The following is a 115,623-nucleotide window of genomic DNA, read 5'->3' on the forward strand; positions in this document are numbered from 1 at the left end:
TACCTATTATAAGTAATGTATAAATCATTTGACTTTTGAGAAGTATTGCTCAATAAACATTTAAAAAAAACTCAAATTTCAAGGTATATTAGTATATATTACTATATTTAGGTTAGGTTAGGTTATATTTACTCGTATATTTACGAAATGTAAAGTGGTATACAATACAAATGATTAAAACTTTACTTTTCTTGTTTACTTCACTCTACTAAAATTAAAAATATTATTTATTTATATTATGGAAAAATAAGTAGCTACATAATTTTCTTTGCTTATGCTTTTCAGAATATTACTTTATAAGTATTTTCATTAAAAATATCCAATAGTTTTGCATAGTTGAATGCTTTTAAGTAATTGCTTGATTAATATTTTTTTATTAAAAAAATTACATATGCTTTTATTATAATTATATTTTGTAAGTCAATACATTTATATCTTTTTTTTTAAACATTAATGTTAAAGTTTGTTAATAACTTAATATTATTAATACACAAACATTATTATACATTTATATTTTATACCCATAATCCGTGTGTATATTTTATATTATATTTAATATGTATATAATATAAATATATAAATGCTTTAATGGGGGGGGAGGGTTAGTTTTATTTTCGCCCCCCCCCCCCCCTTGAACAGCATGTATAACCGCCACTGGCTCATCAATATCAATTTGAACAGTAAAATAAATAAGAAATACTGCGAGTAAAAACAAAACCGAAGAACCTTTAACTATAGACGTATTTAGAACCACCATTAAGACTAGTGCAACTTACCGTGGGATTTAACCCCCTACCATTGGCTGTTTTATTACGCACCTGTTTTTTTGTGCACCAATAGTCCCCCTAAATATGTTCCTAGAAATTAACTACAACTCCCCCCACCCCTCAATTTAAAATTCCTGAGAACGCCACTGTTGATTAATGTAGGTATACTGTATAATAAAGATACCTACCTTTATATATAGGTATAGTTATACACTATGATATGTATGATGTATGATGTATCTTATCTATTTAAATAGAAAATTAAATTGTGCATTAATAACGGAATAAATGCTAATACTTACAACCAGTATACGCGCGAGTTTAAAATTTTTATTTTAAACAAATTTTACGATTACTGTTGAGTGTAGTGTCGACTGAAATCGAATTGAAAATGCTCTGAGAGCGTTTTAGAATTTAATGCATCGCCCTCAGATTCTGTGTAGTATGCAATTTATGTCACCGTAATAATATTACGTTTATGATATTATAGATTTAATGCCACAATACGTGAATGACAGTGATCGGCGGCGACGGTATAGTGACAGTGCCAAGATAATTTCAAATTTTATAAAATACGATTTGTCAGGGATGGGAGTAATTGAAAGCCCTGTTTGTAAGCACTTTTTTTGTTGCAAACTGGGCCCCTTTTCTTAACGCAAAAATGTGTACCTAAAAATCGTTGACTCGGCCTGGTCCCATTGTCACCTCCAAAACTTATACTGTTAGCTCAACACGGCAAAATCGGGTAGGTAATAAAATAGTTTTTTATCGCACGTACTCGTATATTATCATTAGTCTTTTCAATTTTCATTATAAAACCGCCGAAACTACCATAACGCGCAATTAGTATATTATTATATTTAATTAATATTAATTTTATTTAATAACGTTTTTCAAAAAAACATAAATAATGCGATGCTATTATTGTCATTGTCATATAACTATATATCAGCATAAAAATGTATAAAAAATGGATGCTGATGGCCATTGATAAATGATAATGCATACAACAATTATATACCTACTAGACAAAATTATCGAACCTAGTTTTATAAACACCCTTTTCAAAGCTATATGTCCGAGTTTACGCGTTTACCCATTAGTGAGGTGATGTCCATACGTTAATTGATTAATGACACCGTATAACATGTAGTTCCGAATGAAAACAACAAAAAAAAAATTTTTAAAAAAAAGTCCACAGACAGACCAGAAAAATTAGTTTTGAAATAATAGCTGCAGGTTGGGTATCCCCCATGACGATAACGATAGAAGGGTGAGATAATATTGTCGTATAAATGTATAATATAATATATAATATGTGTACTTTGACGGAAAGGGAGTTTAAATTTAACTCGAACACTTTGTCGCTAATGATTTTCCATGCAGGCCATTTGTATTTGTCGTACTATTAAACGGTGCGTCGTTACAAGGGACAACACAATCGTGCCTGAGAATCTATTTACCTTTCATGAGAAAATATTATGTGGATATATTGTGTGTATACTGGCCACGACGAAATGAATTGTACGAAACGGTATTAATACATCCGGCGCAACCACTCGCTTCCGAGGGATTGATGGTCAGTGATTTTGAAGGTTTGACACATGGGAAAGTCACGTCATGGACGCTCACGCGGTATACACATTATGACATTCATATAATATTTATATTGTTATATTTCCCTTGCAGGTCTCGTACGACTAGGTTCTTGCATTTGATTACTATATACACGACGGGCAATACAATATAATATGATAACATTGTACGCGTATTTCCCTTCAAACGATGATAATATAATATTATATATTAATCAATAGCCTAAACAATGTAGACCGGTAGAATTCGTAAATGTAATTAAACTTTTTTTTACGTGTCCATTAGCCATGACGATCGTATTTCAAATATTTTGTCTAAATAACATTGATCAACGTGATTTCTTAAAAAAAATCAAATCACTACGAGAATCGTATCGCGGTTTGCACACGTTTTTAATTCGAAAGAAAAAATGTAACTCTGTGTGCTTTAATAATATACCTATTGTTCTCGTTAATTACTATAATAATGCTTAAATATTTCATAGAATTTATAGTAGATATTTATAATAATTACATTTTTGCTTTTTGTTTGTTTTTTTTTTTAATATAAGTAAGACGATTTAAAAAATAAACACACATAGTAATTGTTATTATGTTTTATTGTTTTCCTCATTGATTTATTTAATATCAAGTCTTACATTTTAAAACAATATGCATTCAAATTATTTAAAAATATTTAGATACCCATATACATAATATTATATAGTGTTGAAATAAAAAATAAATGCGTACCTTTCTAGTTTCTACGGTGTCAAGTAGTACAAGGCTTATTATTATATATAATATATAGGTACTCTATAACCTCTTTACCAAAACATCGTCGATAAAACGGAACATGCATTATAAGCTACCTACACAAACAAAATGTATTTAATATAATTGCAGCATTAATTCATTAAAAAAATACGTATTCAATTTGTTACAACGAGATACCAACGTACAACACAATGTTTGTTCGTTTATAATCATAATTTTTGTGTAGGTTAGCAATTATTATAAATCCAATAACTATAATATATTTCTCCAAACTAAAAAATTTCAGACGAAATATTCCGTAGGTTAAATCAGTAGGCTTAGACCGAGTTGAGAATTGTGTTGTACTTCATACATCTAACAAAATTATTGCAATACCTACCTATACTTATACTAGGTAGTAGGTATACTATGTCGTGCATTTCTAAAAAATTAACCTTAATAATTAGTTGAATAAAAAATAGCGTAAGCTATTATAGACGTTTAATATCAATTAACAAGTAACTATTTGTATATTATATAAATGTCCATCCATTTAAGATGAAGATATAAAAGTCAACATAAATTGTAGTTATAATATGTAAATAAGTTTTTACAATATATACAAATAACGAAGTATAATAAATGGTTTTAATTTGGAATACGTTATTACAAATGGATTAAGTACACTTTAAAGTTCCAATAGTCAGGCGTAGCAAAAATGTTTCATTTTAATGACTATAAGTAATTTATAGGAATTTACATCCGTTTTTTATACATAAGTAAATATAGGTTGGTAAAAATGTAAAATAAAAATTAGTTGTCTACCTACGTTATTGTATGGTTTAGCACACCGTTGTATTTATCATACTAAGCACATTTTTTTTACTAATTATTATTAATCATGAATATGAATTTATTTCAAAGAATAAAAACATTTTATATTTTTATCCCTTCTAAATAATCATCTAAATACAAAAACAGTAAGTATTCAATATAAAAGCATTTTTTAAATTATAAATGTGTATTTTACTGCGATGTGATTTTAGTTGTAATTAATAATTTATGAAGTTTCCCTTGTATTTTTGTCCAGCTTTCTTTTTTATTATCGCCCGCTCGTTTGTTCCTTGTATAAAAGACCTAAAAAATTTGATATTAATACAAATCTTAAAATGAATTTTTAATTTTTAATGATAAAAACTTTTTGGTATATTTTTAAATACATATATGTATTCTGTGTTAGTTTTTACAATAATAACGAGTCGGTGAATACCGCATAAGCTTTGCTTATTTAAAGATTTAAATTAGAAGTTTCTGAATAATTTGTTATGCAAACAATTTAAAAATTAAAAATTGATAGTTTATAAATAATATTTTTGAACTAATACTATGAAAAAAATGAGTAGACATTATTTTTTCAGTTTAATAAAATAATAATAATAATCAAAAATATATATTTGTAGGTATTATTTTTTCATATTTTTTAACTATGCTAAAAAACGTAGATACCTAATCGGAACGTAGATACGATGCCAATTGCCAGTTCCACAATAACGGAACGTCAAATGTAAATGTAAAAACAATTTAGTACAACTTTGGTATTTGCTTCTATAATTTGGATCGAGCTAACGTATTATAATAATAATAATAATTCTAATTTTTATTTTATCGTAATGCATCACTTACCGTATAAGAGACATGCCGTAAAATTTAAATACTGCAAAACTAATATTTAAAAACAACGAACGTCTGACGAATCCCTGAGCATCTGTAAATCGGCAGATTGGAAATTATATTGTATTATATGATAACTATATTATGTGTGTGTACAAAGTCCTGTCGAATCGCGACAACTTGACTTATTATATATTTGCGAGCGGCCGCGGCATGAATGAATTTCGTATGTGTGCAGAATCGTTTTATTAATATTATTATTATTAATGTGTATAATAATATATTATACACCATATTATATAAAGTATAAACGTGTATCAGAAACTGTGCAATATCGCCGGGCCAACTGCTGCCGTGTACAAATAACACTTTTAAACTCCTAAATTGTATGTCATATATATTATTATTTTTCCGTAAGCCGCTTGCTTTATACGAGCGATAGTACTACAACAGATAACCCTGCCTTACGTATACATCTGTACGATATTTTAGACACTTGTGATCGCAGCGGAACGTTCCGACGATTTACGAGACCTTTAAAAAAAATGTTTGCTAGATCATTATACTCCGCACGCCTTTATCCGTACAATATAGACAAAGCGTAAAAACCAAATCCAATACCTACACAGTTCAGGATTGCACCAATTCAGTATTTCCTAGGGTAGGGCAAAGTAATGACCAGCCCAATAATTATACGATAAGTTTATCTATCCACAATAAATAGTCACTAGACTTGCTTAGTTGCTCGCATGGTCGACCAATTTGTTCATGATGCACACGGTAGTCATAATATTATTTATGACCGTTTTACCTTTGCCTAGCGACCACGTCATTTCTATTCACGCGATTCTATGGACGAATTATAATTATAATTATTATTGTATATTATAAAACTAATATTACATAAGTCAAATTAACATAAAAATGCTTACATTATACGCTGAATACAAAAAAGTCTACACAACACGTTTTGTGTCCGTAAAAAATACCTTTTATACATTGCCATTTGTTATAATATCAAAACCTATCGTTTACGATTTACAAAAAAAAATTAAGTCTTCTTAACAGATGTATTACCAACAAAAATAGTATAGTAATTACTAGTAGGACTCTTCGAACCCGCTGGACCACTGTCCCGGAACGCGAAATACGTCAAATCGTTTACGCCGACGACCAAACAAGTATTATGTAGAGTTCGTCCTAAACGTCAGTCGTCGTTCTTATAACGTACACAAACGTATAATATCAACAGCTTAATCGCCGGGTAAACGTCGTATTGTATGCGGTTATTTGAACCATTAAAAACGCACAATTTAACCGGATGCCTCTTGTTCCTCCTCCATTCAAGACTTTTGCGTTATATACTATTTTCACCGCATGACGTCATAAATTATGTTAGTAAAGTATACAAGTGCGTACAGTTTGGCATAGTGCGAAACAGATCTAGGAAGGATCTAGGAAGGAAATAAAAGTGAGGCAAGATACAAAACATGAGCGATACGCCTAAGTCTTTTGCGGTAAAACACGATTGAGCATAGAATATTTTATACGATGTTGCCACATTCACGTGGCTGAAATTTTGTAATTTATTATTTTCACGTATTAATACACCAATTATTATGATACCAGACGCGAGCCGTGAGCTGGGGCCAGCTTTATCGACAATGTTATCGATTAATATATTAGTTCCGGAGCAATAAAGAAAAAAAATAAAAAAATTTTAATTTATTTAAAAATTAATACAATTCCAAAATTATTATAGAAATAATATCAGTGTTCGATCACCCATACTCCTATAGTGTTCTTGACTTATAAACCATGCAGTATATTTTTTTAATAAAACCATATTTGGATTTTATTATTTTCATAACTATTATTATTATTGTTATTATTATTATTATCATTATCAAACAGATTTATGAAATGTGACTATATTATTGACTATGAAATCATGTTATTTTTTTGATATGTCATAACTTATAATTTATTATTATAATTATGTAAATAAATATTTTTATATAATATAGCTTAAAATGGAAAATGGCAACATTGCAGAGTTTTTTTATGCTCAATCGTGTAGGTTTTCTTTTTTATTCTGATTTCCTTTGATACGCCGACAATTTCGCTCAATCGTGTCGCAAAAAAGGTGTTTTATGCTCAATCGTGTCTCAGCCGTCTTTTGAATACTATGATAGTTTGAAAAGTGATAAACCACCGCGGTTTATAGCGCATAGCCGATGAAAACCTATAAAATACTTGCAGTTACTGGCACTGCAGACTAATAGAGTAATGCCTACCCATTACTTATTATAGCCATTAGGTACACGGTTTTTTATAAATAAACTACAACAGACCAGAATATTTGAGTTAATGCTATGCTAGGCTTTAGCCCTCATAACCCTCCCCTCCTTAAAACTGTACTCGACGGCGATTCAGACGTATATAAAGTGACGACGTCGGCTAAATTTTTTCCCCACCGCGATGTCTCCGCCGAAAACAAATTAATTACCTGATAATGGCTATAATAAAATAATGACATATTGACATGACACTATGGCTAGTTAAAGGTGTACAACAAGTATGCAACATGCATGATATTATAATATACATAATATACGCTGTTATACGCGTATAATCAAAACGACGACTGTGAAAGTGTTTGACGTGACTATTGTCGTTTATTTATTAGGCACATATTATTATTATATTGAATTCCACGTAGCGGCCAATTAAATGATTAATGTCAATTGGCGGTGGCCGTTGATCCCCACGGGCGGACACCCCTCCACACCCCTCGCACCGATAATAGACTCACCCGTTCGGCGCGTATGCCACGTGGGGTCATCATTACATTTATCGCCGGTGTCACGCGCTGTACAACTTGAACTTCCTCACGTACTTGCTCACCGTGCCTTTGGCGCAGGGTTTGAGCGCCACGCACGTGGCCACGTCCTCGGGCTGTTCCTTCCACACGACGTGCTGCACGCCGCCTGCTCCGAGCGCCGCGGCCGTGCTCAACAGGGTGGGCTCGTCGGGTACCTGCAGCAATAACGGGCGACGGGCGATTTTAATATAATAATTAATATGAAATAATACGAATGCACTATTATGCTCCGGCCCACGAGAGAAGGAACTCGTTTCGCGTTGTAACTTTTAATTAGTAACTGACGGCGTTCAACGACCTAGGACACTATTTCCCCCACTCAAACATTCCAGGCAGCAGCGTTGTATAGCACTGCAAGTCCAAGGCTGGATATTAACGAGTTAGGTTCAAAAGTTAATTTAATTTTAACTTTTTAACTTAACTAGTTACTTTTGGCTTTTCATTAACTTAACTGTTAACTTACTAAATTTCTTTTTTAATTAACGTGAAATTAACAAGTTATTTTTTCATTTTAACAAGTAAGTTAAGTTAATTTATTTTGTTTTTAATTGTATTATATTTTACTATTTCAGTCTATTTCGTTTTCATATTTCATGTCAAAAAATATTTACCATAAATTGTTTTAAGTTAAAATGTATATCATTCGAATCTAACTTATATGATACTGTATAAAGTATAAACACTATAGTCTATAATTTAGTTTTGGGTTGGAAAAAAATTAAGTACGCAAGCGTTGTATAAACAAATTAACTTTTTTTTAACTTTATAAAAAGTTAACAAAAAGTTTGTATTAACTTTTAACTTAACTGAGTTAACCTATGGTTAAATTAACTTTTAGCTTTTAACTTTTAGTTATTGTTACATATTACCTTAACTTAACTGAGTTAAAAAAAATCATTAACTTGCCCAGCCTTGACTAAACTACAAACTATGTTTGAGTGGGTGAAATAGTGTCCCAGGGGCCAGGCCGTTCAACGCCGTCAGTTGCATCGCGAAACGAGTTCCTTCTCTCGTGGGCTGAGGTATAGTTTAATGTACGCATAATAAATCTACATTATAGCAATATTTTATAGCATTATATTTAAGACATAATATAAGTTATAAGTAGGACTCGAACTTTGATGCGTTGGTGTGTTTTTTTCTTCTTCTTCTTTTTTTTTTTTTTTTTTTGATAACTTACTAGATTTAATATTGCTAGGCAAGCTATAAATATATTTTATGACTTAATAACCAACAAAACATCAAAAGTTTTTAGTGCGTATAGTTAAATTTTTCAGATTAGTATAATTTTTCTATAGTGCGTATTCGATGATTTTAGAACATAATATTTGGTTACGTACAGAGAAAAAACGTCGACAGCTTAAAATAAAGACGTTGATAAGAGATTTTAACTTTTGGCCACATTTATTTTATATATTATTAAGAATCGATTGTAAACATGGAAAATATAGAAAAAAATTAATACACATATTTTAGCTTTTAAGTGCATCAGTGCACGTGTAAGAATATTATTTAATTGTAATCATAATTGTGTGACCAAAAAATAATGATAATAATCAATGGGTCATTCTAGTTCAAAAATGATTCATTCGAATAGTACTTCGATTATTGGATAGGTATTCAAAAAATCAATGAATATTTCAATAAACGATAATTATACGACTGTTTGGTAATTTGAAACAATATTAATCGGTTAATCGTTTTGGTTAAGGCGCCTCCAAGGTAATTCTACCAATCAATTTAAACACAGAAAAAGGCTCATTATAATACGGTTTAAATTATTATCAATGTCTTAATCTGGTTTCAAGAATATACAATAACAGTCACGTACTCACGCGACCACAGATCCAAATAGCATCTCACCCTCTTTGTTTTTTATAATGAATAATAATGCAGTAGATAGAGTGATTTTTTAATTTTTAATTCTTAATATACCTATCCTTAAAGAACTTTTTTCAAATAAGTTTTAGAGATTTCCTAAACTATTTAAGGAGTCCTTTGGAGAAGGGGGGATAACTTTAAAATGATAACCATCTTTTTGTACTTTCAATTATTCAGGAGATGTTTTTTTAAATGTTGATCCACCTATCTAAATCAAAATTTAAATGAGCATAGTTATTCCCAGTTATTTAACATTATATACCTACTAAAGATAGTAGATAATATCGATATGCATATACACGCGTAACAAAAATATATTATATTGTTTATATTTATGAAAAAAGTTAGATAAGAGATTCGATAAAATAGGTAGGATATAGGTACCTAGTTGTTTGCATTTTAATTCATTAACAAATTATAGGAAGCAATGTATATTAATTTATTAGAATTTTAATTTTTTTAGGAATTGTCTAAATAAAAACTATTAAGAACATGACTAAACATATATTAAATTTAAATCTATTTTAACTTACGTTGTACGTATAGCCATAGCCGGGTGTCCGTCGTCAGGGTTAGTATTCATATAGTAGGCACCTACATAAAGTTTATTAAGTCGGAAACTACGCTTGTTCGAATCCTGATTTAGATATATCAACATTTTCAAAAAAATATGATCCACATATAATTTTGTATCGGCACATTAAAGTCCTTTAATCGTACAATAAATAACTTCATTATTAAATAAAATAGAGGGTGGAAACTGGAAATACTTGATACATCGTCTTGTATATGACTCATGTAATGACTATGAGTTCTACGCATTTCATTTTAAGCCAAGTAGTGTACGCGTATTATTTTAACAGAACATCCAGAAAAACAGTGGCATAAAGGTAATATTTTTTTTGTTCGTATTTTACGAATACCTACTTTACTATACCTACATACATTGTACAGTATACACTCCCATAACTTAAATAATATACACAGACAACCCAAATGTGATTTTCATACCATGAAAAATATCATAATTGAAACCATGGTTGCACGGCCCTGAAATACGCTTATAGAAACTACAGCACAAGCGACAACATCAATACAGAAGTGATCGTAAGACCTAGGGTATAATTCCCCCGGGGGCGGAAGAACAAAGGAAAATGTAATTTAGGATTACGCATACGGAACATAAGGAAATCCGTGTTTGGCCTACGGCTGAAAAAACAATATGATGATATCTGAGAAGTAAGCCGAAGAACAAGGAAACAAAATTATCCTGCACCAAGAAGATCCGGGATAAAAGTGAATCCGTTTTCATCGCTATTGGCTATTATACCTAACTACACAACAAAAGGATATTATATGATAATAAATCTAAGGATGCCGTTTTAGTAGAAAAATTGTTTAGTACGTACCTATAACTTAAAAATTGAAAAAATATATTATTTATTCTATTTAATAAATAAACGATATGAATTGTAATAATATTGAGTCATAGCAAAAATATATTTAGAGCTCAGAATTTATGACAAACTGTAATGAACATTAAAATATTTTGCCAAAGGGTTTTAATAGGTAAGTAGAATATTATGTACAGCCCCAAACGAAACATCTACGCCTCATCTTGAAAATGCATTACAGAAAAAAGCAATTAGGTTCCATCCCTAATTGCGTAATTTTACGTAAAATAAAAGTTGTATGTCTATTATAATATTAAAATTAAATAACATACCTAGGTACACGTAACAAATCACACAAATAGTAAACGCTTACGCATTCAACTTCAAATATCTCACATTAAAGCAATATAGAAGCATACAAGTCAATTTTATAGACAGAACCTCGGATAAAATATGATACTATGACGATGATTGACGTTAATTACGTGTGTTATCGATTTTTACGTTGTATCGTTATTATTAGTCAAAAGTCATAACTCATAAGAAATTAATGCGATCTTGGTCAATTTAAAATACACCTATACATAATTAAACGTACCTATATAATAAATTGGACAACATTTCTTTAAAAAATAATACCCGTGTAATTTGTCACAATTATAATTACAATAATATGTTGGAGATCGGGGATGAAAATGATTAAACATATTATAAACATTATTTAACGTTTTAAACAACCACATCCGAGCCGATCTGCCAAAAAATAGATTTAGGTACACCTATATGTTTGTATTTATCTTCGTCACTTTTAGTCATCATTTTTGCGATATGTCTAAAAAAAACCACTGAAAAACGTATTTCTAAAGAATACACTGCGTGTCCGACTACCGTTGAATGCTATATTATTATTATACGACTAAATAACAAACTCCGGCCATTTCGGGAGACTAAAAAAAGAACACAATTAATAATAATATCACACTATAGGCAGGCGCGGCGCCGCCGTTAACACACGAAAGCACATTATTATAATAATATAATACAGTAATAACGCACGTGCCCGCTGTGCCGTATTTCCCAGCGTATCGACAGTTCAATTAAAACCGTTAAGTGACGGAGCGTCGATATATGTTTCATATTATAAGGAGCCGATGGACGCATATCGATATGGTCATATGGACGACAAATTGCGGCGACAGATGACATAATTGGTCGTCATTTAAACGGAAATCCAAAACACACATATCACTACTGTAAATGGTATCGTGCAACAGTATAAACACGTCACATTGTAAAGGTCGATAAATCTCGATCTACATAATATCATATAATATTATATTATTATACACAACTCGACGAGCAGACAAAAACAATTATTGCGTCGCGACAGTTGAAAACGATAAATCTCTCACATAACACTGGTGTCAACGTCCCATAAAAATGAACCTAACCAAATCTTCAGAGACACATAATACTATCAACCTAAAAACAAAGGAAGCGTGGTAGAACATTTGGAATAGAGTACCACTTACAAACAAATTAAGAATTATGAAACCTTCCATTAAAAAATGGGATTTTATTAAAAAGAAGAGATGAAGTACTAATCACCCTAGTCCGAATTGTACTCACACGTTTAAACCACTCCTTCCTCATCACTAAAGAACCAGCCCCAACACGCGATACATGCCATTGCAATACACCTAAGCACGAAATATTTTTATTAGCCCAGCCTCGGTCCAACACGCACTTAACGACGACAACACGGAAGCAATGCATTTATTTTTTCATTCCTAATATAAACTCAGGTCAAAATGTGTAAATAATGTTATTTTGTTTTACTTATAACCAGTATCTAATCTAAAAGTATAGAGATAGACTAATAACTATTGTTATTTGTCGTTGAAGCCTTAGCAGGTGAAATTTTTTTTTAAAATACTGGTTTGTTAACATTCATATATTTAAAATACTAATGGCGATTAACTCACCTCCAAGATGACTTTGTGCATGTTCTCGAGGTCCTTTAGATACGCCTGTGTGTCTGGATCCGAGTAGTATGTATGCACCACGGCAACGCAAGCATGACACGCTTGGGCCATGACGGCGCCGGACGGCCATTTCAGGGTTCTGGTCAGGTCACCTCGCACCAACACGTACTGCACCACGTTACTCATCGTCGAGGACCTTAAATCAAAAACATATAATATCAAAATCGTCGATCAAACAAATCAGGAGGGACACTGCAGACATGGGTTGTATAATATACGCCTGCACGAGGCACGATAGTACGACGTTTTCGGGAATATTCTCGTCCGACAATTTAAAAAACAAACACACGATGATGATAAGACATGAATAGGGCAAGGGGAGGCTAAGGATTTATCTCTCGAATACTCCCCCCTCCCTCCTCACGATAACGACCCCGATGTAGAGTCAAAGAGGGTGGCGCAGATGTTTAATATAGCCGTTATATAGATGACAATAACAATAGGTATACTACAATAATTGTTGATACATATACACTCTTATTGGCGAGGGAATCAGCTTTATATATTATTATCTATTAAAAATAAATGCAATTTAATGTGTTTTAAACGAAACGAAAACAATTAATAATCGTCGTAGGTACATATAATATAATTATAATAGGTAAGTACATGATAATACGTTCGATACATAAATAACGGACATTTATCGTTACAATATATTACAATAATATTACGTCTTATGCTTAGATCGTATATATGATCTAATGTTTAATGTGACGTGCGTGTTCGTCAATCGAATGAGTTTCGGCGTCTGTACACGGCCACAGCCCGTAGGCGTATGTCTTCGAAGCACAGACCTATGTCCATTTTCAGGTTCCTCACCCGGACCTGGACGTCCTCGCGCATCAGGTCGAAGCACATGGCTATGATGCCCATGCCCAGCAGCAGGTATACGAACTTGATGACCAGCTTCATCGGGTGGTCGGCCACTGCATCTGTGATGCTGCCCACCGGCACGAAGTTCTCGATGCCGATCTTGCACAGGCTGGTAACGCAGAAAAACGTGCTATCCAGGTACGACCAGTCTTCCAGCGTGACGAACGTCACTGTGCCGGTGGCCACGTACGCCGCCAGCACCCACAGGCAAGCCGTGGACGGCACAATCACCCTCGACTTCTGGGGCAGCTGCTGGTTGTACAGGTCACCACCGGCCTTGTCCTCCATGCTGCACTGGTACACCCACGTGTATAACCACCGGAAGCTCTGGGCCAACACCTGTTGCGAAGATCGGCGATATAAATGGCAAAAAAATAAAACAGTTTGTATTATAATACCGCGTCTACATATAGAATAATATAATATCATAATATACAGAGTGATCCGATTGACAACACAATTTCAACATTTTATTTTTTTTTAATTCAATGCATTTTAAACTGTATTGTGCAGAAAAACATTTCAACTATGTTTTAATTGCCATGTTAATCGGAAAAAATGTAGATATTTTTTACCGACTATAAATCCGTACATTAATCGTGATTCATTCAAGATGACGCGGAAAGACTATTCGATATAAATATATATATATATAATAATATTATTGTTGTTTGCCGTTTTGCATTAAATTACCAATCAGCGTTTTGAAAACTCGTAGTTAATGATAGCGCATGCCTCGACTGACGAGGACTTTCGTCGAATACGATAAAAGCGTCAACAATAATTTACAATGTTTGAAAATCTTACCGCTATAATAATAATAATAATATACACGTTATTTCTGAGCATGTTTTATGCGCATATAAAACTATGAAAATTAGCTGTGTTGGCAATGATGTTCGTTTGCGGATCGTGGCGAACGACTGAAGAATATACATATACGAACGTTGCCCGTCAATCGTGACGACCGCTAGTTATCTTAGTAGATCTTCTCGATCTTTGACGTAAGCCGCGAAAAAAATATGTCTGTCGCGTGTGATCAAATAAAACTGAAAACACGCAGGACATCTATTACTGCGTGCGATTTGGAGAAATCCGTACATACGCCAGTTGAATTAATTAATCGCTTAAAAGAGGTAAGAAACAAACCGAAGATAATGGTCGTCATGACCATTGTGAGTGCATTAGGTGTAATAGTCCACTATTGGTGTTTGTTTTTAGGGTACTTAATTCTACATTTTATCGTTAAAAGAACTCATTTCACACATTAAAAAGAATAATAGTATTAAAATAAAAGAAACCACTGCTTTGTGAACGCATGCTGACACATTAAACAAGACAGTCACGTTAGCCAAATTTCGATAGACAACATTAACAATTTAGTGTGTGTTAAAATCGGCCGAACCCTTCAAGTGTGGGCTCATAAACACATTAAGAAAAAAAAACATGGAGTGATGGATTTGTGTGTTCTTTTTTGACAGGTTATAACTTTTCCGTGCAGGAATTTCGAGGAAAGAGCTTTTAATCACCAAACATATGACTTTTCTAGAACTTAGCGTTTTTGAAAAAACTTTTATAATAAAACGATTATTGAGTCAGTAAAAATTGTTCAAAACGATATCAAAAAGCTAACGAAAAATAATAAATGCAGAAACACTCGTTCAAAGTCAAACAAACAACTCTGTATAAGAATCTACATATACGAATTATGTATATTTTATTTCTAAACAACAAATGCACATATAACGAGATAATTATTAATTTTATCCAGAATTTTTGTGCCTCTGTTTCAATTCAAACTCAATGCCATTTTCAACAACCAATAAAACCACGGATAAGTGCGCAATATATCAGCATAGTTTTAAAACCATAATATATATTGCTGGAGATTTTTCTAGTTCAAGTAGTTTAGGCACGTAGTAAAAAAAAACACTGTAAAAGAATCACTGCAAATATTTCAAACTGTAAAACCACCCCAAACGCTCTTATCATATTTTAACGAAAGAACAATTTTTTTCAATAAGACGCGCGCTGCATCTTCCTCTATTGTCCTCTCCCCTCACGTACATTCAACAGCATTACTTACACGCTTGTGGTACACTGTGGTCATTTTTTTTCAGGGACTTTACTACACGCGCTTTGAGTACGTAAAAACGTAGAAAGCCGATTTTTATTTCTTGAAAACGATAGTAAAAACCAAATCAAAAGGCGAAAAACCAACCCAATTCTCCGACGACCGTTGTATACAAGTACACAGATATTGCATGGGGTGCAAATCATTGCATACAAATGTCATTAAATGCCTGTGTATAGTGTATACGTAGGACAATGTCATATGCTTATTAATTTAATATTTTGTGTAAAATATTTTCAAATCGAATGTATCTTTACAAAGGAGGTACCTACCAGCTTTTCCTACTACCACCTACCGCGGCTACCATTATATATATAATATTATGTGCAACTCCTCAACCTATGGATATTAAATCTGCCCATAAACGACAGGCCCGGTTAAAATGGTTTTCAAAACGGCAAAACAGTAAGTTATAGTGAGGGGTGAGGGCGTGAAGCGATGGCAGAACTACCACCAGTCATATGGGTCTTATTGAAATAATAATAATAATAATAATAATATACAAACGACGACGCACCTTTCCCATGTTTCGGAAGTAGAGCACGTACAGGGGTATGCCGAACACAGCGTACACAACGGTGGCGGCCTTACCCAGCATGGTCTTGGGCACTACGTTGCCGTATCCGTTCATGGTGAATATGGACAGGGAGAACATGAGCGCTGCGGAGAACGACCACGTCTCCTCGGTGGTCCGGCCGTCGTAGCCCTTTTTTACGATGAGCGCCAGGTTGACCTGGAAGTGCGTGAGCGCGTCCGTCACCTGCCGAGTCCAGTTATCCCGGTACAGCACGTTGTACGTGTTGGTGGCGTTCCACACGTTCACCGAACAGTTGTGCCGGAGCTGCTCGACGGCGTGGTGCTGCGCGTCGCCCGCCTGGCCCTCGATCTGTATGAAGCAGAACGCGCCCACCACCGCGTAGCCGACCACCAGGCCACCGACGCCCACTTGCGTGCACATGAACGCCACCAGCTTCCGGCAGCACTCCTTCAGCCGCTCCTTGGGGTTGTCGGCGCCGGCCGCGTTGTACGCCGCCGACGATGACCCAGTGCTGCTCTTGTCGCCCACCGGCACCATTGCGCGCCGCCGACTGACCGCCGTGCGCCGACCGCCGCCACTATACTTCCACGCCGACCGCCGCCGCCACTATATTTCCACACCACCGCCGCCGTTCGGTCGGTCGTGTGCCAAGGACCGATGTGTGTGTGTGTATAATAGTACAGAAATAGAAAGCGGCGCGTGCCGCCGCCGGAGCGGCTAAAAATGCGCGCAGTCGCCGTATACACGATAATAATAATATCCACGGCGAACGTCGTTTCCCGAACCACAGCGTTTCGTTACAAAATAATAATCAGGGCTGTAAATCCCATGGGCTAAACACAACCGCATAAATTATAATACGCATGCGATTATGCACTACTGGAAAAATATGAAAACATGCACTAAACATTCAAAACAATATTCTAATACTATGCAAACAGAATAAAACTAATTCACGATTCTGTTCAAAGTGTATACAGTGGTATGTACATATCAATGAATAATATCCGTAAAACATTAAATATGCACATAGGGATCATGACAAAAATATGCAAAATAAATTTAAAAACGGAATGCTTTGAATCAAATTAGTAATTAACTTATTTTAAATTCAGAATGAAATCCATCGATATGAAAAATAATTAAATCTTAGCTCCAATAATAACAATAATAATAATATAAGTGCAAATGGGGAATATTTATTTTTTATTTTTACAAGCAATATACTACAGTATCATTAGATACAATAAGAATATAGGCTAAAAGTAACAAATATGGCAGGTAGCATTACTTTCATGAAAGGAGCCACCCATTGATGACACTTCATATAAACGGGGAATATGAAACAGAAAATACGATTGTTGTTATAGGTAATAGTTGGATGAGTAACAATATTATCATAAATCCAGAAAAATTTATTTATTTTCCAGATTTTCGTATATAGGTACCGCGTACCTATATAAAACCGAACCTATACTAATATTGTTATATGGTTACGAGTTATGACATACATCTGTCATAGAAGAACCAAAAATAATTGAATTGAATTGTTATACTTTGACGTAAAGTTTCAATGAAAAATGACTAGGTAGGAATAAATGTAGCATTATATATAATATCACGAAGTACCTCTACTGGAAGGTCTCTCACTCTGTTTCCTGTGTGTACTAAAAAAAAAAAATTATCAATTAAGCTTATTGTTCAACTTTTGCAACAGATTGCCTAATCAAAAAATATTGTTAAAAAAAATATATATTTAATATTACGTTATAGGACAACTAAGACATTTAGACATTTGGCCCATAGGAAGGTCCCACGCACATTTTATGGAAAATTAAAACGCAAAAATATGCTTCTATAATTTATAGGTAGGTACACGATACCAAATTGTAAGGAAGTGATAAAACTTATAAGTTATAATAACTAAATCATATTTAAATATTTAATTAATAATAATAACTAATGAACGCAATATGTTCCAAACTGCCAATAACCTATGTTCATTTGTAGTTTAAGTATGTTCAATTTCGACATGCTACATGAATAGTTTTTACTAACCATAAATATTTATAATTACCTAATTACCTATAAGTACCTAATTATTAACGATTAACATAATTCATTATTAATATTTGTTCATATAAAACTAAATATAACAATATTGAATAATTAACTAATATACCAATCACCTATCTTAAAGTATCGAATTGTTGAACAGTAAACACCCATCCCCAGGGGCGTACCCAGGAATTGTTAAAAGGCGGGGGGGTTCAAATTGTTTTAACATGTAAAAAGTATACAATCAGTAATTTGCACCTTAAGAATTTTAAATTTCGTCAATTGATGAGGGGGTTCCGACCCCCCCTCGGGTACGCCCCTGCCCATTCCTATATTGTGGCGACTCACTGCGCACGACTTTTCCGAGTACGAAAATTATGTATGATAAACATAATATTATAGTATGTATACCAATATACAGGTTTTATAATATTTTGCATATTTTTTTTTTTTTTTTTTTTTTTTTTTTTATTGGGTAACCCGCGGCAACATAGGCCATTGGGTGTGGGGAGGGCACTGTAGGTTTTATATTGGGTAGGTTGATACACGTGTGTTGTGTTTGGCAGAATTTCTAATGGGGCACCCGTAGGTTTCTGCCGTGCCCCGGGGTGGGGGGATGGCGGCACTTGTTCTCCGGACACCGTGACTTGCACGGAGAAAAATGCCGCCCAGTGGTCGAGGATCGAACTCGGACCGGCTGTGCCGAATCCGTCGCGTTGACCGCTCGGCCACCTTGTCCCCCATTTTGCATATTATTAACCTTGCTAACCTACATATTATTATAGATAATAAGGTCCGGGCGATTACCGATGACGCATGCAATAACATAGGTAAGCGTGAGAAATATATACTTATACATTAATATATTATATATTAGAGGTACCTACCTTTTATATTATTAAAATAATATAATGATCGGTACACGGTTCACATGATACTTTTTATTAAAAAAATGGAATGGTTTAGATGTTTTACCTATTCTGTAATGATGAAAACTTCTATTTTAATAATTTTGATACATACCTATAATAAATCTAAATTTAAACGATTAGTTTATGAGTTATCAAACTTTATGTAGGTATTCCAGTATATCCGTACTAAAAGGCAGGCGCGGATCCAAGGGAGGGGGGGCAAGGGGCAATGCCCCCCCCCCCCCCGTAGACTGGTGAATTTTCTTTTATATCTATTTATTTTTGTTTTTATTAGACTTAGGCTGAAATTTAATTAAGATTGCCCCCTCCCGTAAATATGTTCTAGATCCGCGCCTGCTAAAAAGTAAGAATGATTCAGACAAAATTTAAAATATAATAGTTAGGTAATATTTAGTCTGGTGTGAATTACCTATATTCAGACAGATTTTACAAACTATAAAACTGTATAATAAGTTAAAATTTATTGATATTAATTACTACCTACCTATATATAATTTTAAAATCATCCGCATTCCGCATAGCCACCATATTATCTTCTGAACTAATTTCATGGAATACTATCTTTAGTACTTGTAGAAAGTACAAATATTACAATAAGTTAAATTATTACTCAAAAACAACTTGTTCGAATTTCTATATACATCAACATTTAAAAAAAGCCATCTTCTTAACAATTTGGGAATAAAAAAAAGCTAGTTCTCATCATCATGTGAATAAAAGAAGTTTGACGACCACGTGAAACTTCTTAAATTGCATACAAAAATCTAAGTGTATGAAAATATGGTATTTAAGTATACTTACTTGAAAATTCAAAAATTCCAATTTGAATAAATGCATCATTAAAAGGAAAGAGGGCGGGCATGGTTGGTTTATTACTTACCCTGTATATGACCAAAATTACACAACGTTTAGGTACCAATATGATAAACAAATGTTCACAATAACGTATAGGTATAAACAGTGCCGGATCTAAGTATCAGGAGGCCGGGGTGCAACTACCAGCTAGAGGCCCCTTAAAAACAAAATTTCTCGACATTACACTTATCTATTCATTTGATACGTTTTGTCGTGTTGATATATTAAACAAACTAAAAAACACAAAATTTTAATTCCATAATTTAATAGGTAAATTATGAAACTATACATTCACTCACTGTTATCATACCTATTATACCACGCTTATATATGATGTATTAATCATTAATGCTTCTATGCTAGTATAATATAAATTAAGGCGCCCGGTGCCGATGCCATTTTCTCTTCAAAAATACACTCTGCGGGAATAACGATACCACCTTGTAGAATCAACCAAATTTCATAATTTTTTTTTTAATTGCTAGAGGGAAATATTCTACAGCCCCGCATCGATCTCTGTTTTTCAATATTTTATTCTCAAACTTTCTAATATGTCAAAAAAAATACAAGATAAAAACCATTTTTTTTTACAAATTTTTTAATACAATTATTTTAAATAAAATACAAAATCAGAGATCGATGCCGGTTGTAAGAATTCTTCTTCTTTCATATAAAAAAATAGTCATAAAAATCCAACATTTCAACAAAGCTTGCGAGCTTCCCGTAATCATTTTTTTGGATATAATACACCTTATCACCCCCCCCCCCCCAAATAGGTATCGGGTAGTAGATTAGTGGAAAAGTCTTATAATTGAGGTGGCAACTAAAATATAAAATTTAACTTTCAAATTGTATGGAATTGTGGAAAATTTGAAAAACTGACACCGGGACCCTTAAGAATAAATATCATTAATATGATAATGGCTGTATATTCTCTATATTCTCCTAAAATGAAAGGACACAAATATGAATCAGGTACCTCAGTTACCTGAATTGAATACAACATTATTCATCAATTGTTCTTTATATTATTTTAACTCATTGTTTTGAACACTTTTCTCTGTCTTTTAGATGCACCAATTTCAAATTGTCTGTTAAATATGTTTTTTTGAAAAGTCGATAAAAGATAGTGAAGGTAGGTACCTAATTTATATTTTTAATAATCAAATGAAAAATTAATATAATAGAGTAGGTACGAAAAAATAAAACTGACAAAAGTACAAAATAACATATTCGAAACCAATAACACTGCACCAAGGCATGTCCGTAAATCATAATCCGTTTATATTAGACAATAAATAAATATAACCACGGTTATATTATTAGTTTGTCCAGATACTGTACTAGCGCGACTTCGCGAGCATCTGAGATTAAATAAATAGTACGATTATACGAAAATAGTATACGATGCATACTATATATGATTAATGTGTAGGTATATACAAATAAATATGTAAAACAAACAATAACAATGATAAATAGTATTATCTAAAATTCAAACCGTCCAAAATAAGTGATTGTCACTTGTCAGTAACACCTTAAAATAATAGTTTGTTCATTTTATAATAAAAAGTTATAGAAAATTAGAAAATTTAGGACTTCAACCTGAGGCCTCTAATACAACCTTGGACTGGAGGCCCCGGTGCAATGGTGCAATTCCTAAACTCCCGCTACCTAAATCAGGCACTGGGTATAAATACTATACATAAACAGTAAGCACATAAAATCAATATCATCGATATTGTATAAAATCAACTATGTGTTCAAAAATGTGATGAACGAAAACATTAATTTAAAATTATAAATATGTATATTATGCGTTAATACTTGTGTGTAGAGGTAAAGCCGTAGACCATTATGAGTAAACATATTACATATTTATATTACCTAATACATATACCTACCTATTTGTTTTTTGTAGTTTACTTACAGCTGATATCGTGAGTAATTAATATTACATTTTTGGCGGTTAAAATATGCGGTTATGTTGAACGACTCGAACGCGTATGAAAAATTATATATAGGCTATATCAGCGTTTCCCAAACCATGGGTCGCGACCCATCATTGGGTCGTGAAATTTTTTTGATGGGTCGCGACTCGCAGTTACGATTACAGTTATTTTAGTCGTAAATTGATAAATAGTATAAATAACTAGCATAGTACTAACCACTTATTTGTGCGAAAAAGGATTTTCTACCATGGCCAATATTAAAACAAAACAAAGAAACAGATTAGATGTCACACATGACATGCGCATTAGTTTATCTAAAATTGTACCCCAGTGGGAAATTTTATGCAACAGTGTCCAAAATCAAAATTCACACTAAATTTTCTATTATACTAATTTTTTGTATTTTATATTTTTATTATAATTTATTTTATTTATTTATTTATTAAGTTATTATTATTCAGTATATTGTAATCGTATTGTATTTTATAAAAAACTCAATGATAAAATGGATTATAATAAAAATCTTATTTATTTACGGCATACTTTTTTTTTTTTGGGGGGGGGGGGGGGGTCGCGTACCTAATAAAGATTAAATTTATGGGTCGCCATTGCAAAATGGTTGGGAAACGCTGGGCTATATAATATCTATTACCTATAGCTGAATTCAGTAGTTAAATCACCCTATTATAATAATATAATATAATATACGCGATGAATGATGATTGGTACTTGGTATAGTTGGTACACACGCTCTACTAGTATTTTTCGACGTAGTTCTATTACGCTGTTTATGTGCAAAATTCCAAAATAAAGATACAACTTATTTTTTTATTCAAAAACCATGCCACCCTTCATCCCACTTCCCAAACCGGGGGGATTAAATACTATCTAGAGAGTCGATGCCCTAAAATAAAAGCGTATGCGGATTATAAATTAATCATCGCAGCCGTGAGCGCGTTCAATGTGTACCTATATATAGTATAGTATAGTGGCAGTGTTATATCGTCTGAGAAAAATGTGGAGCGTTTCCCCGACTGGATAAACACAACTTAACCGAGTAGGTATTATAATTACAAGCCGAGAGGGAAAAAAATGTTGGGCCGCATCCAATGCCATTGGATAAAACGAACGATTTTAACTTTCCGGTAAAAATTTGAACGCAAACCTTTTTGCTTAATAATATAATATTTAATTCTTAAATCTAAACAATATGCAATAATGAATTTATGAATACCAATCTGAGACCATTCTAGGATCGATAATATTATTAAACAACGCGGCAGTTTATACACAATGATTTTTATCACTGCCGGGCACAGGGGCACGACACTTTATTTTTTTTTTTAAAAGGGCCATACCATGAACTAAGTTAATATCTTAGTTCATGGGCCATACCCACTCAAAATCTGATTCAATGCATGTAGGTACCTATTAACATCATTCATCACGTATATTTTAAAATTAAATATCATCTAATAAACGGATTAAGTACCTAATATGTATAGAGATATATATGTTGCATGAACCTTTTTGACCTAAAAAAATGCACCAAAAATGGTTATGCAAAAAACATACATAATTGTAAGATCAATTTAGCTCCCTTGCTCTACTCAAAATCTAAGGTCAAGTTACTCCGTAAATATACAATAATTATGTACGTTCTATTGATTTGTATCCAACCAGTGCCATGGGTACCCATTCAGCATGAGAGATAATGTGATTACTGATTAGTAATATAGATTGTGACATTTAAAAATCTTAAGTTAATAGAGGTTTCATTAGCACCCACAATAGCATTAAAAAATAATGGCAAAGCAAAATGATTCAATTGCAATAATTACATACTATTATATACACTTTACACATAAAGGTATTATTATATCATATACCTAACTAATACAGTAATATACCTCCTATGCATATTAAAGTTAACAAAAAAAATATTTCGTAAAAAGATAGTAACTTTCGAGGAAAAGAAATATGGTCTGCGGTTTTTACATACGTGTGTACAATTAGCAAGAGCATTCTAACTCGTGTAGTCTTTTATATATGAAAACTGTTAAGAACTTGGCTTATTTATACATAACCCCCGCCCCTGATTTCATAATCATGACTACGCCACTGCATGTATGATGTATGGTATTATTTTCACGTAGCTTATATAGTAATTTATGTGCTTCAAGTGGTCGGGACATGGGACCATCCATATAGGTAGTATATTATGATCTAAAATTTTAACTATGTTAAATCTGATAATATTAAAATCAAAAAACAATTTTTCTAAATGTGAAATATTCATGGAGTACCTACAGAATAATTCAAAATTCAAAGTATGACTTATCACTAAAAAGTAAATGCACACATTCCAAAACTAACCTGTTATAATAATTATTATCATATGAATAGAAATAACTGACAAATGCATAATATTACCTCTGCCCTTCATGTAATAGATAATAATTTATACCCCAAGTAAAGAAGGAGTTTCAAGAAATCCAAACTTTAGAGTTAAATACTTTTACAATAATTTGCTTGCGTATTTTTAATATACACCATGTATAAATGTAAAATACTTAACTAAGTTTATCAAAACATTAATTTAATAATAACAGTAACAACATACTTCTAAAAATGAAAATAAATACACTTGAGAATAATTTCCAATAAAATTATATTTTATTTAACAGTATCCTAAGACGAAAAATGATGCAGTAGGAAGTATTATTAAATACATGTATATAAAATAAAATGTGAATTAAAATACATTTAAATAAATATAGGATTACAAAATATAATATCAATGATTATAAAGTGGATATAACATTTTATAAAGATATTTTCCCTTTGTTTATTCAATTAAGTACTAGTAACTTTATGCATTGCACTAGCTAAGTAACCAACATTTTTTGAAGTAACACCGGCCATAGATATGCGGCCATCGTTTGTCAAATACACACTATGCTGATCAATTAACTTTTTAACCTGATCTTTACTAAGTCCAGTATAACAGAACATTCCAATTTGATCTGTTATATGTTCCCAATTCTTTGTAGAGCCTTCCTTATCCAAAAGGTCTTTTAATTGATATCTGACTGATATTATTCTATCTGCCATGCCCTTCACTTCAACCAACCACTGGTCCATTAGTTGAGGATTGGATAAAATTTCTGACACAATCCTAGCTCCATGTATTGGTGGGTTTGAATACATACCACGTACAATTATCTTTAACTGGGATACTATACGGTCTGCTTCATCTTTATCCAAAGTAGTTAATGAAAATAATCCTACACGTTCTCCATAAAGGCCCATGTTTTTGGAAAATGACTGAGCCAAAGCAATCTGATGACCATCAGATAAAAATGAACGAACAGCACAAGCATCCTGATCAACATTTCCTGAAGCAAACCCTTGGTAAGCCATATCAAAAAATGGAAATAAGCCTTTACTTTTGAACAATGCGGATAATTCTTTCCATTGTTCTGGTTTTGGGTCAACACCAGTTGGATTATGAGCACACGCGTGTAACAAAACTACTGAGCCAGATGGAGCAGAAGATAAGTCCTCAACCATTCCAGCAAAATCAAGACCACATGTTTTTGGATCATAATACCTGTACGTTTTAACTTCCAATCCAGAAAATTTAAATATCTGATTATGGTTACCCCAGGTGGGAATAGGTACCCAAATAGTTTTCAATGGAGCATATCTTGTAAGAAATTCAGCACCAACTCTTAAAGCACCTGTTCCCGATATAGATTGAACTGAAGCATAGTATTTGTTCTTAATAATAGGGGATTCACTGGATAGTGCTAATTGTATAGCTTCATTGCAGAAATCAGCAATGCCACTTATTGGAGCATATTCTTTATCCAAATTTTTTTTTGTCAACAGATTTTCAGCTTGAATTACACTAGGTAATACATATGGTTTACCATTATCATCCCTGTAAGCACCAGCGCCCAAGTTAATTTTTTGTGGATTTTTATCACGTTTGAAGGCTTCTGTTACACCAAGTATAGCATCTGGAGGACCTTGCTGAACATTGCCCCACAATGTTGACATCATACGTAAGTTTTTCTGTTGCTTGCAAACAAATGAAGACAGTTGATGACACTTTGACATTGACATGTTTCTAAACTTTTTAAGAATGTTCAGATGTTAAGTAACTTTAGAATCACGTAAAGAACCTATAAAATGCACAAAACACAAAAAATCAAATCACTGAATGATAATTTGGTAAACAGCTTAACATAAAGGATGGAACATTTTATTTAGTTTTGTTATATAGGACATAGGTAATACTTAATAAATTGATTTTCAATTAAGTTATGAATAATTACAAACACCAAAAAGGTCAAACAATTTTTAATAGTCATACCTAACAGGGTTGATGGTATTGAAGTATTGAATTCGAACACCACTATTGTGGTATTAGAATCTTCAAACTATCACAAATAGAAAAATTTAAACTAATTTAATATCGATACTTGAAAAGTAATTTAGTGAAAATGTTTTAATAGGTCAGTGGTTTCAAATTTGATAAACTATAATACCTAACTGAATGGTGAAATATTTTATACAATATAGTACATATAAAAGAAGTTTGTAACCAAACTAATTAGGTAATTCAAATACAATTATTACTCTACTGACATAGTGATATATTTTAGATATTAATTTTAGTTCTAAGTAGCCACTAGATAAAATTGTAGATTAAATATAATCAAAGAAATACTTATGTAACAATCATAAACATAGACAAGTTAACCAACAAGTACTAAAAACATAATGTGAAAATTTTATACAGATGATTAATAATAATTATTAAAATTTAAAACCAATGATTATAACTCAATTAGTATTTATAATCGAAATTGAATCCAAGCAAATACAAATTAATTAATTATATTCCATTTAACTATTATGATAGTCATAATTTCTACATAAATTATTTCTGCAGAAGAATGGTAGTTAATAATGATTGTCAAAACATCAGAATTTTTGAAATGGTAATAAAATATAATTGTAACAGTACTAAATCTTAATACATATATTCTTTAAGATTGTGAAGAATACTCAATAGATCAGTATATAGAGAAATTGTAGTCTTAGGTCAACCCCATTGATAATAAACATATTGATACGAGCATACAGCATACCTATCTTCACCAAATGCAAACATACACTTTAAGACCAACATAACAGAGAAAAAAATTATGGTTCTCACTTGCACAGAAGCTGCTGAGTGATAAAAAAACTAACATTTAAACGAGAAAAGATATTTAACAATGTTACAGACTACGGTGAACAATATTAAAAGTATCCAGTTGTATTGACTTACACACTTGAATACAATGCCGCGATCAGCAGCTATAGGTTAAATATGAATGATCAACCCTTATCGTTTATATTTTGAGGTCATAGCAAAATAGCAAATCATGTCATTTCTAGGTCAGTGTTCTAACAAATCGCGTCGACGTAATTAATCGTTTTATAATCAATAATTATTAATGTTTTTAGCTACCTACATTTTAAATTTCTAATGCAAAACTGATTAGATTTGTTAAAAGTACGGATTGAACTTACGTGTATAGCTTTGGAACGAGCGAAATCGGCGTCTGTGGAATGAGAATATAAGCCAGACCTTTGCCGCAAAGTGTAGCGTGCACGGTCTCGGTCTGCTAGAAGTTGAATGTAAATGGCCAAAACAGAGATCTTCCTGCTAGGTATTTAAATGGCAACAATATTTGTATATTTATTATTAATTATTATCATTTATCAGGGAAAAATTAGTATTATTATTATACGCCCGACAACAACTTACTGATAGTAAGCTTTTTTGACATAACCTAACAAACTTACTGCATAGTGCTTACCACGGTTTAAGATATCTACAACCGTGGTGCTTACCAATCACCGCGCGCAGTGTGGCCTATGTAATGAGTGTATCAAATACCAATATTACAAATATTAAAAACTAAAACCCGCCTGTCACGACCACGGACTAAGATAAAAGCAGTAAGCACAAATTAATTTATTTGACATTTGTGGACCACAGGGCACAGACTAATGAGTACTCAGTACAGACTATTGTAAGAAATTCATAATAACGTTCAATTGTTCAACTCATTCTTCTTTCTCTTCGCCCTTCACACGTTACTACGTTAGTCATTACCAGTTACCACAGTGCTATAGAATAATATAGAGACCACGGATATAGACTATCATGACTGCTCATCGTGCTCATAGTTCTGTGCATAGGCGCAATAGGGTTAAGATTCTGTGGAGACTACACACTGCACTGTTGAGCTCATGTCATTGCAATTTGCAGAACTATAAATTTTAAATAACTGAGGGGTCTTATGCTCTTATATAAAAGGGATATTTTTGGGGGCTAAGCCCCCCCCCCCACCACTAGTTGCGCGCTAGTTCTGTACGTCTGTGTCATTACTATGTCTATTTTTATATGTGGGGTGCTGGGGTCGGCCCACAGATATATATTATAATAGTAGTATATATCTATAGCCTAAAGTCCGGCCAGTAATTAGTAAAACCATAAAACAATAACCTTGGTGGATTTTCCACCATGAGTAAAACATTATACATTTATATTATTCATACTATCGTCAGTACTCAGTGTCTCAGTCACAACTCACACTAGCCATAAGATCGGAGACTGGATAAAATTATAAATATTAAATAGTTGAAAAAATTTAAAATACATTTTTCTATCGGCTTCCGAGTTCAGGTTTAAAATATAATCATTAATTATAATTTACTAATACTACTATTATAGTATTTATAATCAATGATATAATGCTCAAGCTGCCGCAGTGCCGCAGCGTTTTGTTAGGCTAGCAGTTGGCGACCCTGGGTAAAATTGTAAACAAAGTTCTAATGATAAAAAGACCGACTCTACATTTACTGATTGTACCCGCGACGCCGCGACGGTGATTACAGTTATTAGAATAATACAAAAATACGAAATACAAAACACAAATTACTGACTATTGTCTATTACGGACCGTTGTAAACTTGTAAACCTCGTATCTGTCATATTATATTTTTACACCTTAAATAGTTTTAAATTTATTAATATATGTGTATTGACTACTGTATCATAACACGAATTTACATTAGTTTTTTTGAAAAAAACACTTGGTGGTGGAGCGGAATCTATTTTATAATTTCAATAATCACTTACAAACAACGTTTCGGTTTGGTGCTACAATTTAGTAAACAGTAAGTGAATTTTATATGAATAAGTGCGATGGACCTAATGGAATGTTACTTATCGACCAGCCGGATCGTACTGCAAGCCAAGAGCACAGATCCATTGACTTGGCAAAAATTGCACTCATTGTTACCAATATTACATGAGCATCTATCTTGTCAGGTATGTCATAAGCTGGTCGACCGACTTAATCCCTATTTAAACGGATACGCATGTACAGTGTGTGTGAATCACCAGATAACCGAAAACCCATCTAGTGCGATAATACAATGCTACAAGAAACTGTGTGCTTATATACATAGCTCGCCACTGTATAAAGTTATGTGCACAAGAGTTGAAGACAAACGGTTAGTCGAATTAGTAACCGAAGTTATTGGTCTACCTCGATCAATTAACGGTTACAGTGGAATGGTAAATGGTTCAGTGACTAAACAAGAAATAAACAAAGAAGATAGTGAAGACGATATTACGTTAATGGTAAATGGTACAATGAATAAACAAGAATTAAAAGAAGACGATAGAAAAGACGATAACACGTTAATATCGTCATCAGATATTCAATTGTCCACTGAAAACCAAACACCAGAGGATTATATTAACTACCAAATATTTGATGTACAATCCCAAAAACACAAAATTCAAAATCAATCTCTAATCAACAATATTCCTAAAAAGAAGGTTTGATTCAATTTTTTTTTTATTTTCAGTGTTATTATAACTTAAAATATTTTATATTTTAATAGAAAAATGAACGCCGTTGGGGCTGTCGATGTGGTAATGCTACAACTACTCCTGGCAAGCTAACATGTTTTGGACAAAGATGTCCCTGTTATACAGAACAAAAACCTTGTGATCAATGCAAATGTAGAGGGTGCAGAAATCCTAGACAAAAGAGGTCTAATAATGATGACAACTTGGAAATAGATCAAATACGTCGGAAACCAGTGACCTTAGAATTAGTATCTTCACTCAAGCCTTCTTCACATAATAATAGCAATACGGTAATATTAAAATAATTACCTATAAAACAAATTTATTAAAAATAAATAATAATACTAGAAAATATATTTTTGTTTCAGGCATTTAGTTCTTATACAATGCATGATATGTTGCAGTTTTCTTCACACAGTCAACATTTCGATCAAGGTGGGACTGAAGACAATCTTGGACATGTGAACTCTATTTTCCATTCTCCTTGAATAACCATCATTGAACATTTTTAGGTGTAACTAGTGTTGTATGCTATCTGAAAGAATGGTGGTATAACCTTCCGTAAAATGGGGTGAATTCAGACACGTAGGGTGATTCCGGACAATACCATGTTCACACACAAAATACCACAAAATTCAACTTTTAAAAAAAGTGTGGACTTCAATGATGTTAGTATTATTTTTTGCCATGTGATTTCAGCATACTTACAGAACAGGTATATTTTTTCATAATTTTAGAAACAATATATTGAGTTTAAATTTTTAAAAAACGTTAAAATCTGTTCATAGTTACCCCATTTTACGGTACATTTTAAATGATTATTATAATAGACTCTTAGGATCTTAAATCATTTTTTTTTTATTTGATATCAGCATGTATTATTGAACTTTCATACATATTTAAAGGTTACTTTGAAGTCTTAAAATAAATTGAATACTAAAGTTTGAATAACCGACCCTAAACATTCTTATTTAAGCGTTTTATCATGAAGAGTCTATATTTCAAACTAGAACAAATATTGTATATTATTTTTTATAATTTATAACTCATAACACAAAGTATTAACTTTTAAGACTCAATATACCAAAAAATACATAATTAACAATTAGGTATAAACTCATAACTAAAATTCTTTAGGTATTAGGTTTAAATAATAATAATATCACACTACTAAACTATTTACTGTAGGAAGTGTAGGTAAAATGTAGCATACAACACTAATGTATTACCTACCCATAGGTACAATACAACACCAGTAACAGTACTACCTCTTTAAGAGGACGTAACACTGATATTTGTTGTCTCCGTCTTACCAGTGCGTAACATAGCAAACTTACGCTCAGCAGAACACTTGTAGCTTCATTAGTTCAAACATAAGAGTGAATACCTATTATGAAACTTGATGGAAAGAACATTATCTGTGTTTGTACGTTGGTTTTTACGATAATTCAGTTTTTAAGTGAGTTATGAGCATTTTTAATTTACGGTATATTATATATGAATAACTTGCTAAAAAGTTAACTATCGTAAAAAACATACAAACATAGATAATATTTTACCATCAAGTTTCATAATAGGTTATTTCACTCTAATTTTTAAACTAATGAAGCTACACGTGTTCTGCAGAGCGTATATTTGCTATGTTACGCACTTGTAAGACGGAGACAACAAATACCAGTGTTACGTCCTCATAAGTATGAGCAATAATATTTCGCGCCAGGAGAGAAAATGACCGTTTTGCACATGCAAAAACTAACGGCAGAGACTGGTTCAAGGCCCCATATCCCCCACTTTGAGCTGCAACGGTATATACCCTGTTTAAAATGAGAAGCCACCAGATTTATGTAAGAAAACTGGTTTAGACTAAGGCCGCTTAGTGGCTTCTTATTTTGAACAGGGTATAGATTGTATATTTATATATTATAGTGTCATGCGTTACCGAACGTACCAAACATTAACTAGCTGTTGCCATAGAGTGGGGGATGTGCGGGATCGGACGTGTTTTGGATAGGTTGATTGTTGATTGTATATATTCCGAAAAGGTAATTCTAAGTATTGTTCTACTATTTTAACTAATAAAATAAATTAACAGATATTTTATGTAAGTCTATTATATGGACATATTGTATTGTATTTGAAAAAAATGTTACAGAATTTCCATCATCTATTACAAAGTATAAATTTATAACATTTTGTTATAAATTATCATAGTATAATATATATTTATACCTATTAACTAGTTTATTCGAATATTGTGTGATTTAATTATAATAGTTAAAATACAAAATCTTTAAATAATATATGTACAAAATTCTCAGGTCCCCAATGATTGCTGCATTACCTGATACATCATGCCAGCATTGCCTGTAATAAATACTGTAATATTAATTTGACTAATTTGAGATCTATTTCTTTGTCGTCAATATGTATATATTTTTATTTTTCCCATGGAAACCTTTGAACAATTGTTGATATAATATTTGTTAAAATAATTCTTATTACTATAATTTTATGTTGTCTTACAAAATGTGTGTATGTGTAACTATTGTACAATGTCAAAAAATAAAGTTTCATTAATATCACATAAACACTTATATTTACAATTTGTTTTTATGGAAGTAATCTTAACTATTCATATCATCTCTACTTTTAGCATATACATAGTCTTAGTTATCAAATGACAAAAGTAAAAACAATGTATCACTAAAGGAGATTAAGAAAACTATTGGAAATATTGTAGACTGTTGACACTTGACAACGATTATTAATTGTAAACACTATTTATTCTTAAGGCAATAAGGCTTAACAAATTACTTTATTAGTATAAATATAATATGTATTAAGTGTAGTCCTTAGATTTTGGTTGTGGTGATAAACTTAAATGAAATATATATAAATAATTTGTGTATTTTTATTATGAAGTGTGTATTAGTACCTATGTTATTAGATATAATTTATGCAGTCTCAAAAGAAAAATTATGGTATATTAACATTTTTCAGTCAATTATGTTTGTTATGGTACTTAAAGTAAACAGTCATATAAAAATTACATTTTAAACTTTTTATACACAAAATATTGCTTATTTCAAATATTGGATTACAAATTACCATATCAGCAATCTAACTTTCCCTAGTCACTACACAGAATGTATACAGCTAGCAATTTAAAATAAAATGTATTGTAATTTTTCACTTTAATTATTCATCTATATATTATATAAAAGCCAAATACCGCTCACTCACTCATCGCTACATCTCAACTACAAAACGTACAAACTTGAAATTTAGAATAGTAGTTCCTTTAATGATCTAGATGAGCACATGAAAGGATTTTCTGATATTCAAATTTTAAAGAGGTGATCAATCAGGGATCTTGATTCCTGGGAGAAATTGAAACTTTTTTTGTTTGTTTATAAATGTTTGCCATTGGTTGCAACTTGCAGATTATAATTATAATAATAGAAGAAATTAATATTATTTTATTTTTTGTTTATAAATGGTTTCCATTGATTACTCGGGCAGATAAGGTACAATAGCATGCATCAAATCGTCGCGTTTACATGGCCTCGATTAAAGAAAATTTTTCATAAAATCAAATGTATGTGTGTAGTTAATATATAGGCACTCAAAAACAACTCAATTTAATTTGACAAAAATCTCAGATTGTTTTAGAGATGTTAGAAAAGTTTTGAGAGTAAGTAGTTTAAACATTAAACAACGTTAAAAAATATACCAAGTGCTTAATCCTCTCCGCAACTTGTGGTTGCCCATCTAGGTCAAATTATTTCACAAAGCTAGATACACTGATGCCGATTTGTCCGTGAACTGAGATACACCTACATAGCGTGTAATATATTATTTAGGATTTGCCACAAAAAAAACCACACGGGTGAAGCCAGGATATTCATCTATTTAGCTAGTATTATATAATATTTTTATGGCAGTAACAGTAGTTAAAACAATATTTTTTTGGTATTTCATTGGTAATAATTTATACACAGTATTAGATAATTAAACAAAATGTTTTAAAAATAGCTAAAATAGTATTGTAATCTGGACCGGCCTCTTGTACATAGCTGATAGATCCTCCTTGCCACGCTACAATAGTACAAATTGTACAATGACCAGTTGCCCAGTTAAGATAAGTCATGTACTCAACACGTCAACAACACTGGAAATATTCTATTAAAATGATAAATACATTATTTATATATTATTAATACATTAGTTCATGCTGAACATTTTATTCATTTATTTTTCATGAAACTCCGTTAGAACATCACAACAATTTGAGTAAAATCGAAAAAAAGAACATAAGTAATGTTTAACATTTATAAACCAAATTGATTAAAATGTATCAAATAGTAGGTATACAACATTTAAAATCAGAAAATGTTATCCAAATATGCTCAATGAATATTTGTATATATTCTGGCCAATATGTACCGTGTGGAACACATTTTAAATGTTTATAATTAACATTAATCCGGTTTTCAGTTATTCTGTAGATTTTATGGTTTGTGTCATCTGCTTATTTACAAATGGTACCATTTCTTTTGTACTTTTGTATCAATCTGTGACATAACTTTACCTACTCCCATAGGAGTAGCGTGATGAATTTAAGTAGGGAGGCTGGCTATAACCTATTTTATTTATAGTACACAACATAAATTCTAAAAAAATAATGAAATGGCGGTCCAAACAAAATTCCAAAGGGATTATAGCCCCCTTAATCCCCCCCCCCCCATTCTACATTTATGCCTACTCCCATGTATAGTTTAGTTTTACAATTTTATTTAGTATGTACTTAACCGATTATTTGCATGTAAGATATACCAATAAAAATACATTGACAATTTTAATTTGGCTAAACAAATACCTACTAATGCATTATTGACTTTTATTATACTTATTACAGTCTAGTTACTATTGCACTTTAATAATAAATTAAAATAACAGCTCTCGTAAGGTAAAATGCAGTAGATCAATATGGTAAGAGTTTTGAGAAGAGGATTTTATTGTGTGCATTTTTTTATTTTGAGGAGAATTTTATATCGATTGGACAACATTCTTCAGACACATAAACATGGAAATTAAAATCTACAGTTTTGTAAATTAGCTTTACCTAAATTATATTTAGACTCTCAAAGGCTTAGCTCAATGAAGCTGAATAGTAAGTAATTCATATTAATATTCAAATAGTAGGAATACAATAAATTAAATACCAAAGAACAGTTTATTTTTGGCAGTTTATTGAAAATATTGACTGCAAGTATTTCTATAACTAAATACACAAAAGAATATTTGTTAGGTACTTAGGAATGAGGTATTTTATTATCCCTTTACAATTATTATAAGTTACTTATAAATTAAAAATTATAGCTGTAACACAAATAAGGGGCAATAATTAAATAACACAATTTTCAATATTTTGGTATCTAGAATTATTTTAATAGCTGTAATGCAATAATTAATCTTAAACAAATAAATTAGGTTACAGAAAAATGTAACTCTTTCTATTTTATTCTTTCTCTTCATACAATTAATAAATTCTATATTGTTAACATTTTTTGTAATAATAATCTACTAATTGTAATAAAAAAAAAAAAAAATAATAAAAATATAGTAATAAAACCCCAGTGATCACAGTCGCTTTAAAGGAAAAATTATGTATATATATATATTTATGATAAATAAATTATAATAATTATATAATTATACAAATATAGTTGTAAACACATGAAAACGAAACATTAATGAAAATATCAAACTCAAGATAGAAAGACCAGTTTTTAAGTGAGAGCAAAATATAAAGCCCTGTAAATGGTATAATTTCATAGGTACAGGAAAAACATAATACAAACGTATGATTATGAGCTGGCTGGCAGTTCACTTGACGTTCTACACAGCAAATTTCTTACAAACCCTCTAGAAGAAATTAAAAAAAGATTATTAATTACAGAACATCAAATATATGGTAGAATTACCCACCTGAGAGGTAAAAAATGTTGATGGGAGTCCATCACTGGAGGAGAAATAATGCTGACTGTATTGCCAAAACGCACTTCAGTAGTGGCACGTGATCTAATTGATGTTGCTGGAGTATCGGTTTCATCATTATTTCCCAATACACGTCGCATCAGGCCGGCAGTCAACTCTTCTAATGAACTTAGAGACAAATTGAGGGGCTGCTGTGATTGTGATTGTGTCTCGTCATTTACATCAGCCGACATTTTATTGCCAGAACGCATTGACGCAGTCTCACTATTGTCAACTCTTGAGGAACATAATTAAATTAATTTAGTTAGGAATATGTTCTAGAAACTCTCCAGACCTATAAACACTTTGAACATTAAAAAATTCAATCAGTTCAAGATTTGTAAACATTTGAAAAATGTTTAAGTAGTCTGAGCATAATCAAGTTCAAAATGTTTGGGTATGAATGGTATGATACCAGATAAGTTTAAAAATGGTTTTGTTAAGTGTAACTACTGTTTTACTATTATTATATTTTAAACATTTCTTATGGTTACATATTTTATTAAAGTTCAACAAACTTCGGAAGTATGAAAACATTTTTAAATAAGATCAAGTTTAAGTTCTTGTAAATGTAAGCTTAAATTAAACCCATCCTTCATTTTTATTTAATAACTAATTCAATGCATATCTTATTTTTATTTTGAATGTATATTTGAATCTTTGGTAAAAATGAGCACCGTGTAGTTAATTAATTTGTAAAATAAATAATTACTTTTGAGCTAATAAACTGCCAGCTAATGCAACAGTACTTGCTGATTCTTGATCAACATCTCTTCCCAATGCAGAAATAGCTTCCCATTCACTCCAGAATGACGGTTCTCCAATGGACGGATTACCAATTTCAGCACCGTGACTAACAGTATCACCATCTATAAACAAAATAAGACTTGATATTTGAACAATTGTTTAAAAAAGATTAATATTAAATTTGACTTACCGGGGGTTGTAAAGTAATCAATATTAACTGTTTTAGGAGCACTGTGCTCTTCATCAAAATCAAAATGTACCCCATTTGAGGATGTAGTAACTCCACAGCCACCTGAGCGACACAGAGATACTGGAACTACACCGTAAACATAAAATAATAATATTGGAACTCCAATTCCAACAGCTAAACTGGCCATAACTGGTGCAGCAATCAACTGTAAGATACAAAAAAGCAACTATATATTTATAAAATTAAATATTAAGAATATTTTTTGAAAGCCGGGTAAGTGGATGTCGCTCTGCTGTACAGTAGGTTATAAGTTGGTCAATGTATAATGGATTGTATTAAACTTGAATTCAATGATATAATAACATTGTATAAGAAAAACGATTCTGAGCGGAGACGGTCTGTCTGGATATTATATATTGTTATTATTTAATATATCATGTAAGTTAAATTAATATTATAATATTATTATTTTTTATTCGTTTCTATGGTGATAAACAAAGCATTAGAAATTAAAATCCCATTTTTAGCAGTTTTTCATAATTTGTCGATGGTTTTTCCTGAAGCATAAAATATCTATTAGGAAAAATCGAAAAATGACCCCTCTAAGGTACCATTTTGATCCAATTTGCTAAAAGATAAGGTACTATATATTGAAATCAAAGAACTCCTTCTGATAAAAATTTTGTATACAGGATGAAAAAAAAAAAAATAAAAAAATAAACACCGTTGTAAAACCAATAGCTTTCTAGCTCCGCTCATAATCTAAAAGTTATAAAAATGTTTTTTTAATTTGTTAAGAACCAAATAATTCTAGACAACTGGCATTTTAACAATTATCTATCTAAAGGAGAGCCAAATCATGCAAATATTGTATGCATGCAAACTAGTTATACAAAAAATTCAAAATTTGACGTATCAGCGTGAGTTTTTCCTGTGAAGTCATTTTTGTTGATATAATACACTATATTAAGTATGAAATACTTATAAGTTATAAGTTATGTAAACCTTGTTTTAAATGTCCAATCCTTATGGCTACCATACAATTTGGTCATTATATACATTTTCTCAAAATTTGAACTTTAAATGCTTATAAAAGTGAATCTTTAATATTTTTGAACTGCGATTGTAACAGCTTTAGAACCTTGTATTAAATGTTCAAGTTTTTTAAATCAGCTAAATTTTTTTTATCAATATTTATGAAAAAAAAACATTTATTCTTTTTTTAACAAAATAAGAAAATTGTATAATAGATCGATAGTTTACAAATGAATATCAAATATCAAATATAAAATTTAATTAAATACTCATAAAAATTAATTTAAAGTTCGGTAATTTATTTTTTTTCAAAGGTAGACCAATGTCTAGAGCAGCATTTCTCAACCTGGGGGGTCGTGAACCCCTAAATGTGAGGTCTCGCATCGGTCAGAAATAATTAACCCTTTTATTTACATTAAAAATAAAATTATTATAATAGTACTAATTATTATTTGGTATTGAATTGATTTTGATAAATTGAGGTTGTGCCAGGTCTCCAATTACATACATGCAAAACATATTAAGTCCATATAAACTATTCAAAAGTCAATAAGTTCAACTTAATTATTTGTATTTTAACTATAATAACTAATTTTTCACAGTGCCATATTATTTACAACAATTCGTAAATACATACTTTGCTGAAAAGAAAATCAATTAAAACAAACAAAAACAAAATATGATTACATTTGGCATATATTTAAAGTTTAAAAAAAATAGCCAAAGCTGATTCTCAAAAATCAAGTTTTTGGACTTAACAGGTAATTTGCATGAATGGGGATGAAATATTTAATAAGCTATGAATAATTAAGTAAAAAGTAAAAATTAATGTGATTTTTGAGATTGGTTCAAATTCAAATTTTTTATTTTAAAAGGGGGGGGGGGTGGTTTACTCATCATGAGGTTACTAATTGTATTTTTCACCTATTTTGGTGGTCGCGACTTTAAAAAGGTTGAAAAACACTGGTCTTGAGGGATCTTGTTTTATAAATGTTCAAATCTTAGATTAAATTTCTAACTCAAAATAATTTGCCCATAAGAAAACCATTGTGAATTCACGTATTGGTTTTTTTAAATTACTCTAATAACAACTACAAATTACAACCCAATACTAATATTATAGTATTATACCCATATTAATACCGTAATTACATTTTCATGTTTTTTGACCAAGCGAAAATTTTTTATTATAATTAAATATAAACTAATACAAATTTAAAATTGATTATGCCTATATTTTAATAGCTTAAAAGAAATGTTTGTGAGGGCAAAAGTATCATTTTGCCCCTACAAATAATCGACATTTAAAAAGTATTCTTAACAAGACTGTTATTATATCATTATAATATTAAAATATTTGTTTCCTCAAATTACTTTTTAAAAGTTATATTTATTTTAGGTTTCTCTTGTTGAATAATATTATGTTGACGTACTGTCAGAGTTACTGTTATCGCAATAATCGTATTATTCGTGACTATTATTATCCGTGATTCGTGAACACGTAATTATCTTGAAATCGCGATTATGACTACAGGAACGGCCGAACGGAAGGTTAATTTTTTTGTCCCCCCTACATTTTTATCAAGTTACGCCACTGGTAACAATATAATGAAACCATAAACTATTGACGGTCACAAAACAAAAACTACATGAAATTAAATAGGTTCATATATGTGGTGATTTAGTCAAATTATAAAATTTTACTATTAGGTGGCCTTAATTTTTTTATCATTAGCATAACCGCCGCACCTTTCATCACTTTCAAAATATTAAATATGTTTGTTACGATTATCATTTATTTATAACATACCTATTGTACAGGTAACAATAATCAAACACGATATTTCTATAACAGCAAAAAAAAAAATTGTGTGTTGATTTATTTAACATAGGTTCAATATGAATAGGTACTTTAAAAAAATTAAATGTTTTTATTTCTGAGATAATAGTGTGGATATCTGGGCTATAGAAATGAAAACTCCAAAATAGAATTCAATAATTTATAACGCCAGCTCCTTCTCCCTTCAACAATCAGCGGCCATATGTAAATTAATAAAAATGATTATCGGTTTTTTTCATTTCTCGTTATTTGCTTGGCATACTCGCGATCTCTCTATCATTCCAAAATTACGTCACGGAACGCTGGCTCAGCTCCGCGGTATTGATGGATCGCACGGATGACGTACACTCTTGCACACACCCACGGCGGCAGTCGGGACGCGCGTGCCGCGTAGCGAGACGGCGGGAGCGAGCGCAAGATGACGGGAGGGAGACTGCGCAATGCAAAAGCGAGATCGTATAGTAGTAGCGGCGGGGAGAGATCGCGATCTGCGGACGTTTCCCCGTTGTTTCCATTGCGGCGGAGGGGTCTCAGTCGGCGGCTGCCGATACTCGGACGAGGGGCGGTTAAGGGTGCCGACGGTGGCGGTGAAGGGGCCCAGGGGATGCAGGTCGTCGACTCGCACATACTTATACACGCGCGCGCACGCAATCGCGCCGCCGCCTTCATAAACGCGCGCGCGGTCGAGGCCAGTGTTGTCGTGTAATACGCGTACTACGCACCGCCGCCGCACGATCAGACGTCGAGCGCTGTCCATCCGCCCCCGACCGCGAGGCATCGTTAGGGATCCTCAGCCATGTCGTCAGCAGCCGCGTCAGCCGCCACCGATGACGACGACGAGCATCAGAGGCAGCCGCTGCCCGCCGACCCGGACTGGCTGTCAGGCGTCATCAGCCGGCTGATCGGCCGGCCGCGAGACGCGGTCACGGTGATCTGTGACCGGACCATCGCCACGCCCGCGGTGTCCGACCCGCACAACGTGCTCAGCTCTATAGTGGCAGTGCACATTGTGTACGCGGTGGACGGTGTCCCGGGCACTGACTCACTGGACGTGGTCATCAAGAGCTTGCCGCAAGAGCCCTACTCCAGGGCGTTCGTGCTTGAGGCCCAGTTCGACTACAGAGAAGTTCACTTTTATAACACGGTGGGTCCTCCTCATCTCCACCCTTATCCACATAACCATTACACGACCTTGCCCCACCCCACATCCACATGGCTACACATCATCCCCTTAGCGCGTCTACACGTCCATCGTCCTCTTGCACCGCACACACCGCGAGCATTGCTAACTGCACACGACGTCGTCGAGTACATTAGAGAGAAGCCCCGATAGGATGTGTTGTTAATGTTCTAGAAATTCGTTTTAGATCATCCACCGCCATAACATCCGAAATTGGGTGAAATACACACAACACTATATTATTATTATAATCTGTAGATGAGTTATTCGATTTCAATCCGTGTGGACCGCGATAATTGTCATGGCTACATAACGCCCGTTGTGAGTGCAGTAGACCTTGACCACTCGTTTCGATCATTAAAAACGACAAAAAATAGCTAGGCTGCGGTGATGCGGTTATAGCTCCCGCGGATTTTTTGAACAAATTCCAGTCAAGGAAATAGCTTGTGCGTGGAGAGATGTATTATGCGTATTGTTATTTGTTACCGTATAACCACATGCGACCCTGAGGTATCATAAACGTGAGACACCCTCCGTACCGCACACGCGTCAGATACGTCTGTTATTATGTCACGAAATTCATTATAAGTATAATGCTTGCGGTCAAAAACAACACAAAACGTTAGTAGGTATCTATCAATTTAAATAAACACGAAAAAAAGAATGATAAAAACAATGAGTTTCGTGATAATATATCTATTTAAATATACTTTTTATATGCTAATGATAAAAAAAAACTATTAAACAATAGAGATTACCATCCTGTCAGTAGGATAAATATATATTGTTGATTAAAATTATTAAATTAACCCACTTTTTTTCTGGCATAAGTTGGTTTTTTTCTAATATACAAATTTTAATTAAGTTTTAATAACACATCTATTGGTCATCCTATTACAATGTTATTGATATACTTCACTACAAAATGAAACCATGCAAATATAATTATTTGTTACAGTATACCTAACCTAACCTAACCTTATTAACTTACATACATGTTTAGAATACAACTGTTATAAAAAAAACTATCCTCCGGCTAAGACTAACTTTTTCAAAATGCTTCAATATTCCAATTAAATATAAATTGACTAAAATATATTATAAAGGATTTTCGAATTTTTAAGCAAGATTAGTCATTTTTAAAACGTAGCATCAAAATAAAAAAAACTAACAACCCCCTTACAAGTAGGAACATATTATTAAATTGTCTTATAAATTATAAGTTATTTTTATTTCTAATAATTCAAATTTGATTACAGGTATTATTTGAGTTAAGAAATCTCGAAGAAGATGTGCTAACAAATCACAATCGTTCCGCGATTGGTGACATGCCAGTTGCCAAATGTTACTTTGCTGGTATGAATGCCAGTGGTAAGGACGAGTCGATGTTAGTATTGGAAAACTTATCCAAACGTGGATATACAGCAGCCAACTTCTCCGCTGGACTGACATACACAGAAGCCAAACTCGCTCTCCGTTCTATAGCTCGAATCCACGCCACATCTCTTGCTTTAAAACTTAAGCACGGGCCGCTCACCGAACGTTGGCCGTTCTTATTCCAAACATCCCGTGCTACACTATCTTACCAAGCACTCGTCGAACGGGGAATGCCACAATTACACGTTTTCCTACGATCTAAAGGGCCTCAATACGACACTTTAATCAATACACTTAGATCTCTATGTCGTGTCACTAAACAAATAATCGGATCGCTAATGATACCTAAAGAACCAATGGGGTTGATGACGCACACAGACTTTTGGTGTAACAATTTAATGTTTGGAGAACAGGACCAATGTGTAATACTAGACTGGCAAATGATATCCTATAGTAGACCAACCAATGATGTCGCACTTTTGCTTGTAAGTAGTTTGTCAACTGAAACCAGACGAAATCATTCAAATGAGTTGGTAGACATCTACTGGAAAGCTTTAACAACGCATGCGAGTAAATTGGGCGTAGACATAGAAGGACAACTCGAATACAGCCGATATGACTTGGATGAAGACATGAAGGAATCAAAGTTATTAGCAGTACTTTTGTGTATAGGTTCAGTGGACGTTGCTTTAGGCAATGAAGAAACTGAACAAAGATTACTAGACCTGTTGACCGATCTACAAGCTGAAGAAATCTTCAATAGACATTTAACTGAAATTTCAGCATAGTATTTATTCTATTTTATCTTTGTTTATTATGTATTTCTCCTTTCTCAATTAATACATTTAGAGCTTTCACACTATATATAATATATAAAGAAAAATATACTTGTTAATTATAAGGGTTTTATTTCACTTTTACTTTTAATATTAGTTCTGCAAATTCAGATGGCTCTTGAGGTAAATGTAATTTTTTTTAAAGTGTTAAGAATTTATGAATTATATTAATATTAGAAAAATATTGCTAAAGCTAAATCAACATATTAATTTTATTTCATGTACTGAACTTTAAAAAGCCTTAATTGTTAGCATAACCTTAACACGGTATGTATAGTAATTAATTTATTATTAGAACTATAGCTCAAAACAAATGTATAAACATTAAACATGTTATGTTTTTCTTTTTAAAACCAGTTTTTACTGATTCTTTACATTTTGACATGTTAAAATTATGTTGCCTAAATTAATGTAACGGTGCTGTCCATACTACTCGTATTATGTGATTTTACTTACTATAGTAATAATAAACATTATTGATTATAAATTATAAATTAATAATTATTTTTTAAGTACCTTTGAGTTATAAGGTACTATAAAAGTATATACATACAATAAAAAATATTCAAATAATGTTTGTGTAAAGATATGAAGTACTCACAAAAAATGGTCAAAAAGCATATTTTTAATTAAATTCTACAAATTTAGTGATTACAAAACTTTTAATACACATTTAAACATTGATAATAAAACAATAGATACCATTCCCATTGTAAATGTTTTAAAATAAAGTAATGAAAATATTACTTTTATATTTATAAGATAAAATACAATTCACATATACTCCTCTGTTATAACTTCAATCCCAGGGACAAATTAAAGTAAAACAATCTCAAGTCTAAAATATTTAATAAAACCATTAAAAAAAATATAAAAATAATTTTGAACCCTCAATTCTATAATTAATAATTAATATAATTAGGCTATATCAATTGGTTCACAAATTGTGAAAAAATATAAAAATATAAATTAGGTACTTATTTAATTACCATAATATTTTTTTTAATTGAACCATAATGGCATAATAATAATAATAAATAATGTATAATAGTTTTAAGTTAAAAATAATAATTGAGAAGTAAATACTCACCGCAGCTAATACCCCACCGGCAATTGCAAAATTTCGTTTTAATCGACTTGAATTTCTGTAACGAGTATACATTTTACGCCCAGTCCAAACAGGCACACCTTTTAATATAAATAAAAAATAACACATAATAAATATTCAATCAATTCGTTAATTATTGGTTCAATAATTTTTAATTACCAATAATTATTGCAGGTATAGCAATTCCTGCGATTAGACCAATACCAGCTGGAGCTCCTACCAACGTACCTAATTGCCATAAAAGCTTTTTCTTTCTGGACCAGGGTTTTTTACCCCAAAAAGTACAACCTGAAGGACTAAAATTAAAATTTATACATAGATAATTCAAAAACCAATTGCAATACTAGTCCATATAAATCAACAAAAATTACCTAAGATAATGTAAATCGCTAACTACTTTCATACATAGCCAACAAAATTCTGCTCCACAAACTGCACATGTCATATGATTGCATGATCCATCGTCCATTTTTACAATTAAAACCTGGCAACGAGGACATGGCTTAATGTCTTCACCTAAAATGATATTATATGTTACTATTACATAGACAGAATAAAAATGTTATTAACATTTCATACGTGACTGTGAATCTGTACTAAATGTTAAAGATGAGGTTCTCATATTAGATGATCGTTTTGCTCTAGCGGAATCACATGTTTGATTAGGATGCCATGCAGCTTTGCAATGGTAACAAAAGTATGAATCACAACCAGGACGCTCACATTTTATCTTTGGGCAACTGGCACAACCCGCTGCTATGACAGCATAACTAAAACAATACAGCTTTATTATTAATTATTCCAATATACTAAGTATGTACAATTAATAGTCTATTTCTAAGTTGAGTAACAAGATTAAACCTTATAAAAAACAAAAATAAACTTAATGAAGCAAATAAGGTAATTTTATAGATTACATTAAGTCTTTATTTTATCACACAATTCTGTAAAAATAATTGTATTATTTATATCATTAAATATACATTTATTAATATTATTTTTATTATTTTCATTTTGGTATTAAGTTGGATAACGTTTTCACATTTACTTATTGTATTACACATTATAAATAATTAATGATGGAACTTATATTATAATTTAGGTTAAAACTACTAACATAAGTCATTAAATGGTATTAACAAGTTGGGAGGACAGTCGGCCAATTTTATAGCTATAGCAATAATTATTATTTTTTTCTTGCATTGACCGTTTAAAATATTACAACAATGGCAGTACTCTAAAAACCCTCATAAATATGACATTACTAGCAGTAATAATTTTAGTGGTTTCTTGTGAAAGAGCAAGTAGTATTGCCCACGGAAAGCACATTGAACAATTGAATACTGTCAATTTAAAGCACAATTGTGTTGAACATTTTTTACAAATTCTATTTATAAATTCCTATTTTTCAATTAAAACAGTTACAATAATGTTGATTGGTTTCTCTTGAGTGTTGACTGTTAAAGTAAAATTTAAAAAATATTAATACATAATATGTATAACACATTTTAGATGAATATTGACATAAACGCAATAGCAGTAATGAAAAAGTGACACTTAAAGGTATACATGTGAAACAAAATATAAAAACAACTATCTGCCAACGTGTTCATACATAATTAAATTTGAATATGCAATCAACTAGAATAATATAATATAAAGGTATAAATTATTTTCTTTCAATTTTTGTTGATACCCTTTAAATATAAAACAACTTACCTGCAGTCTGGTGAAGGGCAGTATCTAGTATCAGGATCAACTGCTAACACCCTCCGTACCATAAAGTCTTCATATTTTTCATAAAGGGCTAAATTATTGAGCACGCTTTGTATGTCTTAATAGAAATATATAAAACATTAAAAAAAATTATAAAACTATAAAATTTGTAAAAATAAAAATATACCATTTGGATGCATGGCCTCAGTACACTCAGGACAGGTGATGTTAACACGTGATTCACATATTTCTATACGTAAATATTGTTGAAAACAGTCAAAACAGGAACGATGATTACAAGTTGACAATTTGGCAAAATAATTTTCATCAAATTTGGCAAGACATAATGGACACTCTAATAGACCATCAACTGGAACACCAATCTGGAAACACAAAATTGCATATAATTTTAAAAGATAATATTTATAAGTACATAAAAAGAATAGTATTTATTTGAGGATAACTAGACACGTAAATTATAAATTTTCTTTCTTGTTAAAAAATGTATATGATATAAACAATAGGTACCTATAATTTTTGCACAGGGTTTGTAACTTTATTTGCTGGCTTTTTGTAGTAAACATATCTCCAATTTTTTTTTACGCAAAAATATAAATGTAAAATATTTAAAATAACAATTAAAACAAAAATAATAATTTTAAGTTAAAAAAAAATGTGTAAAAAACAATATTTTAATTTTAATTCTAGAAATTAATTCAGAAATAAATTTGTACATATAATCAGATAATAGTCAAATATTTGTACTACAAACAAATATGCAAATCTATAAAGTCCCAATCCCTATTTATAAGCCATAATATTTGAACAGCCAATCAGAAACTTAAAAACAACTGATATAATTTTGTTATAAAAAATGTTAATAAAGAAAACAAACTATGGTGTCTAAGGACCTTGATTATTCAAGGTTTGTCCATCCTTAATAATCAACTACCAGAAACATACTTTAGAAAATAAATTATAAAAAAACTATTAAATAAGATTTTATAATACCTTTTCCCACAATGTATTTAGTTACAAATTGTATTTCTCTGATTTAATTTCATTAACTCTAATTATTTGCTTCTTCCTTTAGAAAAAAGATAGAAGTATGACGAAAGTTAAGAAATATGTAACAAAAGTTACACTGCATTTGTAGATGCAAGGAATCAAAAAGTTTAACCATTTAAAAAGTAAAAAACCATTGGAAGAAAATGTGCTGATAAACAATAGAAATATAAGGTAAGTTAGGTTAGTACCTTATTCTAATAATTTAGTATAGAAATATAACACAATTTTTTTTCAAATAAACTTGACTTTTTCTAGTAAAAAATAACTAATAACATAACGATTACTTACTTTAATGTTACATACTGGAGTAACCTTTTTAGGGTCTGTGTAATTTTGTCCAAACCCCAAAGGAGCTTTTTCAAAATCAGTTACATCTGCTACACTAGGACCACCTAAAATAAATAACATATTAGATTTATTTTACGATACATGGTAAAAAAGAATAAATAATCAAATCAAATTTTACATGACATAATTTATGGCAAAATAAATATAGGTATAATAATAATAATACATTAGAAATAATTATGTTGATATTGGGGATTTGCAATTCAATTTAGTTAGATAACAATTTAAAAATCAGATATAAAATATTTCAACAAATAGAGTGATGCATTGACATTTTCGTAATACCTAATAAACTTATTCATAATATTAACATGTTATTTAAATTAAAAATATTGTAAAAATTCAAATATTCCTAATAATAACGAGAATTAACAGGGCACATGATAACTGTATTTGTAGTCTCTGCAGAGTATTAAAATGTAGCTGTTATTGTTTTCCAAGAATTATTATAGTTATACTAGTTTTAAACAATAACAAATTTTGAAATTTGAAACATTTTAGGCTTTTATATTAACTGTAGATGAGATTATTATCTAGGTTCTCTCAAAGGATTTTTATAATATTTTAATTTTAAAAGAAGTTATATCATAAATAAATAAAGTATAATATAATTTAAAAATGATTATACAAACACAACAAATATTGAAACACAATACATTTTGTTTTCATCTAAGAATTTACATAAATGTACTCTAGTATTAAAATGTCTATTATGTCAAACGTTGTAAATTTAATATGTTATATTTTGTTGTAAATCAATAATCGAGAAATATATTATTTTTAAATTGTATTTAGATTAAAAATAAGTATTATTAAAATTATATTAAATATTAGCTATTATATGACACATATAATTAACAACCTTAACCAGAAAAATAATTATACTTTAAAAAAAGGAAAATAAATAATAACCAGTTTATGAGTTAATCAACGATAGGTACTATTAATTTGTGACATAACAATAAACATATTATGTCCATTCAGTTCCTATAAGATCACATAATGTAACCAAATACAAAGTATACATTTAAAAAGTGATCAGATTTTAGAGTTTAACTGCATAAATAATATTCAAAGAAAAAAATGTATCTATTATTGAAATAATAGCTAGTATAATTAAAAATTTTCTAATTTGCTTGTAAAATTAAATTGTATAACTTAAAAGGTGATTATCATAAAGCCAATTGGATTAACAGACCATTTTACAAACATACCGGTAATAATAGTTCGACGTTTGCCATTTTGCGAACTTCCCAAGTGTCTTGCCAAAAATGTATTTGAATACAAAAGTCGGCGTAAAGAAAATCTCGGCATACGTCTTTTACGTGTAGGCACAGCTGCACTTGTACTGGCTTCAGGCAAATCTTGTAACGATTTGGATCTCATACCGCGACTGTTATTTCTACTGTCTACGCAATACAACATAATAAAGAAAAAATTAACGATTTTAAGTTATCACAAATCACTACATATTTCTTTCTTATATTTGGATGATATTATTAGTTATAACATCACAGTCAGTAATGATACTGAACAAGATGAACAAATGGCAATGGTACTTGGTTGGATTAGTGAAAGTTGGTGATCACCTTGACCAATAAAAATAATAAAATAAATAGGTATACCTACATCGCAAATTTAGATTATATTCATTATCTAACAAAAGTGGCATTGGGAACAATGTCATCGGCTATTAATTAATAAAAAAAAATGTGTGAAAATAAAATATCACTTAAATCTACTAGGTTAATGACTTAGTTTAAATTAAAATATATATACATTAAAATAGTTTACTTTCTATATCAAGGATGCTTTTCTTAGATTATAAATTTATAAACATGGATTTTATGAATTATATGTAGAATATAATATATAAATGAGCTTATATTCACTATTAACTATTTCACCGGTCGCGTCTTAGAAATTAAAATTACAAATGTTATTTAAATAAAAGTTAATACATTTTCAAAGCTATATTACCATTAAATAACATTGCATTAAAATAACCAAAAATTATTAAAATTATAATAATATAGGTACAAAATTATATTAGGTAGTTAATCGAATTAAAAAATCTATGATCTCTAATTAAACAATTTTAAATAGATATGCGAGGAAATAATAAAATATGTTGGATGAAATTATGGACTGGCAATGTGTAATTACCTTCAAATCCTTCTCTACACTGTTAATTATCTGATAAATTACCTACTAAACAAATACATAAAAGCTAAATAATTAAATAATTTTGGTTAAAAAAAATGTATAGCCGTAAAAATTAGAAGTCAATCAGCAGATTAACCTAATTAAAACCTTGAACATTATACAAAGATAAATTTACTTATTATAAAAAATAATTAAATTAATAGAACGAGGAAATATAAAAAACCAAACATGTATGTATCATTTTATTTTCATGTCAAGACAATGCATATTATACTATATTATATACGAATACTTTTACCAAATTGTTTTTCTATGCACATTGTTGTTTATTAAATATATTCTAGAAGCCTGAATTTAATAAATAAAAATAAGTATAATTTAAAATGCAACAAAACAAAACAAATGTGGTGTACCTATGAATAAAAATTAAATTTGTAAACAATTTTACGACTACAATACCATTTAACCCTTTGAATCCTAATCAAGCATAGTCATCTAACAATTAAACAAAAGATACAGAAATATGTAAGATGAGATGACAAACATAAAATTTAGTATTTCCTTATGTATTACCAACAAATTATTATTATCTTTTCCATTTATCACTATATGACGCTTGTATAAATAATTACATGTTGTTCACAATTATTTATATTTTGTATAATTGTAAATTTATTTAGAGTTGAAACACAAACTGCTCTAAATGTTAACCTTCGTCTGGGTTACTGTTATCTTTTTCTATTTAATCCTTTTTGTAATATTTTTGTTGTACAAAACATATTACAGAGTTTTACTATATTATGATGGCACAAATGCACAAACGCTCAATACATATTTTTTTTACACGGATTTATCCAAAATGTTATGTGACTAAAAAGATTAGAATTTAATTTATATTATATTTATATGTATTAGTAATAAGTAATAACAATTTCTACATATTTTTGTGTGCACCGGTGGTCCAGACGCCCCCTACCCTTGGATCATACCTATAATGGGTGAGTAATGAGTATACTACCCAAATAGTATGAAAAACGTTAAGTAACATTCTAACAAGTATCGACCTCACTTGCTCTTGAAAAAATTCTGGTTGCGCCTCTGGAATGCACTATTAGAATGAATTACTTGTCAATACATAATATATGAAATTAATTTTAAGTATATATACTATATGGTATATAGTATAATTTACCAAACACATTATACTATTTAGAACAGGTTAAATAATCGTATAAATACATGTTTTACTTTTATGTTGCGCACCACTTCTATACTTGAAAATTATATGTTTAGTGTATATAGTATATTTAAAATTAATGTAAGGAGGATTTTGAAATTTAAACAGGATTTTAATGATGATTTTCAGTTGGGATCATGTAGAGTTTTATAAAAAATCACTTACATTCGTTTATATCAAGTGTGTATTTTGTTAGTTTTAAATGTTTTATTGAAACACATTACAAGCAACATTAGCTAAAGAGCTTTGCACCCAAATTAACCAGAACCCATACCACATCTAAAAACCCTTAAAAAATCAAACACCCAAAACCCATACAACCCAAATGATTCTGGTTTCAAAACACCCGAATTAACCAAAACCCAAATAAAACATTCTAGTTAACCCGAAACCCAAAAAATTGTTTATTTTACATTCGTCATGTAATATCTCATTTTGTATGTATGTTATTATGTAGATAGTTCGAATTTGTAGTTAATTATTTGTTTAATAATAACAATATTAGGTAATTTTAAAGTAAATTAGAGGTAATACTATAAATATTTTCTTTAAAATAACTAGAAAATCAAATCTGATTTTATCATTCAGTTCTAATTAAGCCGAATTTCCCGGTATTGAATTATTTACTTAAGGGGATTGCATGTCACGTATTTTTTAGAGTCTGAGCGAAGCGATGAATGTATTGATTTTACAATGATGTGTGTTTTTTTTTTAATATTTTTTTATTTTTGTGTCTGTCATCACCTTTTAGGACAGTAATAGTGCTTGGATTTTCTTCAATAGTAACTTTTCTGATAGGAAAGTGAATCTAGTTGGTACTTTGGGGGGTCAAAAGTAAAAATTTCCCAGTAGTTTTCACAAGCGACGTGCAAAACAAAAGAAAAATTAAGGAAAAACGGGAATTTTTACGCAAAATCTGTTTTCGAGAAAATCGATTTTGGTTTTTGGCGTAACTCTAAAAAAAATGACCGTAGGGACATGAAATTTTGACTGAATGTTTATATTAGCATTTTCTATACACCATAAAATTTTTGACTCTTTCTAAAAATATTTTGACTCTTTTTGAGCTGTTTACGGCCATTGTCAGTTTTCAATTTTTTTAGTTTTTTTTTCTATAAATATCATTAAAATTTTATCTGTTGAGTAAAAAAGCTTGAAAATTTAATAGAAGGCTCCTGGTTATTGTTTCAAAGGCAGATGAAAAAAATTAAAAATCCTTAGTCACAGTTTTTATTTATAAGCATTTAAAGTTCAAATTTTGACAAAATACGGAAAAATCACGAAAAATAGCAAATTATTTTGAGTTGAGAATTCATAAAAATTTTTCTTTTTAAATCTAAGATTTGAAAATGTAATATAAGATTACTCATAAGTTTGTCTACCTTTATCAAAAAAAAAATGTCTAGAAGAAACTTAAATTAAATTTTTATGAGCGTCTGAAATTTATATTTTTACAACATTTGATATTTACTCGATTTCTCATATAATAATTTTCTTATTTTATTGTAATTAAAAAACAAATGACTGTAGATACTTGAAAATTTCACTGAATGTTTATATTAGCATTTTCTATACACCATAAAATGTTGAAAATATTTTGACTCTTTTTGAGCTGTTTACGGACATTGTCAGTTTTCAATTTTTTTAGTTTTTTTTCTATAAATATCAATAAATTTTTATTTGTTAGGTAAAAAAGCGTGAAAATTTAATATAAGGCTCCTGATACATCGTTCTAATAGCAGTTGAAAAATATTAAAAATACATAGGCACAATTTTTTTTATAAGCATTTAAAGTTCAAATTTTGACAACATTTATAAAATTTATAAATTTTTAACTTTTATAGCTAAGGATTGAAAATTTAAAACAAGGCTCCACGTAAATAGGTTATATATAAATTACTTTATTCACAATCATATCATCAAATATACTTGGTAAAATCATAGGCTGACTGACCGTTTTCGCTCAGAATCGTTTTTCTTATACAATGATATTATATCATTGAATTCAAATTTAACACTATCCATTACAGTGACCCACTTGTAACCTACTGTACAGCAGAGCGACATCCACTTATCCACCTTTTTTCGTACGTTTTGGACTAATAAGCGGTGGTAAATTACACATACATCTGAATTTCCGATTTTAATTTTTAATACATGTATGAATTCTTTGGAAAAATAACGAGATTTTCTAAGAAGTTGATTTTCAATTTTCAATTTTAAAGGACCATAAAATTTGGATATTTTTTTAAAAAATCTCATGAAATAATTGCATTAAATTTGTATTTATTTTGGGCTTTTTGGGTTTTATATCAAAAAAGTAGTTCCTACAAAGCATAGTCTAGGAGCTAACGAAAAAAATTTTTTTCAAAATTAAATCATACTTCAAAAAGTAAGTTTAATTTACTACCGCTTTTGGTAGATTTATATGAGATGAAAAGAAGAATAAATTTCATTGTTTCCTATTTATTGACATGTGCGTGTGCGTGCGAGAGTGGCACACAACGGACTTCGAACGTATCTACGCACACTAATGATCATTTACTTTGCACACAACCACACTGAGTAACGAGTATAAGACAACGAATTGCCTGCCTATACGCGGGAAAATAAAATATAGAATATCAATATAAAAAAGGTGGGTAAGTGGATGTCGCTCTGCTGTACAGTAGGTTACAAGTGGGTCACTGTAATGGATTGTGTTAAATTTGAATTCAATGATATAATATCATTGTATAAGAAAAACGATTCTGAGCGAAAACGGTCAGTCAGCCTATGATATTACCAAATATATTAGATGATATTATTGTGAATAAAGTAATTTATATAATATATAATAATATATATTATATTATAACCTATTTACGTGGAGCCTTGTTTTAAATTTTCTATCCTTAGCTATAAAAGTTGAACATTTTATAAATTTTTAACTACAAAATAATTATTAAGCTTTAAATTTGATAAATTTTGTCAAAATTTGAACTTTAAATACTTATAAAAAAAAATTGTGGCTATGTATTTTTAATACTTTTCAACTGCTATTGTAACAATATATCAGGAGCCTTGCCATAGGCGTGCGTAGACTTTTGATTCCGGGGGTGCACACTAAAAATTAGGGCCCACCATAATTTTGAAAACAATTATAGATACAGACAAATGTTTTAAAGATATCGAATGCACTAAAAATATTTATTTTATTTTATTATTCATTCTAATAAATAATATTACATAACAATATATAGATATACGATCTTATAATGATAATCGACGTTTAAAAGGAACATCATTTTTGAATTCGTCAATAATTTCATTAATTTGATTTACACTTAAACTGACTTTTAAGTCTGAAATGTGACATCGCATAACTACTACTATGAAATTTCAAATAAATGTTATAAAAAAAAGTGTTTAGAATTATATTCTCTGAGGTGTCACAAAGTTTCTATGCGATTTAAATTTGAAATAACAAATAGAAATAACTATTCGACTACTATGGGTGTTATTGTATGCGGAGTCGTATCGATCTATCAACTAGATAAAATGCAATTGTCGAATGCGATATCCCAGATATATCTTGACATCTCGTCGTTATGAAATAATCATCGACAAAATCTAAAAATAGAAACTATAAAAAAACTACGACCTATTAGGGAGCTCATTGTGTAATCATCGAGACAACCCAAAATGTAATATAAATAAAAATACATAAATATAAATACATCTTATTGTAAATCCATTAAATTATTGTATTATGTATGAAGATCCCATTTCATCTTGCTTAATATTATACTAACAATAATAATCATAATTCTTCAAAATTAATTGACTTGGACTGTTTAAAAATAAATGTTTATATATACCAATAGGTAGCAAATCCATTGCTATAGTTCTACTTCATGAATTATAAAAAAAGATATGAGTACCTGCAGCCTTATATCTATAATTACCTAACTTACTATTCTTATGTTAGCTTTTAAGTTATACCTACTAAGGTATACTAAATAATAAATAATCTGATTTCTTTATGCTAATAATAATTTATCATTTCTGTACCTAATTTTAAGTTTTAATAATACCTAAATATTAATAAAGAATTTTGACAAAATGTGAACTTTAAATACTTTTTTTTTTTTAATTTAAATACATTTAATCTGTTTACAAAATAAAAACAATAAGTAATAAGGATAACATAGAAAAGTATATAAACCAACATGAATCGAGTGAAGGGGACACCGTTCATTAACAGAACATCAGCAATTTTTTTCCCCTATTTAAGGAGATCCCTAGATCAGTTTCTTTTTAATTGACGGGGAATTTGTGGTAATGTAAGAGAGGACATGTTTTGAATGAAGAGGTTTATGTGGTTTGTTAATTTTGAATGGAAACTTTTATAGTGGCTTTTTGCAAGCTCGTTCACGGTTTTTCTTTTAAGGTCATTATAAAAGGGCTGCATTTGTTATGTACCATGGAGCAACGATAATTCTTAAGGTAATTGACTGAAAGGCTTGAATAGGGCGAATGTTTGCGGGTTTTGCAGGGCCCCAAATTTGTATGCTGGCCTGATAATTACTTTGTATAGGAGTAATTTGTTTTTGAGACTCAAGTTATATTTTAGTAAAGGTCTAAGTACTTTAAATACTTATAAAAGAAAAATTGTACCTATGGATCTTTAATATTTTTCAACCGCTATTATAACTATTTATGAGGAACCTTATAATTGTATAACATTTTCAGGCTTTTTGATACAACGAATACAATTTTCTTAACATTTATAGAATAAAAAAATTAAAATACAAATAATTCAAAACGAGTCAAAATATTTAGACTAAAATTATAAAATAAACATTTGATGAAAATTTCAAGTACCTGCGATATTTTGAATAACAACAAAATAAGAAAATCGTTGTATGAGAATTTGTTAATTTACGGGTGAATGTCTAACTTTAAACGCACGTAAAAAAAAATTCGACTTTCCGGTAAGATTTTGTTGTTGTTAAATGTAGAAAAACTTAACGGGACTCTTGTATAAACTTTTCTAATATTAAATAAACATGGAGATTTTCATCAATTACTAACTAGAAATAATTTTCAAATTTTCTTGATATTGATGAATTTTGTCAACATTTTAAGTTCAGACGCTCATAAAAAATTATTGTGGATTTACGCTCGATATTAAATCATAATAAACAATTCATGCAGAATACAAGCCCCGATTATTAAAAAAAAACTTATAACTTCATCCATCAATATATTATTATTATTTATTATCTATAAGGTACCTACTCCGACTGTTTTATATTATTGGATTCAATGATTGTGGAAAATAAACTTCACAACTGTATATGTTTACGCAAATATTGAATGTTAAATTATTTACTACATTTTTTTTTTCATTCAATGCAACTATGTAAGATTAAATGATGTTAATGATGAAATAAAAATATTTTCTAGATCCATTCAAATTTGGTCAACGTGACACCATTGATACGTATGCTATAGGTTCATCACCCCGATAAACGAGATTAAATATTATTATGTATAAAATACATTATACATATATTTAGAGATCTAGGTTTTGAATATTTGATTGTGATAATTTATTCAATCCGTATTATTACAAAAATTACAAATTTATATCGAACAATAACTACATATTATGTAGAATTATATATATTTGTAATTTATACTAAATAAATTAGAGCATCTAATACTAATTAGTAATTATTCTAATTATTAGTTTTAAATAGAATTTACACTCCCAGGAAAGAATACCCGCATTACCAGGAATTCCCGAAAAAGTAGGGACCCAAATTCCTAGATATATCCAAAACTGTCAAAAAAGACAATTTCTTTGAGTTATTATTTTTTGTTATTATAGATTTTAGGTCCTAAGGGTGTCCGGACCTGGTCAGGTCCCGAAAATCTTCATCATGATTATGATATATCCAAGAAATATAATTCGTTACTTACTATAAATTTGTATTACATCATAAAGAGAGAGAAAGCGGACTGCCGGTCAAACAGGTTGCTTATAATGACACAATTTATAATATTTGTATAGCCTTTATGCTGTACCTCCCGTTTTTGTCATACCTATTAAAGTAATAAAAAAAAGGCTGATTTATTTCATCAATTGTATTCAAGATGGTATTGTCTGTACATACGATTATGACTTATGAGTTGACAGACTGTAGATACTTGAAAATTTCACTCAATGTTTAAATTAGCATTTTCTATACACCATAAAATTTAGAAAATATTTTGACTCTTTTTGACCTGTTTACGGACATGATCAGTTTTCAATTTTTTTAGTTTTTTTTCTATAAATATCAATAACATTTTATTTGTTGGGTAAAAGAGCGTGAAATTTTAATATAAGGCTCCTGATAAATCGTTCTAATAGCAGATGAAAAATATTAAAAATACATAGGCACAATTTTTTTTTATAAGCATTTAAAGTTCAAATTTTGACAACAATTATCAAATTTATAATTTATTAATTATTTTGTAGTTAAAAATGTATAAAATGTTTAACTTTTATGGCTAAGGATTGAAAATTTAAAACAAGGGTGCACGTAAATAGGTTATATATAAATTACTTTATTCACAATAATATCATCAATTAATATACTTGGTAATATCATAGGCTAACTGACCGTTTTCGCTCAGAATCGGTTTTCTTATACAATGATATTATATCATTGAATTTAAATTTAACACCATCCATTACAGTGACCCACTTGTAACCTACTGTACAGCAGAGCGACATCCACTTATCCACCTTTTTTAATTTTAAATTTGATAAAATTCGTCAAAATTTAAAATTTAAATGCTTATAAAAAATGTGCGTATGTATTTTTAATATTTTTCAACTACTATTGTAACAATATATCAGAAACATTGTATTCAATTTTCTCGCTATTTGGCCCAACAAACAAAATTGTATTGACATTTATAAAAAAAAACTAAAAATCTCCATAAACAGCTCGGAATATTATGAAAATTTTATCAAGTATAGGAATTGAGTGTAAACAATAGTATAAAAAGTGGGCAAGTGGGTGTCACTCTGCTGTACAGTAGGTCACAAGCGGGTCACTGTAATGGATGGTGTTAAATTTGGATGATATAATTACCATTGTATAAAAAAAACGATTCCGAGTGAAAATAGTCAGTCAGCCTATGATATTACTAAGTATAGATGATGTTATTATAAGTAATTTATGTATAACCTATTTACGCGGAACCTTGTTTAAAATTTTCAATCCTTAGCTATAAAAGTTGAACATTTTATAAATTTTTAACTACAAAATAATAATTAAATTTTAAATGTGATAAATTTTGTCAAAATTTGAACTTTAAATGATTATAATAAAAAATTGTGGCAATGTATTTTTAATATTTTTCAATTGCTATTGTAACAATGTATCATGAGCCTTGCATTAAATTTTCACGCGTTTTTACACAACAAATAAAATTTTATTGATATTTATAGAAATTTTTACTTCTGACCCCACAAAGTACCAACTAGATTCACTTTCCTATCAGAATAGATACTGTTGAAAAAAATCCAAGCATTTTTATTGTCCTAAAAGGTGATGACAGACACACAAAAAAAAAACAAAAATAAAATACGCATCATTGTAAAATTAATAACAATCATCGCTCCGCTCAGAATCTAAAATTAGAATAAAAGTGTCTACGGTTATTCGTTTTTGAATTACAACAAAATAATAAAATCGCTACTTGAGAAATCGAGTGAATGTTGTACAAATTTCAAACGCTCATAAAAGTTTAATTTGACTATCACAGACATTTTTTTAGAAGAAAACTTATATGGAATCTTGTATTACATTTTTAAATCTTAGAATTAAAAAGGAAATTGTTAGGAATTTCTAACTCAAAATAATTTGCACATTCTCGTAATTTTTACGCCTTTTGTCAAAATTTGAACTTTAAATGCTTATAAGTTATAAGTTATAAGTTATAAAATACAAATAAAACTATTGATATTTATAGAAAAAAAAAAACTAAAAAATTGGAAACTGAATATGTCTAAAAACAGCTCAAAACAAGTCAAAATATTTTGAAAATTGTACAGTGTATAGAAAATGCTAATCTAAACGTTCAGTGAAAATTACATTTATCTACAGTTGTTTGTTTTATAGTTACACCTAAGATTTTGTCGAAAACATATTCTACGTAAAAACTTTTTTTCTTAATTATTATTTTGTTTTTTCTTGCGCTTTTGAAAAATATTGTGAATTTTAAATTTTGACTATAGATCAAGAAACTGAAGTTCTAAGCATTATTTGACTGCTTATCGTGTACACAGACACAAAAAATAAAAAGCACAAATCATTATAATATTAATACATTAGTCACTCCGCTAAGTATCTTGTAAAAAAAAAAGATGTAAAAAATGCATTATTCAAGTTTTAAAAGGGATCATCCCTGGTGAATTTCCCCGCATTTTTTATTATTGTTGTAAACTAGATTTCAATTTTTACTTAGCATAATTATCAATATATAAATAGTAAATAGTTATAAATAATAATTTTGAATTAATTTAGTAATTTTGGCAATTTCAGAAGCCAAAAACTCAGCGAAATGAGCATATTTGGGGACATAAGTCATAAAACTTAAAATTTCAATTAACATTGAGTAAAAAACGGTTAACATTATTCCAAGAGGTGATTTCTAACAAAATAAATTACATTTTCGTAATTTTTAGAATGCGTAATTTAAATAACATTGTGTTAATTTGGGTAGAACACACAAATACATTTTCTCATCCTAAACAAAATGTCGGACTAGTAATAGGCGTATTGATCTGAACAGACAACCGGTGTTTACTCTTTAGCCAGTCAGTCTAATCATATATCTGTTATATAATACATTATATAATATACAGAACTATTCGGCGAAAGTCACTAGTTATCCGTAAACATACTATGACTGTTGATGCCTGAGCGATGGTATAAATTAATAATTAATAATTTATGCGACGTTTTAGTGACATAAAAATAATATAAGACCTGTACGAGTAAATTAAGTTCCTACTAGGGTTTTTAGAAGAAATATTTTTAGAATATTGTATTATTTTATTCTACCCTAAAAACTGATCAATCGATTATTATTTATCAATGAAGTATGGACAACACGAAAAAGGTGGGCAAGTGTGAAGTGGGTGTCACTCTGCTAGTAGGTCACACAGTAGGTCACAAGTGGGTCACTGTAATGGATTGTGTTAAATTTGAATTCAATGATATAGGACATAGGTAATATCAATGTATAAGAAAAACGGTTCTGAGCGAAGACGGTCAATCGAAGCCTATGATATTACTAAGTAAAGTATATTTGATGATATTATTGTGAATAAAGTAATTTATATTTAACCTATTTACGTGGAATTTTGTTTTACATTTTTAATCCTTAGCTATAAAAGTTAAAGATTTTATAAATTTTTAACTACTAAATAATTTGTAAATGTTCAATTTGATAAATTTCGTGAACATTTAAACTTTAAATGATTATAAAAAAAATGTGCCTATGCATTTTTAATATTTTTCATCTGCTATTGTAGCAATATATCAAGAGCTTTTTTTTAATTTTTCACGCTTTTTGACTTAACAAATAAAATTGTATTAATATTTATTAAAAAAAAAACTAAAGAACTTTTAAACGTCCGTAAACAGTTCAAAACAAGTCAACATTTTTTGAAAATAATATATGTATAGAAATGCTAACATAAACAACTAAAACATTTCATGTATCTACGGTAATTTTTTTTAGAGTTTCACCAAAAACCAAAATCAATTTTGCGTAAAAATTCATGTTTTTCCTTAATTTTTCCATGCGCTTCTGAAAACTAACTATTGGGAATTTTAACCTCCCCAAGCACCAACTAGATTCACTTTCTCATCGAACAAGATACTGTTGAAGAAAATCGAAGCATTTTTACAGCCCAAACGGTGATAACAGACACAAAAAAAAAAAAAAACACACATCATTGTAAAATCAATACATTCATTGCTCCGCTCAGAATCTAAAATATTAGTTGTCTATGGGGTTTGTTTAATAGGTAATATCAGATTTTAAAAATATAAAAATCGTATTATTTACGAAATTCAATAAAAAACGAATTATTATTTTTTTTTAATAGGTACTGTCTTGGTGAAAAACGAGGTGAAAAATAAACAACAATAAACTCGTCGTGTTATTACAAAGTTTTTAATCTTTATGGATTTATTCTGATGTGTGATTTAACAACAAATTGATTAATTATATGTTTCAAAGGCTATTAGTCCACTATAGATTCATCAAAGTCAGCTTTCAGGCATCCCAATATAGTCAATATTTTTCAATAATTATTGAAAGTTTAAGATACACACACGATTTATGGAAATAAAATGTAACTGTAGAACGACTTTGTCAAATAAAATGTTATGAATGATGTATTAAATATAGATACATTATTTTTAATTTGTGTAAATGGACTAAAATTTCATACAAAAATAAGCAAGAAAAAAATAATGAGTATCTTAAATATTCTAAAATGAAGGTTAAATATGATCTATATTTTTGCATTTACATACAATAAGCATTACAGATCTAGGTAGTATGTTTTTATTATATCATACCTATTTTATTTTAAATTATAATTTGTACTTTGTCATTAACTCATCCAAGGCTTTAGTAAATATATCTATAAAATTAATTCATATCTACCTATAATGATATAAAATAAATTAAGAAAAAAATTAAAATAGGTTATCATCTTATCATCTTATCACAAACAGCAAAATTGATTGATATAAAAAAATACATAGTAGCTATAAATAATAAATGCAAAATAATAGATATAAAACTTGTTTATGTTTGTTAATTTAAATTAAATTCATAACAGTAACATTAAAGAATCTTTAATATACATACATATTTCATAATAATTTTCAACATTACAACTGAATTTAGTAGCTATAGGTAATTATGTAAAAGTGTTTTAGTTGATTCAGAAAGCACAATCTAAACTTGGATAGTATCATTGATTATACATAGCATACAAATATACAATCATTGAATAATGGTTATTTTTAAAACGAAACTCAGATGTAAAATACCAATGAGTAGACTAAAACAAAGGTGAATATTGTATATTGATTGATTTAGTCAAGAAGGACCTAATGGAAAGTTGAATATACGAGATAGAAAAGCATTAGTTCTAGATACGGGTGGAAAAAATATGGTATGTGTGTTGCGGTAATAGGCAATTTTTAAAACTTAAGATTAATGTATTTGAAAAAAATTATATTTTGTAGATGAATGTATAAGTTGTAACATTGTAATAACTAAGAACTACTCGTTCGAAATTAGATTTCTATACACCAAAAAGTATTCGGCTTCAAAATATAATATATATATAATATAAGCCAACTTATTATCATTAAAAAAGTAATTAACTTATGAAAAAAATGTTTTTAATCATTTAAAATTATTTACAAATATTTTAGAAAATTATATTAGTTTTTAAAATAATGAGTGTCTTGCTTAAAAAAAATACAGAGAATTAAAAATACTCACAAGTCACATTCACAATCTTATTCGCACTACAGTCCATAGCCCTTTACTAAATATAATAATATAACAAAAAAAAAAGAAACCAAGATATATAGAATAATAATAATACAACATTTAAAAAATAATTAACAACTAAATGTGGACCAATGTAACCAATGTAACAATTAAATGTATTACATATTTTATGCTAATGTGTTGTAGTGGTGGGTAGAAAGGCAATGCTTGGGAGCACCCTTGATATTTTAACTTTGATCGCCATAGTTTTTATATTTGAGGTTGCTATAACTATGAGTCAATGTATTAATCTTTACCTTACAGTTTTTCATAAATATTTTGAAAATTACATTTCAAAATCAACCCCCATTCTTAATTCTAACTATGGATCAACGTTTTTTAGCCAAATATTTGTTTACTGATCAGAAAAACCCATCAAAATTAAGAGGGTGCTAGCGCAATCCAAAGATATAATTAATAATTATCTAGATTGCTAAATTGTGATGATAGGTGAAATGAAAATTCATCATTTAGGGAAAATGTATGCGTTTTAATGTTTTATGGACAATATTGGACTACATGAAAAAATATAGTACAAGGACAATTTTTTTGCAGCAGCATAATACATTTAACAAAATATGAAAATCAACTTATCACCTTAGGTTCACTAACAAACAATATTGAGGCGCATTTTTAATAAGATAAGATAAGATACACAATTTTTATCAGTTAAACATTATAACTTAAACTTACTATTTTTAGCTAACTGTTTTGAAATATACCATGATCTACATTCTTCGATTATTAAATAGTAAAATTATGAAGGGGGAAGTTGACCGCATATACAATATTTTTGCTGAGACCAATATTGTCCTAAAATCAGGGCTTTATCACAGAACATTATGTACTATTGAATTTTGAACTTGGTCTTGAATATTATCAACAAAAAATATTTATACATAATAATATATGTATAATAATAATATAATAAATTAAAAGGTTTATAAATTATATGAAAGAAAGATAAATATCAAAAATAGCAATTGACCAGTGGCGAAGCATCATAGGAGACAAAGAGACAACGTCTCCCCACTTAGAAATACGGGACGAATAAATAATTATTTTTTTTATAAAAAATATTTGCAAATGTGTATTTTATTTTATATTATAAATATCATACATGTTTCAATATTTGTTAAAATTGATTTTTCGTTATACAGCTATATAATTCTTAAGATATATTAGATGTGCGCGATATGGCCTTGCGTATGAGAAAGCGATATATACGTCATTCCAAATATAGTATTATAATATCTAGAAGCAACGTCTCGCAATTATGGGCGCGCGGATACAGGAGAAATGCTAATGTGAGTGGGGTTTACTATCTACACTATGAGACGCGTCTTGCCATTCGTAATTACCTCAGTCCCTCAATATTTACTTATTATAAACGTTGCCGTCGCATTGTCACGCTATCGTGATAGGTACATCGTAGGTGTTTCTTAATATTTATTGTTTTATATTGTAATTTGTCCTCATGGGCCATGGCTGATGATTTAATTTATGTAATTTTAAACGATGAAATTATTAATTACTCATACGAAAAAAAAAATGTGTACATTTGTTATTATATTAAATTATCATTTTAAGGAAGTTATAACGTTTTTAATTTTTTTCATATAATATTTCAGTTTGATTTTAGTTTTTGAACATTTTTTTCTTACCTTATAGATAAAATAAAAAGGGTGGAGTATAGGCGTATTAGTACCATTTTTTTTTTCAGCATCTACAACCAAAAACCTCACGCCTCACTACTGCAATCAACTATATTATGTAACTATACTTAAATTTGTTTTTTAAAAAATGATTAATATAGACCTACCATGAACAAATAATGAATACATAATTGAGCATTTGAATCCCTACAATTTGTATAAATTCATAGAGCTAAGTAAAAAAATAAAACAGCTCATGACGATGACGGCAGTATATTACACAAGACAGCTAACTCTTATTTAACCTGTGTTATTTTAAAAAATGGTTCAACCCCTCTGTAGTCTAAACTAATGAATTGATTGACTTGAATTTTCAAACTTTAGAACACGGATTGATCAGTATTCTATGTAGATGCTACTTTTATAAATTTCAAGTTGATCGGAAGATTATAGCCTAAGTAATATTCAAAAGTATTAGCATAGTAATTAATTGAAACACTATTTTTTCAACAATGTATACTATGTTGTACGCGCTTAATTTCTTGAATTCATTAGTATAAAAATTGTTCATATTTGATGAAGTTCAATAATTAAACTTAGCTTGGCAACTACTAATATTTACAACTACAACTACAACTACATGCCGACATGTATATTTACATACCCAATTTATATTTTTTATAATATGGCCATAACAAAATGTAAGTACACAACACTATGAATAACCTCCAAGCGAAGTCAAATTATTTGTATTAAATTATCACACTTTATCAAAAACAAATAATTATAAACAATTTGTTTACTAATAAATTACTTAGCCCCTTTTTGATATCACAACTTTTCTAACTTCAGTTTTTTTTTCTTAGAGAGGTTTTTTACATAGTTGACGGAGTATTTTTGTTGGGATAAACCATAATATTAGGTCTTTAATATTAATAACATAACATTAATGTTTTATTTACCTAAAAAGAAGAGTAAAAGAGAAAGTGTACAAATACAATTTAATGTTTTAGTATTTTAGTAGGTATGGCATAAGTAATAATAAATGAGCAACTTAAAAAATGCAGCAAATATTATGATCATAGAATTAACAAAGAGAAAACAATTAACCTGTTTTATAATTTTAGAATGAATTGTTGTGGATAAAAATAAAAAAAGAGTAATAATAAAATGGAGTTACAAAACCTAAGAAAAGTAAAATTATCTTTTAATTTATTTATTTAATGTATACAATCACATAATTTGAAAAGTGTGACCACATCAATGTACAAGCTCAAAAAATATTTACATAGATTAACTTAATTGATCATACTATATATTGATTAAAAATATAATATACTATTTTTAAAAATAATCATAATGGATATAAAGCAAATAAATATTTTTTTTATTTATAGACAATAGGAAAAATATATTACAACTTTTCTAGTGGTTATGACTGTTAAAGTTAATAAAATAAAAATATCTATATCAACTACAATATTGGTTCATATTTGGTTTTTAAAGTTTTTATCAAACCTAATAAAAAACATAATACAACTGGACTGTATGGATGATAAAAATCTAGACAAATGGTAAGCCAATTCATAATTTTAGCAACTAATAATAATATATAATATTATTTTTTGATGTTATAAAATTGTCTTGCTAGTTTTAAATGTAAATTGGTACTGTTATGTAGCAATCATATCAAATATTAATTTAAAAAAACATCACGTTTGCTTGCTTTGTCTAAATCATAACAGTAAACAAAAATGTAACCATTTTCATATTCCCATCATATGATTTAAAAATAATCTAAATGAATGTAGTAAGACATATTTGATAAATCGGGTAGCAAGGAATTTACTAAATTAAGATACTACATTGCAAAGATTGTACATACCTACTAGCATAACAAACTAATGAATAATCAAATGTTTATTGCAATATAACTGGGATTAAAATACTAATAAAATATTAATAGGTACATTATACAAATCTATTTGTATTAAACTTATAACTATTGAGATTTTAAATAGTCATTATAAATTTATAAATTACTAAGGGCTTGGATTTCTATGCATTTGCATATTTATTTCTATTAATCCAATTGAATGCTAAGTATTGCTACCCTAGATACAAATTTGGTTTTTTATTCGACAGAATCAAATAACACCATTTTTATTTGGCATATAATTTCAATTTATAAGCAATTTCTTACATACAATTATACAAACAATAATCATAATTGATACAACAATGGACTGTGTGAGTAAAGAACGAGACCTTTCCGGGATGAGATTTAGAAAATATATATATTTATAGTTTTGCTAATTTTAATAAATGTATATTATTATTATTTTGTATATTTATTGAAAAATATATACCCACTTGTTTTGATAAATTTAAATTTTTACATAATAGTATAGATTTTTTATGATATCAAGTTAAAAATGCATATTTTAAGATTTTTAATATATATGGCTATTTCTTGTGTGCATACATAAGTACAAATTACAGTAGGTAATTATGGAATCATGGAGATGATAATTTTAAGAAGTTTTATCTCAAGTTTTACTTTGTACTTGTACAGTTGTACCTATATAGTGTTTGAATAGTTTTCAGCTCAGGTTCCAGGATTATAATATCCTCCAACTTTTTGAAATGTCTATAAGTTCACAAATTTAAAATACAAATAAAAATATATAATATAAATACAAATTTAATAATACCACTCAACAAAATGAAGTGTTTCTATGGTTTTTTTTTAGCTGTTTCTAGTTACCTCATAAAAATACTTAAAATACTCATGGATAAAATAAATTATCCATAATAACTAACGATATAATATGAATAATTTAATAGCTTTTATTAATGGAAAAATATTAAGGTAAATACTCTAAATAATAATAATAATAAAGTAGGTACCTAGTACCTATAACAACCATTCAAAACTAAAAAATGGGACACATCAGATACAAAAATAATTTTAATTGTAATTACTATAAACAAACACTAAGCAAATTCTATGGAAAAACATACTAACAGAAAACAATTATTATACATTCATAATCATTGATCACCAACACACATTTATAAATTCTTCGTAATAAAAACTGCACTACTAACTTCTAAGAAATTACAAGTATTATGATTTTAATCACACATTATTTAAAGAGCATATAATATGTCATATGTAAGTATTAGGTACATACCAACTAAATTTACTTACAAGTCAACAAAATTAATTATCAGTTACAGAAAAAATTAATATTTGTTAGGTATATCGGTAAAATATTTCATTCAATTTCAGATGAGTGAATCATAGATTTTAGTTCTATTCCTGCTTTATTAATTATGGTTACCAAAAGGCAAAAATAATAGTGATACCTAATTATTTTTTTAATTAAATAAAATAGGTAATATTACAGTTTATTAATAGTTACTTGATAGGTAAAAAGTTTAAGATACATTTAAGGTAGGTAGGTATCTACATTTAATTTTTTATTATTTCTTAGATATAAAACAAACAAATTATGCAGTTCCAAAATTTGTTTTAGCATTTAACACCAATTTTAGATTAAATTTATTTTTAGAGTATGCAATTTAATGAGTTTATCTATAAGTGTATTACTAATTTTGAATATCAACAAATGAATGAATGACAATTGGAAGGTAGGTACTTTAAAAATGTCATTAGCTGTATTTTCTTGATTTTCTTTTATTGTGAATTTATTTAAATTATTTAAAACTTCATAATATTGTAGTCATTATCATGACTTAACATTGCCTATTTGTCCCTAACTAAAAGCATATGCTACATAAATTGTATAGGTAGATTAAATGTACAGTGGGTTGATCTAATTGACATTTAAAGTATTTATTAAACTATCCCAAAAATGCACTAATTCATTTATTTGACATTAAATTAACAGTTGAATAACACATATTGAATGTGAAAAATGCATTATTAAACTCAATTTTATGATTTTAGCACTGTACAAAAACGTTTAAAGCCAGAAAACCATTATATTTATTTGATATTCAATAAAAATGAATGACTAAGACTTAATATCATTAAAATGAAAGTAAAAAAACTTACCAGCATTCATTGACACAGATTTCATGTGGCGTATCAAAATACGTGTGCTTCGCAAGAGGCGTAATAACAGATGCTGCCCACGATCAACACGATTTTTATAATCATAAGACGAGTGCCGAATTAATAATTTTAAACAATATCATAATTCTATACGATAGTATAGGATATACGTATAATATACTAGAACATTTAAATGAGCAATTTCGATTCGTTCGGTTACCAGCTATGTATGAAGGAAATTCACTTTTTGGCGTAATAACATTTGAAACGTAAAAATAAACACTCCGATAAATCGCTGATAATAAAAATAATAATAGCTATTAGTTATCATAAGCAAAATAATAATATACAATTTAAATATTATTACATATTTATTATTATGTGTCCGTGTTTATTTTACTGTGAGTAAATTTGTCTACATTATAAAGTATTTACACAAATTACTAATGCATCTAATAACTCAGCTACTCTAAGTGAGATAAACATGAACTGACTACTGAGAAGAAAAACAAAAACTTTTTTCGACTTTCTAAAAAATAATAATAATAACACGTTTGGAGAGTATAACGGGACTGGGAAGGAGAAATTGGTCACGTCTGGACGGTGTTGTTGGTGAGTATGTCTGGTCTCCTATTGGTCTGTTATTAACGTCACGAATCTTGGAAAAGTCGACAAGTCCATGGAAAATATACTTACTACTTCGCGGTACACTGATAATAATAATACTCAAAATCGCCGATAGGAAAATGAACTAACGAGACGATTGATAATGTTAAGCTATTAATAATTATAACGATAAATTTTTAAGTGAAGCGAACTATAAGTATATATGTACAAATAATTTACGATTTTAAAATACCAATAACTCGCTTTAAAAATAAAATATAGTAAAGAGTGACATTTATTACCATTTACCACCTTAACTAATAATCTTAAATTTAAATTTGATAAGATTTATTTTCACTCCAATTTTTGAACTAACGGAGCTAAACGTGATCAGCTGAGCGTACAATTTGCCATCTACACACAAGACGGAAACAAATGTCGGTGTAACGTCCTCTTAAGATGGTTAATGAAATATTAATGTTAAATGTTAATCCCAAGTCCCTACTCCCAAGGTGGATTTAAATGGTTTAATAAATTAGATATTAATTTACCTCGGTCAATCGATATAGACATATACAACATTCATTATTACGTAAAAGTATGAATTAATCTTTATCCTTATTCAAAATCATAGTGTATTGAAATTTTGAATGTTTAAACCTCGAACCTCATGGCATGATAATATAGGATAATTATTTAAAATCGTGGTTCATACATTGTACCTTCATGGTATGCCAGCAGATATTATGCTAATAACTTAGAAATTAGTAATTACTTCGATTTTTGATTTGAATACATCGACAGTTACAAACAAATCATTTATTTTTTCTAATTTACAGTAAAAATGGTTCTCATTTGAAAAAAAAGTAATGTGTATCGCCACAAAACAATGGTGTAAAAATCTAAGTACCTATTTGAAAATATTGCACTTTGACTTTGGTATAAAAATCAGAAATTTATTATTATACTTTATCATGATTAAAGGAAAAAAAGCGGAAAACGGTTAGGATCATACAGTAGTTCTGTATAACGTTATATGGTTACGATACATTTTATCTTAAACCGCGAATAGGAGTGAGCATAATTAATATTTATTATTACCATACAGTATAGACATAATAGAATCTATTATATCTATTATTATTATTATTGTGTCAGTTAAATTGTTAATGAATCACTCTGTATTATATTACTCTATGCTCTCAGCTGTGTATAATAGGTAGTCATAGATTAAAGATTATTATAGTATAATTAGATAATAGTATAGGATTATGATTTTAAGGTTGAATTATGCATACTAGAATTATAGTTAAATCGTAACTAAATACTAGGTACTACTAAGTATATCTATTTAGCCATGAGTAGAATCTTAGTTATTAGTCCAGTTGGTGTATTTTTTCATTTTTGAAAAAAACCGAATTTTTGTTTTAAACTGTTTAAAACGATGTTTTCAATAAAATAAACTGTCTTTGAAGTGTTTTTAACAGTAAATTTTTTTTTATTTATTTAAACTTACAATATGTCAACATATTACATGTTATTACAAGGTATTATTTATATAATAATGATACGGTTAACAGAAAACAGTAAATTTAAAATAACTTAATTTTAGTTTAATATTTAATTTACTAATATGCTAATTTGCAGTGTACTAGACACTAGTATATGTTTCACTGTTTATTTATTACTTATTTTAAATCTTAAAAGTAGGTATATGAAATGTATTTTAAATATTTTCTGAATGGATGTATTATGTGGACATTATATTATGATTATATTAACCATAGACCTATAAGTTTAACTAATAAGTAAAAACATTTTAAATTTGGTAATTTATTCAATACAATTAAAAAAAAAATAAAAATGAAGGATGGTAATAGGTTATATTGTTTAATACTTTAACTTTTTTAAAGGATATCTATTATTACCTATTTATTATTAATAATAAACTAAAAAAAACACAACATTCACTTGGATTTTACACTATTTTAAACATGTTTTAATCGTTTTAAACAATGAACAAAACATTTAAAACAAGTTGTGTAAAACATTGTGTTTGAAGGCTTAAAGGCTTGTACCCTGGATATTACTGTATAGTGTATAATTTCAATTTTCATGGGTAGAATAAAATGCGTTATCAGTGATTCGTTATCTAGCCTATAACTTCAATCCGTTGACCATTGGTTATAATTTTATAAATTAACATTGACAATATTGACATTAAATTTTATAAAAATGTTATAGGTACTATTCACTATTGGCACCTACTAATAATATTATAATTTATAATAATTATTATACTGTTTCTTAATCATTGGTCACTGATTCTTACAACTACTTACTTTTTAGACTGTAATTTATTTTTCACACTTTTGTCTTGTACTCAGTAGTCATTAATCAGTTGAGCACCTAGGTACATTATCATTATAATATTTTATATTTTCATTTATAGACTTGGTTGTACTGACAAAAATTCTATAAACATTTTAATTTTAAAAACCTTTAAATATTTCTTCTCAAAAAATGTCCACGCCCAACTATGATCCTCATAAAATATATGAAATCGGTTTCATAGGGTCTGGAAATATGGCTCAAGCCATTGGACTTGCTTTTATCAAGAAAGGTAAATTTGATAAATAATTTTAGTTAACTATAGTTTAATATTTTCCCCTCAAGCACATAGTCACATGTGGTGACTTCTTAATCAAGCATACCTACCATGTTTTCAGTCTCTTTTCATATGTACTTATTATGCTAAGTATAGATTATATATTTATTATAAAAATTTAAAAAATCGCACATTATTTTTTTTTCTTTTTGTACCTATACAATCTACCTATTAGTACATTTTATTTTCTAAAGAATCTCAAAATTAGCTAATATAGCCACCTAAAAAAAATATCTCATTTATATGTTAGACTTACTGTGTTTTATAATAAAAATAATATAATGACATATTAATGATTTTTTTAAAGGGATATGTAAAGCGGAAAACTTAATTGTATCATCACCTTCAGAAAATAATAAAAAAGTATGGAGAGATATTGGTGCTGCTGTAACAACTGATAATAGTAGGTTTATAGTAACAGCACTAAATACTACGTTTATGATGTTCAGTTGACGTTCATTAGAATTTGGCTCTTTATTCATCTATTTTTCAGATGCTGTGTTTTGTAATACTAAAATAGTATTTTTAGCAACAAAACCCCAATATTTCCCTAAGGTCGTATCAGAATTATTTACAACAGTTTTTGGTTCTTTAAATATTTTAATATCAATTATGGCTGGAATACCACTAAATATATTACAAGAGGTAAGGAATTGAAATTATAATTTGAACTAATAAAACTATTATGTACTTCAATCTAAGTTATTTTATTGATTATTATTCATATTTAAAAAAGTTATAAATAGTTTTTTTTTTTAACATTTACTTGATTATTATATTTTTAATAAATACATATTAAAAAAACTGTTCATTTGATTGATATAACATTTCAATGATGAACTGTAATCTGATACATAAAATATGCACCTAACTTATTTTAATTTTGTCTACTATTAAGGTACTAAAATATATACTAATAGCTCCTTAAATATTATGTATAGGATATTGTATAGTCTTGGTTATTCTTGATTTATAAGTGTTGAAAGAACTGTAATCACTAATCATTTTATTTTTTTATTTTAGTCATTCAAGGTAAACCCTAGCGTTTTATTCAAAGTTATGCCAAATACACCTAGTCTAATCGGAGAAGGATTTTCAGGTTTGTTTAAACCCATGTTTTACAAAATGAGAGGTTTGCAGCATATTTAAGCCAGCCTAAATTCTTGTTACTTTATTACCCTCTAGACCTCCCCCCGTAAATCTGCCAATGGTTATGGGTACCAAGCTGTGCCGAACCCACCATATTATTCACTATGGCAGTCTCATACTTTGGTCTATATAGGGATTTAATTGGATTGCCTTTTAAAATTTGTAGGTGGTTATAAAAATCATTTGGTTTATTGCATTATAACACGGCAATTTTTTGCTATTTAAAATAGTATAGCTATGCATAGAATAAAATTCAGTGGAGTGGGTCATTCGAGTTATTTGAACTGTCAATTTAAATGTCATAAGGTATCACTGCTATTTAAAGGTGCATTTATGTATAAATTTCACAATAAAATTAAACTAGGTTGGTTTGAAGCACAAATCAATATAATAGAGCATACCATATTGATTATATTTGTATGGCTGGCAAATTCATAGTTAATAATTAATCAATTATTGTTATATTAAAATAAGATGATCACTAACAATTTAAAATGTTATCTGTTATTAATATATTGTTTTAGCAATTTCTCATCTAAGTGATGCTAGCTTGGAGGAAATTTCTGTAACTTTGCCAAAAGTAAAATTCTTAATGAGTGCTGTAGGTGGTGTAGAAGTTATACCAGAATCATTAATGAATGCAGCTGGAGCAATTTCAGGTTCTGGTCCTGCTTATGTAAGCATTCCAAAATTTAAAAATATGTTCCTATAATATATGATTGATTATTTTTTATCAATAAATGATACAGATTAAATATAATTGTTTAGGCATTTCTTATAATTGAAGCATTGGCTGATGGTGGTGTAAAACAAGGCATTCCGCGTGACCTAGCTGTACGCTTAGCAGCTAGTGCTATAGCAGGAGGAAGTCGTATGGTTTTAGAAACAGGAAAACATACTGGCCAACTAAAGGATATGGTAACATCTGCTGGTGGATCAACAATTGCAGCTTTACATGCTTTAGAAAGAGGAGGTGTTAGGTAAATATATAATTTTGTAATCCAGCTGATTATTTCTTTAAAATATACAATTATTATTTGTAATGCTTCATATAGATTTGCCATGATGGATGCAGTTGAAGCAGCTACCAATAGATCAAAGGAAATGGGAGAAAAAAAATAATAGTTATGATTGCCTTTTATAATGGTCTATGATTATTAATGTCATTATAATAGTCAACTAAATAATTAGTTTTACTTTAAAGTTTATACATCATCTTATGTCTTTATAATATAATACAGTATAAAAAATATTTTTGTTTTGATAGTAATAATATTTTATGTATCTGGGGCATATTCAACACATCTAGATGGATCAGTTGGGAAAAATAGTTGACATTTAGTCATTAAACGTTTCAAGGCTTGAATGTATTTCCTTTGTGTTTCATCATTTAGTACATGTGCTACATTTTTTGAGAAAATCTTTTCTCGACCCGTACGAGCGTGAATACCAACCATAGTAACTCCAATAGGCCACGGAGCGTTACCAATAGCCATTTCTAAATATGCATCACTAGCTCTTAAATAGTCTTTCTCCAGCATGTGTTTTGTAATAAGTGTAAGACTATCCAAAATGTCATCAGGCAAACTGCTGTTTTTTAGTTTTCTTAGTAATGGTTTCAAGTAAATTAGGGTTTGATTGTAAGTAGCTAACGCTAACTTTCCTTTTGTACTAGCTTTTTCTTTAACAGATCTAGCGTTAAGTTGAACCTCCCACATTTTCAATAACAATTGTAAAAGCTGTAAAATAATTTCCATATCTTGGGATCGATCACGTCTTCTTCCTAAAATACCAGCTTTAGATTGAATGGTTTCATAAGTTGCCATTGCTTCTTCCATGCTTTCCAATTCTGTATAAGTTTTTTCAGGTGCCTTATTTGTCATAAGCTTATCCAAATAGTCTTGATCAACTTTTTCTAGTGCTTCTTGAAAATCATTTCTGAAACCCTAAGTACAACATATTTTATGTTAAAATACAGAAATAATTTATATAATCAAAAATTGAAGATATACCTTATTTGATTCTGGTTCAGCAAGTTCACTTCTACGTAATCTTTTAAAAGAATCGAGTTCGGATTCTCCAAACAGTGTAATAGGTTCACCACGATCTCTCAACCTACGAATTACTTCTTTTCTTGATAAGGTATGTTTCTCAGATGTAGAACTATTACTTTCATCACCACTACCTACATTTATAGTTAAACAATTATTATGCTTTTTTTTATAAGCTTAAATTTACATTTTGACAAAATTTACATATTATGTAGTAAATGTATCAAATGTAAAAATTTTTTAGATAAGTATTATAAACTTAATAGAAAGTTCCTCATAATGAAAGTCTAAAAAATATTTAAATGTATTTTGATTATAGACATTTTGTTTTCAAATTTCAGCCAGAGAAACCAAACCAAGTTGAGAAGCAACAGGTCCATAATTATGGGGTTTACAGAGAATATTATATCTAAAACTAGCATACCTCATACATTTACGCTGAACCCTTTTTAGCCTAAGACTGTTATTGAAGTCGTGAGGATCCAAAATAACAGCATTATACTCAACAATAGAGCAAACAAATGCACAATAAAGCACCTTAAATGTTAAGCCTAACTGAAAATCCCTACGTAATCTTAATACAAACCCCAAAGTTTTAAAAGCCTTACAACAAATATTTTCAATGTGGGGTCTCGGATCAAGATCACTATTAAGAATAAAACCTAGATCAGTTATACAACCATTAGAGCATGAGATAGCAGTAAGTTCGAAATGATATACGTATATGACAGGGGACTGGATCCTGGCAAAAGTCATGGTCTTACATTTAGAAACATTAAAGAATAACCCTAGTAAATTGAACCACTCAGTGAACCGATCAAAATCACTCTGAAAGACAAATTACAATCATCCAAGGAGGAAAATACGAGAGTAGAGCATAATATCATCTGCAAAACATAAAATATGGCTATTGGAAAGAACACTTGATACACTATTAATTAATAGAGAGATCAGGAGCGGAGATAGGTGTCCTCCTTGAGAAACGCCAGACGTAGCAAAATAGACATTCAATTTTACTCCAAACAATTTAACTCATTGGTAACGTTAAGAGAGGTAAGACAAGAACCAGGACAGGAGGGGTTCACCAATTCCAGATACATTGAGGACCTGAACAAGGGCATTGTGATTAACTGAATCAAATGCCTTATTGAAATCAGTGTAAATTACATTTACCTGTGATTTCAAATTAAAAATTGGTAGGTAAACATAATTGTTAAAAACTAAATGACAGGTAATGGTGGTACAACCAGGACGAAAGACATGCTGTTCCTCCATAAGAATTCTATTGACCGATTGTTGAATACAATGCAAGACCAGCAATTCAAACATTTTGGAAAAATGTGATTGGATGGAAATCGGGCAATAGTTGGACAGTTCACCAGACTTGAGTACAGGGGTAACTGGGCTGAACTTAAACATAGAAGGGAGGATTCCTTCTTCAAGTGAACGCTTAAAAAGAGTCAGAAGGAGAAAGTTATAACATTTTTTTAATTGACAAAAGTATTCACCGGATGAACCATCAGGTTCAACTATCCAGTTACCGTGCAAGTCAGATAAGTATTTATAAACATTTTCGGCTATCTTGTCGTATGCGCTCTACCGTAGATCGCGGTCTACCTGCAATTACGGCACGCTTGTCGTATGCGCTCTACTACCCAATTTATCTTTACTATCTTGACTTAATGCTAATAAAGAATAGCACTCTCTTTTATTGCATGATATAATTTTTGATCGTGTATTTAGTCATTGGCCGACAGTTCTTGGGTTTACACGGTTTTTATTTTCACTTTTCAATATGCTTGCAAAAGAATTTTATACTATAATTCAAAACAAAGAATTGGCTACTAATTTTTTAATTTCTAAAAAACTTTTAGTAAATGTAGAAAATGTATTGTGCAATAAATGTAGTAGTAAAATGAAATATTACATAAAAAAAGAACGCAGAAAAGAAAGAAAATTGTTGAGGTGTAAAAGGAAAGGGTGTCAAACCACTCAAAGTATAAGGTAAGGTACTATTTAATATTTCATATGTATAATAATAATTACCTATATATTTAGAAAGAACAATAGTTTTTGGACATACTTGGATAAAAATGGGCGTAATAATAGTGGATTAAACATTGGAGCACAACTAGAATTAGTTTATTATTGGTGTCAAGATTTAAAGCAGTCCACAATTATAACTTTAACCGGTAGATCAGCTCATACAGTGTGTGACTGGATGAACTTGTGTCGTGATGTACCCGTCAGAATATTTGAAAACCGCAATAAATTAGGAGGACCCGGAATAGTTATCCAAGTAGTATTTTCCAAATATATTAATAAAATTAATGCTTGTACCTATGTATGGTGTAATTGTATTACTTACAATTAGAGTGGTAAAAACGGTAGAGTGCAATCAAACGGTAGAGCCCATACTGCAGTCGTAATGTCGCCGGTAGAGCGCATACGACAAGATAGCCACATTTTCAACCGTAAAGTTAATATTATTAGGTAAGTCAAAGGACTTGATACCTCTAACGAGGTAGTATCAAGATTAAAATGATCATCAGAGAAAACAGAAGAGAAGAACAAGATATTTTTTAATTGCTTATTAAACTATGGCGAGAATTTTGATTAGTGAATTTTCAATTAGGAACAAAGTCAACCTAACCAATTGTGTATTGCATCATAAAAAGTATTAAACACTGTGTCCACATTATATAATTGGAATGTTGACAACCAGTCAAATGTCTAAGGGCTAGGATTTAAATGCAATAATTGTAAATTGAAAATGCAAATTGTAAACTATGCATTTTATTAACCAAAATATGCAAAAATAAGCCAATTTTTTTTTTATTTATTCTTAACATTTCATATTTTTTACATAAAATCAGAAACTTATGGAAATAGAAACTACTAATTAATAATTATTTACTATTACATTGAATATTGCTGTAATGATATTATGTTCTTTCAAATTTTGAAACACGAATAATTGGAATTATATTGAATAAAAAACTTGTCGTACTAATAAACTTTAATTGTACATGTTTTGCTTGTTTATTATAATATTATCAATGTTCATAAATTTTTTTTTATCCATATAACCTGAATATTTATACCTACCATTTATGAGATTACAGATAACCAACTAAAAATGTATAGAAAAAAAGAAAAGTTACACTATTTTCATCAACAATTATATTGTATATAGTAATTTTAAATATTAGGAAAAATACCTGAAGAATGGAATAATGAACTGTAGAATTCATACTACAAATTAATATATTAAAATTACAGATTGTGAAAATGTATGTATTGAAGATTCAAAACTATGTTGACTATAATTATATTTCTTATTAGATTTTGAACAAAAAAATATTTATTTTTTTTTTTTTGTAACTAACTAGCTGATCCTGTGCACTTCATTGCCCGTTAAACGTACCAACTCTATATGTCTCAAACTTGGTTCAATTCGTTATTTAATAATCGGTGTACGGTGTTCAAAATTTATCTTAACTTTTCTGTTGCCTGGAATAAAAATTCTGATTCGCATCAGTATATTATCAGGTAGGCAATCTACCTGCGGTGGATCGCGGGCCTGGTACGGTATGTACCTAAGTGTATGATTTAACTCTAAAGTATCAAAGTTACACAAAGTTTATTTTGATATAATACGGTGGATTAATGTAATCAATTAATACATAATCCTAACCTAACCGTACTAAATTCCAACAAATAAAAAAACCAAATTTAACCCTTTATAAATTATACCTATCTTCTTCCCAGAGATCTGCACACATATAGGCTATAGCTGATCCTGCGCATTTTGTGGCCCGTAAAAAATGACAACTCTTAAACAAATTGTGATTGTTCAACTCTTTTTTGGTGTAACTCACTGCAACAAGTGTAACTCAGCCACCCTGGTAGGCAATGTGTAAAAATTTGATTGGATGCATACTTGTACCTGATCTGCCCGATTAACCAATAGCAACCAATAATAAATAAATACTATTCCTATTAATTATTTCTCCTATAACCAATAGCAACCATTTATAAACAAATATTTCCATCGTAAATCTCAAAATCCTTGTTTGAGCACTTCTATTAATTGATATAGCCTATAGTCTTCCTCAAAGAATGGACTATCCAACAAAAAAATATAGCCCCTTACAGCCCTTTTTTAGTATTAAGAAGTAGCCTACATTTTTTCTCAGTGTCTAAACTATCTATGTACCAAATTTCATTTAAATTGGTTCAGTAGTTTCGGAGCCTATTCAATACAAAGAATCAAATCTTTCCTCTTTATAATATTAGTATAGATTAGTAAGTGACGAGTAAGTAAATTAAAGTATGTAGTAAACATAGGTATGTAGAAGCCTGTGATTACAGCTATATTCTATATAATATCTTTAACATATTTTATGTTAGCATAAGAATTTAATACTAACCTGATGATTGTTTTTCAACCGGATTTTCAAGACCTTCAATTTTTACAGTACTTTTTTTCAAGTATTCTTCTCGTTCTTTGTTTAATAAATCAGATCTTTTAAAGAATTTTCTATTTGGATTCTACAAAATATAATTATAAATATCAAAATATTGCAAACTTTTTCTATAAAATGTATGAACTAGTCCAGTCGATGTAATGAAAAATAGTGGGGTAGCAGTAGCTGGGAAGTATTCCGAAGTTAATGGAATTTGTACAGGTTGTCTAGGGGTACTCTAGGATGTCTATCTTAAGTTTTTTGCTGTGGATGATCCTGTACTAACTTAGGGGGGTGGAGGCTTATATCACGTAAACAAATCATATTTTGTAATCTATAGGACTTAACAAGTTGGAGAACATTAAATTAGATAAAATTTGGTTGATAAAACTAATTTTTAGACCAACAATTAACCAAGATACAGCCAATCAGTCAGACAAAGTTTTTAAAATGTAAAAAATAGCTGAAAACGAAGGTTTTGTATCTATAACTATTTAATACCATTATTTCCATGTTAATTGTGTCTATCACTCATCAATATCAACATCCAGAAACATCTAGGAACTCCTAAGACCCTCCCCACTCTTTTCCTTTCACCAAACGTGAAGATCTCATTATAACATTGAAAATGTGTTTAAAAAAACCATCTTTTTGGTTTTACTAACCAAATTTTAGCAAATTGAATGTTCTATAACTTTGTTGAGTCCTATAGAATAAAAAATATGATTAGTTAATGAGATATAATCAAAAACCGAAAAGTCTCAAATATTTTAGATATTTGCCCCTTTCCCTAAGTTAGCATAGGAACCTCTAGGTCGAAAACTTAGGATAGACATCCAAGAGTACCCCTAGAAAACCTGTACAAATTCAATTAACTTTAGAATACTTTCCATGTAAAAAGCGGATATCGACTGGACTATACATAAATTCATTAAGTACACTGTACCTACAGTATTATATTATATTTTATGTAAATATTACTTACAAGTAAATTGGCATCTTCTAATTGTTTTCTTTTCTTTTCAATTTCAGCTTTTAAAAGATCCATATTATAATTGTAATTCAATTAAAAATTTTTTTGTAATACATTGACTTGAAACTAATAACTAAGAAGTGACTAGTGAGAAGTATGAATAAAAATCAAGATTCTAATTTCTATAAGGTATATAGCACGGATATAGATACTATGGTTGCACGATATACCTATCTTAAATTAAGATAAACTTACTAGTTAGTAGTTACTACTTAGTCCGTGATATCACAGATTATATGAATTATATTATATTTTCATATAATCTGTGGTGATATTATCTATATATGTGATAATGCAAGACAAAATAAACAGGACCTTAAATCGTGGTATATCTTAATTCGTGATCGTGGTATAGTTACAGAATTCTGTGGTATAATTGCCCAAAGAGCTATGATAAGATGTCACGGGAAATGAATCCAGATTTGATCCAGATTCCGCTTTTTTTTTGCGCTCTTTTAAATTTAAATCTGTTATCTGGTGTTAATTGTATAATATATAGTGATACAATCTGCAAAAGTGCAAAATATTAAATAATGTCTGCTAGACGCTAGTTGCTACTCTGCTCATAAAGCAATTGAAATTACAACAACCATCTCAATAGCTAGTGCTAGATTATTTTTTTTAAATGTCATATACTCATTTTTATAGGTTATGTAGGAAATAGTTTTCGATTTGTTGTATTCATGATGTAGAGAATCTTCTCTACATCGTGGTTGTATTAGTATTGATGAACTATAAAAATAAAGTTTAGTACTTAATTAATTTTTTTTTTCAAAACTCGCTTCTACTTTAGTACTAAATATTAAAAGAAAATCCTATGCTCATGTTAATGTTACAGGGTTACACACTTGCACCGCAACTCACAAGTATCCAAAACAGACAATTTTTCCGTAGTATTACTGATCAATTCTGAATATTCTGATACTTGATGACAAACATAAAAACGTTTATTTAGAGATGTATATTAATTAATACATATATATCTGTGGCTTACTTATAGCGCTATTGGTAATTTATCCCCTGGTTTATACATAGAAGATAATCACGATTTAAGAAATTATAGTGGATATAGTAGTATAAGATTCTATAGATAATAATATTATGCTTGATAGTTGATACAGTTTTTATTTTATATCCTGTTGAGTAATGTTAAATGTTTTTAGCAAAATGAAAATCACGAGGAGTTAGGATCAAGGTCAACAACTTGCTGTATATTATTGTTATTAGTTATTACGTTAATTAGTTTCCTTTTAGTTCAAATACATCAAACGTTATCTCAGAGAACAGTGATTACTTATAAATTTACTTATAAAGTTCATAATATGCCAACGTTTTACGAACAATAAGCTACTTAGATAATATATACTATGGCTACAGCGCGTAGCGTATTCTAAATAAATCTGATAAATCCGCTACTTACAATTGTTTTAGTCCAATAATGAAAAACGATTAGCAAATGCATAATTAATTTTTTTTAATTAAACTCTGGATATAACAAAATAAAATTTAAAAAAGTTTGGTAAACAGACTTAAAAATTATTAAATAAATAACTATTGTTTTCAAATCGATTAATTTAATACTAAAATGACATTTAATTTCTTTAATGTTCGCAAGCTTTATACTAAGGCTGCATTGTGTAAAAATGTTCAGTTAACTAAAGATAGATTTCCTAATTTAAAAAGAGGATCATATGGCATGGTAGACTCTACAGATATTGAATATTTCAAAAACCTTTTAGGTGTTAACAATTTTATTACTGGTGAAGAAGTAAAATCTTACAACGAAGATTGGTTAAAATCTGTTTCTGGTAAATATTTAAAATCTCAATGAATATTATTTTAATAATGGATAAGTTGTAACCATAGGTTTCAGTAAGTATGTGCTTAAACCAAAAACAACTGAACAAGTATCAACAATTCTCAAATATTGTTATAAGCGCAGTATAGCAGTCTGTGTTCAAGGTGGCAATACTGGTCTTGTTGGAGGTAGTGTTCCAGTTTTTGATGAAGTAATTTTATCCACTTCTGCAATGAATTCAATTATTAGCTTTAATAAATTATCAGGTAAATATAAATATGTCATATCAAAATTATACTTATTAAATTACAATGTATACTATTTAAACTTGTTGCGTAATTGATGTGTGTAAAATTGCAGTTCCTAACATTAATTTGGACTATTTGGAGGTTTTATTATTATAAGTTAAAATTTTCTGAAATTCAATTAATGGTTCTGTAAGTACCTATCTGTATCTTCTTATTCCTCAAATATTTTATGTTCATATTTTTATATTTTTCAAATCTGTTTAACAAGTTAAGGAATACCTATAATTGATTTTTAAACCCTTCACGTTTTATCTAATTATGTAACTAGGAGGTACCTACAACCTACACATTGATTGACATTAAGTTAGATTTTATCAATTGAATTTATTTAGGTGTTTTGGTATGCCAAGCTGGATGTGTATTAGAAAATTTGATGAATTATGTTCAAAGCGAAGGGTTTATAATGCCATTTGATTTGGGCGCAAAAGGCACCTGTCAGATTGGAGGTAATTTAGCAACTAATGCTGGAGGTTTAAGATTAATTAAATATGGAAGTCTACACGGAAGCGTATTGGGATTACAAGCGGTAGTTTTGTTTATGCCTATTCAATTTAAATTATTATAAATTACTAATTAGGTATAATTACAATGTTAATTTATGACGTTTAGGTTTTGGCTGATGGACAAATTTTAGATTGTCTTAATACATTGAAAAAAGACAATACAGGATATCATTTGAAACATTTGTTTATTGGTTCTGAAGGAACATTGGGAGTTATTACAAAAATTGCTATTCAATGTCCAAATACCCCAACATTTGTTAATGTATCATTTATTGGTGAGTTAAAAATTCTATACTCATATTATTTTTAAATGTATTATGTTCAGGCCTGTTACCAGATATTTTCTTCCCTAAAGTGAAAACTTTAACACAGCTTTCAGACGTAATGTAAAAAAATAATGTTTAATTAGATTGTTATGCTATAAGAAAAAAACACCAGTTTTTATTTTTAATACCTACTCAAAAACTGAGTAAAATTATTATAGTTTTAATAATTAATTTATCTGGCTATATATTTATAATAATTTTAAAGGAGTAGATAGTATTTGTGTAATTATTAATACTAAAATTCATTAGTACAGATTAGGAGCCATGTATGTAATATGTTTAAAAACTGAAAAGTTTATTAACAATAAGCGGGCAAGTAGGTAACCCCTCTGTTGTAGAATTGTGTACAGCTGTCATTGGATAAATTTCAATTCAATGATAAATAATTGCATACGAAAAATGATCTTGAGCGAAACCGGTCTATCAACATATATTTGATGATATATTTATATGGCTATCATAGTAGTTTATTTTTGCTTTTAGTAATACTGTAGGTTGAATTAATTTTAACCGAAACCATTAGATTTATTTTATTTTTATATTAACTTTTGAGTCAGTATTGATTTACCGTAGAACTGTGTGAATAGGTTTGTAGTATAAATAAGCAATAACTATTAATCAAAATATTTTGAAAATGGCCTTATGTATATAAAATAAATTACGATAATACATATACAAGTTTTAATTCGCCACAATCCACAAATATATTTGAATTCAAACACAATAACTAAAAATGTTATTCTTTCTTTAAATATTAATTTGTTTCTTCATAACTCATAAAAATATACTATAGTTTAATGGTGATACCTTAGATATTTTATCAAATCGCCAATGATGTTTCTTATTTGATTATAATATTAATCTTTCAATGCAACTTGGATATCACAGGTTAAATTACTTAATTTTTAAAAATAGTTAGGCGGGCAGCATAATTTAAAGTAAAATTTTACATTATTTTGTAAATTAACATAACGTCCACTAAGTATCAACTATGCATACATTACCATCACATTTTTAAATATCAGTTTCTTTTTATATTTGATTTTTATGTTTCTATTTAATTAAAATTCAAAATATTTAACTAACTGTAACTTCTTATATACAATTTTTCATTTATTAAAATAATTAAATAGTTTAGGTGCTTTTTTATATTTTAAGGGCCGTAATCATAGTTCAATGCTTAAAAATAAGTATTGCTTAAGCTATATGCCTATACTTATGACTCAAATAAGATTCATAAACAAGACTTTAGCTTAAGAAAAGAAAAAGTATTACTTGTTTTTAAAGTTAGTTGAAACCTTAATCATTGCTTTTAGTTATTATCACACATTTTTATTTTTTAATTCATCAAAATTAGCTTAAGCAATACTTATTTCTAAACATTGACTATGAATACGGTGCTTTTATCAGAGTTTTATAGAGCTACAAAATCCAAACTGTACTTATGAGGTACCTTGTGTTAAATATTCAAGCATTTTAACAGAGCATGCATTTATAGAAAAAAAATTTTGAAAATTTCCTATTTATTAAGAAAAATACTGTACCACCTTGATGCACTTTCCTATCAGAAAAGATAATGAAGATTAAAACACTATTACTGTTCCAAAAGGTGATGAAAAAACAAAAATCAATATAAAAAAAATTTTAAACAATACACGTTTTTTTCACGAGTTTTTTAAATTTTCTAATGTTATCAATTACAATTATGTGTAATGATGGCTAGTGCCAACAGCTTTGGGTTGTTTTGTATGGTCATACATTTGTAATTACTCATAATTTGTGTAACTTATGTACTGTGTTTCTCATTATTTTATTTGAATTTCTAATTAAATTCACTTTTAAATACTTTAAATCTAAATTAGTGTTAACGCTATAACAATGTGACATCACAATAGTTTTGAATTAAATTATTTTAATTATAAGTAATATTTGGCTGTCCAATTTTCTGATATATTTTAAATAATTGTATTATTAATTTATTTTTTCAACTCAAAAAGAACACATAACTTACTTGTACCCTAATGACGTACTTGATTGTGTTCATTATTATTTATTTACAGGCTTAGAATCATTTGATAAAGTATTAAGTTTCTTCTCATTAGTACGAAAAGAATTTTCTGCCAGTCTTTCATCATTTGAACTAATGGACGCTGTAGCAATAAAAAGTGTGCAAAAAAATATTGGCATTAAGTGTCCAATAAATGACAATCTGAAATTTTACGTTCTTGTAGAATTATCAGGTGATAATAATTATATCAGTCATTCCATTCAAGAATTTTTAGAAAAAGCTCTAGATGAAGACTTAATTTTAGATGCTACTGTAGCAGACCAACCATCACTAATTCAAGTAATGAATATCTATAGAGAAAATATTATAATAAACAAATGAATGTTAAAGTAAATAATTTTATTTAGAAAATTGAAAATGTTTAGAATTTATGGAAAATAAGAGAAAATATTCCTGAAAGTTTATTAAGATATGGATATGTCTATAAATATGATATAACTTTACCTCATGAGTTATTTTACAAGATTGTGCCTGAAATAAGGAAACGATTAGAAAATTTAGATGTTAAAGCGGTTTGTGGCTATGGACATTTAGGTAATAATTAAGTACTTATTGTTTTACCAATATTAAATTTTAATTTTATGATCTAATTTGTATTTTATATTGTGTCATATTTGTATTTGTAGGTGATGGAAATTTACATTTAAATGTGGCTACAATTGAACATAATGTTGAAATAGCTTCGGCCATTGAACCTTATGTATATGAATGGACTAGTAAATACAAAGGAAGTATAAGTGCTGAACATGGAATTGGATTTTTAAAAAGTAAATATTTGAAATATTCAAAATCCAATTTAGAAATAGATCTAATGAAAAAATTAAAAAATACTATTGATCCAAAGAAAATATTAAATCCATACAAGATTTTCCCACAAGATGAGATCAATTGAGTTTCAAACTTATATTTAAACAAATAATATGTATAGGTATTAGTGTAGATAACTTTATTATTTTTTAGGTATTTTATTATGTTGTCAAACATTTAATTTATTGAGATATTAAATATATATTTTTTAAAACAGATTGTTCTTTACTTGTTTGTGGTATAAACTAGTACTTATAGTTATAACTTATATTTAGTTTCACAACTTCAGTCCAAAAAACCAGTTAAAAGAGGCTCTGGTGTATCATGTTTTAAGGAGTAATATTTAGGCTATATCTGTGGGTGAGTAGTAAATTAACATTAGTGTGTATATCCAAGAAATTGTACGGTTTATCTACAATATACATCATTTTCCAATATCTGTAAAAAGTTACCTTATAGTTCAATTAGTTCATATAATTATGTAACTAAGTTAATGAGCACAAAAAGTTTTGTTTATTTTAATTTTCAAAAAATATGGAGCTATAAAATTAATTCAAACATTATTTCAAATATTAATGGTAAAATTACTAAACAACAAATACATGAAAAACATTGCCATCCTAAAGTTAGGTTAGGTACACATCTTACTCCTATTGTCAGATTGAAGTTATTAATTAAAAGAAAAATGTTTTGTGAGAGTATTAATGTTAATTCAAGTAGGAATTGGTATTCAGAACTTTTTCCCCATGTGGGGCCAACTCAAATACTCAATAGTAATTAAGTATCGTACACATTACACACATTACACATAGTCTGGTAGTCATAACTCAGAATATTATACTCAACAACACAAGTTTTATTTCAAGTAATAGTAACAATGTAACAATACATTTCCAACCAACCACCGACCACCTACCCTCAATTTTCAAGTGGGACCTAGTGACAATTCTGCACGCCACTGCAATTAGGTACATCATTTTTGTTAGAAAACCTTGGAAAAGATTTTCCACAAAACCAAAATACAATTTTAAAAGCAAATCATGGTCTTGTATTTATGTTTCAAAGTCTGTCAGCCATAGGGGTAGTAGCATCTTTAGATAGGAACTATTTCAGATGTAATATAATACCTATCCAATCATATGTTTGACTAATCTACTATAGAAATTTAACACAAATGTTAAATATCTTAATGTATTTGTGTACAAGACTAGTTTTACTGCATGTATAACTCTTATTAATTAACTTTGCTACATTGTTTTATTGTGTTACCAACTGGAAATTTAGAGAGAAAACAGAAAGATGGTCATTTAAAGTTTCAAAATTTCTTTAATTAGTAATAGACAATAGACAATAGTCCGTGGTCGATAGTTGATATTGATTACAGTCACGGATTACAGTTGAAGACTGAAGTTGATAAAATACATGGAATAAAATACTATCTAATTTTTTAATCCATGTCGCTCTTGATAGAGATTAGGGACGCATCGTGCATTCGTGCGTCGTTGTGCACAGTGCACACAATCTTCAATCTTCATCCTGATCCTGAATATGCTGTTTACCGAATTGATGTGTTTAATATTATCTTAAATCATAGTGAATATTAAGTAAAGCTTCGTGCCGCCGTCCATTTGTACTGTGTAGTGTGTTAAGTGATTTTCTATTTGTGTTTTGTTATTAGATCTACCTACGTAAAATATTTATTTCGCGTCGGATTTCGAAGTAGCCACTATGGTAAAGACATATTTTAATTCTTAGATTTAGTAATATTTTTGTATTAAACCGTTAGCAAATATGTCGATTACTGTGGATACTTCTTTCTTGGTACCTCCACCCCCAATAAACTTTTCAATTCCGCCACCTTCAACAAATACATTCATTCCGACAAACTACAGGTTTCAAGGTCCTATACCTTTACACATCCGTGGTCCGAGTTTGGGTGGACCACCAAGGCATCCACTAAACAAAAGTGCGCCACCACTTGATGTAGATTTTGATGGCAAACGTTTGAGGAAATCAGGTCTCCGTAAAACTGTGGATTATAATGCATCACTAATTCGGATGCTTCAAAATCGTATTTGGCAACGCGATTTCAGAGATCGACCATTTTTACAGCCAGATATATTATATACACCTCAACTTTTACCTCCACAGTGTTATGTGGATAATTCTGTAAATTCAGTTACTACTGCTTTTGTCAAAACTGTTACTAATAAAGTACGATGTCCTGTATTTTGTTTAGCATGGACACCTGAAGGTAGACGTTTAATAACTGGTGCGTCCAGCGGAGAATTTACTCTATGGAATGGGCTAACGTTCAATTTTGAAACTATTTTGCAAGCACATGACTCACCTGTTCGTTCAATGGTATGGTCTCATAATGGTAACTGGATGACCACTGGTGACCATACTGGTTTCATTAAATATTGGCAATCAAATATGAATAACGTCAAGATGTTTCAAGCGCATAATGAAGCTGTTAGAGGTATTAGTTTTAGCCAATCAGACGATAAATTTGCAACTTGTTCAGATGATGGAACCATACGTATTTGGGATTTTTTTACTAACAGAGAAGAAAAAATACTTCGAGGACACGGCGCGGATGTAAAATGCATTGATTGGCATCCGCATAAAGGTCTTTTAATTTCTGGTAGTAAAGATAATCAACAGCCAATTAAACTGTGGGACCCAAAAACTGGTCAGTCATTAGCCACTTTACACGCTCATAAAAGTACAGTTATGGACGTTAAATGGAATGCCAATGGTAATTGGGTTGTGTCTGCTTCCAGAGATCACTTATTAAAATTATTTGATATTAGAAATCTTTCCCATGAAGTTCAAACATTCAGAGGTCACAAAAAAGAAGCTAGTACTATTGCCTGGCATCCATATCATGAAAACTTATTTTGTAGTGGTGGTTCTGATGGTGCTATATTATTTTGGAATGTGGGTGTTGATAAATTTGTGGGATCTGTTGATCAAGCTCATGATAGTATTGTTTGGTCATTAGCTTGGCATCCATTAGGTGAGGTTTTGTGTTCTGGTTCAAATGATTACACTTGTAAGTTTTGGACCCGAAATAGACCTGGAGATAAAATGACTGGAAAATATCACTCAGTAAATACAGTTTCTAACATGTTAAAGACAGATAATATGTGTGCTGATGCTCAATCGACTATTCCTGGAATGGGTCTAGAAGACATTGATGAAGAAGATACTAATAAAACATTAGTTGACAATAATACCATACCACTTTTAGATATTGCTTCTACTGAAGAAACAACTAGAGTTCGACAAATTAAGAAAATTCCCTACTCCAAACCTATTCCTAAAAATTTCCAAAAGTTTTGGAATGAATATAAGACTAATGATGAAATTATTGAAGATGATGCAGAAGAAAATCTTGGCCCTGATAGTGATGTAGTCAATAATGTTGTTGAAAGTTTAATGGATTTGATACCAGGATCTAGACCAGCAAGCGAATTAAAGCCAGAATCTCTTCTTGTTTATGGACAAATGATAAAAGTAGATCAAAATTCACCATTAGCAAATGCAATTCGGGAAGGTCGAGAATCATTAATGCGTCTTCTTCATTCTGGTGCAATTCCAGAAGTACGGCAACATCTATCTTTTGAAAGCAACAAAGATCCAATTTATTCATATGCTACCAAACACCTTCAAAAAGATCAAGACTTACGCAGAAACCAATTTATTAATAATGTAAATGTCAACTTTCCTATGAATCAAGATGTTGATCTTAGAGTCAATAATAATTTTAATCCAAATTATGGTTCTTCTACTAATTTTCAAACAGCTTCTAATGATAATTTTAATAGACCAGTTATAAATCAACCATCAAACGCAACCGGATACAATCAACAACCGAGATCTTATTACAATAAATCACATCCTTACAATAACAATATACAAAATAATAGGCCATCTCGACAATATGGAAACAATCAAAATGGCATGCGAAATGGTCCGCCACCTAATTTAATGGACTCCACCTTTTCAAGGCCATCCACTTACAGATCAAATTCACAAAGACCACCTCAAAATTATAACAATATGTGAATTTTTCTGAGTGGGTACCGAGTTGATATATAAAACTATTACACGGTAATATTCAATTTATAAAATATTGTAAAATACTTGTTCATGTTTTGCATATAAAATATAAAATAATTTCCTTATCATAGGTAGATAGATACATATAATTATTTTATGTATACATTTTTTTTTTTAGAATATTAACCAAAAAGTAATGTTCAATGTAACATTTTTTGTCTGACTATTGTTGTTCATAAATTATTATTGTTATATTGTATAAACACCTTCAAAGCATTTACTTTTAAAAATTTGAAAAAGAAAAAGAGAAAATAATAATTATATACCAAAATTTCATATTTTAATCCTGTTCCCGTTTTCTAAAAAAAAAATATATATTGCTACATGCTTTTATTTTTAATACATTGGATTTCCCAGTTTATGTAGCAATTTGTATACAATTTATTTTTCAGATGAAGTCAACTTAGGGTTAAATCCCGCTCCCCTCCCGTAAAATACTCAGTGGCATATACATGAGGGATCAGACCCCCCCCCCCCCCCCCCGATTGGCTTTGGAGTGAATAATCATCCATATTGTGTTTGATGTGAATTTTGAATCAATTAAAATTATATTCTATGTTCATTATTGTAATTTTGAGAGGGTGGGGGATTTTCCAATTTTCCCCTCCCATTTAGCTATGTCGTTTTCTTTTTTTGATCCTCTCCCCTTTCAGAAATCATGTCCACACCACTGAAAAGACTGTAAGTAACTTATATAAATTTGATATTTAAAATGAACAGTAGGTACCAAAAAAATTTATATTCCCAGATTTGAACATGACGACTTCCTGTTTTGCCCGAAAAAAAAATGTTTTTTAATAATATAGTTAAAAATTAATTGGCCTGAATAAAAAAATGTTGCTACCTGCCAGAGGGGCTATCCCCTGGTTTTCTGTGCTTATGGTATGTTTTTATTTTTAGTTTTATTAATAATTAAATCAGTTATTTTATTATAAGTAATTACCTGGATCTTGCACAGCGTTCCCCTTGACAAATTAAACAATGCTGGCAGATTTACCCTGTCTCAAACTCCGTTAAATGGAAACTACATATTATAAACAATATAAACATAATATACATTTGGGTGGTTTTGACCAAATATAAAATACAGGTCTAAAATTATATCTAATATGATATGATATCACTAAATGTAATAGTACAATTTTACTAGGACAGTTTAACATAAAGGTAAAGATTATTATAAAATACGAGGTCCCCGCCCTGGATTTTTAAAGATTCAGTGTTCATAATTTGTATGCTGGATGCTACTATTCGTTTATTTTAGGCAAATATTTTTATTGGCTTCGGTCTTCATAATAATTGTTACATTATTAATTGAAGAATTATGGTATTCATTTTAAATTTTGAGCGGAGCAGTGAGTGAACTGATTTTATGGGAAATACTTCATACTATAGGCGACAATGGACTGTTTGTATTTAACTAATTTTTACTTAAATATTTAATCAACTAAATACAATATTATAAAAACGTGCCACGACCGTCGACCGATCCCTCGTGACTCGTACATGTTGTGAAAAATTAGTACATGTTGTCAGAATGCAAATCTAGGTAATTGTTGCGACGTATTGTTGGAATTAGAGTTGTGTGTTTGACTCAAAAATAAACATATATTTAGATTTTATTATATGTAATAATTGAATGTTTCTTGACCAATTAAACATGGTTACCTATGGGTATTTTTTTTCCAAATTACTATCGCTCTACTGCCTACTGGTATAGCATTATTTATAGAAAATATATTAAATGGCATTATTCAACAGTCGACAAGTGACTACCATCCAGTGAAAATCGATTTTATTATTTTGATTCCAATTAAAAATTAATTTAAATATTCACTTCTGTTGTGAGTACTAAAACACGTATTTATTTATTATATGAAGATGAGTGAAGACTAATAATAGCTGTACTATCTCTGAAACTGTTTCGATATATTTAGTATATATATACATTACTTAAATTATATAATAATTTGTTTGGCTTATAATCTTACATTTAATGTATACAATATATTCCCTACATATTCTTATAAAAACATTTCATAAGAAATTAAGGACCTTGGAAAGTACCAATATTGAAATAAAAATAAATTATCCATAGGAGTAGTACTGTAGTAGAATAATTAAACTATTTTAAAGTAATAACATATTTATAAAGAATCAACTATCAAGTAAGTAGAAATTACTAAATATAATACAAATTATGGTTAACCAATAAATTATATTTGTTGTGTCTGTGTACACCAGGCGTACCCAACCCGCGGAAGTATTCCAAGTTCCAACCGGCCCCTGAAAATGTTATAAAATTAGAAATTTGTATATTTTAGTAGTATAAATAGAAATAAAAATTTTATTTATCAAGTTTTTAATGATTATAAAATATCTTACAGTGTCTAATTACGAAAACAAATTGTCAATTATTGAATAGCGTGGAAATATTCAGTGAACAAAGATAATATACATTTTTTTGTATTTATAAGAATGAACAAAAAAACCATTAATGATAATATATTCGGCCCGCAGTATAAATTTATTCTACCTAATATTAATATGAATTTTGAATGTGACCCGCAAGTTGAAAAAGGCTAGGTACGTCTGGTGTACACGATAACGGATAAGTATAGGATACGGATAGTTTATAGGCTATAGTCAAAATAATGATTTTCGACTTCAATATCTTTTCTGGCCGGAAAATGAATGAGTTTGAGATGTCAACATTGAAATTGCCCATTCAATATCATCTGGAAAACAAAAAACAATAAGGATAACTAAAATTTTTATGAAAAACCAGTTTTTGATAAAATTAAATATGTATTTTTAGCGTAACTAAAAAAATAAATAATAATTGCAGATTTTTTCTCCGAATGTTTGTGTTAGCATTTCCTATACACCAGTGGCGTAGCCAAGGGGGCATGCCCCCCTTCTATCGGCCGTATTATTTTAAGCACTGGACGTTTAGGCGCAAGCAAGATCGGATTAAGGATTAATTGGGCCCCGGGACACCATACACTTGATGGGCCCCCTTTCAACTTTAACTTAAAAATGATTATATTATTGCATATTAACGACCTTATATTATTGTATAATTTTTAACTATACAAAAAATATACAGGGTGGATCTTATGCCACTGTACGAGGGTGTTTTTAACAATTATGGATCGATTATACGGAATTTCATTAAAACAAAAAAGACGCGTTTCTTTATTTTTTACAGACAATTTTTTTATAACATTTTTAAACACGCAGTTAAAATCGACTTTATTTTTTCAAATGGTAACCACTATATTTTTCTATGGTCCTCTAAAGTTTAGTATAATATGCATTAATACTTTTAACTGAAATACCTAATTTACAAGAGCTAAATAATTTTTTCTTTGAATTACTTTTTATATATTTAAATAGTTAAATCCACACGCTTCAATCTTTTCAATCTATCTACCTACGATTAATAACATCTTCTCCTTGGTATTTCACAAACAATAATCTTCACAAAGACCTAAAAATTCCTACACTCAATCAATTAGCAAAAGCCCATTACTCTAAATTTCACTTCAACTTAAACTCTCACAGTAATCCATTAATAAAGCAACTTTCTTCCACCTCACTTCCTGGCAATGTAATTAGAAGACTCAAAAAACAGTAGCCTAGAGACCTACTAAAATAAAAAAAAAAAAAAACCACGACATCTAGAATGTTCTCGGTCGGGTGGTGCTGCTGAGTGCCTGCCCACAAATGTTAAATTCTGTTACTTTATATATATTTTTTTTTTTTTAATTGATCTTGAGCCCGGCAGCTGAGGCCATTAGCTATTTTTAGTTTTACTGTAGGTTATTAAGTAGGTAGGGGGAGGAACACGTGTGTGCTTTGTTTGGCAGAATTTTTAATTGGGCACCCGTAGGTATCCTCCATGCCCGAGTGGGGGGATGGCGACACTTGTTCACCGGACACCGTGACTTGTCCCAAGAAAATGCCGCCCATGACCGAGGAATCGAACTCGGGCCGACTGCGTCACAGCCGACGCCTTAGTCCGCTCGGCCACTCCATCCCTTACTTTATATTATTAAATATCCTATTTGCTAATTGTACATAATGTTGTATAGGTTGTAAATTACTTAAAAAAAAAAAAAAAAATAGTTAAATCGTTATCTAAAATGCTCAAAGAAAAAAAAACAAAATTGTTGGCAAACATAGTTCATTATTTATATTATTTTTTCGTGTTATAAAATTGAGAACAATTTTATTTTATAATTATTAATAATAATTTACCTACTATATATACCTACCTACGTACTTAAATATTTTTTTATTTTTTTTTTTTGAAAACTTGGACGCGTTAAAATATATTTTGGAGATTAAGATGGGACTCCAAAACCAATGGGCCCCGGGACCGTGCCTCCTTGTCCCCCCCCCCTTAATCCGGGCTTTGGCACAAGCACATTGACCTAAAAGCCAACATGTTCTTTACAAATAGACACAATATCATTTGAATACATAGAATAAAACGTACTTTATAATTTTACCTGGTAAATCAGTCTAATCAGAGAATGTTTGGGTAATAGGGTAAACATAATATACAGCAATGGCATTTGCCCCCCCAGAAATGATTGTGAGGGCAAAAGTATCATTTTGCCGCTCCAAATAATCCACATTTAAATAGTATTCTTAACAAGACTGTTAACATATTATTATAATATTCAAATATTTGTTTCCTCAAATTACTTTATAAAAGTTTATATTTATTTAAAGTTTCTCTTGTTGAATAATATTATGTTGACGCACAGTGTGGGATTGGGGACACACGGGCAACTCCACGCGAGTTGGCTAAAAATTAAAATATAATATGATTTTGCTTCGATATTCACAGCGGCCACAGCGTATTACACCTAAAAGGAGTTAATTAATCAACATTCTTTTCCGGGTAACGCTGGGTTATTCAGCTAGTTGCTAGTATGCTTATAAATAGCTCAACACGAGTCAAAATATTTTGAACATTTTGTGGTGTTTAGAAAATGGTAATATAAACCTTTGGTGAAAATATTATGTACCTATCTATATATACAGTAAATTTTTTTTAGAGTGTTACACAAAATACCAATATCGGTTTTCCGTAAAAATTCCTGTTTTTCTTTAACTTATTTTTGTTTTCCCACTCTTTTGAAATCTACTGTGAATATATAACTCCCGAATGCACCAATTAAAAATCACTTTCCCATCGGAAACGATACTGAAGTTGAAAATTGAAGCATTATTTTGACTGCTTATCGTGTACACAGACACAAATAAAAAAACAGTAGCGGAGTATTTCGTCATTAAGTACCTAAGTTATATTACTGTAATAGTGTAATGTTAATGTATGTGTTAAATTTGAATTCATGCGATGATCATTGATAAAATAATAACTGATAAGTTATTGGCCATTGCATACGAAAATCGAATCTGAGCGAAGATGACTGTCTGTTGGTGGTCGGCCTATTAAGTACCTATTATTTTATGATATACAAGGTGTAACAGAAACAGTAACAGAAAGACTTGACGAACAAAAAAATGATGCTGAGTACTTACATTAAACGTATGACAAAAATTGTTAAAATTATAGGTATGATTGGTAAATAATTTAAGAAATATATACACATTTCAGCAAATTCCCAAAAAAAATATTGATATTTTAAAAAATTCTAAAAATAATATTATATATATCTGTGTAGATAACATAACATTTTACCATGTTTTTTCCCTTGACTCGGAATGCATATGGGGACTTCCTATGAGGTTCATATTTTGCACGCGTTCCATGTATTTAGTTCAGTGGTCTATCCAATCTAACCGGCGCGTCGGTTTTAATGTGCACGGTGTATACAGTACGCTCCACAGTCCACACTCAATGCGCCACGCTGTGTAAACCCGGCTTAAGGATCTGTATAAATGTTACTACTTTGTTTTTTTTTCTCGCTCACTCTATATCGTACCCCTGACTTCTCTCTCTAAGTGTTGTCCATTAGCTTATAGATCTATGGTACATTGGTACCGACCCTGCCATCATAATATGTACTCAGACTTCGATACAAGTCGGTATACCGGTACGTAACTTTTCCTGTCGATACGTATCGAATTTTAGATTTTATTAGATAGGTATTGTATTGTATTGGTTTTACAATTTTTATAAAACAATTTTTTGTGTCTCATCACCTTTTGGGGCAGTAAAAATGCTTTGATATTCAACTTCAGTATCTTGTTCGACGGAAAAGTGAATCTAGTTGGTGCATTGGGGAGGTCAAAATTCTTAGTAATTTTCAAAAGGGCCGGGAAAACGGGCATTTTTGCGCAAAATCAGTTTTTGACAAAATCGATTTTGGATTTTTGTAACTCTAAAACAAAGGATCGTAGATATACATGAAATTCTATGAATGTCAATACAATTATATTTGTTGAATAAAAAAGGTTGACAATTTAATACAAGGCTCCTAATATATTGTTACAATGATATTTGAAAAATATTAAAAATCTACTGTCACAATTTTTTTTTATGATCATTGGAAGTTCAAATATCGTCAAAATACGTAAAAGAAAAAAATATACGTTGAGTTAGAAATTCATAAAAATGTTCCTAATTAAATCTAAGATTTGAAAATTTAATACAAGATTCCTCTTAAGTTTGTCTGTTTGTCTACCTTTATTAAGAAAAAAACCATCTATAAGAAAGTCAAATTAAATTTTTATCAGTGTTTGAAGTTCATATTTTTACAAGGTTGAATATTTACTCGATTTCTCATTTTCTTATTTTGTTATAATTCAAAAATTAATTACTGAATACATGAAAATTTCACTGAATGTTTTTAATCTCATTTTCTATACACCATTTACAACTTTGAAAATATTTTGACTTGGTTTGAGCTGTTAAAGGATATTGTCAAATTTCAATTTTTTATTTTTTTTTTCTATAAATATCAATAAAACTTTATTTGTTGGGCCAAAAGGTTTGAAAATTTAATACAAGGCTCCTAATATATTGTTGCATAGCAGTTTAAATATATTAAAAACACATATGCACAATTTTTTTTTAAAGCATTTAAAGTTTGATTTTTGACAACATTTATCAAATTTAAAATTTAATAATTATTTTACAGTAAAAAGTTTCTAAATTTTTAACTTTTATAGCTAAGAATTAAAAATCATGATTCGTTGCCCGTTGGGCGACTATACTATCTTAAATCGTGGTCCGTGTCTAATGTCTATACTCCATAGTTGTACTCTATGGTGAAATCATAATAATATACAATTTGTTCTTTGCATGACAAAATGTGATGGGTCATTGGTTGTTATAACTTAGTTAGTATAAGTAAAGCCAGTTATTGGTAAGGTAAGCGCATAGATATTAGATAAGAATATGATTATACAATATTATACTTTTTTCTGTGATTATACCCCGGACTAAGATATAGAATATAGATAGATATCCTATGTCCGTGGATTACAGTGTACACTTTGCAAAATAGATAGGTATGTCAGCAACAATACGAGACGTAGTCCGGTTAGCGCATCCCATCCTTCCCAACCATAGTCGTAGTTCGCCTCATTTCATTGGCCGTTAAATTACCCGGCCAACATACAGCGGTGAACCATAAATAGAGGGGGTGAGGGGGTGTGGATTTGTCGCGAACACGATGCGTATCAAAAAGCTATCGACATACCTTTCTAATTTGTTATGGTGAACACTATCCTGGTCTGGGATAAATACGTATCAAGTATAAACACAACACAGAAATCATTCCATTATTCCAATAAGAACGACAACATTTTACATTTGTATGGTCTTAAGTTTTAAAGTTATTGTTTTATAACTAATTTTTAATCAATTTTTTTTGTCTATAGTCGAAATTTATCCCATGGTTTGATATCAATTAATTATGTTTATGTTGTAATTTGTGTTTATTGTTAGGATTGATAAATGTCGATCGAGAATCCATAATTGTAGCTTCCAGACTGATTTTTTGTAACTAATAATTAGTAAAATGGAAATCGATGACAATCAAAACATACCATGTAACATATTGAAAGAATATCATGATAGTATTATTCAAGACATTCAAGGAGATATGATCCTTGCCTTATTTGAAACACAGGTGTTAACAGAAAATGAATATAATAATATTAAATCTGAGGTAAGAAAGTTTTATAGTTAGGTAATGTAAAAGTATTTACGAAATAGTAATGCCATTGTTTTCAAATTAATCATAACTACCTATTTATGTAATTGTATTGTTTAATGACTCTTACTCTTCCATTTTGTAGCTACTTTCCAGTTAGGACAAAAGAACTCATAATATCATCCTCCTTTATTTATCCTTCCGCCCTTCCTTTCTCGTAAAAAATATATGAACAACTTAAATTTGTTGGTTTTTTACGACACTCATTTGTCCCGCATTGATCAATTTGCTTCGCTCCATCCTTCAATAAGTTATCTAGTTATCTAGAACCCTGACAGATTTAATAGTATTCGACATTCGTGTAACAGCCTACTGTACCTACCGGAAAGTATGACATACCTAGTATTTTGGACCGAGCCTGAGGATGAAATTGATGGACCGAACCGTGCCGTAAATTTATGGCCCTTGCAGGTCTATAATACCTACCCGTCTTACTTACTTTTAAATATGTTATATTTTTATATAATTTTGTCAGACATCTTCTCAAATACGGTATGGTTGTTTGGCACATTTTCCTTGACCAATTTTGCTTCTCATGTGTTCAAAATAGATTCTTTCATATCTGGTCACCCACCACAACTACTAACCTATCCATAAAATCCTCCATATCCAAACTCTATCCTTTGAAACTGACCAACAGTTCAAATATTCCCTTATAAATAGGCCCAGGTCTTCTCTAAAAAGTCTTCTTTAGAATACTGCAACCTGATTATTTTCTCTACCCTCAGTGACACCACTTTGTACAGCAATAACCACCCAGTTCACCGCATGCTTAGCACCTACATAATATACTCCCTAATTCCTGTATTTTTAAATTTATATGATGTTCACTACTGTAATGTTAGTTTAGATTTAAATTGTATTTTTCCATCCTTATAATGGCTGTTTGTCTTATTATATATTCTCATAAATAAATAACATGTTAATTGTTGCTTATAGAGAAACCGCGAGAAAGAAGCTTCTCGTTTGCTTGAACTATTACCATCAAAAGGTAGGAATGGTATCAATCAGTTCCTAAACCATTTGTCAACACATTATTCATGGATAGCTCGTCTTTTACAACATTCCATAACAATTAAATATAATGTCATGTTTTCAAAAAAAATACAGGAGTCTTTAACTGCTGGTGAAGTACCTCAATTATCATCAAGACATGTATCACGAGTTAAACATGTGTGTATAGTGTTAACATTAACTGATTTTAGTTGATTATATTTTTGTTGTATGATTTTTTATATTAGGTAAAAACATTAAAAAAACTATTAACAGAGTTAGAAGTGAATAATTTTATTATTGTAAATGGTATGACTGGCTGTGGAAAATCTAGTCTAGTTGTTGAAGTGTTAAATGATCCCTTCATTACAATGCAATACTTTCAGGTAGATATATATATATTTATAAATAGTATTACCTAATTTATTTGTTTAATAGTTAATTGTAAATTGTAATTACTAGTTTACATAGTATCATAAAAATCATGTTAAATTTGATATTATCATTTTAGAAGCAAGAAGAGTAAGGCGAGTAAAGTTCTTTCCTTTATAAAAACAAAAAAAAAAAACTAGGAATGTAAATTTTAAACCCATTTGACTAAAAGTTTGAAAAGTTGAACTTAATTTAATTTAAATGTGTCCGCTTAGCCCCCACTTTCAGAGCCATAGGGCTCCACATATCAAAGTTTGAGAATCCCTGGTTTTGGCCATAAATAAATTGATGTAGATTGTCTGTATTTTTTATTGTAATTTTTCAAGAAATAATATCTATATATTGTTATCGATTGTTTTAAATAAAACAATTTGTTCGGCATAGTTTATAAAAGACCCAAGCTTATCATTTTTACGAGTAATGTTTAATTTGTATACATATTTAATAAAATATTATCTTTTAATTAAGAATAACAATTACTTATTGTTATGTATTACCTAATTATTTTTATTTGTTTAATTTGCAGGGATTTGTGCAATGGATACATGTTGGCCAAGAAAATTCTTCACATCCTGAATGTATTCAAACTGAAATATTAAATAGATTAAATAACCAAGAACAGCTTATTACACCTCCTCTAATTATAGATTATGAAGAAACAAGGAAAAAAATTCGAGATTTGTAAGTAAAGTACATATCTCAATAATTATATAATTAAAATAGGTAAAATATTGGCACTTATTATACTAAAACTTAACTGTTATGGTTTTACACAAAATGTATAATGTAATAAGTTTTTTGTCACACTTGTACCGAAAGTTTAGTTTTTGATGACGGTTGAAGCGTTGGAAAGAGACCTTTTTTTCGTCCAACGAATCCTTGCCACACATACAAAAACGTGTTTTCAGACGTTCCTCCCCCTACTAACAACTTACAAACAAACAAAAACCAATACCTAATGGCCCAAGTTGCTGGGTTCAAGCTCAATAAAAAAAAAATATTATCTTTAAATATTGAAGAACAATTTCTTATATTTCAGTGACTGTTCACGTAATTGAGTTTAACTGGTATGCTAAATCATTTACATTGATTAGAAACAAAATGGAAAAGTGTCAGAACAACTCATAAATACTTATGATAAATGGGATATTACTATTACAGAATTTCTAATTGGGCACCCATAGGTTTCTGCCATGCCCTGTATTAGCAGTAGCGTGTGAACATTTGTAAACCATGATGCACAGCATATATTTCAGTACCTATCCACTCTTTATCCCCTTAATGTAATATATATTATATCAGTGTTGGGAAAGTTCCTTTTAAAAAGGAACTCGTTCCCGTTCCTCGTTCCTACTGTAAGAAAGGAACTCGTTCCCGTTCCTCTTTCCTGTCCCGAAATAAGAACGCGTTCCCGTTCCTTTTTAAAAAGGAACGCGTTCCCGTTCCTTCATGTTCCTTTTTTTGCAATTTGAGTGGTGGTCAATGGTGTATTTTGCGAACAATTTTTAAGTCAGAAATAATCGAACCGAGAGAGTTAACCGATTATTTCTGACTTAAAAATTTTTCGCAAAAAACACCATTGACCACCACTGAAATCGGTTAACTCACTCCTTTCTAGGAGCACCGATTTTTAACAAAAATGATTTGTCTTAGATTTTTTTTTGTTATAATTCAAAAGTTGTATAGCGTAGACTTGAAACTTTATATATATACATTCATATTGCATAATTGCATAATATTATACATTTATATTACTATAGTAGTATAGTATACAGTGTATAGTGTGTACTATACACGATACACCACACATAGAGACATGCTATAGGTTATAGGCTTATAGCCCATAGGAGTATAGGACATAGTATGATACAACAATCTGTTTTTTTTTTTAATTCAATTTATTTGAAAAAATATTTTTATACTGACATTTTGTTTTGTTTGAGAAGAACTAATTTGGCGCGCGGAACCGGAAACGACCCGGAACACGACACGTAGTCGACCGACGGCGTCGCGGCTCAGTTTTGGCGCGGAAACACACTATATGCGCTTCATAAAATATACTGTGGCACTCAACGTGTTAAAATTTTTTCATTATTTGAGGAACGGAAATTTTCGTTCAAGTTCCTTCAAAATAGGAACTCGTTCCCGTTCCTCGTTCCTATATTTTAAATGGAACGCGTTCCTTCCCAACACTGTATTATATATAGTATATATAATTATTATGTGACTGTAAATATTTTAATTTTTGTTTTATGTTACATTATACTATAATGTAGCCCTCCTCGCCCCCCTTAAACTAAAAATGTCTACTATGACGACTTGTGTCATAAAATCCTGTTCACCACGCCACTGATTATTAGTATATATTATTATAAGTTGTAAACTATAAAATGTATAATAAATAGTTAAAAAGAGATACTACTCTGCTGTACATTAGGTGCCTTATGGTGGGTCACTGTAATGGAATTAAAATCGTAATTTTCTTATGTTCATAAATAACTCAAAAAGAGTAAAAATATGAAAATGCTAATATGAAGCTCCGTTGAAATGTCATAAGTGTTTACGGGTATTACTTAAATCAATTTTGTCAAAAACTGGTTTTACGTAAAAATCTGTTTTTCCCGACACTTTAAAAGCTATTTATAATTTTTTTACATTTGATCCTTCAAAGTATCAACTAAAAACAATATATATATATATTTTTCAGAGGAATGCTGCAACCACAGCGCCCTCCCTCCTCCCCACACACATCATAAATACGCCCATGATATTAATGTTGTATCTTTATTTAATTGTTTAATGATAAATTATATAAAACTAATACTAATTAATGTTTATTTATTTAATTAATTATAAATTATTTATTTATATAGATGGAAACAAAAACAATTAACTGGAGGTTTATTGATTTTGGATGATGTATGCAGTAATGAAATAGTTAAATCCCTGGATATCGGATGTAAAATATTAATAACAACAAATGATATAAGTATTATGGATGATATAATAGATACTCGAGTGAAATATTTAAAAGTAAATGAAGGATTTGAAGAAAAGGAAACTTTAGATTTATTTTCAAAATGTTTAAGTGTCGACTTAAGGTCTTTACCTTCACATGCATCAAAACTTCATAGTATATGCAAAGGTATTACAGTTTTTTTTAATGTACTATAATTTGATTTTAATATATTTATTTATTTAGGATTTCCATTAACTATTTCACTTATTGCTGCTCAACTCGAAGTTCATAGAGAAGAAACCATTAATAATACCGATAGATGGGAATTTTATTTGAATGAATTATCAGATAAAACTAGTGAACCTTTTAAGTAACTATTATTTTAAGATACTGTAAAACATACTATTCATAGTTAAATTGTGGATGGATTTCTCTACTCTGTTCGACAAGCGAACTTGCCTGGCTATAGAGAATACTATAGTTCTAGTTAATACTTATAGTTGGTAATGGTAGGCAAGGAGTGGATACAACAAAAATCTTCATGTTGAAAATCTGTACTCACTCGAAACAAAGTATAATCACTATTTATTTTGGAGGGGAAGGAGAGTAAATTAATTATTCTCAACACGTCCACTGCGGTGTTAAAGTACAAAGTTTAATAAAAATGTAATTATTCAAGAATATAACTATTTTTCCATCATTTAATATTATTCCAAAACAGAACAATTATAGCACATGAATAATGATATTTTAGTTATTCCTGAGTTATAATTCCTAAATTAATTTTCATTATTAAAAAAAGTTTGATTCTGCTCTGCTCTACAGTAGGTTACATGTTGGTCACTGTAATGAATGTTGTTAAATTTGAATTTAATTATATAATATCATTGTATACAAAAAAAAACTATTCTGAGCGGAGATTGTCTGTCAGTCAGCCTGTATTATAATAATATTTTGAAACTACAACAATTTACCTAAGATTGTTATTCGTCGTTTAAAAAATCTAATTTTGTACAAATTTGAACTTAAAATAATAATTTATTGGAAGTAGTGTCACTGGAAACTCCCTTCCCTCAAGATTTTCATGTCCTGTAATATTCATCTCATCATATTTACTTATTATATAAATTTGTATATAGATTGTAAATTTTCTTAAATAAAAAAATTAAAAAAAAAAAATAATAATTTAAAAAAAACAGTGTTTATATATTTTTTTAGATTTTTTAGTGACTGCAACTTATGAGATACCTTGTTTTAAATTTGAAATCCTTCTTAGCTAAGAAAAACTGAAGATTTTATTATCAGTAACTATACAAAATAATTTGTACTTAATTTTTTCAAATTTTTAACTATGTATGATTATAAAAAAATAAATAGTGCCTTTACTCAAAACACCAAGAGAACATAAGTCTCTGGCGCATCCAAATGAAGGCAATCCGCCGTCTCGGGGTTTAAATTCTCCTACCCCGGGGTACCCGTATGTGTATACAACAGCGATGCTGTGCAGTCTAGTGGCGGCGGCAGCGACTTTTGACAGGTGGCTAAGTGGTATGAATACTCAACAATAGATAAGTTTTGGGCACCGCTAACTTGCGTTTTCTCGGTGAATTAAGTATATATATCTTTAATATTTTTCATCAGTTATTATAATAACTTAGGATAAACCTTGTATTAAATAAGGCTATTATATAGCTTTGACCCAATTGAAAAAATGTACTAACAGTAGTAGAAAAAACAAAAAAATAATAAATGAATGAAAATATTTTGAAAATTTGGTTATACCAAAAAAAACTATATCCATTTTGTTGAAAACTGGTTTTACATAAAAATCCAGGGTTTTTCTTAATTTGTTGTTTGTTTTTCCTAACTCTTTTGACAACTTCTGTGAATTTTCAATATTTTACCTCTCAAAAGTACCAACATTATTCACTTTCTCATCAGAAAAGATGCTGAAATTGAAAATTAACGCATTATTTCTACTAGAAAAAATGTTTTTTTACAGAAAAAAAAACCACACATCATTATAAAATCAATAGGTTCAACGCTCCGCTCAGAATCTGAAAGAAGTAATACTAATACAAATAAACAATAATTATCATTTCACCAAATAATTAGCACAATTTTACTGAGGATATAAATATTATATTTTTAACTAACCTAATTGTTTATATCGTAAGACATGACTCTTCTTAACAGTATAAGTGTATATATTTTTTTTACAGATATACACGTCATAGTCAAAATCAGTTTAAGAGTCTTGAAAAAGCAATAGAAATGTGTATAAAGAGTTTGCCAGATGACTTACAAAAGAATTATCAAGATTTTTCTATATTTGTAGAAGATTTAAATATCAAACCAGAAGTAATGTAGAATTTAATATGATTTTATATGATATAGGAATATATTTTTATTCAAATATTTACATTCTAGGTTTTATCCATACTTTGGAATATAAATCAAATCGAAGTTGAAGATATTATGTCAGAATTAATGCGAAAAAGTTTAGTAGTTAGAGTTTGGAATCAACCTTTAAATAGTTATGTTTATTCAATACATGATTTGCTCTTAAGTAATTTAAAAAAAATGATGAATCGTCAGGAATATAAAGTAAAACTCAAAGTTGAAGATATTAAGTGAATTTGTTAGTAACTATTTGTATTATCTGTGTTTAGGCATTGCATAAAAAATGTATTGATCGTTATAGAGATTATTGCAAAGGAAATTTTGCCAATCTTCCAAAAACTGATAATTATATATTTTTATATTTTGGATATCACCTTAAAAATGCTGATATGCTAGAAGAATTTCCTCAGTGGTTTTTAAATTTAAGGTTTATTGAATCAAAAATATGTGCAACTGGTCCTGCTGATTTATTAGCTGATTTGAAAAAGTATAAAACATATATTGTTGTACAGGTGAAATGTTTAATATAATTTATTTACTAGAAATAATTAAATGATTAAATTTTTATTTTACTGTTTTTTCAATAAAATATTTTTAGAGTACTTATGAGTATATTAAAGAAATTGAAAATTTTGTCAAACGCTGCGGACCTAATTTATATCGAACTAAGTGTGATATTGTGCAGCTAGGCCTTCAAGAACCAGAAACTTCTTTTATATATACTGAATCATATAAACTTGCCAAAGCTAGTACACAATTATATTTTTACTATGAGTGAGTTTAAATTGTATTATTATGTGCTAAACAGCATTCATACGAATAACAATTATTTTTAGTATTCGACCTTCTCAAAATTTTCATCCAGAACCTCATATATCTATTGTCAGAGATAAAATTGAAACAGTTATTTTTGGAAATCGGCATGATGAGGTTTTAATTGCTACTAATAGTGGAAGTATAAAAGTAAATAAAATATATTTTAGTACTATATATTCAGGATAGTAACAGGAAGACATGTCAGATGATATAATGTTTGTACTAATCAATATTTTTAATTTTTTTTTTTTATATATCAAATGTATAGTCATTTGCGCTACACATATTATAACATAAACAAAATAATTTTTTTTGTAATGCTTAAAAAAAAAATTTAATTTGATTTTAATATTTTTGGTTAAATTCAAAATAGTTAATTCGTGAATCTGATTATAAGAACAATTTTGATGGTAAAACATTTATCTAAGTCGGGTAATTCATTTTTAAGAATTTTTTAAAATATCAATATTTTTTTGATTAAATTAATTTAGAACATAAAAGTTTTTTTTCAAAATATAAATATTGGGAATTTGCTGACATGAGTATATTTTTTAAATTATTTACTAATCATATAATTTTAATAACTTTTATCATAAGTTTAAGTAGCATCTTTTTTTTTGTCAGGTCTTCCTGTTACACCCTGTCACTAATCATGTTTTGTGAAAAAAATTTAAAAAAATAATATTTATTGTTACTTAATTAAAATGTTACAGTTATGGAATATTATCTCTGATAAATGTTTATATACTTATAATGGTCACACCAAAGTAGTTACTCATTTGGTTAAGAATAAATTAAAAAATCTATTTTTGTCAACATCTGATGATTCAACCATACGTATTTGGAATATGAACAGTTTCCCTGAGTCTGAAAGTATATATTATTGTAATTTATTTATAACATTTATGTTATATTTAATTTTAATTTTTTTTTTTTGAGATTCAAAAACGCGAACACCATCACCTGAATCTAGACAAGAACATTGGCAAAATGTTTATCATCAAGATTACAAAAGACCAACTGGAAATATTAATACTGATTGTGTTTTTGTGTTAAAACATGATTCACCTGTCATTTTTGCACAATTTTCTCCATACGACGATACCCTAGTTGTTTCATCCTCTACTGATAAAACTTTAAAGGTGATTTATAGTTAAAAAACTATTTTAATATTTTAGAAAATATTATATTTATTGTATATTAAAATCATGCAAAAGAAAACAATATTTTAAATAAATTGATTCTGCATGAATATGAACAAAATTATAATATTATAGTCCTTGTTAGTCCATTAAACAAATTAAAAATGTGTTATAAATTCTTGTTTTTAACCAATGTGTGAGCAAAATCTCTTAAGAAGCTTTTAACTCCATCCATACATTTTTATACATACACCTTTATTATACCCAATAATCGTCAATCGAGCATATATTTATCAAAAATTAAAATATTTTGTTAGCAATTAAATTTACTCTCTTCCGAAGAAAGTTAATAAAAGCTTCTTATTTAAATCATATTTTTAAATTCATTTTCTTTTAATTTCCTTAGCATAATATTATGTCAAAACATAAAAAATCTCGAAATTTATTTAGTCATACAATTTACAATGTTTAAAATGATTTTAGCTTTTAGTTACATTATACAATAGTCACTGCTCAATAGACTCAACTACACTGGTTAATAGCATCAATGTATATTTTTTAGGTCACATTTTCTCGGATTTATCGCTTATAGGTTGACAATAACACTATTTCCTCGACTTATCCCATCAAAATGTGTTTCAGATTTATAAAATATTTACGTACGTCATTATTTACGAAGCAAATCTTTAAAAAAATAAAATGTTGCATATTTTAATTCTGAGCATAGAGAACGAATATATTGTATTTACAATGATGTGTGAAAAACAAAACAAAAGAAGGTGGGCTAGTGGGTATCAGTCTACTGTATAGTAGGTTAAAAGTAGGTCACTGTATTGGATAGTGTTAAATTTGAATTCAATGTTATAATATTATTGTATAAGAAAAACGATTCAACAAAAGAAAACTTAAAGGAAAAACGGTAATTCTTACACAAAATCTGTTTTTGACAATATCGATTTTGGTTTTAGTTGTAACTCTAAAACAAACTACCGTAGATACATGAAATTGTGACTGAATGTTTATATTAGCATTTTCTATACACCATAACATTTTTAAAATATGTTGAGCTGTTTACGGACATTTTCAGTTTCCAATTTATTTATGTTTTTTTTCTATAGATGTCAATAAAATTTTATTCGTCGGGTTCAAAAACTTGAAAATGTATACAAGACTTATTATATATTGTTATATTGGCAGTTGAAAAATATTTTAAATCCATTAGCACAAATTTTTTTAAAGCAATTTAAGTTCATATCTTGAAAACATTTATGAAATTTAAAAATGATTTTGTAGTTAAAGATTTATAATATGTTTAACTTTTATATCTAAAGATTGACAATTTAAAACAAGGTTCCATGTAAATAGGTAAATAAATTACTTTATTCACAATAATATCAGCAAATATACTTAGTAATATATCATTGGCTGACTTTGTTCATAATCGTTTTTCATATACAATTATATTACATCATTGAATTCAAATTTGTCACCATCCAATACATTGACCCACTTGTAACAAACTGTACAGCAGAGCGACACCCACTTGGCCACCTTTTTTATTTTGGGAATGTATTTCGGTGCTATGAAGGGGTTTTTTGCTCTTGCGGGCAGTCCTTCCCCTATTTGTACAAGTATGCTAGACTGACTAAATATGCTTGACAACTACTGATCAGCAGAGGAGTACTCACTTGTCCACCTTTTTATATTCTAATTTATGAAATAATTAATATTATATTTATGAAAAATAGATATGGAAATTGAAAGATGGCAATTATGCAATTCACAAGTCATTCACCCTTAATTGTATCATCAATAGATGTTATTTTGTTGGAAATATGACACATGAAGCTAGAATACTGTTTTCAACACTTGTAAATGGTCCAATTAAAACTAGTGCTATATATAGATGTGAATGGCCGTTTGACCATTATGCTGGATTATTTTACTTCAAAGAAAAATTGTTATCATTTTTCTATCTACCTAGTTCAGAAGGTTAGTATAATAATTTGTTTTAAGTAAATATGTATTTCAGAAAAATATATATATATATGTGATTATAGGACAAGATAAAATGCTGGTTATGACACCAAATCTTGTGCGAAGTTATGAATTTAACTGGGAAAATGAAAATAAAACTTCACTACCAACATTAGTTTACCCTAAACCAGTAGGTTACCGGCATTATAAATTGTCTTCTATTTCTGAGGAGAATACATATAATAATTTCCGGTATATAGCGTTCAGTCTGAGTAATAGTACAATAAAAATTTGCGATTTATCCAATGGGTACAATTTTCTGGATTTGTATAATTCTAATGAGTAAGTACAGTATAATATTGGTTTGTCTAATATTGTGTTTATTTTTATTTTTATTTTGCAGAGGCATATCAAACTTAGACTGGTTTTGGTCTAGAACAGATCAGAGTAATTGGTTACTTAGTGCTGCTAACAAATCTATTAGATTATGGTGTCTAAAGGATATTACGCAATATGCTTGTGCTCATAAAACAAACACTACAAATCAATCCAACAGTAATTTGGAAAATGAATGCAAAAATGAAATCTTATCTCTTCTAAACTATAAATTATTTTCTGAAGATCAAAATTTATATTGTTATAAACTCCAACGAAATTTTGATGCAGTATGGGTGGATAATGATTCTGTATTAGTTGCAGCTGTTACTAAATGTGGGACATTAAAGGTAATTTAATAGTTATAATCTAATTATGAAACAAAATTTAATAATGTTGTTAAATATTTTATACTATTTGTATATTTTTGTAACAAAAACAATTTCTCATGCGGTAGCCATATCCAGTAGCTAACTCTAATCGGTCCTAAATTCCTACAAATCCTCAAATGTATTGAACAAACAAGAACAATAAATGTGAAAAATAAATAAAATAGTTCACTTGTTGTAATAGAAAGAATATTTTTCTTAGTATCTTCTTTCCTCCCCTCTCAAGAAGACTTGCACACGCTTATTGTCTGTGTATCACTCGGAAACGCAAAACCGGCCAGCTGCATAGGCCACAGGCAAAAATTACAAAGATTATTTTAAGAATCCCAATCGTGTACATAAAAATAACTCATTAAACACTATAATAATGTTATCAATATAATATTGTACCTTTAAGCTTATAAATTATAATATATATGCAATCCGGAGGGCTCCGTTCTAATAAAATAGTAAAATTATAAAAATTAATGTATTCATCAATAACTTTTATATAATTAGACTTAAACATGAAGAGAACATAATGCAATGACTTAGATGGTGGCGGGGCCCCGGAACCACCAAGTGGCCCCTTTACCGGGCCACGGTTGCCGCTGCAGTTTTTACGTCACTGATTGTGATTAGTATAATTATATCATAATGAAAATTGTTTAACATTTATACATTTATTTAATGAATCATATATTAATCTAAAATAAAATTTTTAATTCAACAGTGAGCTTGTCGGCTATAGCCTAATAGATACATAGATATTTTAGCGGTACATCTGTTGGCTATATCCAACATTGAGTCTATTTAATTAAATGAGCACTAAAATGTTGATGCGCCTCAAAAAAGGAATGTATCGCGGTGCTATGACGGGGTACTTCACCCTTGCAGGCAGTCCTTTCCCTAGTTATACAAGTATGCTAGGCTAACACAACTTCTCCGCTCAGAATCATTTTTCGTATACAATGATTTATCATTGAATTCAAATATAACACATCCATTACGATAATATCCTTGACAACTACTGTACAGCGTAACAGAGTGGTACCCACTTTTCCACCTTTTTTATAATATGAACTAATTTAATTGTTACTGTACCGTCATCTACCGCCATTATAAATTGAAGACAAGCTAATATGATACTGGTAAAATAGGGCCACCAATATAATATTATACCCTGCAATACCCCAAATGATGTAATGTAATTAAATTAATTGTTCAACAAATTGCTTATTTTAACAAGTTATAATATTATCTTTTATACCAGTAAAATCTTTCTATATCAAACGGATAATATATATTTTAATTAATTTTATGCTTGTAGGTACTTTTCGAAGGCTTGGATCAATGGTCTATGATTGATAAAAGAGTTTTAGCTTTGACCATAGTACAATCACACCAATGTGTTGATCAAACAATGATAATTGTTGCTTGTAAAGATTTTTCCGTGTACAGTCTGAAATTTCAAACATCAGAATATTTATTTAAAACTTCACAATTGGTTGAACAAATTTTTGCTTGTTTTGACTGTGGAGATTTGACCATAGCATTTTTACTAAAACAAAGTATAAAAAAAATTGATCAAGCAATAGAGGTAAAACACATTTTTGTAAAGACTGAATAAAGTGCTAATTTATTATTTTTATTATTATTATTTTTTTTTTAGATTTGGTCAAATAAAAAGAAATATGAAGTGATTGTTCACGATTTAATTAATTGTTTTGTGTTTCATGATAAAGTTATCTTGCTGTACAATGTTCATGATATTTATGTAATTATATAAATATTAATTTATTTTATTTTCATATATTTTTAGTGTTGTTATTATAAATAGTTTTTATGAATACGATAAAATTATATATACTATTATGTTATGACTAAACTATTTAAATATTGTTTCCTTTAAACAGATATTAAATCTCCTTGAAAAATCTACAATAAAATTGGAAATTAATTGTATTAAAATAAATGGAAGCTTGATGCTTGATCCATCAAATTTAGCTGTGGTTAACAATGGCAATTGTTTGGAAATATATCTATTAACTTCAGATTGGAGCTTAAATCTAATTTACAAGTATCCATTATCATTCTTAGAACACGAGGCCACACCCATCAGTGTATCAAACAATAAGAGGTTTATTGCTATTGGTGGACAAAAGCATATAGTTGTAAGTATAATAGTTTTATATGTTTTATAACCTTTAATAAATATAATTTAATGTTATACCTTTTTTATTAGTGTATTGACAAAAAATTAAATGCTCATAAAAAATATACATTTGATCCAAGTGTGAATAATATACAATCAATGATTTGGTCGTCAGATGATACACGGATAACAATCAAAGAAGACAATCAAATAATTACTCTTGATGTTGAGTCTGGTATAATACTAGCAAGTGTGAAATTAACAGTTGATAAGTTTTTTGCAAATCCCATTCTAAATAAATATATCGCAGTAAATACCACTGGGCAGTTAGTAAAGTTGAATTTACCTAGCGATAGCTAAAACAATATATTCATATGACTCAGTATTAAATTATTATTGCATGAGCTAAAATAGTTTATTTATATATTCAAACACTTAAATACATTAATATACATCCCAAAAAGTGCACACTTTATGTATGTTAAACAATTGAATACTTGAAAATAATTTGATTACTCATTGGATGTATCAAACACTCAATAATACAAACATAACAGAGAAAATCATCGTATAAAATGTGTGTATATACATTTTTGTATTTAAGTCTAAAAATGGTGCTATAAAAGTGCTATTAGATAATATACTTAATATATATTAAGTTTAATAATTGTATAGTTGATCATTCAATGTAATGATTTGTTGGTTTTCTTTATTTTAATGGAACAAATTTCAAAATATACCTATATATTTTTTCAAATAACTTTTATTTTCTTATAAACATATTAAATAATATCTGAAATAATAAATTTAGTTCTTTAAAAGATTTTTTAATATTGAATATTATTTCGCTTAAAAGCAATTAGATACAATAATCAAACACTATCTGTGTTTATTTTATCGACTGACAAACAAATTAAATGTTTAACTTTTTAAAAAACAGGTAAATATAATATATAGACATTTTATTTAAATACAATGAAAAACATTTTAAATCTAAAATGTATGCTAAAATTACCTTATTTTATTATCTAACACTTGCTAGTTTATATCTACTTACTTAGACATTTAAAACTTTAAAAGTACAAAATAATAGTACAATTAAAATAGTTTGTTAATGCAAACTTCAAATATAATTTTTATAATTTTTTTTTATTTAAACATTAGATTTAATACATTAGAGTTAATTTTTATACTTAATTATAACTGTAATCAATGATCTTTAAATGCATTTATATTTTTGCGAACAAATTATGATTGTTTAAAAAAGTTTCAAAAGTACAAATTTAATGCATATTTAGAAAATGTGATATTTATATTAATATTTTGTCCTGGTATTGACTATAATATATAATACATCATATCAAAAACTGTATTTTTTTAATCCAGGATAATAATTATTGTTGAATAATATTTTTGGTACTTTTTAGTATTTTATTATTTATATTTTGTAATACTACAGAGTGTCTTCCAAGGGTTTACTAATTTAAAATGACTGGATAATATATTTTTTTTTATCTCCCGTCATTTTTAAACCAGTGAATGTTTGTTGGAAGGTTATAACTTGTAAGGTGATAGACGATAGTGTTTACTGACTAATATTTAATCTTGTTTGATACAATATTACACGTAAAATTCTTATTTTACCTTTTGTATTTTGATTAAATTAAAAATATGTTTCCTTTTATTTTTACTGTTAATATTAAATTATAATTGAAAAAAAATGATTTATTTGTAATATTTGTAATATATAATTTTATTTGCTCAAATTGTTTTGACACCTTATTTACTTATTTTAATTTAGAAAAATTATAACAATTTGTTGTTTTGTCATATTTATTATGTTTATTGTATAATATTGTGCATTTCATGCTTCTAACTGATGTTTTTTATTGATGATTATTGTAATGAAATTTGAACATTGACACATCTTAGGGCAGTTTAGCATCTTATTTTTAATCTTAATGCATGAGTAGGGACTTGTTTATGCTATACTGGCAACTAGATAGTTTAATTTAAATAGTCTGAAGGACACATACAATATCATAATATAATAATTTTATATTATTTTATGTGGATGTGAACAATATACAAGGTGACTTTTTAAAAAAAAAAAATTTTTCCTATTCTCAATTTTTAAATTTTTTAAATAATGTTCTAATTAATTGCAGTTTGTATTTATTTTTAATTTTTTTTTTTATTAAGATATGCACAATTTGATAACTTTTTAATACAAAATATATATGTGATGGCAGAACAAAAGTTTATTGCAAATTGGAATAAGAAGCCACCCCCATTAGTGACACTTGACTGGGAGTTGTTTGATTATTTATCTATACTTTTATATTATATAATACATATAAATATTTTTCCCCCTTAGTTAGTTTCCTAAACAAGTCACAACCATAGTTCCTTTTGACGACACTTGTAGTTGCCATGCAAGGTTTGGGTGGACAGGTTTTAGGTGTGTTTTGGAGACAGGTATGAAAGTTGATGTAGAAGCGTGCAGCTTCTTCCGTCACAGTTTTCATTGAAAGGTTTTTAGGTAAAGTGTAATTAGATACAAAGGGTAGGATTAGAATATTCTGGAATTGTTGGATTTTGTTGGTTAGGTTAGAAACATTGTACCATAGGCGCAACTAAAACGTAGGGTGCTATAATATATTTCATATTTTAAAAACATAAATTTGATGGTATTTCACTGTAATAATGAGTTGGACCTAAAAAAAACAAAGGGTGTTAAATTAGAACTTGGGGGTGCATAAGAACCTTTTGCACCCCCCCCCCCCCCCCCCCCCCACCTAGTTGTGCAGTATCCCATAGAGTATTTGAAGACCATAAGGTTCATAGTGGTTTAAGTAATGTTTTATACATAAGAACTTAAACTTTTAATATGGAGTGTTAAGTGTTTATTGTTTGTAAGTAATGTTTGTAACCTACAGAGATGAGCATTTAAGGCAGGGCTCTTGATACGGATATGACTGTTCCAAGTGGGGCACTTATCCAAGTTAAGTCCTAGGTACCTATCTTACTGTGTCAGCAGTATGTATTTAAATTTAAAATGTACTATTTTTTTTAATAACTAACCTTTCTTTAATTTTAAATTATTTTCCACTAGTAAAAATATATTGAATATTGAACTAATGTATAGTTAATTATTAATACATCTTAATAATTTATAAATAAAGTTTAGAGCACAAAAAATTTGCTTGGTTATCTCTAGGAGTTAGGACCTAGGTATACAAGCCACAAGGTACCTCCTTAGATAATTATAATTAATTTGTTACAATAATATATTAATGTATGAATATTATATAGTCAAATGTTCCATATTTTTTATTTATAAATTATATTTTTAATTCCGCAGAA

The 115,623-nt window shown here is 29.3% G+C and overlaps 11 protein-coding genes across 13 annotated transcripts; 6 read left to right on the forward strand and 5 right to left on the reverse strand.

Annotated features, from left to right (window-relative positions):
- Nucleotides 1-7,420: 7,420 nt before the first annotated feature.
- Nucleotides 7,421-28,046, reverse strand: LOC132948361 (putative peptidyl-tRNA hydrolase PTRHD1). The gene is made up of 3 exons (XM_061018791.1): nt 27,907-28,046; nt 12,913-13,108; nt 7,421-7,807 (listed from the first exon to the last, which is right to left on the reverse strand). The coding sequence occupies exons 2-3, from the start codon at nt 13,096-13,098 to the stop codon at nt 7,634-7,636; spliced, it is 360 nt and encodes a 119-aa protein (XP_060874774.1). The 5' UTR covers nt 13,099-13,108; nt 27,907-28,046; the 3' UTR covers nt 7,421-7,633.
- On the reverse strand, nt 13,488-17,154 carry LOC132948360 (potassium channel subfamily K member 15-like). The gene is made up of 2 exons (XM_061018790.1): nt 16,500-17,154; nt 13,488-14,187 (listed from the first exon to the last, which is right to left on the reverse strand). The coding sequence occupies exons 1-2, from the start codon at nt 17,055-17,057 to the stop codon at nt 13,702-13,704; spliced, it is 1,044 nt and encodes a 347-aa protein (XP_060874773.1). The 5' UTR covers nt 17,058-17,154; the 3' UTR covers nt 13,488-13,701.
- LOC132948359 (aspartate aminotransferase, mitochondrial) lies at nt 24,972-28,046 on the reverse strand. Its single transcript, XM_061018789.1, has 2 exons — nt 27,907-28,046; nt 24,972-26,507 (listed from the first exon to the last, which is right to left on the reverse strand). The coding sequence occupies exon 2, from the start codon at nt 26,446-26,448 to the stop codon at nt 25,174-25,176; it is 1,275 nt and encodes a 424-aa protein (XP_060874772.1). The 5' UTR covers nt 26,449-26,507; nt 27,907-28,046; the 3' UTR covers nt 24,972-25,173.
- A 1,194-nt stretch (nt 28,047-29,240) lies between these two features.
- Nucleotides 29,241-32,859, forward strand: LOC132948232 (E3 ubiquitin-protein ligase MSL2). The gene is made up of 3 exons (XM_061018616.1): nt 29,241-30,232; nt 30,298-30,555; nt 30,634-32,859. Exons 1-3 carry the CDS (start codon nt 29,591-29,593, stop codon nt 30,751-30,753), a joined length of 1,020 nt encoding a protein of 339 aa, XP_060874599.1. The 5' UTR covers nt 29,241-29,590; the 3' UTR covers nt 30,754-32,859.
- A 3,059-nt stretch (nt 32,860-35,918) lies between these two features.
- Nucleotides 35,919-69,091, reverse strand: LOC132948228 (E3 ubiquitin-protein ligase RNF19A-like). Of its 2 annotated transcripts, XM_061018612.1 has the most exons (14): nt 68,890-69,091; nt 68,523-68,817; nt 48,964-49,158; nt 47,690-47,793; nt 46,521-46,716; nt 46,337-46,451; nt 45,197-45,387; nt 44,989-45,133; nt 44,777-44,913; nt 44,600-44,697; nt 37,242-37,446; nt 37,017-37,173; nt 36,257-36,541; nt 35,919-36,193 (listed from the first exon to the last, which is right to left on the reverse strand). In XM_061018612.1, the coding sequence occupies exons 2-14, from the start codon at nt 68,545-68,547 to the stop codon at nt 36,136-36,138; spliced, it is 1,911 nt and encodes a 636-aa protein (XP_060874595.1). In that variant the 5' UTR covers nt 68,548-68,817; nt 68,890-69,091; the 3' UTR covers nt 35,919-36,135. The 2 variants fall into 2 exon arrangements, with proteins under 2 accessions (XP_060874595.1, XP_060874594.1); XM_061018611.1 differs by having other exon boundaries at nt 68,523-69,091.
- Nucleotides 40,654-44,594, forward strand: LOC132948230 (uncharacterized). Its single transcript, XM_061018614.1, has 2 exons — nt 40,654-41,260; nt 42,556-44,594. The coding sequence occupies exons 1-2, from the start codon at nt 40,913-40,915 to the stop codon at nt 43,459-43,461; spliced, it is 1,254 nt and encodes a 417-aa protein (XP_060874597.1). The 5' UTR covers nt 40,654-40,912; the 3' UTR covers nt 43,462-44,594.
- Nucleotides 69,092-70,501: 1,410 nt separating the features above from the next.
- Nucleotides 70,502-74,197, forward strand: LOC132948233 (uncharacterized). 2 transcript variants are annotated; one of them, XM_061018618.1, is made up of 7 exons: nt 70,502-70,675; nt 72,104-72,199; nt 72,290-72,441; nt 72,820-72,895; nt 73,470-73,621; nt 73,714-73,925; nt 74,001-74,197. In XM_061018618.1, the coding sequence occupies exons 1-7, from the start codon at nt 70,648-70,650 to the stop codon at nt 74,065-74,067; spliced, it is 783 nt and encodes a 260-aa protein (XP_060874601.1). In that variant the 5' UTR covers nt 70,502-70,647; the 3' UTR covers nt 74,068-74,197. The 2 variants fall into 2 exon arrangements, with proteins under 2 accessions (XP_060874601.1, XP_060874600.1); XM_061018617.1 differs by lacking the exon at nt 70,502-70,675 and adding an exon at nt 70,892-71,751.
- Nucleotides 74,198-74,222: 25 nt separating this feature from the next.
- On the reverse strand, nt 74,223-80,686 carry LOC132948231 (pre-mRNA-splicing factor 18). The gene is made up of 4 exons (XM_061018615.1): nt 80,451-80,686; nt 79,430-79,550; nt 74,958-75,130; nt 74,223-74,891 (listed from the first exon to the last, which is right to left on the reverse strand). Exons 1-4 carry the CDS (start codon nt 80,511-80,513, stop codon nt 74,223-74,225), a joined length of 1,026 nt encoding a protein of 341 aa, XP_060874598.1. The 5' UTR covers nt 80,514-80,686.
- A 270-nt stretch (nt 80,687-80,956) lies between these two features.
- LOC132948229 (D-2-hydroxyglutarate dehydrogenase, mitochondrial-like) lies at nt 80,957-86,526 on the forward strand. The gene is made up of 7 exons (XM_061018613.1): nt 80,957-82,306; nt 82,365-82,562; nt 82,937-83,130; nt 83,214-83,382; nt 85,494-85,780; nt 85,867-86,035; nt 86,128-86,526. The coding sequence occupies exons 1-7, from the start codon at nt 82,084-82,086 to the stop codon at nt 86,391-86,393; spliced, it is 1,506 nt and encodes a 501-aa protein (XP_060874596.1). The 5' UTR covers nt 80,957-82,083; the 3' UTR covers nt 86,394-86,526.
- Nucleotides 86,527-87,815: 1,289 nt separating this feature from the next.
- On the forward strand, nt 87,816-90,707 carry LOC132949278 (pre-mRNA 3' end processing protein WDR33). Its single transcript, XM_061020083.1, has one exon. The coding sequence runs from the start codon at nt 88,100-88,102 to the stop codon at nt 90,380-90,382; it is 2,283 nt and encodes a 760-aa protein (XP_060876066.1). The 5' UTR covers nt 87,816-88,099; the 3' UTR covers nt 90,383-90,707.
- A 7,382-nt stretch (nt 90,708-98,089) lies between these two features.
- LOC132948833 (apoptotic protease-activating factor 1-like) lies at nt 98,090-114,023 on the forward strand. The gene is made up of 21 exons (XM_061019492.1): nt 98,090-98,236; nt 98,370-98,592; nt 99,577-99,810; nt 99,879-100,016; nt 100,589-100,743; nt 102,936-103,207; nt 103,265-103,391; nt 105,244-105,382; nt 105,452-105,628; nt 105,694-105,936; nt 106,023-106,198; nt 106,261-106,387; nt 106,954-107,113; nt 107,180-107,382; nt 109,131-109,374; nt 109,443-109,701; nt 109,763-110,084; nt 111,433-111,702; nt 111,775-111,879; nt 112,019-112,276; nt 112,348-114,023. Exons 2-21 carry the CDS (start codon nt 98,443-98,445, stop codon nt 112,615-112,617), a joined length of 4,029 nt encoding a protein of 1,342 aa, XP_060875475.1. The 5' UTR covers nt 98,090-98,236; nt 98,370-98,442; the 3' UTR covers nt 112,618-114,023.
- The last annotated feature ends 1,600 nt before the right edge of the window (nt 114,024-115,623 follow it).

The sequence above is a fragment of the Metopolophium dirhodum genome, chromosome 7, assembly GCF_019925205.1.
Source record: "Metopolophium dirhodum isolate CAU chromosome 7, ASM1992520v1, whole genome shotgun sequence".
Classification (NCBI taxonomy): Eukaryota; Metazoa; Arthropoda; class Insecta; order Hemiptera; family Aphididae; genus Metopolophium; species Metopolophium dirhodum.

Bases quoted from the DNA above. Each gene is read 5' to 3' on its own strand.
- LOC132948233 (XM_061018617.1), top strand. From the start codon at position 71,652: ATGTCCACGCCCAACTATGATCCTCATAAAATATATGAAATCGGTTTC. The intron at 72,442-72,819 runs GTAAGGAATTGA...TTTTTATTTTAG, and splicing joins CACTAAATATATTACAAGAG to TCATTCAAGGTAAACCCTAG. The intron at 72,896-73,469 runs GTTTGTTTAAAC...ATATTGTTTTAG, and splicing joins AATCGGAGAAGGATTTTCAG to CAATTTCTCATCTAAGTGAT.
- LOC132948359 (XM_061018789.1), bottom strand. From the start codon at position 26,448: ATGTCAATGTCAAAGTGTCATCAACTGTCTTCATTTGTTTGCAAGCAA.
- LOC132948361 (XM_061018791.1), bottom strand. From the start codon at position 13,098: ATGAGTAACGTGGTGCAGTACGTGTTGGTGCGAGGTGACCTGACCAGA. The intron at 7,808-12,912 runs GTGAGTTAATCG...TTATTGCTGCAG, and splicing joins TGCACAAAGTCATCTTGGAG to GTACCCGACGAGCCCACCCT.
- LOC132948229 (XM_061018613.1), top strand. From the start codon at position 82,084: ATGACATTTAATTTCTTTAATGTTCGCAAGCTTTATACTAAGGCTGCA. The intron at 83,131-83,213 runs GTAGTTTTGTTT...TATGACGTTTAG, and splicing joins GCGTATTGGGATTACAAGCG to GTTTTGGCTGATGGACAAAT. The intron at 85,781-85,866 runs GTAATGAATATC...GAAAATGTTTAG, and splicing joins ACCAACCATCACTAATTCAA to AATTTATGGAAAATAAGAGA.
- LOC132948231 (XM_061018615.1), bottom strand. From the start codon at position 80,513: ATGGATCTTTTAAAAGCTGAAATTGAAAAGAAAAGAAAACAATTAGAA. The intron at 79,551-80,450 runs GTAAGTAATATT...TATATTTTGTAG, and splicing joins TAGAAGATGCCAATTTACTT to AATCCAAATAGAAAATTCTT. The intron at 74,892-74,957 runs GTATATCTTCAA...TGTTGTACTTAG, and splicing joins CTGAACCAGAATCAAATAAG to GGTTTCAGAAATGATTTTCA.
- LOC132948360 (XM_061018790.1), bottom strand. From the start codon at position 17,057: ATGGTGCCGGTGGGCGACAAGAGCAGCACTGGGTCATCGTCGGCGGCG. The intron at 14,188-16,499 runs GTGCGTCGTCGT...TCTTCGCAACAG, and splicing joins ACTTCCGAAACATGGGAAAG to GTGTTGGCCCAGAGCTTCCG.
- LOC132948230 (XM_061018614.1), top strand. From the start codon at position 40,913: ATGTCGTCAGCAGCCGCGTCAGCCGCCACCGATGACGACGACGAGCAT. The intron at 41,261-42,555 runs GTGGGTCCTCCT...ATTTGATTACAG, and splicing joins AAGTTCACTTTTATAACACG to GTATTATTTGAGTTAAGAAA.
- LOC132948228 (XM_061018612.1), bottom strand. From the start codon at position 68,547: ATGAAATCTGTGTCAATGAATGCTG. The intron at 46,717-47,689 runs GTAAGTAATCGT...TTGTGTTTCCAG, and splicing joins CTCCAGTATGTAACATTAAA to ATTGGTGTTCCAGTTGATGG. The intron at 44,698-44,776 runs GTAATTAAAAAT...TTATATTAAAAG, and splicing joins TATACCTGCAATAATTATTG to GTGTGCCTGTTTGGACTGGG.
- LOC132949278 (XM_061020083.1), top strand. From the start codon at position 88,100: ATGTCGATTACTGTGGATACTTCTTTCTTGGTACCTCCACCCCCAATA.
- LOC132948833 (XM_061019492.1), top strand. From the start codon at position 98,443: ATGGAAATCGATGACAATCAAAACATACCATGTAACATATTGAAAGAA. The intron at 107,383-109,130 runs GTGATTTATAGT...TATGAAAAATAG, and splicing joins CTACTGATAAAACTTTAAAG to ATATGGAAATTGAAAGATGG. The intron at 110,085-111,432 runs GTAATTTAATAG...TTATGCTTGTAG, and splicing joins CTAAATGTGGGACATTAAAG to GTACTTTTCGAAGGCTTGGA.
- LOC132948232 (XM_061018616.1), top strand. From the start codon at position 29,591: ATGGACCTAATGGAATGTTACTTATCGACCAGCCGGATCGTACTGCAA. The intron at 30,233-30,297 runs GTTTGATTCAAT...ATATTTTAATAG, and splicing joins ACAATATTCCTAAAAAGAAG to AAAAATGAACGCCGTTGGGG. The intron at 30,556-30,633 runs GTAATATTAAAA...TTTTTGTTTCAG, and splicing joins CACATAATAATAGCAATACG to GCATTTAGTTCTTATACAAT.